The sequence below is a fragment of the Amblyomma mixtum genome, chromosome 3, assembly GCF_055824585.1.
Source record: "Amblyomma mixtum isolate Tamu chromosome 3, ASM5582458v1, whole genome shotgun sequence".
NCBI lineage: Eukaryota > Metazoa > Arthropoda > Arachnida > Ixodida > Ixodidae > Amblyomma > Amblyomma mixtum.
The window spans coordinates 103612513-103750618 of NC_143014.1; the positions used below are offsets into that span (position 1 = coordinate 103612513).

General features: G+C 47.9%; 3 protein-coding genes, 2 long non-coding RNA genes and 1 pseudogene across 6 annotated transcripts; 4 read left to right on the plus strand and 2 right to left on the minus strand.

Annotated features, from left to right (window-relative positions):
- The first annotated feature begins 13207 nt into the window (after positions 1 to 13207).
- On the plus strand, positions 13208 to 14623 carry LOC149351216 (lewis-type alpha-(1,3)-fucosyltransferase-like). Its single transcript, XM_089575593.1, has one exon. It carries the CDS (start codon positions 13208 to 13210, stop codon positions 14621 to 14623), a length of 1416 nt encoding a protein of 471 aa, XP_089431719.1.
- A 22663-nt stretch (positions 14624 to 37286) lies between these two features.
- LOC149351217 (uncharacterized) lies at positions 37287 to 45020 on the plus strand. Of its 2 annotated transcripts, none has more exons than XR_016290550.1 (4): positions 37287 to 37516; positions 39726 to 39883; positions 41084 to 41204; positions 43539 to 45020. It is a non-coding gene; the product is annotated as an uncharacterized LOC149351217 (long non-coding RNA). The 2 variants fall into 2 exon arrangements; XR_016290551.1 differs by lacking the exon at positions 37287 to 37516 and adding an exon at positions 37549 to 37712.
- A 2819-nt stretch (positions 45021 to 47839) lies between these two features.
- LOC149351218 (uncharacterized) lies at positions 47840 to 57092 on the minus strand. Its single transcript, XR_016290552.1, has 4 exons — positions 56688 to 57092; positions 55856 to 55951; positions 48047 to 48163; positions 47840 to 47957 (listed from the first exon to the last, which is right to left on the minus strand). It is a non-coding gene; the product is annotated as an uncharacterized LOC149351218 (long non-coding RNA).
- A 2390-nt stretch (positions 57093 to 59482) lies between these two features.
- On the plus strand, positions 59483 to 60679 carry LOC149351219 (lewis-type alpha-(1,3)-fucosyltransferase-like). Its single transcript, XM_089575594.1, has one exon. It carries the CDS (start codon positions 59483 to 59485, stop codon positions 60677 to 60679), a length of 1197 nt encoding a protein of 398 aa, XP_089431720.1.
- Positions 60680 to 68630: 7951 nt separating this feature from the next.
- Positions 68631 to 73353, plus strand: LOC149351220 (lewis-type alpha-(1,3)-fucosyltransferase-like). The gene is made up of 3 exons (XM_089575595.1): positions 68631 to 68671; positions 72428 to 73007; positions 73309 to 73353. The coding sequence occupies exons 1-3, from the start codon at positions 68631 to 68633 to the stop codon at positions 73351 to 73353; spliced, it is 666 nt and encodes a 221-aa protein (XP_089431721.1).
- Positions 73354 to 74088: 735 nt separating this feature from the next.
- On the minus strand, positions 74089 to 78933 carry LOC149351221 (uncharacterized; annotated as a pseudogene).
- Between the last annotated feature and the right edge of the window lie 59173 nt (positions 78934 to 138106).

Genomic DNA, 138106 nt, shown 5'->3' on the forward strand with positions numbered 1-138106 from the left:
TCTCTAAGAGATCGTTTAAACGACACCAAGTGTTTCGTACGTTTCCCTTACCTCTGACAAACTCGGCGAAGAATTCCTTTTCTTGCAGCCTCAGCTTAGCCGTGAGCTTATTTTGAGTCCTTCGGCGCCTTTCCTTCAAAGTGGGATGAAGGATCGTCCTCACAACGCCTCCAAAGCATCTCCTTCTCGTTGGTTAGCCGCAGGACGTCCGCCGTTATCCATTTCTTACAAGGGTTCCTTCTTTTTATTGTTGCCTGCTTTGTAGACTGAGAGTAAATTGTGTCGAATGTATCAGCAAGCTCACCGTAATCAGAAACATGGTTCGTCATAAGGATTGTGTTACAGTCATTCAACTGATTAACCGATTTGTCATCTAAGGTGGTAACAATATGAGTTCATGTACAGCTCTGAGGCGTTAAACTCTACAAAACGAAACTATCTGCTTTTCGAACCAGTCTGTTCAGGTGCGCTGCGAACGTTGCTGTCACAAATAAAATAGCTTCGTACGTCTCAGATTTTAGGATGCACACTTTTTTTGTTTCTTTGTTTTGCATAGATGAACTAACTGCCATATTTTGTGTTCATGAAACTTTTGACGTGCCTCGAAGACCCGCTATGGTTATAAGGATTGCGACAGTCACTCGAGTGCTCCAACATCACCATTTTAAAATCTTCGAGGTGAACTACGATATCAGCGATTAGTTGCGTTATACTAGTTATACTATAAAATAGAGCACGATATTTTGCGCTGTAATAGTTGCTTCCCTCGGAAATATGTCCCTGTAAAATTATCTTTACTTCCCACAGACCGGTCCAGTGACGAAAGCTTTCAATTTTGTACTACATCTAAAGTCTCCGGGCATGTATGCTGCTATGCTACCTATGTCCCCACAAACCAGTGAATAAATAAAACTCACCTTCACCATCATGCGATGCTTAGATGGCTTTGTCGGTGTTTATTCCAATTTAATTGCAAGTGAAACAATAAGAAACGAAAGAACAGAGCATGCACGCTCACGCTTACATCCGCGCGTCATAATTAATGAAGCGTGCAATGAATTTTGATGGTTCGTGTCTCCCTCTTCCTCTAACCCTCGAATTTTTAAGTTGCGCAGTTTTCTTTTTCTTTTTTCTTTGCTGTCTTCGTTCTTTTGGTTTTGCCTTCTTCGAGGTACTGTATACTGGTCAGTTTTTTCAACTTGCCTCAAAACCATCTGTTCGATTTAGACGGCGCAATGCGTACACGAATATCGACGCCAGTTTTATTTGCGAAGAACAAAAACAGATGAGCAAGTGAGGCCAGCTTCGGTGGTCCAGGGAGCTGGCGGCTCAAGTCACCTATAGGGCTGTTCTGAACATGCATATGCTTTCATTCCTTCTGTGATGAAATTACATTTTTATAACTGACATGAAGCCACAATGCGCCCAACAAGGTTGCAGCAAAGAATCGATGAATTTATTTTTCGCATATTTAATTGACAAGTCATCTGGCTCGGGGATGGCTAACGGTACTGATGATGCTCAGCCCATTGTCACTAGGGCTACGTTGGCGTGGTGTGCAGTGACGGCGCCAAAGAGGGGCGAGGGATGGAGGTCGTCAGCCCCGACTTTTGCTGATCGACGCCAAAAATTTGCCGCGCACCCTGACCTGGAGGACGTTGTTAGCGAGTATTTGAAGCTCTAGTTGATGCATTTGCTTCATTTTATCGTTACAGGGTGCAGTACTTGAAATGTGGTCGATGAAGGGCTGGTTTTCTGCCGCTCCCAGACTCTGTGATTCCTTGTTGCTGCGCTGCCCTCGTCTTCGGCTGGTCGTTCTCGCTCAGCCTCCAGACGTGCGAAGCTGTTGGCGGAGGCCAGCCTCGAGCGACCTTAACCTTGGGCATTCATTCTGCAATGCTTGCCGACAGTCTCGATCGCTAGCTGCGACCGCTATCCCCGCACCTCCCGTTGTGCAGCTCCCTTTACAAAACCTTCCCTTCTGTGTGCTCGGTGCGACTGCCGCCTTTCCGTCGCCGCGGCAGCAGGTTACGCTCCTTCGTTGAAGATTCGCCCATTTAAGGCCTGAGCGAAAAGTGTTGTCGGTGGCTGCAAGCCACGCGCGGACCTACTGCAAGAGTGCTCGGCGCCGTGATGGCGACTTCGGTAGCCGCCCAGAAATGTTGACCGGAGACTAATTCGCTCGGTCGGCGCTCACGAACCATCCATCTACTGTAAACAGGGCTCTCGGCAGCTCTCCACAGGCCTCCCAAGCGAACGCTGCTTACTTTTTTTTTTTTTTCAGTTTCGCGAGTTTCTTTCAGCTGGCGACACACGATAATTTTTGTGCAGTTAAGACAGCACGTTTTTTGCAAGCATCTGCTAACTCACATACTACACGACGGTATTGTTCACCGTAGCTTACACTCACTGCTAGATCGCACAGCGGATATAGAACAGTTAGTATTTTTTGTATACGCTCCCTGGCGAGCACGGCGCGGTCACGAAGCCCTTTCCCTTCACCTCGCCCGTCCTTGCGGGGGAAACTAGCGCTCCGTGAAGCAGATGGAGAGAGTGGACCCGGCCGAGCTTTTCGTCTATCCCGGCACCCCACCGACGACCCCACCCCCCTTTTGATGGGAACAGCATAGAGTGGAAAGAGGTGGAGGGCATGGCTGTTTGTGTGAACTTGGTGGTGGTGGTGGGAATGAGGGAGGGTGGGGGAGTATATGAATGGACGGAAACAGCTGGGTTCTCCGCGAAGCATACGTTCCGGGAAAGAGAGGAGTCCACAACTCTCCAAGGGACGCAGCCCTGCGAAGCGAGGTTAGCGAGGTCGTCTCATCACAACGGGTGCATAGGGAGGCTGCGGTGGTCGGGCGGCGCCGAACACCGGCCATTGTCATCGCCATCGCCAAGGAACAACAAGACGACGCTTTGCAAGGTATCCGCTTCGGATCTCTGCATGATGACGAGTCGTGACTCTTTCTCGCCCGCCGTTTGTCTCTGGCGTTTTGTACCGAGAATATGGTGATGAGCGAATTACGGCACAAAAAGAACCGGAACGAAGCAGCACAAGCAGAAATGACATGCGCCGACCCGCCTGCTTGTGCTCTGCCGCACACTCTCTTGTTTTGAGCTATTTTTCTCACATTACCACGATGTAACAAGGTCCAGAGAAAGTGTTGCTGAGGTAAGCATGGAAACAAGCTGATGTATTTCCTGACGCAGTCACGGGCAACGCGCAGGTGGGTGGTTATGCTGCATAGGAGTTGGACTTTTCGGTTTAAACCCCAAAAAGCCAGTAAAAGTACTCCGAATTCAGTTTCTGAAATTCGGTTTTAACCGAGAAAGGTCAGTATTCTTGGCATGCAGAGCACAGCTAGCTGTCTGTTGAGCACGAGTTACACTCAGTCAAATTTGAAAATTAACTAAGTAGGTAAACCAGGGGTATAATGGGACGGTGGTATTGTAAGATAAGCAGCACTGTTTTGCGAGATTTTATACTGCTCCGCTTATTTACACACCTCTGCATACCTAAAAGCCTCATATCCTCGCCGCCTGCTAGCTGAGCACTGTTTGTTTACTGTCATCACCCGCTAAGAGTAGTTGGTTTATTAAGCAGGATTATCAACTGCATGTAGGACACTTGACACGAATACGTGCATGGGCGTAATAAAAAAAAGTAGAATAATGTTTTAGCTACCGCGACGACTGAGCAGCAGTATACACCTCAAATAGATTCGACATGCTTTGTGCATGGTCGTGTGGTAGATTAGAAATTTTTTAATCATGAACATACTATTTGCTCTTTTTGCCGGCAAAGAGTTGGCATAACATTTCTTGCGGATTACTATGTTTCGAGCAGGTGTCCCGCCCGGTGTATAGATAGTTTGCGCGTGACGTCAGGTGCGCCGTCTTTGGGTGCACAGGCTAGCTTCTACAGTGTACGCGGGAGCCGGTTGACGATAAGCGGAGTAGGAAAAGGCCCAGGCTTTCTCTACACATTCACTTTCTAGACCTGAAGTTGGCGGCCGATGCAACGTCGGAGCAAACTGTGTGAACGTATGTATATATACGCTTCAGAGGTCGGGGCATAATCGCAGGCGGCGCAAATTCTAGTGAGAGCTTTCTTAAATTGCGAGCGGACCGAGGTGACAGATTACGAGACTGCTTACTAAGCACGAAGCGAAGGAACCCATCGAATGCTCGTACGTCTCCTCGTTTGTGCCACCGTCCATTGCTTACAACCTGGCGCGAGTGACAGCGGTGCTAGTCGCGCACAATCTGGCGTGAAGGCGCCAGCCTTTGTCGTTTGTGGGAGAGCGGAGATGTAAGAATGGGCGAACTTCTTTCCTCAGCTCCTCGAAAGTCACAAGTGCAACACTAAAACGTACTTTCATGCGCTTGGCGGGGAAGAACGCAGCAAGCAGCATGGCGTTCATACGTTGGACGAGACATTAGCCATGGGCCTACAGCAACGTCCGCCACACCTTTAATGAGAATCAACTGCGTACGTCGCATGCATCATTAGCCCTTAAACGCTTTTAGCTCCCTTTCTCAGCAAGTTCAGGCGAACATCGTCTGAGACCCGCAGCGAACCGTGTGCTGAACCTTTCGAACCAGTCCGAAATTTACTATCCCAGTGCTATCCAGCAGAAAAAACTTTCTCGCTCCTAATCCCCAAGCGGGATTCGAACCAACGCCCTCGCAAACAAGGTTTTCGGTTCCCACTCAGTTCGGCCTTCACCGCAAACCCACACCCCACTTGAATGTGGTATTTGTTATTTATTTCCAATCGCCCCTTTTTAATATATTGAACTTGCTTCTATGCCCCATTGCCGGAAGAGCCGAAAATTGTGCATGTAAACGCATGCAGTAACTCGCCTGAACTATGAGAAGGGGTGACATTTCAAAGTACACGCTTAATGATGCTTCATGAAACAGTAGAATTTTAACGTAGTTCCTGTACTTCAGCCGCTGAGTCGTAATATGCAATAATGAGTCGTCGTGTTTGCAATAATCCGCCCCTGCACACCTTCCAAGGCTCCTAGCAACTAACAAATAGTAGCGATTAATGCCATGCTTTGGCAAAAACATAAAATAACGTGAACGTTTTATTACATCCTGAATCCTACGTGGCGATAAGCATTCACTGTTGTAGAGAGAGAGAGAAAGGAATTTTAATGAGAGGAAAAGGAGGAGAGGTCGGCCACTGTTGTAGAAAAACTGTGATTGTAAATACAGATTGGGCTTTACGGTTTTTATTTTTCGAAAATTCGACGCATTTTTTTGTGTTTATTTCAGAACGCAGGTTTCGGGGTTTTTTTTCGGCGAATATAATTTTCGACGAATGAATTGGTGACTTCTTTCAGTGATTGCATGTGGCAATCCTTTGTAGTCAAAATTCACTTTGGCCCCAAAGTGCTCAAAGTCTGTCAGCATGAACAGTTCAATCTACCAGTAATTAACGTGCAAATGGTAGCCCTTGGAATTATGCTTTTAGAAGGAATTACTGCCGTCATTAAAAGCTCACGCAGGTTAAATGAGGTAGCCGGGAGATAAAAACGCTCGTGGACGTTTACTTTTAAGATCTAGGTTGACATGTTATCGTTGGGTTGTCGCGCTAGGTTGAGTGAGAGGGCGGGTCATCACATGGCGTGCATGCTGATGGCAATGATGAAACTGCCGCACAATCGGCGAGGTATCCGCAGCTTCGTGACGCCCATGCACGGTTACGTGTCAGCGTCCTGCACGCAGTTAATAAACCAACTTAACCAACTAACTGCTCTAAGCAGGTGAGGATGGTGAACCAAGGTACAGTGCTTAGCGAGCAGGCGGCGAGGAGGTGGTGCTTCCAGGTCTGCAGAGCCATTTAAGCTAGTAGTGCAGCACCTCAAATTGAACAACTGCGCTGCGTATCCAACCGTGCCACCTTCGCATCATGTTGCTTGGTTAATTTTACACTTCACCAGGTATAACTCGTACTCAGCAGCCAGCTAGCTATGTCTTGCATGCCAAAAATACGGACCTTTTTCGGTGAAAGCCAAATTTCGAAATCTGAATAAGGCGTACTTTTACCGTTATTTTTTTTCGGTTTAAACCGAAAAGTCCTACCCTTAATTATATAGCAAATGAATCGGGCATGGACCTTTCTACAACGATCCCCTACGCAGGCAGATAGCATAAAATCATTCTCAAGTGGCATCCATACCCCAGCTGTAACCTCGTTGACACGAGTGACTCACAAAGTGCCATGCTCGACGGCCAGGCAATGAGGCCCTTGAACGGTCCCGCCACATGCACAAGAATGAGGTGGACGGCACGCAGACGGATAAGCCAGTGGTACTGGTTACTTTCCTGCTTCGTAGGTGGCGCCACGTACTCACAAAATATGAAGTATTGAGAGGTATTTGGAGAGGAATAATGGTGCCAGGGCTTACTTTCGGGAATGCGGTTCTGTGCTTAAGGGCAGAAGTTCAGTCGAGATTAGACGTAAATCAGAGAGCTGTTGGAAGATTAGCACTAGGTGCCCAACGCAAAACCACAAACGAGGCAGTTCAAGGGGATATGGGCTGGGCATCTTTCGAAGCACGGGAAGCTAATACCCCTGCCACACGGCAAATTTAATGTCATTCCCATCGAATGACATTCGTTCAAAACGACATTAGTTTGCTGCCACACGAGAAAATCTAATGTCATTCGATGAAAACGACATTAGGTATCGAATGAGTTCCCTGAACACATTCGCCTGCGACGTCCGAGCTAATGTGTTCCCTCGACACCAGAGACTTGGTGAGAATATACACCGAAAAACACGATTACAAAAACGTCACAAGCACTGTAATATTTCCGCGTCCCTACGATTGTGCTGTCGTTCATTTATGTTTATAAAAATGCCAAATAGAATTGGAAAAAAATAAAACTCACTCTCGCTACCAGCCTTGCGTGGTTAACATTCACAACATGGCGACGCCCAGATCGCCCGCTTCGGACCGAATACTGCGTCGCCGCTGCATTTTTCGACGCGATAGCTTGCTCTAAACGGTTGTATTCGTTTTTACTTTGTGCATTCTCATCCCTCCGTAACAATATAGGTTTGAAATATCAGTCGCTTTTGAGATAAATTTCAGAATTTCTTGATGCTAGGCATAACTATGTACGGCGTACACTGTCGTCATAGCAACGACCCCGAGCGAAGTATTTCTCCAACTTTGCACTAGAATCTACATTTTCATTTCATCCAATTGATTTACATTAAAAAAAAACAAAGCCTTCGAATGCATTCATTACTGCCGTTAATAAAAGAGAAAAACGTTTTTTCGGCACTCAGTTCAGGAGGTTTGACTTGCTATCGTCTAGATGGCGCCACAGTATGTTATGCTTCTCGCGCGCTACGCTAGTCACACCCAACCACCGTGCTCCCTACCAAAACTGTTGTGAGGACGGGCGGCAGTGCGCGCAAGGTGCGCCCGTAGCATGCGCAAAGCTTTTGCGGACGCACAGCTAATACTGTCTAATTTCACCATAGAGAGCATTTCACAATATGACGTTTGCCATTTGCCTGCCGCCGCTGGCTGAGGTTTGGCTTGGCTTGGACTTGTGGTGGATAGCAGTGATCAACACGTTATTGAAATCAACGTTTTTAGATCCCTCGCACAGCGCGCCTATCTAAATACGTTGATTAAAATGAGGATGAAGATTTTAGAATCGGTTTCCATTAGCAAAGCAATACTTTTTGCAACGTATTGAAGCATACATCGAAATTTTTGTATGCTGTACTCTCTTTCCATCGCAATCGCCATCATTTGCAAATGACATTAGTTTTTGCCGTGTAGGAGCGCGCAGAAAAAATGACATTAAGTCGAACAAATGTCATTCGATGAGAATGACATTAAATTTGCCGTGTGGCAGGGGTATAAGAGTAAAATACTATATGAAGAACGCCTGAGGAAACTGGACGATAACAGGTGGGCAGCTAAAGTATTTAAATACTTATACAGGAAGAGCGTTGACTCACAGTGGCGCAAAAGAACTAGAAAACTAACCAGTAAGTATGCCGGTCATGAGGACGGAGAAAGAAAGAGCATTAAACGACAGGTTAAAAACGCGTAAGTTAAAAATTGGATTAATTCAATGGAAAAGAAGCATAGTGTAGAACTATATCGATACTGGAAAAGGCAGATCAGGAAAAAAAATTTCTATGATAACTCAAGAGGCAGTGCCCTACTCTTTGAAGCTAGGTCAGGGTGTCTTAGAACGGGCAGCTACAAAAAAAAATGGCTGAGGCTTAGCTAAGGTTAAGCCTAGTCAGATGCGAAGCATATTGATGGCTAGGCTTGGTAATACATGGCTTTCCTTGGTTGAATACTTGGTCATTTTAATACAACCACTAGAAGCATTCGTCGTGGGGGAAGACAACGGCATGGCTACAGCGGAACGCCGACTAACCCCGAGACGCGCGTTGGGTGAGCGCCCGGATTGCCACGGAAGCCGCGTCCGCCTGCCCGGTGGAGCGAGCGTTTCACCTACACCGAGTGTGAACGCGCGTTCGAAATGCGCGGGAATGCCGCTCGAGGACATTCCGGCGTCTGTGCGATGGCATCGTTCTCCCTCTCCCAGCGCGTGACGGCGATCTGTCGTGACGTCATCGTGTCACGTGGTGTGGCATCATCGTGTCGCGTAATTTGGAGGCGCACAACCACAGCGACGGCGCGAGGTGGGCCCCCGTTTCTCCACTGTCGTGACGTCATCGTGTCACGTGGTGTGGCATCATCGTGTCGCGTAATTTGGAGGCGCACAACCACAGCGACGGCGCGAGGTGGGCCCCCGTTTCTCCACTGTCGTGACGTCATCGTGTCACGTGGTGTGACGTCATGTATCACGTGATTTGGAGGCGCACAACCACAGCGACGGCGCGAGGTGGGCCCCCGTTTCTCCACTGTCGTGACGTCATCGTGTCACGTGGTGTGACGTCATGTATCACGTGATTTGGAGGCGCATAACGACGGTGAAGGGCTGAAGTGGTAGCTAAAGTAGTATGCTTCGCATAAAAATTCAACGAAGATGATGACACATGTGCGGTATGCAGTAGATCTGTGGAAACAATTAAACACCTCATACTCAAATGTGATGGTATCCATCCGGATGTCGATGCAGGCACAATCACTCTTCCTGAGTCCCTAGGGTTTAAAGATAACAATGGTCATGTAAATAAATCTGCAGTGGAAGTTAACATAAAGCGATTGGAGGATTGCAGGCTGAAAAGCAGAGATGTGATATACGGTTAGAAGTGTAGGAAACCGTAGTGAACGAAGATGGCGAATCCTAATGAGAATTAATACAGTTGAACAAAAATAAAGAAAGAAAAGCTGAGCATGGTGGCAATTGCCACCACCCCGTTTCAAAGGGAGAGCTCCCATCCATCCATCCATCCATCCATCCATCCATCCATCCATCCATCCATCCATCCATCCATCCATCCATCCATCCATCCATCCATCCATCCGTCCGTCCATCCATCCGTCCGTCCATCCATCCATCCATCCGTCCGTCCGTCCGTCCGTCCATCCATCCATCCATCCATCCATCCATCCATCCATCCATCCATCCATCCATCCATCCATCCATCCATCCATCCATCCGTCCGTCCGTCCGTCCGTCCGTCCGTCCGTCCGTCCGTCCATTCATCCATCCACCCATCCATCCAGTAGAACCACTGTGCACTGTACAGGGCCGTTTGAGTTGCTGAGTGCAGTTGAAGAGGAGTTGAGAGCGAAGCAGGCAGCCTTTCTTCCGAGCGGCGGAGGCCGGGTGCCTGACAGGTTGTGTATGTGTGGAGCCTCACTGAAACGAGGCAGAAGGAGTGGGGGGAGGTGAATGGGTGGGGAGGACTGGTGCTCTTAACAAGCAGTCAGTTTTGAAACATTAACAAGCATGATATTATTAAGCGCAAGACGGTGTGAATTTATTTGCCCGCAGTAAAAAGCTGGTGATTCTTCAACACGACTAACTGAATCAAAATTGATTAACCGCTTCAGCTGGGCAGGAAGGTCTTCCACACGGACTTTCTGACGCTTTAAAAAAATCAGTGTCATTATAACACCTACCCCAACTGTCTCCCTTGCTGACCACGCGCACTCGTTAGCAATTCCTTAGTTTGCATGAACCCATCTCATTTATCTGCACTGCGTCAGCGACACTTGTCGTGGGCTTCTGGAAGACTTGTCCGTAATGCGTTACAAGTAATTGATTACTTGCAATAAATTACTTTTCGTTCGAATCATGCAATGCATGGATTCCTTTGTGTAAGGTGTAACTTCCCTAAATACAATATTTTTTTTTCAGTAGTGCATTACAAGTAAACCGCTACATTTTTTTCCCAAAAACAAGTTGTCACCAGTGGTATACCTTATAGAACCTGAACTCGGTGGCAAACACTGGTTTAGCACGGAGTTCCCTCACGTTAGAGCATGTGTTGAGCGACAACGGCCGAGCTGCGGAGAAACCGCGGGCATGCGCTCATACAAGCCCGTGCGGCTTGCATTTAACTGGCTCCGTGTTCCACGCTACATAGTTTGCATTTCGCCACGACGGCACAACGGAGTGTCCTGTATTGTGAGATTGGGGTTTGTCCCTTCAGAGCGCGAACAACACCGAAGCGCGGCGCTTTGCGTAACTGCGAGGTGGTGCGTAAGGTAACGTAAGCTAAATCTATGCACTTCCCTCCTGCATCTAGCTGTAGGTGCAGCTGTAGGTGAAATTACCACCGCTTGTACTGCAACGGACTATAGATCAAGAAAGCTGCGCCAGCTCATTCTCGTCTGTGTACATTTGTGCTACGCTAATAAAAGACGGATGAAAAATAACGTAATACTAATCGAATGTTTCTCTGTAAATCTTCAGTTACTTTCATTTGCTGTAATTGACCACCGAAAACAGTTACATTTCAGATGAAGTAATAGCAATCGGCTACTTATTAGTTTCTATAACACGTACAAGACTCGCTCCGACAGCTTGCTTTTGGGCGTGCACGGAGTGCGCAGCGCTTTCGTTCACGTTCGTCAGGCTGAATTTCTCGGCGCGCCGTTCACTGCGCGATGCGCTGTTTTTATCGGTGGGTGAAAGCGGCTGTGCCGAATATGCCTGCTTACCACGATGAGCGCACAAGGCATGGCGCATCATTTCCGCCGTCCCTACAAACAACAAGCACCTTAGCACCTTAGGCAACCCCCGCCGCGGTGGCTCAGTGGTTACGGCGCTCGGCTGCTGACCCGAAAGACGCGGGTTCGATCCCGGCCGCGGCGGCCGAATTTCGATGAAGGCGAAATTCTAGAGGCCCGTGTGCTGTGTGTTGTCAGTGCACGTTAAAGAACCGCAGGTGGTCGAAATTTCCGGAGCCCTTCACTCCGGCGTCCCTCATAGCCTGAGTTGCTTTGAGACGTTAAACCATAATAAACCAAACCAACCTTAGGCAACGAACGGCGCGCACACCAACAGGTGACCTGTTAGCGCGAACCTATAAGCCGGCACACTCTGGTCGCGCTCACGGATAAGCTGTCTCGTACATAGAGGCCGACGCAAGAAATGGCTAACAGGCGCGTATTGACCGTGTATTTCGTCATATTTTATTACCTTTCATGTTCCTTTGATGGGCCATTTTATTTACCGGCACTGCTTAAGTCAAACCACAGGCGTGCAGTATGCAATCGTAACAGTAGCAAAAACACAAACACGAGAAAAATACCCACAGTGGTGGCTCTGTAGCTTTGTCGTTTGGCTGCTGATTCCAAGGTCGCAAGTTCGATCCTGGACGCAACGGCCATATTTCGATGGAGGCGAAATGAAAAAACGTCCGCGTGTTGTGCGACGTCAGCGTACAGCACACGACAGCGCACTTTAAAGAGTCCCACATGGTGGTCTAGTTTAACCCGGGGCCGTCCACTATGGCGTCCCTCATATCCCATACGTTGCTTCGGGACGTTAAACCTCATATACGCACAAAAAGAGATGATTAACACTTGCTCTTTCAACTGCATAGCACGAACCCTCAAATATGGCCGCGAGAGAGCACAGAGATAAAATGTGATAAAAGAAGGAGCTTAATAAAGGATATCGGTTCTAGCATTTCCCTTGCATTTACCGTGCGATAATATTTCAGAAAACATTCGAGACCGGTGTTAAAAGGTCAAGAATGACAGTGAAGTTCTCGTGTGGGTGAGCTGATTGATCTTGGGTAAGGACATGTCATCGACAAGGGCCCTTGCAAGAAACAGAGAACACGCCTGCGCTGTCATATGCGCTCCTTTGATTACAGAGCATGGGGTACTTATCCACAGGGGGCGTGCGCAAGCTGATAGCATGGCACCGCATCTACATACTGCCCCTACATGCAGTCTTACGTTTCCAAGCGCTTAAAACATCAGGCATCCATAAAATAGCGCCGTCAGCATGTGCGTCGTGAGTGCCGTAAATTGCCCGCTCGAAGCACAGCAGACATCTAAAGGTGCGAATATTTATTCTGCTCAGTCGAACCCCATTTTCTCGAAGCCAAGTCACACAAATACCCCGAGCAGTCTACTTTACGTGATGCCTCGTGCTCTTGATAGCGTTTCGCTCCTGTTTTCAGCTGCAAAACAAATATCGCTTGTTATGCGCGCGTCGTAATATCACATTCCGAGTTTAAGCCTTTAACACAGAAGTCTGACTGCCTATCAAGAGGCAAAAAAAGAAGTCTAGAATGTCTTCCGATCAGTTACACCGACAAGCATTGAAAACAGTGACTGCTTACATATTTCTTATATTGTTTCTTGCTTTTTCTTTCTTACGGGCGCACAGATACAAAAAATAACGATGAACACGTGACACGTTACGCCTTCTGAACGAGGAATAAAAGCCCCTTGCAATCGCAGGATAGCGGATAGTTCGGTGTCTGACGCCAGGCATACCACATCGGCTAGACCATGTTGGAATCCGAGGATATGATACCACCGCCAAGTAAGCGCTTACTGTGCTCTCGCGCTGCTTCGGCCTGTCAGCTATGGTGTCAGGAAATCTTAGAGTCCCGCATGGTTTTGTATTGGAGAGTAACGCCGCAGTTTTAGAAATAGGGTAACGCTGCATTGCACCATTAATATTCTTCATGTAGTGCTCGCCCTACTAATGTCTGTTTCGTTTTCACCGTTCTCCAGCCACGCCAGCGGAGGACGCTGCACCTTCCCGCGGAACCATGGACGAGCCTGCCAAGCGGAACGACCCTGCTGCCGTGGAGCACTGTTGCATATGCCTCTTGAAAGCCATCGGAATCGTCATGTTGTTCACACTGACCTCAGCGGCGGCCTTCTACTGCCTCTTGCTGCCGTCTACTCACCAGATGTTTATCGGCGAATGGTTTCCCTGGCGATATCGCCCTCCCACCCTAGGCAACATTTATCCCCGCATCCTGCTCTGGACGCCTGCCGAGGACAATGACTGGCCGGCCACGGAACAGCGATTGTTAATGGAGTGCATGACCAGGCCAGAGCGAAAGCCGTGCTATATCACAAAATACGACGCTTTCCTGTCAGTAAGCGACGCCATTCTTTTTGACGCTTCTCGTACAGATCCGTACAAACTGCCGAAACGGCGCCATCCGGATCAGGCGTGGGTCTTCTCTACGCTGGAAGGACCACCAAAACCACCATCGCTAGCCTTTCGAGCAATTTCTCATCTGTTCAACTGGACAATGTCGTTCCGACGAGACGCGGACGTTGTCGCCTCGTATAAAAACTTCACCTCTTACAACGAAGAGCGGATTTTGCCTGTTGACTACCTTGCCACGACCATCCTGAGGAAACCTAAGACTGCCGCCTTGTTCGTAAGTGGGTGTGAAGAGCCGCTGCGTAATAACACCGAAGCAATAGACGTCTGGAATACACCCTCCAGCACTGAGAACTACTTCAAGCACATCAATCAAACCCTCGATGTCTACATGTTCTCGGACTGCGGCCGCCCGCTCTGCAATTCCCGAATGGAATGTATCGAAATGGCTGCTCGGGAATTCTATTTCTTATTCGTATTCGAAAGCTCCCCTTGTTTCGATCACCCTTTAGAACTAATATACGACTCGTTCGCATGGGACATAGTCCCAGTCTACTTTGGTCAGTCCAGCCTCGAGGACGTCGTTCCCCCCGGGTCCGTCTACGACACATCGCCTGAACCTAGCGCATTTCATATCGTCGACAAGCTGAACATCTTGCGCGACAACATAACAGAGTATTTGCCCTACTTGACCTGGAAAGAAGTCTACTACCCCACGGAAGCGGAAGATCCCCTTTGCGCCCTCTGTGACACTTTGTACCGAACCCCCGAAGCCCACTCTTCTCATCACAAGGACGTTATGGAGTGGTGGGACCACCGCCAGAACTGCGGCTACGTCTATCCTAGCCCGGGCCTCCCCATGATTGTAGTGCGGTACACCTCCGACGGTGTGTACGTTGAGCCAGACGAGGAGGCGGATATTCCGGGGCGCATCCGAAGAACTCCGCCTCCGCCATTGCCGCCTGTAACTACAGGATACAGCGACGAGATCGAGGTCAGCAGCCCCAAGAATGAAGAGAGCAGCGTCGAGAATGCCCCCGAACACGCCCCTCACGAAATGCTCTGAAGTTCTGTATCGGAGCGAATGCATCAGGGTACACTTCCTGCTTCTTTTTCATCCTACTGTGGTGCAAAATCCAGACTGTATGTACCCTGTGCTGTAATAAGTTAATGCCTAAATAAACCCGCACCTTTAAGTGCCCATACTACGAATTTATGCACATCATCCCCTGTGTTAATTTTCCGAGCTATGCGTGCACCTTTGCCCTTCCTGCGTTTCTGTTGTCTAACCCGCGCTCGTGACCCACTGGGCGTCGGCATATAGCCCGAGTGTCTGCGCTGCTTTAGTCGGTCGCCAAGCAATTTCAGCTGCGTGGCCCAAAAACTTGCCTTGTCAGTAGCATCCGAGAGTATATTTATATGTACGTCCCTTCTTCCGACGAGCGCCATATTCACAGTAGCCTGCTTACTAACACTGCGGGCTCTTCTCGGCGGTTTTTCGAGCCAATATCAAAGGAAAGTAGCCAGGGGGCTTTTTTAGAATCAAGCGCGGCATTTCTTTGGCGCATAAGATGGTCTCTATAATTCCCTGAAGTTTGAAAAGCAAAGCTGACTCTACAACTCCCACATTATTTCATCGGCTTTTCATTTTTCTCATTTTACCTAGCATCGGCCGATAGACGGTAATAGCTGTAACCGTGTTTATGTAGTTGATACGTTTTCTTTAAAGGCAGCGACATCACATAACCGTGTGAATGGGTTTTACGGAAGTTCTTGTTTTTGAGTGCAGCCTACAAGGAGCGCTGTTCGCAAACTTGCTAGCGGCATTAAATATTAAAGCGCTCCCACGCTTGGACTCATGCTGTCGCGCTGATTTTGCTTAGCGTCATGACCAAATAGACTGCAGGACAACGTCAGAAAGGCGATGACACTGCATGTTATAATCGAAAATGTAGAGTACAACTGCAATTTCAAAGTATCGTCTTGTGTTGCAGTGGCTCTTCTGTGGCTAAAGACTATAACGCTCCGCCCGCTGCACTGGCAAACTTTGTAGCTTTAGCGCACCGTGCACCCCCCCACCATCTTTTAACGGCGTTCATGCATTTAACCGACAAGCCAATACTTTTTTTCTTTTTGTTAGCGCTGTAAATGTTCAGCATCGAAGGTACTAATGATAGTGTATCAGGCAGGTGCTTTTCCTGGTATGTTCATTCATGGTTCCTTTGCAGCGCTGGTTGCTGAAGCCAAAGTTCTCGGCCTCCGCGTAGTCGTACACTCTTGAAAAAGAAAACTGTTGCTAAAATGCAGTGAATGCAGGAGTTACTGAACTCAGACTGCTTGTTACTACCCTGCTAGGGTTTACTACCCTCTTAAAAGTAGTTAGTAAAAGTCCGTCCTTACGATCCATGGTTGCTATTTACTGCCTTATTAGTGACTGTTCGATTAGGCTTAAATTCATAGAAATTTATAGGTCCCCAGGCAGCCCGCAGTGTGTTCGCCAAGCACATCGCCTCAGCATGCCCAAGCGTTCAAACCACTGCCACCCTCTATATAATGCAGCTTTCTTGGGATGGCGTTGCGCACACGAACAAACATACACAGGAAAGAGCAGAAGACAGAAATAGCGCAAACTATCAACTGAATTTATTGCTTTCACAACAGAATATATATGCAGCATTCACACGTGCAATAAAAAGGAATGGGGAGAGGGAAAAAAGGGGGGAAGGGGGGGAAGGATGGGGGGAAGGGGATAACAAGTCAAGCCTGCATGGGTCAGCAAAAGCCGCGGAAAAAATTCCTTTCCCTATCATATAAGGTGACCGAGGTATCGCTAATACAATTGTCGCCTTTTTCTTTGATGTGAAATGCTTCTAAAAGTACAAAGCCGACGGTGGTGCCTTACATGCACAAAGTCGCCCACAATTTAAAAAAAAAAAGTGCCAAACAGGCATGGTGTTCCGGTGGTTTTTTCGGCCCCAAAAAGCTTGCTGGGTTATGCCCCAGGATCACCGAGGAAGGAGCCCCACGGAGCGCATGTACAATAAAAGATGCTGAACAGTACGTCAAATGTGCCACGGGCGTGGTCTATCAAATCCTGCTTAAGTGTGGACGCGTGTATGTCGGCCAAACTGGACGCTGCATCAATGAGCGCGCAGGGGAGCATGCTCTTTCTGTACGAAAAAGAGACGGGGCGAACTTGCCTGCCCATTGCATTTCATGCTCTGGTTGTGAGCCGATGCTCAAATGCATCAAGATTCTGGGCAAGAGTAAAAACAAAATAGCCCGCGAACTTTTAGAAGCATTTCACATCAGAGAAAAAGGCGACAATTGTATTAGCGATACCTCGGTCACCTTATATGATAGGGAAAGGAATTTTATCCGTGGGTTTTGCTGACCCATGCAGGCTTGACTTGTTATCCCCTTCCCCCCACCTTTTTTCCCCCTTTTTTCCTCTCCCCATTCCTTTTTTTTTTGCACGTGTGAATGCTGCATATATATTCTGTTGTGAAAGCAATAAATTCAGTTGATAGATTGAGCTCTTTCTGTCTTCTGCTCTTTCCTGTGTATGTTTGTTCGTGTGCGCAACGCCATCCCAAGAAAGCTATGCACCAACCCGCCCAACAAGAAGTTCTTCTACATCCCTGTAATACACTTGTCGCTTATGATTCTTTCCTGAACATACAAGCCTTCTGAGGTAGCAGCAGCAAAAAGAGCTGCGGTGCTGACGAAATTTCAATGTTCGTAATAAAGGGCTGTGCTAATTTACTCACGCCTGTCTTGACGCACGTTCTCAACTCGTCTATACGCGTGAAAACGTTTTCACCCTGCTGGAGACTATTAATCATATTACCAGAATACAAAAAAGGTGCCAAGACTGACGTCAGCAACTATACACCTATCTCGCTACAAACATCTCTAACGTAAATTTTCGAATGTGCATTGTTCTCTTTCATGAAAAAAAATTAATGCTGAACAACGCGGCTTTTTTCCTGGGCGTTGTGTCGCGACAAGCCTTGCTAGCTTTTTGTACTTTGTTGCCCCAAGGGTCACACCAAGAGGCCAGGTGGATGCCATATATTATGACTTTAGCAAAGCTTTTTGACCTTGTCAGCCTTGATCCGTGGTGGTGCAAAATGCGACAATAAGGATTCTCACCACCTCTGTGCGAATGGTTTTCAAGTTACCTTTGCGACCACGTAAATATTGTCACCTACGGTGGATGTCTCTCATCTGCATATCCTGCTATAACTGGCATGCCGCAGGGGTCTAATTGATCGCCTTTACTTTAAAATATGTTTATTAATGCTATTGTGGACTGCGTCAAATGCACTGAGTACTACAGTTAGCTGATGGCTCGAAGATTTTCGCTCTGTGGACGCCATAACAGACTGTAACAAATTACAGAAATATGTGAATTCAGTATGCAAATGGAGCGCGCTAAATGGTCTAATGCTCAATTGTAACCAAACGGTAGCTATTTCCTTCACTAGAAGAAAGCAACCAGCATTGCATAACTACAGTATAGATGGTAATCTTGTACGCCGTGTTGATGTCCGCGAATTGTATGTGAACCTAGATTCCCAGCTGACATTTAACGCACCGGTTAACTACGTCACAAGCTCGAGTTTCCGCTCTTTAGGCATCATAACATGTGCTACAAGGAACCTCAGTTCGAAATACTGCCTCTTGCTCCTGTACAAATTGCTTGTCTTGTCAAGGCTAGATTTCTGCAGTGGAGTATGGAGCTCTTCGACAATTACGCAGTGTGCCACGATTGAACGTGCACAAAAGCGCTTTATTCGAATTATTTACGATCGACACTTAGGCACGCGATGCTACTTAGACTAGAAACGACTGTCCTCGTCCCTAAAGCTTGTCTCACTCTCTACACGACGCAAGTGGCAGGGCGCTGTTTTCTTGCAGAAATGTCTGCATGGTGTATTTAGCTGTCCAAAGCTGACAGCAGCGCTTTATTTCAATGTGCCTCGACCAAGCGCCCGAAGCTGTCGGCCATTCTACATAGCCGGTGCAAAGTGTTTATGCCTGATGAGGCGCATCCAGCACACGTTTTACAAGTCTGTCACGCTTAAACGAACTGCTGGCGACATTTTTGTGAAAACTAGTTTTACGCTAAGCAAGCTTCCGTCTCTCATCCTAGCTTCTTTTTTTTTTATTTTTCTCTCCCTTGGACGGTGAAACAATCTCACAATCTCACCAGTCGCAAGCTGTCTTACCCTTGAGTCATGAATGTTGTATGCATGACAGTGCAGCACTGTTCAGGCAGAACTGCTGTTTGTGGGCACATAAAGTATTCAATAAATAAATAAATAGAAGATAAATGACACTGTTGTGCAGGTAATGTATGTTTCGCAATTAAATATTCTTGCAGCATCATCCCCAGCACCATTCCGCAATCGCAAATTCATAATAAGAGCAGTGTCGGCTCAACGGGTAAAAGCCACCACCCAGGGACGGAATAATATAAGGAGGTGGGGGGTTCAGGTGGTAGCCCCCATTAAGTGAGAATTTTTACATAGAACAACCATGCTGAACCTCATTTTATCAGCGAAAAAGTCCAAGAAATGCATGCTTCAAATGGAACCGCTTCCAGCAAGAGTGACCCATAAATTCGCGTCTGCACTGGCCTTAATTGAGAATAGGATCTACGTGTTATGCTACAAGACAGAGAAAGAATCACCCGCGCGCGCAATGATCGTGCGGCGCTTGTGTGACCTTTTCTGATTGTGTGGTTTTCTTGTTTTTCTGCAGCTTTGTGTGTGCCGTGCTCGATTGCTTGAAGCCATTGCCTTGCATGATTTTCACACGTAATGGCCACCATGTCTAAACCGACGTGTGTTATTTGCGGCCGGCACGCTGCTGGTAGGTCCTACTACTGTCGGGTGCTGATCATTAATTTAACTAGCCGTGGCGACACCCTATACCTAGCAACTTATATGCGACAAACAGTTACTGCATATTTTGTTATTAAATATTTCATTTTTAATTGTGTGTATAGGGCTCTCACAATGTCCGTGAGGTGTTGTATCTTTCACTATTTCTACTTTAACTGCCTCCAGTTACTAAGAAGGTAGTGGTTTGTGCGACAAGTATCTCGCTAGTATAGCTTTTTATTGAATTTTCCGACCTTTTTTAATAAGCATGTAGTAGTAGTAACCGTCGTGACCATCCAGCGTCCGCGATGCCGTGACCGCCCTGTACGCACAGCCGATGCCTCGCGCTAATTTCGTCGTTATCAGGTGCGACGCGCGGTCTCAGCAACACGGCCCCAAACGCCTGGAAGCGCCGCTCAAGATTACGCCCTGAAAAGAGTGCATTCTGCGCGCCTGCGTAGTAGCAGCAGTTATGATAACGCCGACAGCTGCGTTGCGGAAGGGTCATGGATGCAGCCGAGGCTGAGCGTCATGCTCTGAACGCTGCACGTGAGCTGGAGGCTGCAGAGCCACGAACGTGAGAAAAGTCGAACGCAGGTCTAACGCTCTCGGGATGCTAGCCGCAAACGCGCTGCACCACACGATGTTCAAGTCAGCGCCAACACATTTCTCACACCATGAAGCAATCGTTTTAACTTTCCTAAAGCAGAAACCCAACATCACGCATTCATGCCTCACAATAGCATTTAATTCGTACGCAACAATTGCCAAATCCCAAAGTGTAACAGCGAGAGCTTATTAGTTATTTTTGTTTTTTTTTTTACGGCGAAAAGCTGTTTTATGTGTCCTTTCTCCTACCCTAGCCGCAGCTCAGGTGCTTCAGGTTTCGGTGGCAGATGCCGCGGCTAGCAACATCCTTTCCTTCCATTGTTATTTTTATTAATAAATAGCCACTAACAACAAATGCAGTTCACCATCACCGGTACTTCGTTCCCATCATAGGCGCACTGGGAACGAAGTGGGTGTGGGGTGAGGCTCAAGAGCGGCTGACTGCGCTAAGTGCGCCTGTTCTCTTGGGCACCAAAACAGCGCGGTTACCATGTCAACGCTGCGCTAGAACTAGCGATTGTATTGTTGTGCCGCCGCCACGCTTCGTCGGTGTGATAAAGACTCTTGACGCTCCTTTAAACCAAATGCACTGAATTTAGTACGAGCCACTGTCATTCTTCAAGTACTGTTCGAATTTCTTCCGCGCGAGGGAGGCAGCGGGTCCCGGCTGGCTCTTGGAAGTCGGGGCCGTTATGCGGGCGTCGAACAGCGAAGGCAGGGACACTATATGGCGACAGCTTTTCGCTGTATTGTCCGTGTTCAGCACCAGCCTTGCCGATCATATTTTTGTTGCTCTTTAACCTTTTCTTTTTCTTCTTTTTTTCCCTTTCCTCATCTCTGCCAAACGTTACAAGTTGGTGTAACGCACCTCGGAGATTAACACGCCCAAATCACGTCAGACTATTCTTTTGTAATAAAAAAAGCTATGCATCGGTCACGCTCTGCCGTGTAACGCACTGAGGTCAGCGAAAGCGAAGCGGACACCAGATGCTGTTGAGATGAGGACGCCGTTTAGCAGCGACTGGTGCGCCGGGATCGGAGGATTCGAATAATCGTTTGGCCACGGGCAGACACGGCACCCTGCCGTTGCGCGCGAAGCTCAAGGAATAAAGCCTCCCGGTGAAGATGGCCCAGCTCCTGCCACTCGGACCTCCTTCAGCTGCAAGCCACATGTGGCCCCACCAGAAGCAAGCAGGCCTTGTCTTCGCGCACAAGCAGTCTGTTATTTAAAGGATGCTGATGCAAATCTGTGTCCGTACTGAATGAACAGCGTAACCAGCCGCCGGAGTACCACCAAAGCGTGCGGCGATCCGCAACTCCGCAAGCAGGCGACAGCAAGCCGACCAAGCCAGGTCGCTCGCAGCGCCCTCTGCCCTTTCCGCGCGCCGCGCCTCACGTACGCGGCTGTGGTCGGGCCACTCAACCTATTCTAGTACACTCTACCCATGGCCGCACCCGAAGAAGACAGGCACGACTGCGAGCGCCATCTACTGCAAAGGTGGTGTTTCCCTCCCGCATGATGTGCGCCGTGTGCTCGAACTGGGACCTAAGTTCGCTGTCAGCGCTCGTGTTGTACGCTTCTTTCCGTCGTCCTTGTCCTGTCTGCGCTGTTTTCGAATGAGTACCTACCAACTCGGCCAGGTTCTATACTTTGGCAAAGTTTTCGATGCCAACTTTGAAGCTCCTGCAATGCTGTAAATTAAGAATATGAAATGCTTGTAGCTGCTGTGATCAATGAAGTACTTGTATTCCTGATAATTAAAAAGTAATTCAGACGTAATTGTAATTTAATATCACTACTTTTCGTGATGTTGTGATTGATAATGTAATTTAATTACATTTTTGGGATTTAATGGAAAGTAAGTACTGACGTAATTTAGTTACCTAATTTTGAAATATGTCCCCAAATGCCAGCGTCTTTCCCGGCGCTCCGCATGTCCAGCTTTCGCCGAATTTAATGTGGTGCGCCTGTCGAACGCCAACCACGCCACTAGCTTTAACGGCCTCGTGGCGCTGTTTGCAACTGGGTTCAGCACTGTTTCGCGTGGCTCAGCTCTTCGAGCTTTCGCGCAGTGAGTAGCTTGTCACTCAATGCGAGCGCAACGGTTGGCATGCAACTGCAGTAACGGGTTAAATTTGGTGGTGCTCATTGGCGGCATAGAGCACTAAAGGCACCTGCGACCAGCAACTTTGACGCAGGCATGCTCCCTCTACGAAATTTAGTCCCCGGAATAAAAGAAGAAAAAAAACCTCAGGGTTGTCATTAGTGTGCAAAGCGAATATTTATGCGTTAGCTGTAGTGTGACAGCTAAGAATTTTTTCTACACCTGTGTTTTTTTCCTAGCAGTCGCACAGCCGGAGGTGAATCCGGACATGCCCAAGACTGCAGTGATACCCTGCAGTGAACCAACCATCTCCTGCAGCCTCACCTGAGGGGGAAGCCCATGCAAGTAGGGCTACACATCGCCTCGACTCCTAGCCTCTCCCCTTTCCCTCTCTCTCGTGTCCAGTTAGCTACCCCTCACCTCTCGTCCTCTCTCTCTTCCCTCTCCCACTTTCTCTCTCTCCAAAATCTTTTAAATTGGAGTGGAGAATTTCTCTTTTTCCACTTTTCCTTCCGGCAACTGGTGCATGTGGCCCCGCGGACGGCGACTACGACGAGTTAGTAGAGCTAAGGCTCTAAAACCTGCGCACTTTCTGGTGCATTGTCAATGAATGATTCTCCCGTGTGTATTAAAAATGTGCTGCTTGTGTTGAAGTTTTCACCCATGTATTGATGCGTAACAGCAGTGAAATCGCTACTGCTGCCTTCTTTTCACGGCAGCCAACTGTTTACGGAGAGCAGTTTGCTCACCTGGCGCCACCAAGGTGGCCGCCATTTCTGGCCTTCAGAGACGCCGTTAAGAGCACTGCAGCGTATGTGCGAACAACTCTCTTCGAACGAAGTTTTTAACATCACTGCTTGAGTTAGGATGTCAAGTGTATTTTTAAAGCAATGTGCTGGGAAGTAGGGGTATTTTTTATTTATTTAAATACCCTAAAGGCCCAAGTGGACATTACATAGGGGGGGGGGGGGGGGGGCATGAAAACAACACAATACAGATTATTGGCACACAGCAGTTAACAAATACAAAGAATAACTATATATACAAATTGCAAGTACACAGCACTGCAGTCGCTGAAAGATACATAGGTTGTGCGTATAATACTTAATGCTTCGACGATACTGAAAATATCACGGTGAGTTTTGTAGGCCAAGGTGCGCTGAAAGTTTTGTTTCGAAATGTGATAACTCAGTTTCAGCCACTATGTCAGCCGGTAACGAGTTTCACTCTGCCATAGATAATAGTAATGGTGATGTTTGATATTTTAGTGTTCGTGCGAAGATGGGTTGCACTTTGTGGGAATGATCAGACCGGGATGAAACATGACGGGCAGGGGCGATGCGATCAGCTGTGAACGGGGAGTCATCGTAGTACAAAGAATGAAAGAACGATAAACGAGAGAACTTGCGTCGAGTGATAAGGTCGGGAATACTGATAGTTTGCTTCAATAATGACACACTTTCATACGGTGAGTATGAAGAAAGGATGAACCTCACAGCTTTATTTTGCACAGACTCAAGACGGTTAATTAATGAAACGCTGCTTGGACTCCATATTAAAAACGCGTATTCTAAAGCCGACCTTATGAGTGTAGTATACGCGCGAAGATTTGTTTCGGGGTTGGCAAGATATACACGACGTTTGATGAGTCCCAGTTTCTTAAATGCTTTGTTTGTGATGTGATTTATGTGGGCGTTCCAGCTTAAATCAGCGCTGATATAAACACCTAGTACTTAAAACAATCCGTTCTTTCAGCTATATTCTCATTAATTGTGTAGACATTAGAAGGTGTATTAGTGCGCGTGGAAAAGGTCATCAACTTTGTTTCTTTAATATTAATTTCCATCTGCCATAGCTGGCACAATTCATTTAGGCGCACTAAGTCGGTCTGTAGAATAACTGCATCAAGGGGGGCGACTATCCTTCTATAGATTTCGCAGTCGTCAGCGAACAGTCGCAAGTTAGATGATATGTTAGATGCTATGTCATTAATGTAAATTAAAAATAGTAATGGCCCTAAAACAGATCCCTGTGGGACCCCCGATATGACTCGTGAACTTCTCGATGAATACTCTTTAATTTTGACGCTTTCGGAGCGATTGCTTAGGAATTCTTCGATCCAACGGGTGATGTCGCGGTGCAGTTGTAGGTTGTTAACTTTCTTCATTAGTCTTATATGGGGAACGCGATCGAAAGTTTTTGAGAAATCTATAAGAATGGCATCAGTATATATTAATTCGTGCACCGATTCATGAAGATCTGTTAAGAGCTCAAATAGCTGTGTTTGACAGGACTTTTTTTGCCTAAAGCCATGCTGGTCGATTGGGTGATCCTCTGGTCGATTGGTGGAAAAATTGACTGTACTGTAAGGTATCGGTAGTAACCCGCCGCGGTGGCTCAGTGGCTATGGTGCTCGGCTGCTGGCCCGAAAGACGCGGGTTCGATCCCGGCCGCGGCGGCTAGAATTTCTTTGGAGGAAAAATTCTAGAGGCCCGTGTGCTGTGCGATGTCAGTGCACGTTAAAGAACCCCAGGTGGTCGAAATTTCCGGAGCCCTTCACCAAACCAAACCAAACCGTACCGGTAGTGCACGCGGGGTCATTGGGACCGGTAATCCCCCTTCACAACCCCGCTGCTGCCGTCTTCAAAGAACCCCACCAGCGTGATGAGGCGGCTGGGGGCACTCAAAGCGAAGCGTCTCCTTTCTCGGAACGCGGCCGCTCGCGAAGGCACCGGGAAGTACGGGTGTCCTTCGCCCCGCGGTGCCGATTCGCGCCGGCTAGGCAAAAGAGCGGTGACAGCTATGGGACTGAAGAGCCTCCACACGACGACCCCCCCCCCCCCCCCCTTGCCTTAATCCCCTCGTCTTAACGGACACCAGCCGTGGTACAAACTCGCGACGAACGTCTGGTTCGAAAAGTCTTCAGAATTCCTGAAGATTAAGCACTGCCGGACGGAACGGTGTCAGGGCGCCGTTGACGAGGGGGGAAATAAAGATGAGGAATAGCCAGCGTCAGCGCGGCTAGCCGGGAACAGCGAAGGCCTGAGTTGGGTGACGCTACTGACCGGGTGTCGGTGAGGCGCCGACTAACACCCTTGGGAAGGCTAATACCCTTGTTACACGGACAGAGTTAACTGCGGTCAAGCGTAACCGTGATTAGCGTTTGTTACTCGGCGGACCAAACCGCAGTTACGCGACTAACCGCGGTCATCGCGAACCGAACTTGGCGACCTCGGTTTGCGTCGTTAACCGAAAATATGGCGGCGTCTGTGGACGGAAAGGGCCCGTAGTCGTCCGAGTTTCGAAAAGCGTACGAGCTGGTGAACTTCAGCAACGTACTTTTCTCGCGCAAAATCACGTTTCAAGAGCAACACATTAAAATAGGCAGTGCGTGGAGTGCCGTCCGACGGCGCAGCAACAGCGTACCGCAACACCGTCCTGCGATGCTTGCGCTGCACATTCTAGCGCTGCAATATTGAAAAAGGACCGCTTCCTGCGCCGCATCATTAAACTAGGTGAAAAGTGCGCAATGCTCGCTGCACTGGATTTCGTGAGTTGACTGCGGTGGTGCCGCCTGCGAGAGCGGCGGAGGACGGCGCTCTGACAGTGTGGTACTCTCTAGTCGTCGCTAGGCCTAACTTGTTTCGCATCGAAGCCACAGCGGACGGCGCTTTTGAATTGACCAGCGCTACAGTAAATGGTATACTCACTGCACTGTCTTACTGACTACCCCATCGTCTCATGCTAAAATAAAAATTGGAGGCTTATCAAGGTTAAGCCCAGTGGATGCGAAGCATGTCCTTAGCGTTTGGAGGCATCTTGACCGCATACACGCCCGGCGCAAAGACGCTGGCGCGGTTAGGGGCACAGAGACTGCGCAACGGCGGGCGCGCGCCGCCTCATCCCTGGCGTGACGTCACATATCACGTGATGCAGCGATGGTGGCGCCGCGCGCGACGGCGCGAACCGAAGCGTGGAGGCCTCCGCCGGGCGACGTCCGACGGCGCGATATGAGGCCCCATCTGCAGCCGGTGTGACGTCATCACGTGACGTCACACCATGTGATCTCACTTCAAGGTCAATGGTGGCCACCGCCGGGAGGCGACCGACGGCGCGATATGAGGCCCCATCTGCAGCCGGTGTGACGTCATCACGTGACGTCATGTCACGTGACCCACTTGAAGATCAATGGTGGCCACGCCGGGCGTCGCGCGAAGGCCCGAAACCTACGTTAATATGCTTCGCATAAAATATATGATCGATTTCAGCGACGGCTCAGCGACGGAGCTAGCGTGCAAGAGAGCGGGTGAGCCGCGGTGCACCAGCGGCAGCTGCTACGCCCTAGCTTTTACCGCAGTCATTACTCCTACCGTCGACTAGGTACAGATCAGCGATCCTCGGAGAGGAATCATTTTTGACATTCCTTCATCCCAGGGCTTATTATTTACGACAGCATGAAAGCTTAGCACGGTTTTCAGACGCTGGCGCCAGGGCTCCGCCGCAAAGACGCTGCCTTGGCGCGGATGGCTTGCAGGAGGTGTGCCGATGTATGTACTACGGCAGTGGTGGCAGTGCTGCCACCGGACGGCGCCGTCGGACGTCACTCTAGACACTGCGTTGTAAGGTATTTGCAAATGCTGCTTCGCTCTGCCGATCATCGCGTCACTTCGTTCGTTGCACCCGGCCGGTCAATGCCGAAACCGAGAACGGTAGCGAGCCCTGTGGCAACGGCGAACCGCGGTTTGAGATAACCACAGTTAAGTTCGTTAACTACGGTTACGCTAACCGCGGTTAACTCTGCCCGTGTAACAAGGGTCTAAGTCGCCTTGGAACGCAGGTCCGAGCTCGCAGTGGCAGTTACAGCGGTAACTGCCCAAGCCCGATAATCCCCAATTCCGGTACGTCGATGGTCATCGGGGGAAACCGACAGCACGTGCTCGCACGAGTGTGTTTTCATGTTTGTTTTCACTTCTATTTTTGCGAGGGAAAGTATGCTTCTACCTCGCACGTGCTGGAACGACTTTGTGTTTGTATCTGTTTTTATTTTCATTTTGTGGTGGAAAGGGTGATTTACCCTACGGAAGCTGGAGGGCTGGCCATGCTCTCGATAAACCAATCATATGAAGAGTGTAAAATGATTGGGTGCTACCAAATGTGGGCCGGGCCTTGAAGTCTTTAAAACCAGGCTCCGGCGCCAGAACAAGGGTTCTGAGCTAAGGTCAGGTGCTATGCATCTTCGGCTATGCCGTGTAGGGGCCTCCCCTAATGTTAGCCCGTTCCACTTGTTGTTTTCTCTTTTTGCCGTTTAATTTGTCTCTAGTGCCGAAATTTGTATGTGATGTAAATATCTGTATATAAATCTTCAAGTATTCCCTTCATCCCTGTGTCTCAACTCATCGAAAGACCGTCTCTGGCGGGGCACTCCTGGTGCAAGGAAGGAAGAAAACCTGAACTTTACTTGTACTGTTTACAAATTTGGGAACTGCCTGGCCAAGGCTGGAATTTCGAAATTATTTCAAGTCCATGATGGTTTCTGTGAGGACATAATGTCTACGAAATGCTGTCCAAAAAAAAAAGATTTAAATATACCAAACCCCAAGTGGGCAACTGCACCACTTTTTGAGAATTTCGCGATATCCAAGGATTCGGATCTATATAGGGTGTAGGTAAACCATGCCAAGTTTTTTTGCACTAGCATTTAAAATAGCGACGTAATCGACTACTTAATTTTGCGCTTCTCCTTAAAGCACCGGAGGAGTGCGGGGAAGTTCAGTGTGACGTCACGGAAGGTATGATTTCAAATTACCGCTGCCGTCATCCACACCCTGCCGTGCCTCATTTGATGCTGCCAAACAACGTTCGGTGGGCTTTGCCTTCGGTGACTTTGGGTTTTTTTTTTTTCATTCAAAGCAGGCGTTTATGTGTTCGAAATTCACCGATGCCTCCGATGACGTCATTATATGCTCCCCACTTGGCATTATGCGCTATGGCGAAGCTTGAAGGCCGTCGCGATTTTAATGGGCGATTACGTCACAATTCAAATGCTTGCCCAAAAGACTTCGCATGCTTTACGTGCAAATTTCACACAATCAAACCTTTTAAGCTCGTCGAATTCTAAAACCTGTGCAGTTGCTCGGGTGGTTCCGAATGCGAGAACGAGCTGGTGATCCCCACAGCAGCAATACATTCCGCCTTTGTATTGTTGCCGCGTTATTATCGCAGTGTATTAAACAGATGCTTGTGGCTTATTTTCATAATGGAGTCATCGTGCAGAGAAGGAGGTCAGTGTACCCGTGCCTGTAACCATGCTCACTTTCGATGACACTGATCACGTACATCTATACTACGTTTCACAAGATGTTTGCAGCACTACGGAAGGTAGAGCTGTCTCGTCCGATCAGGACTGCAGAAACACAAAAAATAGTCCCTCGAATATTTGAGATGTGTATGACTATTAATCAAAACAATAAGCATAGCAACTTAAAACATGGTTTGGACAGGTATATTTAAATGGTAGAGAGTGTTTCAATCACTGGTGATATTACCAGACAAAGCCTGTACGGACACAGCTCTGCGGAGGCCTGCTGCGAGGTAGTGATGCGTCGCCACTTTCCAACATGGCGTCGGTCGAGTCTGTTGTGTCTCCTGTGTGCTCTACACCGACAGTGCGCTGTTTCGCGTCGAGTGCGGGGGCAGTTCAAGTACAAAAGCGCTCATCAAGAGGACGGCAAAACTCACGCGGGTGAGCGAGCGAACGCTTTACAAGTGGACAACGGAGACGTTGAAGGCGGGCCGAGTGTTGTCACCGAAGAAGCGTGCTGGCGGAAGATGCCGCGAGCGGACGAAGAAGCTGGACGATTTTGACCTGAGCGTGTTGCGAAGGGTGGTACACACCTTTTTCCAGAGAGGGGAAATTCCAACTATCGCGAAGGTGGTTACGCATTTCGAAGAGGACGACACGCTACCGACCGTGTCCGCAGCGACAATGCAGAGGATGTTGAAGAAACTTGGCTTCCGATACAAGAAGCGCTCTCGGAATGCGATGTTAATCGAAGCGACGCACATTGTGCAGTGCCGCCGCCGGTACCTGCGCCAGATAGCGGAGCTGCGACGCCAGGGTAGGCCTATTTTCTTCACCGACGAAACGTGGGTTAACGCCGCCCACACGCGAAGTCGAGTGTGCACTGACTGCACCATCCAATCTGCACACCAAGCGCATAGATCCGGACTGTCGACTGGTCTACAAAACCCCAGTGGCAAAGGTGGCAGGCTTATTGTGACGCATTGCGATAGTGAGCAAGGTTTTGTTGAAGGCGCAGCGGAAGTTTTCCGAGCGAAGAAAAATTCGGGCGATAACCACGAGGAAATGAATATGGAACACTACGAAAACTGGTTCTCCAAGAGACTTCTTCCACTACTACCACCCGGCAGCGTAATAGTGATGGACAACGCGCCATATCATTCTGTGAAGCAGGATAAAGTGCCGCGGATGAGTAGCCTCAAAAAGGACATACAGGCTTGGCTGTCTGGAAAAGGTGTCGCGTGGAGCAGCGGCATGGTGAAGGCCGAGCTCATGCAGCTTGTCAGCAGTGTGAACACAGGTGGGGAGCGATGCCGTGTGGACTGCATTGCTGAAGCTGCATGCTGGCCATCTCGTTGTGCGCCTGCCACCCTACCATTGCCAACTGAACCCGATAGAGCTTGTCTGGAGCGACGTCAAGGGTTTTGTGGCCAGCCAAAACAAGACGTTTAAGCTCCAATACGTCGAGCCTCTGGTTTGGCAAGGCATCACGCAAGTGACTGTTGAAAAATGGAAGAATTACGCGCAGCATATTATCAGTGAGGAAAATGTGATGAGAAAACTGGACCACATCATGGACGATGTTGTTGACCAGGAACCGGCCATTGTTGTCAACCTGGAGGACGACACAACCAGCAGTGCTGAATTCAGTTGTGATGAGGACGATGAGATGATCTAGCCCGTTTAACGTTCGTTGACTTTCGCGCAGCACATGGGCTTGTTTTGCATTTCGCCACCATCGACATTCGGCTGCCTCGGCACGCTGGAGTAAATAAATTTGTATGCACATGGCACGATTACTGAAATTTACTGTGAAGTGATAACAGAGGAACTGATGAGAACAGGTCGTGACAAAAAAAAAGTGGGGCTAGTCCCTTTGGAATGGGCGTCCGCCTGTGCAAAACAAACCAAAGAAAGAAAGAAAGAGAGAAAGAAAGAAAGAAGGAAAGAAAGTAAGAAAGAAAGAAAGAAGGAAAGAGAGAAAGAAAGAAAGAAAGAAAGAAAGAAAGAAAGAAAGAAAGAAAGAAAGAAAGAAAGAAAGAAAGAAAGAAAGAAAGAAAGAAAGAAAGAAAGAAAGAAAGAAAGAAAGAAAGAAAGGACGGATGGATGGACGGACGGATGGATGGACAGACGGATGGATGGACGGACGGATGGATGGACGGACGGATGGATGGACGGACGGATGGATGGACGGACGGATGGATGGACGGATGGGAGCGCCCCCTTTGAAACGGGGTGGTGGCAATTGCCACCATGCTCAGCTTTTCTTTCTTTATTATTTTTTTGTTTACTGTGTTGGCAATTCTCATTAAGATTCGCCATCATCTTTACCTATGGTTTCCTACAATTCTAACCTTATGCCACATCTCTGCTTTTCAGCCAGCAATCCTCCAATCGCTTTTTGCTAACTTCCACTGCAGGTTTATTTACATGACCATTGTTATCTTTAAACCCTAGGGCCTCAGAAAGAGTGACTGTGCCTGCATCGACATCCCGATGGATACCATCGCATTTGATTATGAGGTGTTCAATTGTTTCCACAGATCTACCACACACTGCACATGTGTCATCTTCTTCGTTAAATTTCTTTTTGCAGCTGCGCGTTCTAAGACACCCTGACCTAGCTTCAAAAAGTAGGGCACTGCCTCTTGAGTTATCATAGAAAAATTCTTTCCTGATCTGCGTTTTCTAGTATCGATATAGTTCTACACTATGTTTCTTTTCCATTGAATTTATCCAATTTTTAACTTCCGCGCTTTTAACCTGTCGTTTAATGCTCTTTCTTTCTCCGTCCTCATGACCGGCATACTTACTGGTTAGTTTCCTAGTTCTTTTCCGCCACTGTTCCGCCAGAAGACATCAAGCGCCACCTGCTAGCGGTAGAAAGAAGCTAACTGCTAGTGCGCCTTCTTTCATATGGATCGAGCCACCTGGACATCAGGTGGATCGAGCCACAGGCGCGTAGGAACACGCTAATGTAGTGCGCGTCATCTGATTGGATGAGAGAGCTCTACCTTTCGTAGTGTTGCAAACATCTTGTGAGACGGAGTATTGTACTCGATGTTTTTAGAGCTACGCGTATGCATGGAACAGCGGTGAAATTTCTCACGTTAAGATTTTTCGTACGTCAGCTGATTCCAGCTGACAACCTCTGCGGTCCTAAACTCCAGGCAATCTTTTGTCAGATCACGGTCGAATGCCGCTAAGTGCTTGAACCAGCCTTGCAGCAGCGTGCATAGTCTTCATCTGGAATAGGGAACATTAGCATAAAATAAAATAATATCTGGGTAGGAATCAGACTTTCGCACGCACGTGCGAATCCATAAACTTTGTATACCGTCCCAAGCCGGCGAACATTTTATTTTGTGCGAACATATTTTATTTCGGCAAAAAAAAAAACAAGCCCTTTAAAGCAATGTCTCTGGCATACTGCGTTTGTAATCTATGCAGTTTGGCAATGAATTATGGGGTAAACAAAGAGCGTTAGAAGCTGAATTAATTAAAAACAAATAAGAAAAAGCGCAGACGGCTGTCTGGTTTGTCGACACATTCAAGCCGATAGAACACCGAGAACGACACGAATAAATCAGGTGATTGAATAGAAACTTTTTGAACACCAAAGCATATTATGCGCATTCGCATGAAGTTTCTGCGTCGTTCGTCAGCTCGTTATTCACAGCGAAAGCCCAAACAGCGCTTTGCAGCAGTCCGCCAACAGCCGTCGAAGCCAGAAGGCCAGCGATGGCGGAATGGTCAAGTGACCAAATATGGCGGCGCCTATGTTTTCGCGCTGCAAAGGTACTGTACCCAGTTTCACCTAGAACTCCAGAATTGAAAGCCATTCATGAGGCTGTGAAGCTCTCGTTTTCGCCACCAGCCGCGAGAGGCGTTCGTTGTAGCTTTCTTGCTGTGCTCAGCCGCTTACACAGATATAGCACCGAGAAGCTCATCGCGCCCAGCATTTCTGCATCAGCTTGTCATATTTTGTATCGCGGGATATTTCTGTCAGCCAGTGAATTGCATCGAAAGCGTGAATAGCAGGCTACGAAGAGGCTCATTGTACTGATCCTTCTGCTCGTGACTGTGACGCCACCTCTGACGTTATGCATTGCTTCGGCGAATCTCGACTAGTTTCTAACCGACATATGTAACGCGGTGACGTTAGAGCAGAAGTTCGGAGGAAAAGCAGTGCGCGAGAGCTGGTCAAAAGCTTTGTAACGTCGCGCGTTCAGCTGTGGAAAGAAAGTGACCAAAATTCAAGTTAACTGCGACTATGAGGTCGTTGCATGACTGAAATGTCATTATGGCATATAGGGATGTAGACTACACCAATTTCACTGCAAATAACATTCGGATAATTAGTTGGGAATCTAACCCATGACTCTTTGGGCTGCGAGTCATACACGTTACCCCACGGCAACTGATGAACGTTCGTTCGACTTGGTTAAAGGGAGAACTTGTGTGCGTTGTGGTGCATCACGTGGTCTATTATGCATAGTGATGCATGCTAATTAGAGCGTGTATTTAAAAGAGGTACTAATTAAAAATAAAGTAGCAAATAACTATTAACGTTGTCGCCTCATACCCTTAAGGCAGAGCTTAAGTGTCCCGCTAATTTTCACCGCAACACCATGATTAGCTCGTCACTGCGGCTGAACCAAGCCCTTTTTGTGTTCCCTGAAGTGGTTTTGCGCGGGCAGTTCTTAGGCCTCTTCTCTTCAATCAGCGAGCTGGCTGCGTGATAGCGTCAGACCGTCTATTCCGCAGGGACGGGCTCGTGGTCCGTATACTGTTGGGTCCTCAGTCTCACGAGGACACTGAACTCTAGGATAATTTTGGAATGCCACGCATTTCACGAGAAGCAAGTTAACCTTTCCACTAACTGCCGAAAATTAGGGTTCGGTATACCTTGTGTCACTACGGAGAGCTTTCTCGGCGTAGTGAGTGAGGGAAGTGCGTAGTGTGCAGTGAGGGAAAGCGAGCGCGCGTCAGCGGACCACGTCAGTGAGCGCTCGCCATCGAAATGCAAAGGCATAAAAAATCATTAGGAGCCGTAATGCCAGCCAAAAGCGAAATTCATCTGACGCAACTATCAGGCAATGGGATGCGGCCAAAGGAAAAATCACAAAATAGAGAAGCATCAAATGGAAAAGCATCATCCTAAGAGCGCATTCTGCTTACCGAGTTCATCGCATCTGATCATCTGAGCGTCTGTAATTTTTTTTAAAGAAAACGATTTCATGGGCCTAAATCGTGGCCGCACTGGTCGCGTTAAATGCAGACGAAAAGCGAAAGAGTCTGCCTAGTAGCCTCAACAACAAACTCTTCCCTAATGACGTTACACACAGCGTAAATATAAGTTTTGGAGAGGTAAAAACGCCCAATCAGAGACGATCCTGGAACAAACTGCTGCCCATCAAGCAATCGAATCAAGTTTCTGCAGCGGAAATTTCTTTGAGGCTTCAGATGTCCGGTCGCGAGCGGTTACAGAAAATCGAGCAGATGCGGAGCGACTCTTGGTAGAATCGACGGCGTATGCTCGCTGATAACTGAAACAGCCCAAGCCAGTGATGCTCTGTGCTTCAGTAGAAGAACGCACTCGTCCAAATCAGCTGTGTGTCAGGCGTTACAACGCTCCACTCAGAGCTTCGCACTATAGTGCAGCCCGCTGTTGGATTTTGCGCTCAAGAAGCAGCGTCCGCGGTCTTTCGCTGCCGTCGTTCAACCACCGAAAACTGCTATTTAGCTTGTCTTGTATCGTTCAGCGTAGCCGGTTGTGCGTCCGAAGTTACTTAGACACTGCTTTGTGAGTGACGCTGATCAAACTCGGTCTACATATGACGTAGTTAGGCTCTCTTTCATTCATGAGGAACTCTCTGGAGTGAGCTGAGCGTAGGGGTTCTTTTATTTCTAAAACTCTCCGGGCAGCAGGTAAAAAAAAGGAGTATTTGTAATTTTACTCTCGTGAGAAAACAGGAAAAAATGCGTAAATAAGCGTTGAGTGAGCTTTTTTTTTCTCAGCTCACACCACGGCCCTGCATCATCCATCTCACTTCTAAAATTCCCGAAGTGTTCAACCTGCAAGAATAAATCAAAAGCCGCGCACAGGCCTTATATGTACGGGCCCAAGTCTGGCCCGGGCGCTCAACTTCAAGCCCGAATCAGGCTCAGGCCCGGTGAAATAGCGTATTTTCTAGCCGGGCCGAGCCCGCGAAGTACTCAAAGCATTGTATGTTAACCCGACAGCGTTAAGGCTCCTGATCTGCAGAAAACTGCGTTGTCCATGTGAGCGAAAAAGCAGGCGACCCGCCGCGGTGGCGCACTGGTCAGGGCGCTCGGCTACTGAGCCGGCGTTCGCGGGTTCGAACGCGGCCGCGGCTGCCGCGTTTCGATGGAGGCGAAACGCAAAGGCGCCCGTGTGCTGTGCGATGCCAGTGCACGTCAAAGATCCCCAGGTGGTTGGAATTATTCCGGATACCTCCGCTACGGCGCCTCTTCTTTCTTTCTCACCTTCTTCTCTTCCGTTAAGGCTCGGATCGGGTGTCCACCCAGATGCGAGACAGCTACTGCGCCATTTCCTTTCCTCAAAACCAATCTTCAATTTTTTTCTCCTGCCGGCTAGGCCGCGTCACCTTGTGACGTCTTCACAGCATGCCCACCGTGGTGGGTGGCAGTTTAATTAATGATCGGTTGCGAGAGGTTGCTCGGCGAGAGCAGCCTGGGTCTCCCAAGCCCCACCGGTGGTCTTGTTTCAAGCAGCCACTTGCCAGGGCAGTGACGCATCGCTTAACCGCTGCTCTGCTGCGCTAGCAGTGGTATGAGGACTCCCAGAGATCTATGAATGCAGTGTACACTGTAAAAAAAAAAAGTCCGCGACTTTACGGAGCCTTACTACGTGGAAAAATGGAACCATTTGCATTTTTAGAAAACACGGAGGGGGAGACCGTACTTCAGTTCAATAACGGAGGAATCGTCATTATTCACCCGTAGACGTTGCACGGAAGAAAACTTGAACGTTCTGTTAGGCAGCAAAGCTTAACACCACACATCGGTTGACTCCTTCGGCATTGTGTTACCGCCAAACGCATTAATAACTTAATTAACGACAACAGAAACAGAGCAAAGGTTGTCATGATTTCACGCCGCTGCTTACTTTCATGCCTGCGTGATCAATAACAATTTGTTATTGGAAAGGCGGCAATATCTGTCTCACTGTTTCGGTGGGCCCCTGAGCCGTCCCAGCTAGTACGGAAACCATCACAGCAGCGCTACGTTTTTGTTTTGGTCAAACGTTAATGACATTGCTGTTAAATTCTTTTTATAGCATTTGTCAAACGCTGCAAATGAACGGAGAGGAGTCACTGGCGTGCTTTTTTAATATTCGCTTCGGTTCAGGGCTGCCCACAGAGCCGAAATACTCCAGGCCGTAGCACCTACTAAGACTTTTGAAAAGTGGTGTTTGGGTTACAACACATTCAATTAAATTTCAATTCTATTTTGCAAATGCAATATTGCCTCTGAAATCGATAATTATAACTTGAAGCACTTTTGTTAACGGACAGCCTTTTTTTGCACGGTGCCACATTTCCAGGGGGTGCCAAGCGTTACGGTCTGACAGCAGATGTGCAAATGGGCTTACGCAGCACCCTTTCTTTGCAAAATTGGTGCAGAAAAAAAAATTGCTTGTCTGCTACATTTGCGATCTCTGGGAACGAAAGGGGGGAGGCCAGGGACATGTGCGCAGCCAAGCAAGTTGTGCTGGTGCTCATACACCCTTCATCCCACTCCCCCCTCCACCCCCGAAATTTTAGAGATACTCGCTTTGAACTCGGTAAGTGCCTTGGGGTCACCTTATTACCCCTACGCCACTGAGTGCGCTGCTGTGGTGGCGGCTCCACTTTGCTTCTCTTTTCAACGCCACTTTGCGTTCTTGTAAACGCAGTGGCGCAAGTACGCTTTGACGCACGGAGGACCGATGTGTGAAAGGTAAGTGTAATTTCACTGCTCTGCATCAAGCGATCTGTGGTGCCAGAGTCGTGTTTCACCTTTCGCCGAGAAGACAGGTGCTGTCTCAAGCGCGCACAGCTCGGTGTTCCTGCGTAAACGGCATTCCAGGTCCCAAGTATGCAAAAGCGTTATCACTAGACCACAAGAATCTCGCGTTCATTTAGTGCTTACTACGGAATGCCCTAATGCGTCGCGTAGGTTACCGAGCAGGGTGCAGCAGCTTCCAGAGAGAGAGAAACAACTTTATTTTGCAGCCGCTTCCAGCAACCTTCGAAAAACGACCTGTTTTGTTCGTAACGCAAAGGTGTTTCGTTCGCTTTAGGTCAATTATAAGTACGACTAAACTTTAACAAACTGATTTAATTAACGCATTGGAAAACAAGAAAGCAGTACGCAGAGAATTGCTCACTACAACTGCTCTTTGAGGCGTCTAGCAGTAGTTACATGCTACTGCTATACTGCTTTGGAGGGTGCGCTTCCAGTTCCTTTCTGCTTCTCCTTTCCTTGGCTAAAGCTTTCTTTTTTCGCAGGGGTAGAGCGGTAGAGGCTGTTGAGAAGGGAGGAATGGGCCCATTCTAAAAAGGAACCTTTCCAACCAGAGACCAGGGAGCACGTCGAACGTGCCGTTCGGGAGAGGGCATCCTCCTCTCAACCTCGGCGTGAATGTCCGCGGTGTGTTTTTTTTTTTTTTCTTCCTTTCTTTCTAGGAAACCTTCCCCTGCATTCCAAGGTTGACCGTACCATGCGACTTCCTCAACGGTCGGCAGTCGCGTTCGTTGAACAAGCCAAGCTAAGCCAAGCACTGTATATGTTTGGCTGGCGGTGAACGGTGGTTGATTTCGGGCGTTGTGGTCCACGCCGGCGTACGCCAGCCATTGCGCCACTTTCGTCGTTCCAGTCTGCGTTCCACGCGCAACCAGAGTAACCCTGAACTGTTTTTGGGCGCGTGTTACGCCGACAACGTTTCACCGCAGCTCCTGTAGTGGCCCGAGTGGCCCTTCTTCCTGCCGGGTGTGCGGCTGCACGACACAACGTCGGCCATGGCGGTACTACGTCTCTCGAAGCGCTCGCCTCCCTCCCCATGCTTCTGCCGCGGTTCTTTCTTTTTCTTTCTTCTCCACATGTTCTCGGCGCACTCTTCTGCGACGTCGGATTTTGTCCGTGCTGTGCTCCGCGCGATCCTTAGCGTGCCAGCTCGAGCTTCTGCCTGCTGCTTCAGCCATCGTCGCCTGGATTATCGCCGTGCGGTATTGTTTTCAGGAGGGACCTTTGGCGTGCGCGCCTTTCGCGCTCCTTTCCGTTTCACGCGCGCCTTAGTGCGCCCGTTTTCATAATCTAGGTTGCTCATCGACTGCTGCATGTGCTTGGCTACATCTGCTTTGCGCTCACTTGGATACACTGCTTGCTCGTGTTTTTTGGTAGCGTTTCGCACTCGGTGCAACCTATCATGTACCGCATCAAGGCAGTACGTGATGGATCCAACAGTTGGCGTTGACTGGCGGCCTGGTGCAGAGCGCGTGAATCGTTTACGTTATAATGACGACGTGGTACATTAACTTATATCGTTGGCATTAGAACCTCCGTGTAGTTGCGTCGCTGCACTGGCGGGGAGGCTTGCATTCTAGCATTAAAGGCTGTCTTCGTAATAGGAATGACGAGAGGCTGCATGAGTGGCATTGCTTATTTCATTGTTTGCTAATAGAAAGCGTTTGTTGTAAGTGAGGAGTAGCCGCTATTTTTCATTGCTAAAGTAGCAACATCAGCCAGCATGCATTATCATTTTTACTCTTGAATGACTGAAAGAGTATCACAGTATTGCTGTAATTTTTTTTTCTTGTTGCTTGCACAGCATGCATTGTTGTGCCTACAGATTGCACTTTTGCATGTGTTTTGCATTCTCCCGAGCAAATTTTAGGCAAGAAGTTTCAAAGGCACCGTGTATTGACCTGAAGTGCTCGCTATTAATGTAGCAGTATTTGCCGTGCTAAATATCAAATCTACATACTTCAAAGCGTGTTTAGCATCTTGTCTGCATAGACTCTTGCCTTCAAGGAGGGCTTGGAGGTTCCACTTATCTGCTTAGTGTTGGAAGTAACAGCCATCACTGATAATAATACTTATTACATATTACAGGCATGTTCTGCATGTACAGTCAGGGCGGAATGAAATGCAAACACATATATGGCGTACTTTTCTACTTTACAGCGAGATATTCATTTAGAAAAGGCTTGTAAATGTGTACTTCGGTAGATTCTTTACTCTGAAACATGAATTAGGCTACCTGTATACTGCAGTTGAAAGCACACAGGCAAAATAATTTGTTTTGTTCATCCGCGTGGCTCATATTTCATTCCAGCCTGACTGTACACTACTCTCCCAGCAGGTACCCCAACTGAAGCATGCACTGTCTTGTGAAAAATGCTGCACATATGTTTTAGAAGGGTGCGTGAAACAATACGCAGCTGCTAATATTGAACTATTAGTATCTGAGGCCTGATATTCAACTGAATGATCAATCTGTCTCTCGCTAGGAAGGCACAAGCATCACGCCCATGGCTGATTCACTGCCCTTCACCCCTGTATTGGTTTCACTCCTTGAGTTATGGTATTAAGAATTACCAATTTTACTACAAGGATATATGAGAGCACATTGTGAGCTAAATATGGTTAATGAAAGTCTTCCACTCTGTACAGTGATGTGGTTGGTCTTGTACATCTTTACTAATGTCTTAATTTTGCTTTATGCAAGCCTTGCCTGCCTATTGTATCCTATGTCCCATGTTAAAGAACCCCAGGTGGTCGAAATTTCCGGAGCCCTCCACTACGGCGTCTCTCATAGCCTTAGTCGCTTTGGGACGTTAAACCCCATAAACCAAACCTATGTCCTCCAATGCTATCTTCCTTCTGGCCCCCTCTTCGGCCATTTCTCTTGTTTCCTTTGCACTGGCTATTGGTCAGATGCCTGCTGTGAAAATGGCAGCCAACACTAAGTCCCTTCCTGTATTTCCATGAAATCTTCACTACTACTACTAATGCTGATAGTACTATATCAGTATTTTTGTGATAATGTGTAAGATAGTAGCTAAGCCAATGGTAGCTGAGTTGAACATCATGCATATCTTGCATGCGATATATTAACATATTCACTATTACAATACCCTCAATTTCTTTCAGTTCAGACATTTGGCCATAGATATTTTATGCTTTTTTTTCTAGTTTAGTCCACTCAAACAAACTTTGCTTTTTGCGTTGCAGGCAGAATCTACAATGAGTGCCACTCTGTCTTATGAGCAGGAAGCAGTATTTATGGATCCATGACCTTTTCTTCGAAATGACAAACCTTCTTTCGCCTTATTATGTGCTGAGCCTTCATCATGGGGGAAGCAAATGTCATGACTTGGATTTCTACAGTGGTGAGACATCACACCCAGCCTCATTTTTTCTGCGACGTGCTTAGGGGATTAGCAAACCTTCGTTTAGTAGTTCTTTCACCTTTTTTCAGAGCTCCGGCATGGTGAATAGATATGGTACTCTGGCAATCACATGTCATAATGATATATGGGCACATTATAAAGGCGTATGAATTGCTGCACTTATACTATTTTGCATGTCCCTCTTTTAATGCTTTTTCAGCCTTGGTTTGTTGAAACGAGTAGCAAAAAATGAACACAAGAATGAGAAAAAAACTAGGACTTTCCATATTTTACACACATTTTCTGGCTTCAGCGAGTTAATACCAAATAGCCCAGTTCTGCACAATAGTTCTTTCAGTTAGGCAAACACAGCTGTATCTGTATTAACAATTTTTTGTGCAGGGACAAAAGGCATTTTGCATTTATATTCTGTACCTCCTCAGTAGCACAGACAATATGAAAAATTAGTTTCATTCTTTTATTTTATACAAGAAGTCATATAGAGAGCAAAGCTATCAAAACTGAATGCAAAACGTGCACAGTTCGCGTGTACTTGCAGAGGCTTGTGAACAGAGCCCATAGGAATTTTTCCTTTATGCAGAATGAAAGGTTGAAAATTTTTTGCATAATTAGATCGTGATTGGAGCATGAAGTTACATGTTAGAAAATGAAACCTGCCATATTGTACAGGGTTGTCCACTCTTAGTGCGAACTTGCGAGTGCATGGCTGTGCTCTTTGAAAGGCTCATGGAAGGCCATCGAAACGAAGTGGCAGATGAGGCGAAACACCACATTCAGCTCCTTCTCCAGGGCCACACTGCTGCGATGAGCGGCTGTGTCACTTGCAGTGGCCCTCTGAAAAGAGCGGCCATGTGTTCGCAGTAAGAGTGGATGACCCTTTACATTTTGTATGCTAGAGTGCCGACTCTTGCATCCATCTAAAAACATTCATGCAGGTTATCTGGTTAGCGTCTTTCCTTGATACCAGATTTCTAGAAATGATACTTAACTATGTCAGCTTTATTTTGATCAGAATTTGTAAGAATATCACATACACCAAATTTTGTGATCATATATGACAAAATTCAAAGGGTGATTCATCATTGGTATTGTTTAGTCTAGGGCAGTAAAATGCTATGTACCTAGTGCAAAGTAAAATTAAATATGACCAGTCTAACAAAACAAACTCCTCTTTTTTAGAGGGAAATCTTTCGACCGAAATGCTGGAGTGGCCTGACATGATGACATTGACAGGAGTGCACTCAAAAGTACCTATATTTGGGATGGCATGAGAACTGGCAGACAACTCTTCAAGCAATTGGTGAGTACCTTGGTGCTGTGCTTCTGCTGTTTCGTATGTCACCAGCTTTTGTTTTTCACCTAATGAGAGTGCGTATCCTTGAAAATATCAGCACAAATTGAGGAGAATTTTGATATTCTTGCATGAGATGCCACTGCGAGAACTTGAAAATAATGATATCTCGCATGTACACTTCACTGCTGAATACAGTCAGCATTGCTTGATAGCTGAGTGCCTCTGATGTATGAGAAAATAGCCAGGTTGCTGCACAATGTGTGGAACAGCCCTGTCCAGCACTTTGTCTTCAGGAAGTGGAGGATGAAGTAATAATTACTTAAAGAATTTCTAGAAAAATCTCTGCCTCTCCCGTAACCGAGAGTAGAGTAAGCATGAAATGTTTACGGGAATAACACATTGCTTGTAGATGGTACTAGTCAAAATCTTGAAATGGGTCTAGTGTTCGTTGTCGTCAGGGCAGGGGCGAGCAGGGGCCGAATCCACGAAAGAGTTCGCTTTGGAACGCGTTCGCTTACTCTTGCCACCTCGCTCCATTGGTCGTGTGTCGTCACCGCTGGCGGTGACGTCACTTCAGGGAGGCGGGAACACGGATTTTGTTTACGTCACGAGACATGTCAATCAAGTGAAAGAGAACGCGTTCGGTCGCTGTGTGCGGAACTCTGAAAGTGGCGTTCGCTTCAGCGCGAGGAGAGACATGCCGGTACCTCCCGCCGCCCCGCTGTTGTTCGCGGTGCTCAGCAAATGTGATCGGCGGCCCCGGCGGTCGCGCGTGCATGACAATCCTTTCGACATGCCTGACGATGCTTTCCGAAGGCACTTCAGCTACTTGTACGCCAGCTATGCGAAGAGCTCAAACCCCACCTTTGGACCAACGAGGAAAAGTGCGCTCACAACAGAGCGCAAAGTACTCTGCGTCCTACGGTTCTTTGCTACCGGGGGCTTCCAGGCGGCAGTCGGCAGCGAGGCAACCATACGGCTCCCGCAGTCGTCTGTGAGCCGGACGATTTTGGCCGTCGCTCAGGCAATCGTGCGTGTCGTTTCCTTCGACTCCCAAGGCTGAGTTTTTAGAGCGTGGTCTCATCCCCGGCGTCGTCGGGTGCGTCGAGCTCACACGAAGGCTTCACCATGTAGGTATGTTCCTCCATGAACTCAACGAGCACTTCACGCTGGCGCATCGAGACGTGCGGGCCCAGGCGGCAACCTTTGTGCTTGACATGACGACTAGTGAAAATGACAAGCTGACAAGTGCCGACACGTGAAAACTCTCCCCGCAAGTTCAAAATGCCTATCGCCCTCTCGCGAACACGCACAAAAAAAACACACAATTGAAAGCGCCCTCTCGGAAACGCAAAAGTAAACAAACCAATCAAGAAGCATTGAAACCGTCTCAAAATAAATTGTATGCTTATTTTATAGGTTCTGAGTAATAAATTTGCAGTACTGTAGCCAAACGCATTCATTTAGAGGTTAAAAACGCGAGGAAGTTAGCATATGGCCCCTTAAAAATACAAGCAACCGAGATGGGACCGCCCAACAAAGCCAATTGGCTGTTGCCCGCCCCGTTGTCCTCCCGCAGTGTTCCTCCCACTCTTCTCCCGCCGATGTCAACGTCAAACTGACGTCACGGCAAAGCGAACGCGTTCCAAAGCGAACTCTTTCGTGGATTCGGCCCCAGTCTTCTTCTGTGGCGTATCACTCGCAAAGCGATCGCTTTCCGCAAGACGCTTCCTACCTCTCGTTTTATCAGGCTCCATTGCTCGGCTTAAGCAGCTGTGACAGTGGCGGCATTGAAATGCAGGACGATGCAGAAGCATACGCGGACACGACGAGACGCAGGCCTGACAAGAATGTATATGCAGCGCGTTCGAATACTCCGCGAGCGTTTATACATCTGCCTGCCAGAGGGGGAAACGGCATGAGCTGAAGGCCCAGCGGCCGTTCTTTTACATGCATGAGTGTAGGACCGTAGCGCCATCCTTGGGGAGGGCGTGAAAGCAGTTTTCCGCCGAAAGCCCTTCTCGCCCTGGAGCTCCCCTCTTTCTCTAAGTGGTCTTCTCTCAAAGCCCCTAACAGATCACGTATGATAACGAAGTGTATCGTGGCATGTATGTGCTTTTTGCATGCATTATTAGAAATCTGAAATTATAATTCCGTGCATTATCAAATGCACAGCTCGAGTGATATCTTGATGAACATTGAGAAGACACTGGCAGCAGTTATTTTTTGTGACTCGTTTGGAGAGCAACCGGCGCTTCTATGCCGGTCCCGTAGGAGGGCTTAGTTAGTCTCGTTGAATCTCGTTAAATCTCATACGGTGCCCGGATGTTCTCGTTTCAGTGCCCGGATGTTGGCTCTCGGTCTCGGCGTGACATCACCACACTGCAGACAACGGGAGCTAAAAGCATTTCATGCTTAAAATAACACAAACCACACGACCAGGAAGAAATAGCTGATGCAACACACTGACTCGAATGACATCATGTGCATGAAGGACCTCATGGAGTTGCCTGCTATGTTGCACGAGAAGAAGGTCGCGCAGGATGGGTGTCAAAGACGAGCTGATGCAGGTGCCTTCTTTCTGTCCCTAGTACTCACTGCAGAACTCAATGAACAAGCAGCAAAGGTTACAGCTGAGCATGTCCAGACTCTTGCACTTCCCTCTGCAAGCAAGCTGGAAGCACAGTCCTTCGATACCTTTAATGCTTTTGCTCACAACATACATTGTTGCAGCACGTGGTGAGGAAAGGTACACAACCTTGATTTTAGTGCCAGTGCACTCACAGGCCCCAGTAACAGATCATTGAGGTATCCTGTCATATCTACAGGCATCTCATGAGGAATGAATTCTCAGGCTTCAGAACTCATAGTGCTCTTTGCAGAAAATGTCCCAAAGTTTGTTGCCACATGGACCTTTTCAAAATAATGGCCCAGAAAGGCGAGCCTTCCTTATGTATTTTGTGAAAAAATACCTAAGACGTGGGTATTTCTGCTTCTCCATGGGTGCTGAAATGTTTCTGAGGGAGATGTTTTGCCGATATAGAACGGTTTTGCAAAAGGATAAAAAGAGGCTGTGAGGTTGTGCGAAGCAGCAGGAATACAGAACATTTCTTGTTTTAGCCTTTTTTTTTTCACCAGACACATGAGGACACTTCATCTTTTTGGGTCATTTCGATAAGGTCCACATGGCAACAGCATTTGGTTAGATTCCTGCAAAGATCCCATTCGGAAAGCATGAGAATACGCTCCTTGTAAGGCGTACTGCACACTTATTGGAATACCTCAATCAGCAGTGACTGTTATCTATGACTGCAATTTCATTTGAAATCAGAGATCTGTACATTTTCTTGCACGTGCTGAGATAATGGAAGCTCTGAGCGAGCATAAGATTTGGGGAAGTGCACTTTTAAGATGTTGCCAGTGTTCCTTGCTCACTAAGACTTGCAGTGAGTACTATGGACAGCAAGAAGGTATCTGCATTGAATTGTTTTTGGCACCCATCCTGAGCTACCTTCTTTTCGGCAGCTCAGGGCATTCATGCACACATTGTTGTCCGGGTAAGCGCATTGTGTTTTTTCCCGGTCCTGTAGATTTTACTTTCTTTCCTGTAAAGAAAATATGAATTTGGTCAATGAAACGTTATGGTTTGGTCCTCATTAAATATTTTTGCAAGACCCTACAAAAGCCAATTGGTCAATAGTGAATAGGTTGATTGTGTTTGCTAAGTGAGGTCTTTCTTATGCTTTTCAGGTGAATCTGACAGCAATATGCAGAAGTACAATGTATGCAATTTGTCATGAAAATAAAACGTATGTGCCTTTACTCACCGAAACACTCTTCTTTCATTCTAAGCCACATGCTTTGTATGTATACAATGCACAACATGCATAAAGGAAGAGCTTGTATGTAATAGTACTTCATTTCTTCTGCACCTGGACTGCTATTGGACATGATTGAACGTGAGTCAAAACACGTTGATCAGTCACACAAATTAAGAATCTGGATGCGGTTGACAGCTTGTATTCACCTTAACACTCCACGCCATCATTCTGGCCGCACCATGCATCAGCAGTGTCAGTATGACTTCAGAGGGCTTGCCAGTATGGTCGTCTGGCTTTAGAGTTTTGTTCAAGCCATTGGCGACAAGCCACATCACTTGAGTACACGGAAAAAGGTCCAAGAGAGGTCAAACGTAAGAATACATAATTTTTTTACGGTTGGCTTACGTACGAGTACACAGAGAAGGGTCCGAAAGAGGTTAAACGTAGAAATACGTAAACTATTTTTTGCAGTTGGCATACGTACTAAACTCTACGTAATATCCGTGATTAAGAGCACTGAGTCCTTAAGGACTTGCCGTGTTTCTCAAAGAGTCCGTTTTATGAATTGCGGAAAGTGCTCGGCAACGCATTGCCTCCAGGTTTCTACATAACCTTCAGCAAATTTTTTTATAGTGTAGAGAATGACCCATTCATCCAAATATGGGCATGTAGGAAGAAAACTGGGCAAAGTGATATGAAAAAGCTGCCCAGGCCGTTCAAGGGAGCCATTAACGCTATCGCGGCATGCCCCTAAGGCAGAGCTTGTGTCCCCTCACGTTTTTGAGGTGGTCGCCGCTGTGTTTCAGTTATCCTCTAGCATACTTATCATGACGTTGAGAAAAACCTACGTTCTTGCTTTCGCTTAAACGTTATGTTGTTCGCCACTGGAATAAAGGTGCGCTGCTACATCGATATTGATGACTAAAGTTATATGGTCACCTCCAAGCTTGAAACAGTAAGAAAAGGCTTTTACCGTAGAGAAAGAACGCGTTTACTGGAAGCCGCAAATGCAACTCTGGTACCTCCAATGTGAGTCAATGCCGGACCCAGTTAGACCTGTATAAGGGCGGACCGGTCGAAGATGACGGGATGCACTTTCAGCGGGGGATATGCTCTTTCCAAGTAGTCCCTGGAACTCGGTGGCGCTGCACTCGCCGTGTGGATAGGGTGCCTCGATGCCCGCTGCGCCTCCGCCTACGTGTAGACTACGTATTTGAAGCATATTGCCGGCGACGTTTATGTGGCATCATGTATCTGAGGACGTCAATGAAGTGGGGCACTGACAAGAGTTCGTTTATTTATTCAAATAACTCAGTGGTTTCATATGGAAGTATTGTCTGAGTGGGACATACATGAAATGGTAAAACATAAAAGTAAAAACAAAGAGAAAACGTTATACATTGAAAGAAGCCGTTATACCAAGTTTCTATATATGTTAAAAGATCATACGTAATAGATATACGTTATATATGGAAACAGATCAGGGATTAACATAGAATCAAACAAGAACACAATTTCGTGCATTTTACACAATAATAAAAATCATTTCTGGCGTAAAACACATAGAACCAAGATATGACGCAAATACGGTATGAACGGGAGGCACTTTCTCAGCGCGTGCGCATCACACGGGTTGTCTTTAGTCGTCCCGATTTTTGCAGAAGATCAACAAAGAAAAGGACTATAGTCCTCTTCTTTCTGAGGAATGCCGCTATGCTCTTTGTCAGAAGGCTACGCGTCACCGAGGCTAAAGTACCGCTCTACTGGGTCTTTAAATCTCCCGGACGCGTCCTGAAGATGATTTAGAAGCTGCCGTCATACATGGTTATCAAGTGGTGGGCCATGCATTCTGGGACAGCAGACAAAGATCAAGCAAACAATTCACACCCTATCTTTACACCACCATCCGCCGTTTGGATCCGCAGTGCCAGATACCTGACCAGCCAATGGTCCACGACTGCGCTTGACGAGTCCTCGGTCACGGAGGCTGCGTCCTGCTCGGCGTCGTAGAAATGCCAGGGCCTGTCGCGCACAAAGCGGCGAAATAAGCTGTCGGCTCCGGGCGCGCAGTACGAGGCCAGCTCCTCGTCGTCGACCACGGGTCTGTAGGTGGCCATGAGCTGGGGCATTCGTCAGCTTGATGACAGCTTGGATCCGCAGTGCCAGGTACCTGACCAGCCACTGATCCACGACTGCGCTTGGCGAGTCCTCGGCCACGGCGACTGCGTCCTGCTCGGCATCGTAGAAGTGCCACGGCCTGTCGCGCACAAAGCGGCGAAATAAGCTGCCGGCTCCGGGCGCGCAGTACGAGGCCAGCTCCTCGTCGTCGACCACGGGTCTGTAGGTGGCCATGAGCTGGGGCATTCGTCAGCTTGATGACAGCTTGGATCCGCAGTGCCAGGTACCTGACCAGCCACTGATCCACGACTGCGCTTGGCGAGTCCTCGGCCACGGCGACTGCGTCCTGCTCGGCATCGTAGAAGTGCCACGGCCTGTCGCGCACAAAGCGGCGAAATAAGCTGCCGGCTCCGGGCGCGCAGTACGAGGCCAGCTCCTCGTCGTCGACCACGGGTCTGTAGGTGGCCATGAGCTGGGGCATTCGTCAGCTTGATGACAGCTTGGATCCGCAGTGCCAGGTACCTGACCAGCCACTGATCCACGACTGCGCTTGGCGAGTCCTCGGCCACGGCGACTGCGTCCTGCTCGGCATCGTAGAAGTGCCACGGCCTGTAGCGCACAAAGCGGCGAAATAAGCTGCCGGCTCCGGGCGCGCAGTACGATGCCAGCTCCTCGCCGTCGACCACGGGTCTGTAGGTGGCCATGAGCTTGGGCACTCGTCAGCCTGACCAGCGCTTGTGTACGAGCATCTGCCACGGCCCCAGCTGCAGGTTCAGTTCTGCCGTATACATGGTCAGCAAAGGGTGCATGAGCCGCAATTCTGCAAAGAAAACAAAAAAGGACGAAATTATACATACATTGCCACGTACGTGGGTGATGCAAGGGTTGTTTCAATGCAGGGCATCTCACCAAATGATCCCAACGCAAACGCTTCGAGAACGAACTGCACAGGGACAGCGTTCGAACCAAACATCTTCTACATCGTCTTCTGTGCGCCACCTGGCAATGCTACGTGGCACCTCTACACTAAATGAATAAAAGAGAATGGGCGGGTTAATCACGACAGCAGAAAAAGAACAAAATAGGATCGGAAGTTTGCGCGATAACGATATTTTCATGACTCTTGAAACATGCGAATTTTGAGGGGTTCCAATTTGGTGATAACCGCGAGAGGGAGCTATGCACTGATTCATTAGATTCAGTTTCGTTTTTTCCTAGAAGCTCTCCCATGCTGGTCTCCGCTAATCAGCTGCATTCACTGAGACGGAAAAGTGGATAATTGTCAGTTATGTTTGGCGGTGGGGGGGGGGGGGGGGGGGGTTACGTTCTAAATTAAGGCGAATAAAAAACAAAACTGCAGAAGACAAATTTCTCGCAATTCCACTTGGTACAACAGAGTATAAAATAATAGCCAAACGCACCTCGTGCGCGTGTCACTCTTTAAACACTAATGACTGAGACCGGCGGGCTGTGGTGGCGCTTTTGAAGCGAGCGCTTTCTCTCAACGCTGGGTGTAGCTTTATCACTAGAATGTGTAAGGATAACTGCTGAAAACCATCTGCGACGGAAGGAATTCGAGCGCTGTGTCGTTCATACGCGGCGGAATAAAGGGAAGGAAGCTCATTACTTGCTTTTTTCTCTTGAAACAATATTATCTAGGTCGTTAGCGCTGTTTCCCCGAAAAAGAACCGACATGCGAGCGTCGTTTGAGAGGAAATCGGCGCCGTAGCTCTGCGCACTTCCTACTTCTGCGCGCCGTGTTCTTTGGACTTCTCGCCGTCGACTCTGAGAGCGAGCGCTTACGCTCTGCCTTCGGTACTGCGACCATTTCCGCCTTGTATCGCCTCTAGGTGTGGCTCTTTAACGACGGCCTCCTTACGAGCAGCCCGTCAGACGAAGGAGAACGGTTAGGTGAAAAGAAGCGTGAGCATTTATACGCTTTCGGGATCAAGATTAACAGCGTGTAAGAAACGCGCACCACTGCCTTTTATTTTCCTATTTAATTTCGGTACGCAAGAGAAGAACAAGTATGTTTAGTAAGGCTGAGATCTGGGCGAGTTGGTATGCATTCATACTGGTGAACAGCGCAAAAAAGGCGGGACAACAACAAGACAAGCGCTGACTATCAACTGGTTTTATTGAAGGACGGAAGGGTATATATACAAAAACAAAAACATAACACAAAGAAGTAAGAAGATAGTGTGAAAAGGGCCGTGAAAATCAAAACTTATGTCACATGTGAAGTGATGTAAGCCAATTCCTTGTTGCTAAGTGCCACGGAAGGACTGCTGATGCATTCGACACCTTGCCTGTGGATGTGATGCGCTTCCATTATTTCGCGCGTGAGTATCTTTATGGCGGAACAGAACTTCAGTTTTCTTGTACTCCGGTGCGCACTTGCACTTTTTGCAGCGGAACTTTGTGCGCGGAAGCCCGCCGTCCTGTTCCAATTTCCTTTCTTGCTCCCTTTCATGAAGGCATTTGCACTTTTGACAATGAGCGGCAACGTGGCTAAGAGGGTCACTTTTTCTTGTGTTTTCATGCTCCATGAGCCTTTTGTTTACGCATCTGCCGGTCTGCCCGACGTAAACAGCACCGCAAGAGAAGGGAATTTTGTACACCACGTTTTCTGCACATGGTACAGAGGGTGAAACATGGCGTACCTGGCAGCCTTCCTTCTTCTCTTCCTTAGCCTGTGCAACCTGCTTGCACATGGAGCTCAGTTTGTGGGGAGCAGAAAACACAACATCGACATCATACCTGCCGGCAACCTTCTTGAGACCGTGAGACAAGCCGTGCGTGTAAGGAACCACCGCTGGTCTTTTCACCTTCTTGCCTTCATTGGGTCGGCCATTTTTTACAAATTTTATCAGCTTTTCGGAAGCCCTGGAAATTATTTCATCCGGATTTCATCCGGATAACAGTGAATACGGACGCGGCCTCAAGTTTACAACTGAGGTTCCAAGCGGCAACCAGCTTCAGTTTTTGGATTTGGCTTTAGTTATTGAACGTGGACATGTTTGCTGGTATTATTGCCCGAGGTCTGAAAAACCAGTGTTGAATTTTTCTTCGTGTCACTCCAAACTTATAAAACAAGGTATAGCGGTATCGTGCCTGAAATCCGCTATCAAAAAGTCGTGCCATGAGAAGACTGCTGATAGCATCACAATGCAGGTTTGCAGATTACGCGCAAACGGTTATCCGGATGAAATAATTTCCAGGGCTTCCGAAAAGCTGATAAAATTTGTAAAAAATGGCCGACCCAATGAAGGCAAGAAGGTGAAAAGACCAGCGGTGGTTCCTTACACGCACGGCTTGTCTCACGGTCTCAAGAAGGTTGCCGGCAGGTATGATGTCGATGTTGTGTTTTCTGCTCCCCACAAACTGAGCTCCATGTGCAAGCAGGTTGCACAGGCTAAGGAAGAGAAGAAGGAAGGCTGCCAGGTACGCCATGTTTCACCCTCTGTACCATGTGCAGAAAACGTGGTGTACAAAATTCCCTTCTCTTGCGGTGCTGTTTACGTCGGGCAGACCGGCAGATGCGTAAACAAAAGGCTCATGGAGCATGAAAACACAAGAAAAAGTGACCCTCTTAGCCACGTTGCCGCTCATTGTCAAAAGTGCAAATGCCTTCATGAAAGGGAGCAAGAAAGGAAATTGGAACAGGACGGCGGGCTTCCGCGCACAAAGTTCCGCTGCAAAAAGTGCAAGTGCGCACCGGAGTACAAGAAAACTGAAGTTCTGTTCCGCCATAAAGATAAACTCACGCGCGAAATAATGGAAGCGCATCACATCCACAGGCAAGGTGTCGAATGCATCAGCAGTCCTTCCGTGGCACTTAGCAACAAGGAATTGGCTTACATCACTTCACATGTGACATAAGTTTTGATTTTCACGGCCCTTTTCACACTATCTTCTTACTTCTTTGTGTTATGTTTTTGTTTTTGTATATATACCCTTCCGTCCTTCAATAAACCCAGTTGATAGTCAGCGCTTGTCTTGTTGTTGTCCCGCCTTTTTTGCGCTGTTCACCAGTATGAAGAACAAGTATAAAGCTGCTCTTTTTCCTCCAACCCGTTTGCATTTTACGAAGCCATCGTGCTAATCTTGCAAATATAAACAAGAGAGAAAGGTGCTCATTTTTGAAATTCATTGAGGGTCCATGTCCACTATATAACCGCGTCACCTTCGCCCATTCCGCCGGAAAAATCGTGGTGCTATCAGTTTCTCGAGGAAAGGGCAAAAAAGTAAAGATTTTTGTTTTTATTTTGCTGTCGGCGTGTTCCATGCCCAAGTAGCATCAAAACCTAGCTTGCAACAACGTTATTTTTGTTTTTTTAAACGTTAATACATTGTTCTTCATGCCATATTTTTCAAGCGTTTCTGAAATGTGTTAAATAAAGGCTTCAATAAAATTGTCCAAACTTTAATTAAGGGATCTAAACAACAAACACGGTTAAGTAACCTTGAAACAGCACGCTGGTCAGCCAATAGTGAGGTTACATAACGCTTTACAAGGAGCAACAACAAGGTCGACGCTTGACTTCTGCACTGCGATACACCGCAACCAATACACGCCACTCACTCACCTCCGAATGGGTACTATATAGACAAGGTTATTTAGCCATTGTTTAACGGTGTCCCATGAGTGAGAGTGGTGAATGGGAAATAAGCGAAGTTTTCTAAAGAAATAATACGGCTGTGAATGTCATCAATGACAGGTACTATCAGCACGAAATGAAACGCGAACAAAAAATTTCAGCCATGAAAAGCAAAATAAGAAGCTCTCCTAGTATCCCTCTAGTATTGAGCCAGGGGAAGCTCAATACCAGCGGATAGTAATCTCACTTTGAAAGCGCGCAGACTCTTCTTCGGAAGTGTTTATCGAGCTTGCTTGTACTTGCACTCCAGGAGCTAATTTGTTGCTGTTTTTGTGTGGCCACCTCAGTTTTCTTGTTCGAGTTTCATTCTTTGCTGATAGTACGTTCGACAAGATTTATTGCAAGGTACGGACTAATATCAGAGGAACCAGCGCAAAAAGGACAACGCACAAGAAAGAAGAAGGACGACTTGTCCGTTGTCCTTTTTGCGCTGCTTCCTCTGAAATGGCTTACGAACTAGCCCAACAACAAGTTTTGCGGACTGATAGTTGCCGAACATCTTTTGTGTAAGAACAGTGAAAAAAGTTCTGCGACACAATGCTTTAAATGCACTTCTAATCGTGTTTTATAGTTATCACTTAACCATAATAATATTTAGAACATTATTTTAGAAGAAAGTTTAGTGCAGGTATGAAAGGTGTAAATATAGATACAGTAAAGAACGGAACAGATATCCAATTCTCGAAGCCGCCGCGGTGGCTCAGTGGTTATAATGCCCGGCTGCTGACCCGAAAGACGCGGGCTTGGTTCCGCGGCGGTCGCATTTCGATGGAGGCGAAATGCTAGAGGCCCGTGCACTGTGCGATGTCAGTGCACATTAAAGAATCCCAGGTGGTCGAAATTATCCGGAGCCCTCCAGTACGGTATTCCTCATAGCTTCAGTTGCTCTGGGACGTTTACCCCCCCCCCCCAAAAAAAAAAAAAACATAAAACCATTTTCATTGCCTCTTTTTTTCGGGGGGTGACTCTTATTTGTGGTTAAAACGTTTTTTTTTAACCCACGAGAGCACCAATGAAGCGAAGCAATGATGCATGCTTAGCTGATCCCTCGCCGAGAGAGGTCAGATATGTAGCCATCTGCCTAATCATTGCAAAGCAAACAGCGCACGCTTATCACAGACTCTCGCCGGGCCTATGAACACTATCTTGCAGGCGAAATATCCCCTCTTGCCTCCCATATTCTAAGACGCGCTCCCGCCGATCCAACTCGCACAAAAGTGATCTGGGCTCCTGGCCACCAGGGTTTACGAGGCAATGAGGCCGCTGATGCGGCCGCCCGAGTGATCACACACCGGGCTCCTCATCCTAGCTCTCCTGCCTCAGAAGCTCATAAACCGCTTCTGCGGTTCCGCGAAATCCTAATTCATTATTGCGACAGCCACCGTCTCTACCCAGTACCTGCCAAGGGGCTGAGTAAGGCGGAGGAGCGAACTCTGCGGCGCCTGCAGACAGGAACTCTTCTCTGCCCTGCCATAGCAAAACACTTCGATCCGAACACAGATGGGCGCTGCCCGCACTGTGGAGAGATCTGCGATATCTTTCACATGGTGTGGGCAACTGAGGCTATGAGGGATGCCGTAGTGAAGGGGTCCGGAAATTTCGACTACCTGGGGCTCTTTAACGTGCACTGACATCACAAAGCACACGGGCCTCTAGAATTTCGCCTTCATCGAAATTCGGCCACCACGGCCGGGACCGAACCCGCGTCGCCCGGGTCAGCAGCCGAGCGCCGTAAACACTGAGCCACCGCGGCGGGGCATAAACGACAAAAGAGAAGGCATTAAAGGGAGACTGAAGCACTTTTTCTGAAAATCGGGCTGGCAGCGGCGTGCTATAGTTTTTCTTGCTGTATACTGGAATATCGCATCCAAATACGGCAAAAACAAGCGCGAATTGCCTTTTTTAGCCGAAATATGCGGCCTGTGCCGCGGGGCACGCCGCGCGGCGCGCCGCCGCCCGTCATTGGTCAAGAGAGATCGTGACGTCACTTTGAGGACTGGAGAAGCTGCCGACGCGGATCCGGCGCTGCGTTGAGTGCAGATCGCAGCTTTCCGTGTCGTTGTAAAAGCGAATACGGCGACTGTTTTTTTTTTTACTGACCACCGAAGAAAAGGATACTACAGTTTGCTCATTCCACGTATCGCCTGAAACCAAAAAAGACAAGCAAAAAATTCTATGCCTAGCACAAGCATACGCCAGCGTCAAAGACGCGATGCAGACCATGCGTAAAAGGTGCCAGCACAACCTCGGCTCGTATTCTCGGAAAGGAAGGGGTGCGAACAATACTCAAGTCAATTACCACCACCGGACGCCTCCTGGCTCGCCCGGAAGAGCGTCATCCTAAAGAAAAGGCCCAAAGCACTGTGTACAAGAAATCCTATTCTCAGTACCCGGCGTTGCAGGTTGGGGCAAGAAAGAATTTTAAGGAAACGATGAAGGAGCACAATGTTGGTGTCAAAATTAGCGACGCAATCATGGTGCGCTGGAAACCAAGCCAAATACGCGCACAAGGCTGCTGCTTCACTCCTGGCGCGTTCAGCAAATGCCAGAAAATATTAATCGCTGCCTCGGAAACGTTCGCCCTTCCTAGATTTGCAGTTTAGGTTCAGTGAAGTAGTTGCCAACTATATGTGTGTTTAAAAGCCAAGCTAGCTCCAACTCGCCCGCTGCCACAACTTGATGAAGAAACCGAATAAGGCTGCGGTGTTTTTTTGCAAAAACTCGGTTGGCATTCATTTCTCTCATAAATTTGCATCCCAAATCAACGTCGAACGCTTTCATTTTAATTGCTTAGCTAGGATTAAACGAGATGCCGCATATGAAGAGCTTCGATGCTTGCTTGCTTTGCTTTATTGTGCTTTGCTCTGCTTGCCTGCTTGCTTGGACACGTCGAACCGAGTATAAAATCACTAACCGAGCCTTGCTGAGCACGTCTCAGGTGGTCTGGCCGCACCTAAGCTGAGGAGAGCGACACATGCTTAAGCCTCTATAAGGTTTCTTCAGGGGCTAAGTGAGCATGTTTCTATTTTTAAAAGAGACGCTTCTTCGGAATGGTGACACGCCTCTCATGCGCGAGGAAATCGATGGAACTGTGTCATGGTTCAGCCGCGCCTTTTCGGCAGAAATCTCCAGAGATCACACTAGCACAAGCTCTGCCTGTAGCCGCTCTTACGAAAGTGTTTCGAGCAGAGTAAGCTTGCTTTAGTCGGCATGAATTCTTCGTCACAGCAGCGAGCGGTTGCGCTGCGAGCTTGTGATCGTGCGGAAAACAGTGGAAGACGACACAGTCGCGGCCGTAGTTGTTCGTGGACACGAACGCAGAGTAGTACCTGTTGAATCTGATTCTCAAGGTCGGCTGACATGCTTTGTACGTCACAACGCACGCAGTACGAGGAACAACGCATGCAGCACGAGAAACAACGCACGCTGAAAGCGCGCTCGGGTGCGCCGAAGCATCCCCGGCTCCTCAACATGACGTCACGCTGGCCGACATGGACGAGGTTTCCCTCTCCGCTGTTCCCCTCTCCTGCGCTCGCGCGGGGCGCGGGAAATTTAAACATCGCGTTTTTAACTGGTGATTGCGCCACTGTTTTAGCCAAAATCGAAAAAATAATTTCACAGACGTGATCAGCAATGACACTACTTCAAAACCCTAGAAGGTTAGCTGATTCGAAAACCGCCTCAGTATCCCTTTAAGGTCGACGAAGATCAAACGGTGCTTGTGCAAGTCGGCAGATAAACGCCACCGTTACTCTTAAGCAGACTTAAAAGCATTTGCCCTTGCTAAGTCAGTGAATTGGGTCCTCAGCTGACTCCGAGCACCGCTCCATCTCTGTCGTCGCTGACCTCGTCTTTCGTCGAGCGTTATGCAAGGGCATGGTGTTGTTTTATTTGGGGGGAAACTTCTTAAATAAATAGGGCCCTAAAGTTAATGCCACAGCCATAAAAAAAAAATGAATCACATTGCTTGAGTGATTTCACTAAGGACATAAATGATTCCTCCAGAGGAAGTTGCGTTACATCGAAAATCGTGCTTTATTTACACAAGATTACATACCTGGACTCGTCGCGAAATAAAAATGACATGAAATCTTGGAACGGTAGCAATGTTACCATCCTCCATTCAGCTGCCATGGAGTCTTCAAACCAGACCCTGGAGATAGTAAAATGATCTGAGCGCAGCGTGTTCGAACGAAACGTGGGCAGACTACAAAAGGGTCATACTCACGGACGAACTATGTATAGCGTCAAAGTCAAAAGAAACGCGAACAAGTTAACGCGAGCACGAGAACGCAGAAATATTAGCTCCTTCATAAGAAATTCAAGTCGGAGTTGTTACCAATAAAAAGAGCGGTTACCGCGCCTCAGAAGTGAAATTCGAGTGTGCTACTTTTCAGTTTCCGTGAACTAAGAACACGTCATGCTTTGCGTGATTCAATTCTCTGCTCTCGTTTCATTCGACGCTGACACAAGTCAATGTAAGCGAACACGCGGAACATTTAAAGGGCAAGCGCGAAAGCCTAAACGGCTGCAAATTATGCTCAGGTTCATCACGTCCTTACGTATATGAGTGCTTTATTGCACCACGGACTGCAGTGTCGGTGACGGCGAGCAACGAAAGATGACGGACATACAGCTCAATGTAACTCCCTCTGTAGTAGGCCCTTTTAAAACGATCCCCTTAAACGCTACAAATTAGACTCCAGCATTTATACATCCATGAAAAACTACCGTTCACAAAGGAATCCGCGAGTAACAAATTGTTGAGCACATTCAGGCAACGCTTCTACGTTAATGCGACGCAAAAACCGAAACGTGCTGCAAAGGGAAACGGACGGAAGGCTTGTCTATGGTATGCGGCGCGCAACCCGAGACCAATAAAAACTCACCTTCATGGTGAAATGCCAAAGCGACGCAGCGAGACGCCGGTCGCGCAGGTGTGCATCCTCAGAACACGCCGCCACTTTTCGCAACGTCACGGGAGAGGAGCGCTGCAGACGCAGCGTCGTCGGACCGTCCGAGTCCGAGAAGGCGCAGTTCTTAGCGTGCGCTCAACGCTTCCGCCTTGCTATCACTGTAAACCGAACCACTACCAGCGCAACGAAATGCGAAACTGTTTGACACAGATTAACCACGTTGTTCGCGGACAGCAACACGACGAAAGCGATAAAACCATATCGCTGCCGCTATTCATACTGATTCTTCCAACATGTTAAAGTTGCGCGAAAAAAACACGTGTTCTTTTTTTTTTCACGCAACTTTATCATGTCAGAAGAAATACATCAACTAGCCCGACAAGAGGTTCTATTTAATCATACTGGTTCATACGCTCAGCAGGCTGGCGGATAAGCAAGACAAGACTGTGAGAGGGAGCTAAAAACAAGCTACAATATTAGTGCTGCTAGTACACTCTTGTACTGCTAACAAATATCTCGCATCACTTCTTTTCAGCGAAGAAAACCAATCATTAATTTATGCATACGATATCAATACTTACGTTTTTTAAAGTATTAAATAATTTTCAGTTGCGCTTAGTTCACTTTTTCACCTCCACACTCTGAAGTCCTTGAAGTTGGTATATTAGCTCTATGCCTTGTAACCAGTTGATGTCGCTGGCAATAGGTTCTGGCACACATTTGATCCCTATTTTTTTTTTTTTTATTCGAGCTGTTTGCCATTAGGCATAGCGCGACCAGTTGATGGACTTTGCAGGCTCTTGGAATTAGGCCTGCGGCGCCTAGCGGCAATCAGCGGGTTCCAGATCGGTTGACCAAAAGCGCAACCAGTGTGGACGCTGCCATAGAGTTTCTTAAAGCCGGCGGACTACACTTCATCCACCATGGAGAGGCGCAGGAAAGCAGGGCAGAGGAGGTTTCTTATTTGACTTGGCTACTGTTGCGCCTAACAGATGATTTCAGCCGTAAGAATACGGCTCTTCTCGAGGCAAACCTCGAAGAAATGCTCTGAAAGTTTCCATTCTAGCCTAACATCGAACTTTCACTTGCGTTAAATCTTTCGAAGAAGTGAAAAACGCACTATCGAAATAACTTAATGTGCGCACAGATGAAGGCATCGCGGGCCAACTACCAATTTCGAGGTACGTACGGTTTCTTTCTAACACTAGCTAAGCAAAACACATAACGTCGCCTTACCGGCATTCCCGCGGTGGATGAAGTGCTTTTTAAGAAACCCGGAAATGCATAAATACACGCTTACGCCAGCATAAAACATCTTTGAATGGTGCTCCTTCATCAAATCTGTCCCTTCATTACAGAGATTGTCATCTGAACAAACCTGGTGTGTCCAAGGTGTCTAATAAAAAAGCCTGCTTTCCTCTGCTAAACAGGGCTAAGATTAAATTTAGACATCAAGATCAGCTGACTAGGGAGTTGTGTGAAGCCTACCACATTCACAAGAAGAGCGACACGTGCGTTAGCACACCTTCTGTAACCATACATGAGTGTGAAATTTCGTTTCTAGATTCGTAACTTTCTTTTGCGTGCTTTTTTGCGGGAAGGGCAGGCGCTTTGGGTTGTCAGTTGTGAGCATATAATCTGTGTTTTTTCAAATAAACTTTCACTTGTTAGTAGCTCTTGTCCCTGTCATTCCTTCTCTGTCTTTGTTCCTCGTCGCAGCGCTGGTGAAGTTGTGAAGATGTACCCACTAGCTCAAACCATGATTTTGCTCGCATAGACGGTGGCACCAGCTTTCCCTCTAGGCAATATTTAGAAACTCTATGGACGCCTCGACATTCGCGGCAGAGGGAGATACACGCCTGCGTGATTTGCGGGTCGGGTGCGCCAGCTCTTTGTCATTGAAAGAGCACTACCGGCAGAGCTTTCTCTATGGCTGAGCCACGAACGTGTCACGGCGCCACACTTACGCCGGGAACACGTGTGCATTCGCGGATCAGTCACAAGTGCTCTATCAGTCATACAAAGCCGGCGCTCGCAACCCGCAAATCACGAAGGCCTATATCTCGCTAAGCCGCGAATGACACAGCATCCGCGCCCGTGCCACTATTGGCCAAGCGATCTGGAACCTGGTGACTGCCGCCATGCGTCGCACACGCAGTTCGTAGCGCCCGTCGGACCACTCTAGACAAGGATGATCGACTCTGTGCTAGCGCAGCGTGGTTCAGTGCGATTGCATCTGCGCTGCGAATAAACACGGGAGGGTGTCGAAAAAAGGTATGTAGGCGGATGAATTTTTTCTTAAAGCTGTTTGAAACATTCTCACTACTTTCTTTTTTAAGCGGTCATGATGTTTTTGTGGAAATGCACTGTGTTTTCTAGACCACTGGTAGGAATTTCCATGTTACATGCAACAATCTGCCAGCTTATTTCACGGGGAGCGACCACAAGTCCCTCACTTTGTTGGCACCTTGATTAACACACTTTACGGTTTCACCGGCCGCACAGCTCCGTCTACATATTTCTCGGTGCTCTATGGGGCAGTTGCAATCCAGCAGCATTCAAGCAGTGACCTTCGTATTGCAACGCAGGCAGCTTCCCAGTAGCCGTGCAGCAGGGACCCTATGGACTGGCGGTGGAGGCCAGGTCACCGAGGCATAGTCTACTGGCTTCGTTTTGTGCTTCATGAAGCTGCACGCTGGTCTGACGTCATGCCTTTCATTGCCTGGGCGCTGCTAATCGGTATCTCCACCTTGGTACCTCTCCTCATAATGCGCTACAAGAAAGCGGTCGAAGAGACGTCGAAGTTCGCCATCCCCTGGAGTCCATGGTATGAACGCGACCTGCCGGGCGATTACCTGGACGATGAGGTAGACAACCCTCGTATTCTTCTGTGGTCTGTGCCCACGCTTGAGTGGGAAAAGGACGAGCCGTTGCCGCCCCACGGTGAGCGCGTACTGCAGTCCTGTCCTGCTCGGAATGACCGCAAGACTTGTTCTGTCACCAGGGAGAGGGACTACCTGAGACGGGCCGACGCCATCCTTTTTGATGCCGATAACCTGAACAACTACGATTACCCGGCGATTCGGCACCAAGGGCAGGTCTGGGTTATCAGGACTCGAGGTGAACCTCCGCGGATCCCCTCGTACGACCTGTTTAGTATGGATGCGAAGTTCAACTGGACAATGTCTTACAGCATCGACGCTGACGTGACTGTGCCGTATAAAATGTGGGTTCCTGTGCCGATGGGGCTCTCCTACGAAAGCCTCAATCAGATCATCAGTATGAAAAGCAGTGCTGCCGTGTGGTTGGTCAGCAACTGCGAGGCCGACCGGCTCGCCGAGCGCTCACATGTTAAACTCAAGGAGATTAGGAACGACTTCGAGTTTGCCAGTTTCGTCGCAATGGCCACTTCCTCCCGAATAATCAGCGACTGTGGCGGTGAAGAGTGCAAAAACCGCCACGAGTGCTTGAAAAGTTTCCAAAACGAGTACTTCTTCCTGTTTGTCGTCGAGAGCTCCCCATGCTTTGAACACCCGCATCAGATAATGTTGGACGCTCTCGAGTACTCCCTCATACCCATCTACTTTGGAAGCTCAAGCCTTGGAAGCACGGTGCCACCATCCTCGGTTTTTGAAGCCACCGCGGCTCTTTCAGTGGTGGAAGTCGTGGGGGCAATTCTCAACATTTTCGTCCGTACCGAACGTTACCTTGATTGCATGAAGTGGAAACAGAGCTACGGGGTCACCTCGCCCAGAAATGACCTGTGCGCATTGTGTGACGCCCTGTATGAAAAGAGGAATCGGACTACGAACGCCGTCTTGCAGCGGTGGAGGCGGGGCTTCGAGTGCAAGGAGCTGCCAGATGGGAAGGTGTATCCCCTTCCCAACGGAGACATGCTTCGTCGCTATCCCCTTAACAGTGAAGACACGCTTCGTCGCGACATTTGCAGTAGCGGAAAGACGTGAAGAGAGTGACTATATTGCAAAATGCAATACACGGTGCAGCCTACATGAATGAAGTTTGTTCCAGAAAGTATACATCAGTCTTCCAGAAATGTGAGATTGTGCTACGTAAGGGACCCATATATGCTGCTTTCTGCACGAGTTAATGTGTTTGTGTGTGTGCAACGCTTTTAGTGCTTATTAAACAAAATCTTATCCCAATTTCTATTTGACAACTGCTTGTGTATGCTGCAATAAAAGTAACGTCCTTCAACTGAGCATTATTAATCTCAATACAATGGTGCATGTCCATGCAGCAGAAGCAGCCCATGGCGGCGGGTTGCTTTGAGAGCGGCGTGTAAGTTCTGATAGTGATAGGTGCCTGACGCGTGGTGCGGTTGTCACATTAATCGCGAGCACCGCGCAAATGAAAAGCTTGCTTGTCATCTGAAGCGGTGACCGTCAGGGACCCTTATTCTGTTTGCTGTCATCATAGCAGTGGGCGCGGCAGAAAGTGGCATACATCTCACGCAGGCTCCATTTGTGCGCAAACATTCGGGAGCGTCCTGTTAGCGCCTCTATTGTCAAAGCCTATCACATCAACCGAAAGCGGCGAATCACTCCCTTTCCTCTTCTCCTATCTTGCCGTTTCCCGCTCGCTATCAAGGTTTAGGCTGATCAAACCGCTCCGCTTTTTCGGAAGGTGTAGGAAACACAGTGCAGCACCGTATTTTGAATGAAACCTAACTGACGAAGTGACTTAACGCGGGGCTCCCACAATTGAACTTCGAATCACGTATGTCCTGTGAATGAGGCGTCCGCACTGTCATCATGGCAAAGAGAATGATCAGACATGCATTGATAATAGAGGAGGCTTCGGTCCTGCCATGTATACTATCGGGGACAAAAGTAACACAGCGCCGTGCCGCACTTAATAAATACAACGGGAAAAGTACCGCTACCGTCCGCCGGACGCCGGCACGACCGCAATATCTGGTCCAGCAAGGATAGAGCGCCAGCTTCTGAAGTAGTTAGAAGTGGATTTTAAAAGGAATAACTCGTGTTGGACGACTATGGTGAGCTTTGGGGGCTGTAAATAAAGCATGCCGTTATTCTATCCCTAACTAGGTAATAGTCCACTGCAGTTATTGTTTTGCGGGATCGCAAATTCAATCTTTACAATAAAGCGACGACTGGGGATCTCGACAGCGTGTCGTTGTGGGAATAATGCAGAACCATTGGTTTGCCTATACTTGGGTGTCCGCAGTTTCAACTATCACTAATTTACTCTTTGGAACATGGAGGTGGCAGGAAAGATAGGTTGCATTTAAACAGTGCTAAGACAGGTACGTGTTGGCTCTGCATCTCTGATTGCTGCACGCTACTCAGACACATGCGACACGAGACAAAAGACACTCGCACGAATAAAGCACTTTGAATGCGCAGTTATTGTTTCGCCTTGCGCGCCTTGAGTTCCTGAGTATCGCGCAGTAATCAGAGATTGGCAACTGTAAACGAATTAATTTTCATCCTCTTTTCCGAATCGCAAACGATCAGCTCGCGAAAAATTGGTCCTTCGAATGGTATGGCAAAAAGGTTGGAAATTAGGAAAAAAAAAAGTAACGACCCACGATTACGGTACTCCGTAAGCGAAGTTTGAGCGCAGCTTGATTTTGCGATATATTGCGGCAGAAAACTTCCACGACGCTTAAGCTACCCTTAAGAGTACTATGCGAAGGATTGTCGATTTGTTGCACAAGGCCTCTAAACTATCGCAATGAATGAACATTCCTCACTAGTGTAGAGTGGAGCGGTGCAACCCTTGCCCGGTTACGGCATCCTCTCCCGCGTTTGCTGCGCCCTGCAAAAACGCCTAGCAATGTGCTTGTTTCACTGCTTCACTGAGGGACGCTGAAGCCACAAAGGACTCGTCTTTGTTTGGGCACGTGAAGTCAAGGTATTGTGCGTATATAAACGCCTTGTAGCAGCGCATGCCTCATTAGCCATGGAAGAAGAGGAGTTGGGGCCATCTGTCTAGCCATGTAAGAGCTGTCGCTCGACCTTTGAGCATAACCGCGGCTAAACCGTGCATGACTTTTTTCATAAATCCTCCAATGTGTGCTGCCTTTAACGTAGGGGTTGCAAGGGTATATGCCTGCCATTTACATGCCACCCGCTGTGACCCCGGGAGTCCGTCCTGTTTTCAAGAGCCCAGGCGCCGCGCCTTCGCCGGTGTCACGGGCAGCCCCTTTTCCAGCAGCAGTCCCAACCAGGCGTCTCAACCCCCATGACATCATCATGGCTGGCGCAGGTCCTGCTGCCCCACGTGTTTTCTTTTCACCGCCTCCGAAGGCGCACTGCTTTTAGTTCACCCTCAGCACTGGCTTCTCGGCCGAAGATATCGTCGACGCCATCGAGGCAGCTGTCGGCCTGAAAGGGCTGGAAAGCCTAGGACGAATGAATGTCTGCGTCGCCATGACCTCGCGCTGCGGCGGCCCATAAGATCCTTGCGAAAGAAGCTTTGAGCCTGGAAGGCAACTTTGTGCTTGTAGCCTGCGTGGGCCCCTCCGTAGTGCTCGTGACGGCTTTTCGAGTGCCGCTATTCGTGGGAGATGTGGCGCTGGCTTCGGCGCTGACCCCTACGACAAAGTGCTCGATATCACCCACCCTGTCCTCAAGGGTTGTCGCCACATCAGCCGTGGTCAACGGCTGGTCCCCATCGAAATGACGCAAGTGGTGTCGAACTTCATCACCATCCACTGCCACCGCGTTATGTTCGACTACCGCGGTGTTCGGAAGGTGAGCTCTCGCTGCGTCCAGGACGGCCACATCGGCCACGGCCGCCCAAGCAAAGATAACGTGGCCGTTGAACCGCGGGCAACGCAGGCCGTTCCAGCGTCACCTGAGGACACAGAGCTCACGACTAGAGATGTGAAGGCCTGAAAAAAACACTGCAATTTTGGGGAAAAAAAAGCAAAAATGGAAAGAAACATCGAAAATTTCACAAGGCAATTTCAAGGTTTTATGATTGCTTGGTTTTAGTTTAGGTTTTTGTTTTTGCTTTGAAAACTATTAAAGCGTGCATCGTTGAACGATTGGAGAGCAGTCGTCATCGCCGGTGCCCGGTAATGCTTTTAAAACGTTCGTGCTGCGAGTACGCGGGTTGAAGGCCAGATCACTATAAAATTTAGGCTTGACTTAAAAATACACTAATACTTGAACTCACGGCTGATGTAGAACAAAATGGCTACAAATTCTACAGCGCGACACGCACGGCACAAATAACACAGGCTGCTGGGCACGTAAGCGGTTTTAACCAAATACAAGCCTAGCTTCTTGATTTCCAACTGAGCAGAGTACAGGACATCCGCAGGAATTTGGTCCAGGACAGGGGTCTTCAGCGAAGCGCGTGGCCCCATCCACCTGGTGGCAAGGCCTTTGCAACAACCAGCCGCTAACTCGTCTGGCTTGCCGACAGCTGCAGATACCACCATCATCCGGCAGTTGCGAACGTAACTGGTCACGTTTCAGAAACGTCCATACAAGGATTCGCAACAGGCTTTCAGGGGAACGCGTTCGAAAGCTTGTTATGTGCAGTCGAGCCTAGCTGTGGGCACAGCTTCAATCCATGCTGCTGCGCCTAGTGCCGCATCCAGCGACAGTGACTCTGAGTCCGATATGGAGTGACTTATAGATCAGTTTTCATGTTCCCTTTCTCGGTGCAATAGAACAAGAAGTTCGTTCCACAAATATGATATTTATATCTCAATATTCGCCTGAAGTGCAAATCATTATTTATCTTCTCGGTGCAATAGAACAAGAAGTTCTTTCACAATATGACATCTATAACTGCATATTCGATTGAACTTCGGAGCATGATTAATGATCGTTGTGCTGTTGCAAATAAATCTGTTTTGGTCACGTTTTGCAAAATTTCCAATTTTTCATGAAAAAAACCCTGAAAAGAATGGTTTTTTTTTCATGCCATTCAAAATTTCATGAAATTTTACATCTCTACTCACGACCAGCAGTCCAAAGGAGTCCAAGGTCACCCCGCCACGACAAAGGCCAGGCTCGATGAGCTGGAGGGGTTGTCTTCGCCTGAGGTGGAACCGTTCTTCAGCGTCTCCACTGAAGACTTGCCGCCGTATCCTTCCGTGTTGTCCTCCGTCAGCTCGAGCAGCGTAGAAGACTCGAGCATAACATAAGACGACATGGAGCCGGTTCCTGCCAGCGACACGTTGCTTCGCCTACTATAGGCGACCTGACGTGCGAGCAACGTGAACAGCGCAGCAACACGGCGGAAGGCCGTCCGTAGGAGCAAGCATCAGGGCTGAAGACTCCTGATTGAGTGGAAGACGCCGGCCTACCCTCATCGGCTGGCCAGCTTATCCCATCAGCGACCCAGCCAGCCACCTCAGCTTCAGTTTTGAGCACTACCACGGCCACGCAGGAACCGATGAGCGCTGCCACAGACGCCGTCGAGGCGATGGGAAGAATAGACATGGACAGACCAGAGCGCAAACCGACCCACCCCCTCTCTTCGCACTCGGAAGACCCCCACGATAAGGCTGAACCTTTCGTTTCAAAACTGCTACCCGTGACTGAGTCCGCCCATGGCAGGGCTCCGTAGTTTTGGCGCCAAAATGTCGGTGCTCCTGGCTATTACGATGGCTGCTGTGCATTTTCTCTCCCTGAATGCTCAGGGGCTCAGGAATTTTGGTCTATAGACAGAGCTCATGCTCACTTGTCATCGTGTTAACACTTGCCCCCATGAATATTGTATCCACCCCTTATGTAATGCCCCTCACCGGGCCTTTAAGAAAAATAAATGAAATGAAATGAGAGCGATGTTTTGCGCTTCGCTCGGGCGAGGAGCACCGACATTCTGTTTTTACAGGAGTGCAATTTTCGCTCCTTCCTCGACGTTTTCTGTTCCCCGGTTTTCTGTTTCTGCATATTTTTCATTGTACGATTCTGTTGCGTCTGGCGTCGTTTTTAGAAACCCTTACCTGCGTGCGGGTGCACATTGTACTTTCGGGCTGAATGGCCGCGCTCTATAGCCATGCTCTAGCGGTTGGTTTTACTCTTACCCAGCGATGGGCGGGGGCCTTGGTTGTGAACGCGCCGGCGCAGTGCTCTAGTTCAGATTTATTTTTTTGCCGCCTTCATTCGTTTGTTTCATTCTGTCCGACTTTTGTTGTCAGAGGTTTCGTGACTTGGACCCCGTGCGTGACCTACGCTGGCCTGCAGGCAAAGTCGGCGCTATGCCGGCGCCCGCGCGACGCGTCCTCGCGGTTCATTTGCGCTTGTCAGACGCATAGATGCAACCGCACGGTGATGCGTTTGGAGTGACGTGTGAGACAGGTTGGTCAACCAGTCGGCTCGATAAGTTTTTTCCACCATAGCTAATTACTTTCGTGGCCAGTTGTGAGGTCCTCTCGTTCCCTGCGGGGCCGCCATGTATATCCGATCGCCGGCCTCTGTCAGTCAGGCTGGACTGTGGTTTTGTTTATTCGAGTTTAACGTCTCAAAGCAACTCAGGATATGAGGCGTGGCCGTAGTGAAGGGCTCCGGGTTATTTCGACCACCTGGGGTTCTTTAACGTTCACTGACATCGCACAGTACACGGGCCTATAGAATTTCGCCTTCATCGAAATTCAGCCGCCGCGGCCGGAATCGAACCCGCGTCTTTCGGGTCAGCAGCCGAGCACAATAACCACTGAGCCACCGCGGCGGGGCCAGGCTGGACTGTGGTGGGGACACTCCACGTACTGGTACGTGACGTATGGACTTCAACCTAATGACAGACCCAGAGTGTGTGGCGAATCTGCGCATGGCGCTTGTTGCTCCACGCGAGGCTTAGCCGCCATTGATTATTGGATGATTCTGGTAGCGACCGGTCAAGGGGAGCGCCTTTAACCTCCTTTACCATGCGCGATTACCCGAGTGCCATCAGAGCCGGTTATCACGTGTTTACTAACGCGCCAGTCATCGCGGGCAGCTATAGCCGCGCGCTCCAGCCCGGGCGGCCGGTATCAGATCAGTTTGTGCTGAGTCCCGTGCGCGCAGGCACAGCTGAGGAATTCGCTCCCGCCTCCGCCTGTCTTGACGCTTCCAGACAGCACACGGTGTGAAAGCGCGTCCGACATGTGCGCAGTTTTTGTGTGCGAGTTTCAGAATTTGACACATCCGACTTTCCAAGTACACTCTCAAACTATGGTTTCCTTGGCACACTTTGTTTCTTTCATCACCACAAGATTATGAAGTCACCTTGTTTGTTCGTTTCAATAAACTTCTCTGTAATCCACAGTAGTCGCTTCTGCGCAAGGGGTCGCGGCACACGTTCTAAGCATGACGGCTATTGTAAACGCGTTTAGGAAGTAATTGCGCAACAGCCGGCGCAAACTGAACGCGCCCGCTCCTGCCTGTCCACGCCGTACCGTCCTTCTCAGCTTTCCACACTACGCTTCCGCCTTCCTCTCTTCCACCGGGTACCCCCTCCACGCCTTTTTCATTCTCGCCCTCCCATCATTATCGCCCTACTTCCAGCCTTCACCGTGCTTTTTGCTTTGCGCAACCCAGGAACGGGCTGCGCTCTAAAAAAGTCTCCAATATCCGAACGTTGATCCTGGCTTCAATTTGGCAATAATGCGGTGACAACTCCGCGTTGTCTGTTTCCCTTCCCGAAAAGAATGTAAAGTCGCTCCTAGAAATGGTTCTTTCCCCAGCCCACGGTTAACCCGTTCACTGTACGGAGCTGCAAGGAACACATTAAAAGGACAACCTACCTGACATGCCGGTCGAGTTTCTGTTCATTATCTCTTCCGCTGTTATGTCCAGCGTCATTCTCTACGTGAAATGTCTTTTCGGGGCTCTGCAAGAAGGAGTCTTTATTATACGAGGTTACTTTGCGAAGTAAATGGGAGTTTGTGCCCTGGCCGAGGCTTGCAAATTCAGAAGGTGTTCTAATTCTGAAAATTTCAATCAGCCAATCTTTTTTTTTCCTCCACACCACCGTGAAAAGAAGCCAAGGTAAAATGTAGTTTATACAGCACCTTTCTGACGCAGGCGGTGCTGCAAGTGGAGCACTAAAGGAGCTTGAACAGTGTTTCGCGAAAGGCAGTGCTGCATTAAACTGCGACATCCGCCGAAGTTTAAGAGGTGTTCGAAGCGAAGTGGAATAGCTCTTGCACATCGCATCGCCAGTATGACAACAACGGTCAGCAATAATGATCAACATGGATGCGGCCTGCGTACGACGGACGAAAGGGATCTGGAAATCTACTTGGTGTCACAGCCGCTTATTATCCTCGTGCGGTATTTTATCAAAGGCAGACAACGGGGAGCCAAGCACATCGTCGCGTTTCGCCGATTTTGCCGTGTGGAATCATTGAAAGAAGGTCTCTCAGTTTCGACCGAGATCTGCACGCTAATGCTCAATCCCAAGAAGCCTTCACTCTCGTACCTTAAGCGTAGAGCGCACGCGAACTTTGTAAAACACGGTCGAAATGCAAGAAGCAAACATCAATAGCGACGCGCGGTTAGAAGCTGCCACGCCCAGTGCAGACTATGCCAGGCGCGGGCCAACGTGGACTATTCATGCAGAAGAGCCACCACGTGACCAACAGCAACCAATGGGCGTCTCGTCGGCTTCACTTCATTCAGTTTAAATACAAGACCCCGCTCAGTGGTTATTACATAAGGGGTGACTAATATATTCATCAATAGCAAATACAAGTCGTTGCCTTCAAATCTAAGGGGTTACAGCACCTAAAAATGAAGATGGGCAGGTGATGACTGGAATGTCTGCAGGGAGGGTGTTCCGGCTCCCAAATGTTCGGGGAAAAAAGTCACCTGAAAACGTTGCAGTATGAGACATATGAGACAGAAGCCGTGTAATCTGAAATGGATGGGCAGTGCGGTGAGATATGCGGATCGGATAAACAATGTAAGGTGCCTTATTTAGAGAAGTATGGAAAAATTTGTGAGCAAACAGAGGCTGCAGATGAGGCGGTGAGCTGCGAGGCTTTTAAGACCCGAATTTGTCTTCAGAGATGAAACGTTGATGGTATACGAAAAATTGGAGGGGACCCTTAAGCTCCGCCTTAAGGGTATGACGCGATAGCGTTAATGAGTTAATGCCCACATATGCGCAATTGATCATCCTCAACTTTGCACTCATATGTCCCTGGGAGTCCCCATACCACTCTTTGCGCAATGGTGCTGTGCTTAAGGGATGCGCCACTGCCCTGCGATGGAAGGTGCTGCGAGCAGTGGGTCTTGTGCGAGCCATGTTTCTCCACCCGAGCAACCTCTCGCGATCAACCATTAATTTAACAGCCGCCTTCCAGGGTGGTTGGTTTGCTCAGAATCCGGTGGATAGGTTGTGAAGACCCCACAAGCTCACATGACCTTGCTTGCGCACCTAGGTCGCTTCTCCTGGGGTCGCTTCCTGAGCCACCCTATTTATCGCTCACAACGCCTATGCCACCGACGCCGACAACGCCGACACCGGATTTTCTGCGCAACAGGGCCTTTAACGCTACCGCGTTAATGTGCAGAATGAACAAGCGAATGGCTCGGTTTTGAACTGATTCGAGTGCATTTGTTAGGTATATTTGATGCGGGTTCCAGGTGGAAATGGCGTACTATCGTTTAGGTCTGATCAGGGTTTTGTAAGCCAGAAGCTTCACTTACTGCGGCGCTTGACGAAGAAGACGTTTCATGAATCCTGGAGATCTGTTAGCAGATGATATGATTCTTGTTAAGTGTGCTCGCCAAGAAAGATCGCTGCAGAGGGTGATACCAAGATACCTAAATTATTGGACGCTTTCAAAAGTTGAGTTAGCAACAACACAGGAAAAAATAATGGACGATCATGTTGGCGATGAAACGAGGAGATTTTGAATTTGTTAGCGTTTAGCATCATTAACCAGGGGTCATACCCTTCAAGGATGCGCATGACGGAAACCAACACCCGCTGTAACCAAGAAGCATAGGTGATTTTTTTTTCACTTGCAGTATTGATTACCTGGCAGTTAAGTATTATAAATTTCATGCTGAAAGTTAACTGATAAAAAAGCAGAAGAAAAATAACCAAATGCCGCCGGTGCGATCCGAACCCACGACCTCCGAATTTCGCGTCCTTAGCTCTCTGTCGACTGTTACTATAAGCTGTTACTACAAAAAAAAGGTGATATAGATAACGTTGAAACACAACAGACCCTGTTATTGACAGGACGTCTTGTGGAAAGCAGTTCCAGTCAGGTGATGTGCGCGGAATGAATTCATAAAAGAAAGTTGTTGATATAAGTAACAATATGAACTTTCTGACCGTGATCGATGCGCGATGAAATATAAAATGGACGGGTGATGAACTGACGATTTAGTTCGGGAGGATGATAGGCTTCATGAAATAAGCGAAGTCGAGACACCTTTCTGCCGCGTTCAAAAAGCGGGAGTGACGAGATTTTTTCCACAGCCATGACTTTGCTTGTGCGGTTATATTTGGATAAGATTTAGCGTGTCGAGTTTTAATCAGTTCGATAGGAGATGTAAGGATTGCAAGTCGAAGATTCCAGACTGATTATGCATATTTTAATTAAGGCCTAACTAATGGCTTGTACATCGTTAGTTTGGCCGCAGTAGGTGCATCAAAAAGTTCCCACGCATGTAGCCCAGAGTGAAGTTTGCGTTGTTAGTAATATCGATCATGTGACAACTTCCAAGTAAGGGCAGATGTCATGATCACGTCCAAAATGCTTATAGTCTCAAACGGGTTCTAGTTTAGTGTTATTGAGAACATATTCAGCAGGGAGGAAGAGGACAAACTTTATTTAATAATAAACATAAAAACCTTCCCGGGAGGGCTCCTCAGTCCAAGAGCCCTCTGGTCTTACAATGCCTGTCGCGCATCGTAAGCAACATGCGGAGGTCGTGGGTTCGGATCTCACCGGCAGAATAAGTTTGGCTTTTATTCTGCCTTCTTTTAATTTTTTGTATCTAAAACAATTCCTTGAAATAATTATCTCTCATAACAAATATCACAAAACAAAGTAAGATTCCCAAGAAACTTCCGTGGCCTCGAGTACTGTTGGCTTGTTTCTGAACACTTTTTACTATGTACCTGTATATCCGAAGGCTGAATTAGAACGTGACATTACCCGTCGCGGTGGCTCAGTATCAGTGTCTATGGCGTTCAACTGCTGATCCCAAGGTCGCGGGAGAGAATCCCGGCGCAGGCGGCTGGATTTCGATGGGGGCAAAATGTAAAGACGCCTTTCTGCTGTGCCATGTCAGGGCATATTAAAGCACCCCAGGTGGTCTAAACTGATCCGAAGCCCTCCACTACGGCGTCCCTCCTAGCCCATGTGTCACTAAAGGACCTTGAACCTCACATACAGCATACCACCGCTCTTCCCACTAGGGCATGCTCTTCGCTTTCCTCTTACAGGCGTGCTGTCTGACGAAGCAATGGCAAATACGTTCTGGCCACGTTCTTCGCGCCGATGATATTCCTTTGCAATTAGGCGGGAAATTTGTTTTACCTGGACCCACAGACAGGCAACCCGCCTCAAACAAGCTTCTTTCCTGCGTTATCTCATTCCTGATTAAAAGGGAGAACGGCGTCTGACACGCGCTGCGCATGTTCTTCGCAGCCCCGTCAGATAGCGCTGATAACGCGAGAGACCACGACCGCGTTTCCGATTTACGGCTAACCAAGAACCCGAGACTCTTGTTTCCCTCCCGCTTTCTGCGGTCACGCTTTTTAATTATTTTTTACTTAAACCTGTGATAACAGAAATCCCGAGAACTCCGCTTCCACGTTTTTATTAACAGTTCAATAAAACATTTCATCCTTCCCGGTTATCTGGAGTAATCAGGTGCGCTTTTCATACCTGACAACCATGTTGGCGATAACACGTAGATGCAGAGTTCCGTGAACATGAGTTCACTTCTGTTCGGCGATAATTTACAACAAATGGAAGCCCTCCAGGAGCCAAGAAGGCGGGTCATCTAGGCACGACGTTGTTCTGTCTCCTCAAGCATACTGTGTAATTTTGTTCTTGTTCTGAAAAAAGCTATCCACGAAAGTAACAGCGAACGTCGATCCACCTTCATTAAACCTACTTTCTTCAAGGGTTCGGTAAGTGTCGCAGCCCGGTTTTTTCAGCTGCCAACTCTGTGTCATGATCGAAGCATTATACTGCACCATCTTCAGTGCCTAAAAGAATAGGTTCTAGAGTACGTAATTAGTTGTGCGCGCAAACTATGAATCGTTACGACTACAAGGAACTGCATGCGTTCATTGAATGCGCAGTACCCAGTGAGTGCTTCATGTTAGCGGAAAGCCTAATTGTGACATTTTTTTCAGGGTGTACGTCCTGCCATGTATGCCGTGTGCGAAGCGATGCAGGACGCTCGAGACGTCCTTGCACGACAACTACGACGAGCCAGAGATTATTTGCGTTCCTGGAAGGAGCGCCAACCCAGCAATTTCTTTTTTTTTCGGATATTGATCACCATTTTCGTGGTGTTCGGGGCTGGCTACGGCGCTACGCACGCCATTCATTTCTACAGCAGTCCGAAGAAAATCGTTGAGAATTGGTTGCCCTGGCAGACGCGCGGTGAAGACGGCAATGCATCTCACCCCCGAATTTTGCTGTGGTCGCCGCTTCGCCAAAAAGGAGGAAACTCGCAGCGAAACATTGACTTCGAAACACCCCGATGTCCTTCTGCGAGCAATTCCGACGTTTGCCATGTTACTAGGGACCGCAACCTCGTCACTAAGAGTGACGCTGTCGCGTTCAATGCCGACAGCGTTAGTTCTGCCGACCTCCCACCGTACCGGCACCCGGGCCAACTGTGGGTCTTCTGGGCGACTGGTTCTCCTCTCGGAGAGCCTTCGCAGGACGTCCGCAGGGCTGCGTCGCTCTTCAACTGGACCATGGCTCTCAGGCAAGACGCCGATGTCGTGGTCCCTCACCAAAACTGGACGAAGGCACCGCTTGTTCCTTACCCGTCAGATCTGAGCCGAATCGTCTCGAACAAGACGAGAACAGCTGTCTGGATAGTGAGCGATTGCGAGAAAGAGGAAATCAATCGCGCCAAGGATGATGTGCTAGCAAACAGCCATTGGCGGGGTACAGAACGCTTCGCGAAAGATTTGATGAGTCGTGTTCAGGTTGACGTGGTCCCAAACTGTGGCGCCGAGCTCTGCTCGTCTCGAGGCGAATGCTTGCGCATCTTGGAAGGTGCGTACTTCTTCATATTCATAATGGAGTCCTCCCCCTGTTTCGAGCACGCGGCCGAAATGATTTACGAATGTTTAAACTACCATATTGTGCCCGTATACTTTGGCGCGACCAGTTTGAAGAATTCCCTTCCACCGTACTCTTTCATTGATACTACAAAACATAAAACTGAGACTAACATTTTGAAGAGTCTGCTTGAAATTCAAAATTCGTTCGACCTTTACTCCTCGTTTTTTCTGCACCGAGGCACTTTTCTGATCACCGCGGCGCCAAACGAACTGTGCGCGTTGTGCGACGCGCTGCATGTCCCACCAAAGAAAAGCGGGTATTCCGATATTTTGCAGTGGTGGCTAGCCCGCAAGATGTGCGCTGCCACAGCTTCTGTGCCTAATCCAGATTGAAGCAGCACCGAGGCGAATGAAGAGCACCGAGTGGGCGTAACGAGTCCACGCACAGCCCGTGGTCAGCTTGTTTTTTGTTCAAACCATTCCTTTTATGCCGCCGCGGTGGCTCAGCGGTTATGGTGCTCGGCTGCTGACCCGAAAGACGCGGGTTCGATCCCGGCCGCGGCGGCTGGAATTTCTTTGGAGGAGAAATTCTAGAGGCCCGTGTACTGTGCGATGTCAATGCACGTTAAAGAACCCCAGCTGGTCGAAATTTCCGGAGCCCTTCACTACGGCGTCTCTCATAGCCTCAGTCGCTTTGGGACGTTAAACCCCATAAACCAAACCAAACCAAACCATTCCTTTTATGCAATCGAATCATTTGAGACCGAACTCCATGTCTCTATCCTTCACTGCTCATTCTCATAAATGCTTTTCATTTTCATCATTGCTTTTAAAAGTAACAATGTACGCTGCGTTGACCATCTAATCGCCACGCAGACAGCTTCACCACACAAAGGCTTATACGCGTCCTATGAAGCAGACTTCTCGGCTTGTACGCGTGCTCGCTGCAAGCGCTCGTCGTTCTTCCATGTAGTTCGATGTTTGGGTTGTCGGAGCGCTTTATGCTGCAGCGGTCTAAATAAAATGCCACCATCATTGGCCACACTGGCTGCCGCCGTTGGAACGGGAGCATTTTCACAAATTTCTTGAAAAAATAAAGCGAACAAAAAAAGCAGCTCCTCGACTGATGACTTGCAGATGATCACACACGCTCGGTGCATTGCGCGGGTCACTGGGCTGCTCCTCCCAGCGCGCAAACAGTTCCCTGGAAGCAAGGCAGGTACGCCGCCAACCTTGTGTTTGAACGAGCGGAGTCTGGACAAGTTAACAGAATACGACAAGGAGGATCTGGGCTCATTTATATGGCCCCCTACAAGCTTCAGTAGTATCTTTAATTTTCTGTAGTGTTAGCTCTACTGGTGGCGTTTCGAGCCTCAGTGTTATGCTGATTCCACGGATAGAATCCGAGATGGCGCCCTCTATAGCAACGACATCGTATTAGATAGTTAAGCGCCACTTCTCGAGATTCGGGTCTCAGTGTTACGCGTCATAACGCAAATCGCAAAACCCAGGGTTGCCATGGTAACCAAGGTGGTTACATAATGAAATTATTAAATTAACAGAAGCCAGCGTTATTCCCGAGCACCACAACTCGAAATTAAGCTGTCTATCCGGTATAGGCACCCTGCGCATCTAACTCCAGCGCGACGCGCGCGCCACTGGCGGCGGCGCGCGCGTCCCTGTCAGGAAGGCAGGGCCAGTCCGACAGCTCCCGCGGTGTTGCGCGCGCTGTCACGAAGCAGTTGTGCACCTCCTTCCCGAGCACAAAATTGCACATAACAACAGCAAGACACATTGCTGTGTTGTACGATGCAGTAATACATATATAAATTCGTCCCGGACAAAGTTTTATGGATTTCCAGCGCGACATTGGGAGACGGCCCACCCTTCGCGACGGGCAACACGCGCACGCGGTTTCTGCTCAAGCAATGGTCAAACCCGTGCGGAAGACGCTTACTTGACTCATGCATTACCTCCTAGACAGCTTTTGACTCGTGGCAAATTCAGCAGACTGGGAGGAATGCTAATGGCTCACTGGGAACCTTTCCCTCTTCTTGCACCCACGATTTTTGGTCATTGACTTGGCTGTCAACAGTATATGGGCTTAAAAAGCCACGCCGAAACTCGCCCGCAGTCGCGCCTGAGGAAGAAGCCCAAATCTTGCGCAGCAAAGAATAGTTTACTTCACTTCCAGTTATGCGCGGAATCCTTGCTCCCTTCCACTGCGCCTAGTCGTCTAGCGTCTTTTTCGTCAGTAAAGGCACATTTTCAGGGGCAGCGGCAACGTGTTCCTGATAAATCTTTGGCTCCACATCTGAACGACTGGCTGATAATTTAGTACAATCCTAATGTCGAATATTCAGGGCACTTGTACTCAATGTGTATAAATTAAACATAGCTTGCAATGAAATCCCGCTTTTTGAGCACAAGCTTTCGGCAAGAATCCTGCATGAAATAGCTGGGATACTCCTTTTTTGCAAGATCCCAGTCAAAAAGTTTTATGTTTTCCGCAGGAGTTTCAGTGCGCCCAGGCGCTTCGCCGCAGCAAGTTTTCTGCTTGCAGAAGCTCGTTCATGGGACATCTAATCAAAACCCTGACGCACATGTTGCAACGATAATGACTGGCAGTTCCTGAAAAAATTAGAAGATATGAGTGGCAGATTACGCAATGGGCACATCATTTACAAGGCGTAGTCTGAACAGGGCATTTCACATCGAACACCGAAGGTGCAGCGAACGAGAATGTTATGAAGTCAAGTTTGCGCCGCTCGCTCAAAAACTGGACTTTTCTAATTACCTTCAATGTTATGCCGCCTGGCCGTCTTTGAAAGTTTAGGGTAAATCTTTTTAAATGCAGGAACACTCCAGGCTAGCGGGTGGCTCGTTTTGGAGAGCGTTTCACACCGCTCCAAAAACACGGCAATGGCAGCAGCGCGTTAACATTTGCCTGAGATGCCTGCCTTGCAGCTGCAGCCCACGGTAACAAGCTGTCTACAGGAATATAGCTACATAAAAAAAATTGATTGAGAGTTCAGCGGTAACTGGCATTAGATACAAATATTCATTGGCGTTAATTTGATGGCTTTCGATGGCGCAGTGGTGCTTGTCTGCGCAATGCACCAGGCTGCTACTTCGCTCCCGTCGCGCGACACCAACTCTTTCACATTGTGTACATGGCCTGCTTCAAAAAGCTTCGTTCCTTTCCTGACGTTCGCTCCTCGAAAGAATTTTGCAGCCTCATGAATGCATAGGTCGAAATCCCGCCTCTACGAACAGCGGCAGCCGCTAGCAGATGCCACCCCATCGCTGTCGCGGGGCGAGCCTTCCTGACAGGGACGAGGAACTGGCCGCGCGGGGGAGCTGAACGCAGCCTCGACGGTGGCGGTGCCTGGCGGGTGCAGGGTGCCTACACAGGGTGTCCCAGCTAACTTGGACCAAGATTTATAAAAAAACTAAGCGTTCTTCAGAACTGAAATCGCGTGGATGTTATTGAGGTTTATCTAAAGTTACAGTACCATTTTTTTGCTCCTCCTAGTTGAATATTTAGTCGAGATAAATAAATTAACTTTTTAAATATAGCTTGAAACGTTCAGGCGTCAATAGGAAGGTTGTGGAGCTCCGCAAATATGGTCCAACCCAGGTACTTCCAACGCGATAGACCTAGCGTGGACATTTTTATTCGGGAAAAACGAAAGCCCGCGGAGTTTAAAATATACCACATGACAGCGCGCTCTGTGCGCCCGGATGCGCCGCGATTACAGCGCTCTCATCCGTGCTTCGCTAGAAACATCACCCGCTTCGGGCCTTTCGTGCTGCCCAAGACAGGGTTTCGCGATGTGCTTGGTTCCAAGATAAGCGCCAGTGGGTACGGGCGGCAATGGAAAGAAAGCGCGGCTCCTGTTTTTCAGCGTAATTCACACGACGTTATCAGGTTTGTTATATGCGTCTTTGCTTGTTGGGATCTTGCTCCCGAATTCAAATTCATGATATTGTCATCGTTCTTCCGCATGCATTCTGCTAACGTGAGTGTGCAGTTATTGCCCTCAGAAACGGGATCCGCACTTTCTTTCCATTGCCGCCCGTATACCCACTAGCGCTTATCTTGGAATCAAGCACATCGCGAAGCCCTGTCTTGGGCAGCACGAAAGGGCCGAAGCGGGTGATGTTTTGAGAGCGCTGTAATCGCGGCGCATCCGGGCGCACGGAGCGCTCTGTCACGTGGTATTTTTTAAACTCCGCGGGCTTTCGTTTTTCCCGAATAAAAACGGCCACGCTAAGTCTATCTAGTTGGAAGTGCCTGGGTTGGACAATATTTGTGGAGCTGCACAACTTTCCTATTGACGCCTGAACGTTTCAAGCTATATTTAAAAAGTTAATTTAGCCGCCGCGGTGGCTCAGTGGCTATGGTGCTCGGCCGCTGGCCCGAAATACGCGGGTTCGATCCCGGTCGCGGCGGCTGAATTTGTTTGGAGGAGAAATTCGAGGCCCGTGTGCTGTGCGATGTCAGTGCACGTTAAAGAACCCCAGGTGGTCGAAATTTCCGGAGCCCTCCACTACGGCGTCTCCCATAGCCTTAGTCGCTTTGGGACGTTAAACCCCATTAACCAAACCAAACCAAAAAGTTAATTTATTTATCTCGACTAATTATTCAAATAGAAGAACCGAAAAAATGGTACTGCGACTTTAGATAAACCTCAACAACATCCACGCGATTTCAGTTCTGAAGAACGCTTAGTTTTTTCATAAACCTTGGTCCAAGTTAGCTGGGACACCCTGTAGATATCCTTGTCTGGCAGGCTCCAAAGTCCGGTGACTTAGCCCCGACATTTGTGCAGCCGCAGAATGTTACGAATGGTGTCACACGATTCAGCGTTTCGTGCAGCATAATCTTACTAGTTAAGTTACTGCCTGGATCGCAGCAGGGATTTGAACCGGCGACTTATGTACTCCCAATTCCATATCTTTATAAATCTTATGAACATCGCGGCTCAACCGTTCCTCGCAGAGCGTTTGGGGTGGTGGCCACGGGGTAAGCTGCATTGGTGAGGACACTGTGCGGGCGGCGCAGTGGCCGCAAGCGACCAGATAGAGTACCAGCCGCGTCATCCGAACCGGGCCGCTAATCGCAGCGCCAGTGTCGATGAAGCGGTAAAACTTCTCCGGGAGAAAGAAAACATAAATGAACTATCTCGTTGCGATAACAACCATGCGGATATCGCACCCCATGTTTACGTCGCAAAAGCCGTTCGCATTGCATGCAGTGTTCCTTGCGCTGTCACCAGCAGCAGTGTCGCGGCAGCTGAGTGCGGTCCACGGCGGTGCGGTTTTACGCCAGTGCTTCTCCAGCGGCACTGTGGTGGCCGGCAAACTGCAGAATTGAGCCGCAAGTGCCTTGTTGAAAAATGCAGCAGTGGCTTTCAGTGCATCAACATCTTTCAGTGCAATCACGGTGTTTTATTTTCAATGTTTTGCTTAAACTCACTGAAACCGCTAACTACCGAGTGACAATGAGCAAACGTTTTGGTAAACTGTACAATGTGACTGTTCTGATCGCATACATTGCTAGCAATACCTCCTGATTACGGAAAAGTCTTTCGGGTAATCGTTCTCAAGTATCGGCCTCTAAGATGTGGGCTATTTTATTGCCTTTGTAAGTATAAGAAAAAATAATTAAATGCAGTGCGACAAGTTAGTGGCATGGGTCGGAAAGGCAATACCAGCAAAATTCGGTAACAGAAAAGTGACGCGCAATAATCTGTGGTACGAATGAAATGTGTAGCAAAAATTAAATAAAAATCATTGCAGTCATCTCATTTCTGTGCAAACTGTGCCACAATCAAAGTTTGAGAGCACCCTTGCATCAGTGGCAGAAGCGAATACCAGAATAATTTGTTATTGGCGTGTTAATGCTGTTAAGGTTAATCATTCCTTACGCCTTACAGCGCAGCGAGGAGTTGCGCTTGATGTTGCAGTGTGGTGGAGTGAGGAGCATGCCACCCGACAATTGAGTCATGGTTATTTTACAGTAGCCGCTGTTGTGACCGTACTTCGGACCACGTGGGCCCGATCAAGCAGCTACCGTGAACATTCATCGAGGCCGACAACCCCGCGACGGCGGTGGGAAGTGGGATGCTTGGAATGCCCCTCCGAGCCTCAGCGGATTAGTGTAGCAAGAATGTCAAGGGCCATTGTCAGCAGTAACCCCAGCGAAATTCCTTGAGCGGAGGTGACCACTATAGCGGCGAAGGCGACGTGCCGGCGCCTCCGCTGTGGTCGCTCGGACAATACCTCCGGCGCGTCCCCGGCCTTCGCCGCTATAGTGGTCACCTCCGCTCAAGGAATTTCGCTGGGGTTACTGCTGACAATGGCCCTTGACATTCTTGCTACACTAATCCGCTGAGGCTCGGAGGGGCATTCCAAGCATCCCACTTCCCACCGCCGTCGCGGGGTTGTCGGCCTCGATGAATGTTCACGGTAGCTGCTTGATCGGGCCCACGTGGTCCGAAGTACGGTCACAACAGCACGTCCGCCGCCCGAAGAGGTCTCGTAGTGGTTGCAGCCAACGCTGCTGCGCGCAGAGACCTGGAGTTGTGTCCGTTCGGCTTTTGGTCACAGCTGGGCCCAAAGGTTCTTCTTGCTTCGTTGACAACTGTAACGGTCTCAACCAGCAAGGTACACAGCCCAACAAGCAGAAAGCGCCAAACCGACTTTAAGAACTGCCAAGCTGTTTTCGGTCGACAAAGTCTGTTTAGAAAAAATGAGCTGTCGCGTGAAATTTACGTCCTCCTCCGAAAGTTTCCAAGTTTGACCAAACCAGAATACACAGAGCTTGTTTAGCCAAAAGGATAAAATTTCCTAAAATTTTGGGGGGGTGCCGTAGCACGGTTTTTGTCACAGAAAGCCACCTCCCGTGAGAGCACAAAGGGAAGGTGGAGCTGCTGAACATACATACAAAACAGAGAAAAAAAAATGATTCCCGCTAAAGCAAAAAAAATACAAATTTGCATAGCGGAATATCGTCCGGGGAGTCAGGAAAGGGCATTACACGGGAAAGCTTCGGCTGAGGCCATCAGCGTTGCCATTACTCGCACCTTTCGGCAACGCATGTGAACTGAGTCCCGCAATGCCAAGCTCCGAAATTTCGCTCTCATTTCGCATAGGAGAGTGATATGAACAAAAGACAAAAAACAAGCATTAAACTCGATATGAGATTATGCGTCATATCCGCCCCTTGCGCGGCCGTGGTCCGACAGCTGCTTTAGCAGATGAGACATTACATAATGCTAGGAATTTCAGCTTGCATTTCTGTACAGGAGAGTTAAATGAACAAAAAGAAACAAGCAATAAACTGAATAGGATTATTCCTCGAAACCGTCCAGAAACAACGTTACGATTAGAGGAATTTACTGGTTCCTATTCTTCAGCCGCCCTGGAAACATAGTTGTTCCACTTTTAGTTAGCGTAAATTAAGACAAGTTGCTAAAAACATACCGTAAAACATGTGCGCGCTTGCGTGCGCTATCGGTAGAAAGTCGAACAAAACACATCCAAATGAGGGAACAAATCAAGAGCAAGCAAACGGCTGAACGGTATAGTAAGCAAGTGCGTGGAAGTACGAACGAGCGGCGCGCACGAAAGCTATAGCAAATGCTACAATGATTTAAGGAACGAACTAACTAAGGAAGAAACGAGCAGGGCGCGCAGCAGGCGAACGAATGAACGGGCCAACTAACGCACGAACCAACGAGCCAAAGGTCAAGAGCACAAAACAGACAAGCGAAAGTTACATGAACGGTTATCAGAGTGCCGGAACTTATTATTCTAGCAGGTTCAAAACACCCGCCAGGACTCATCGCCTTCTTCCCCTTCAACTAAACCAGCGCGAAGCCGCTGCTTCACAAAGCTGTAGCTGGACACGGAGCAGTACAGAAACAAAGCGGCAAAAGTGTTTTCTTCTTTTCATCGGCAACAGGTTTCGGGAAAATGGCGTTCACAAAGAGCCCATTCCCCATAGAAAAGCATTGCCTCTCACAACGGCCGGGCCGCCGAGCGAACAGCCATCTCGTGGAACTTCTGGAAACTAGGGCACTTTATCTGAGAGCGACGCGGGCCGCTGTGTACTCACCTAGTATATCTTCCACCGTGATGGTGGCATACGATTTCGCGTTTCGTGCAGCATAAGCTTATTAGTGAAGTTAGTCAAGCTCGCGGCAGGAATTTGAACCGGCGAGCTATTTTATGTGTGGCAACGCTTGGTATTCGATCGCTGCCTCAGCGTCGGCTTCTTTTATGCTTTCTTTTGCGCAGCTATAGAAGGCAGAACGAATTGCCTGTAGCGTTCCAAAAACACCGTACAGAGGTTCAACGCTGCTTAACCGAATGCCGCGCGATAGTTTCGGTGTTGTAAGACACAACGCTAGTTGCAATGTTTTTGTGGGCGACCGGGCGTTGCATCCAACACAACCAGCGTTCCACTGAACGCATCAACGGGCACCGGCGTTCTATGCAGAATCCATTTTCATGCCCAGCGCATGCGATGCCGCGGCAGGCGCTTCCCCCCTCCACTCGGTCAATGCGCTCGACATCACGGAGGGAGTACACAGTACACCTGGGATGCCTCCTTTCCTCCTCTTCGCAACATTGAGCACGCATCTGCCGGAGCTCTCCGCTCATCCGCAGTGCGGCAACCACCCTCCTCTTCCTCTCCGCGCATCTGCTGGCACGCCGCTACCCTCCTCCGCCTCTCTGCGGCGCGCACGGCGTACAGCCTTTGTCAAAAGTTTGGAGCCCAGGGGGTTTGCTTCTGAGCCACACTGTGTGGTTCGTAATGCATCTCCAGCGCTCCAAATTTCCTCCGGGTAAGATGATTTCTGGTCCTGTCTTCTCCAATGGGTAGGGCTGCCACGAATGCTTCAGGAGTCCCACTACAAGGCCTAGAAGCAAACCCCCTGGGCTCTAAACTTTTGACCAAGACTGTACTTGGCTACCCTCTCCACTCCTCCTCTCCACCGCAGCTGGCATGTGCGGCGTACGTGACTGGAAACACTCGCGGCTCTTTAGAGGTCAATTAGCGGAGCCAGAGGTGATATGCTGAAATCGTCGAAGGGCGGTCATGATAGGAGTAGAGCTATCCCTCTGCCGCCGCGGTGGCTCAGTGGCTATGGTGCTCGGCTGCTGGCCCGAAAGACGCGGGTTCGATCCCGGCCGCGGCGGCTGAATTTCTTTGGAGGAGAAATTCGAGGCCCGTGTACTGTGCGATGTCAGTGCACGTTAAAGAACCCCGGGTGGTCGAAATTTCCGGAGCCCTCCACTACGGCGTCTCTCATAGCCTTAGTCGCTTTGGGACGTTAAACCTCATAAACCAACCAACCAGAGCTATCCCTCTAAAACGAGAAATAGTGACGAAATCGCGACCCCGTCTAAGAGGGTATTGTGCTCAAAAGTATAATACTAGAATACGCAAACGTCGCCTGGTTCCCGTACACGCAAGGTAAAATAACTACGACTGAGGCTGTCCAGCGAAAAAGTGCGAGCTTTATCTGCAACAAATATAGGCGCACCGATTCTCTGACGCAGATGCTATCTGAGACTGGGCTTGATAGGCTAGCTAGTCGTGCGACGCTCCACCGTCTGAAGTTTCTGTACATGATTTTGCATAACAAACTTAAAGTTGATTCTGCTACATACATTACCTTGAGCACTTCCAGAGAAACGCGTCACAAAAATGAACTCACCATACAAGAATACTTCTGCGCTAGTAATACCTTTATGTTCTCTTTTTCTCCGCGAGCTGTGCGGGAGTGGAACTCCCTTGATGGTTCAGTGATTGTACAGCCAACTACTGAGAAATTTTTGGTGCTAGCTGGCAAAAGTGTATTGTCAGAGAACAGACTGATTATTTTTTTACTTTTTCTAACGTTTTGGGGGGTTTTTCATGTATTTGTATTTCTCGTGACCATTTATGAAGTGAAAAGGTGATGATTATTGATGCGTTATCTTTGTATTGCCTTTTTCCAATGCCTCTTCCCATTGTCCCCATAATTTTCACTGTCCTTTTTGCATGCTTGAAATAGTGTTTATGCCTGGTCGACTGCTTGTCTGCGGCCAAAACCCACTCCTGTAAAAATCCCTGAAAAAGGGATTGGCAGTATTAATAAATAAATAAGGGTCGGCCTAAGGTAATGGCTGCGCCAGTGTGTGTGGCCACGCAGTACTTCGCACAAGAGTGCAACTTCAGATTGACAATAAGCATGAACCGTGGGTGACGGGCAGGATCGTGCAGCAGCGGCAACAGTTAAAGATTCAGCACGAACCAAATGATTCCAGAATAGTACAGTCGCGAGAGGTGAAAATCGCACCGCGTAGCTGGCGCGGCGCAGTGCTTTGCGAACACATACTTTCGTCATCATCGTGTTCGTAACCGCAGCGCCGAGCGTTGCTCTCTGCCGCTGCTGTGGCACGTCACTAGCGCCAATCTTTTTTTTGCCCGCGACTGTACGCTTCCCAGCCTTTCCCATAGAGTAACATAAAAGTAAAGAGCGGACACTCGGGCCCTTTCGCGGCCGAGTTCGGCGCTTCCCCGTTTCCGCCAGATGGCACTGAACGTGCAAATAAAAAAAAGAAAAAGAGTATGGTCTTGGCATGTCTTGGCTTCCTTCTGCGGAGTGACTGATGCGCTCATTGTCACCCTGACAGAATGCACGTAGTAGGTTCACTGCCGCTTGCCAAGCGCACGCGATGCGTGGCATAACGCCTTTGCGGCTTGTGGGTGACGTGTTCGCCGCGGCGTCCAGGCAAGCGATCAAAGCCAAACGCTTTTGACGAGCGTTGCACGTCGAAACCTAGATAATCGTTGCGTGCTCCGTAATCGTCACGCTGGTGGCCGGCTGCTCAGCTGGGCAATGTGACACCGCCTCCTCCGCGAGAGTGGAGAACGCACAAGACGCAATGAAAGGAGAGCCTCCAAGATTGCTGTTGTGGCCAATCATCTCTGAGGCCAGTGCGTTTCCCCGGGTCCGCTAGGTGCGCTGTGCACAAAAGTCGGCCGCTGGGGCCTACGGGAGTGTCCGCTCTTTACTTCTATGTTACTCTATGCCTTTCCATCGAAGATGAGCTCGTTCGCCGCGGCAGAACAAGCGCGCATGTGGGTGCCCGCGATGTCGGCTGCGGAAGTTGGTAGCTTGCTCGGCGCCAGTGGTCATCTCCATCGTCAAGTGCGCTGCGCGTGCGCGACATTAGTCCGATGACCAGACAGATGTGAGGGAAGGCGTCTGGTTCACATCGGCGTTTTGAAGCGAAAAGCTTCTCTAGGCTAGTCAACAGCGCGCTTCGCGTGAGGCGGAGGTCAGATTTGCCACTTCTGCGCATGCGCGTAACCGAGCGACGTCACGCACGGCGCAGGTGGCCGCCGCCGCCGCCGCTGACTCCGTCGCCTGACCTTTCGCCACCGCCGCGCGCTACTGCGCATGTGCGCCGCCGCTTCTCCTCCTCGACACCGTTTGAACTTTCGTCGCAGCCGTGCGCAGTGCGCATTTCAAGGGAGGGGTATATAAGGCGCTCTTGCCCATAGAACAGGCGCAGACACTCGCCATAGAAGGAGAAAAAGAAGCAACAGTCGGACGGCGCAGAAACACCGATCCAGAAGTGGTAGCTTGAGAGTTGGCTGAAAGCAGCGAGAGCTTTTCGCTTCGAGATACCCAGGCTTAACCTTAGCTAAGCCACAGCCATTTTTTTATTTTTTTTTTCATCAATGGAGACCGATTTCTTTTTTCCAAAAAATGATGTACGCATTAAATTATCTTATTACAACGATATATGTACACGGGGCATTTCCCAAAGGGAATGGTGCGGGTGCTGGCGTCCTCGCCGCGTGTCGTATCCGAAGACCCGAGCGCTCACGTTCTAGACGATGCGAACATTGCCCGGGTGGGCCGGGGAGTGGACATTCTCGAGAAGGTCCTCTAAACGGTCACGTGTGACACAGGTGACCTTGAGCCTGTTTTTTGTCATTTCACTGCCTCTGCTATCAGTTGATATCAGTTTTTTTGGGGGCAACATATTTAGTTAAGTTCGTACATTATATGGTTGTTGCAGTTGACAAACAACTCATAAATGATTGCATATTTTTGGATTTTAATAAGCGTTTGGTACAGTTTGTCACACCCTTCTTGCTTGAAAACTGCGCATCTCCAAACTGGACGAATTAGTAATAAGAGGGTAGGCGTATACCTGCTAGCACGGAGGTAATTTGTGGTTGTGAGTGGCGTTTCTTTCAGACTCGTCCATGTAACTTCTGTGGTGCCCTAGGTTCAGCGTTGCGTTCATTTTTGTTTTGTAGCGATAGTTACACTACGCCAGCCGCTTCGCGAGGTCAGCGTGGCTGCGCGCTGAGCCGGGGCACCACCGCTCCGCCAGCTGTGCGCATGCGCGGAGTGACGTCATAGCCCACAGCTGGTGTGCGCGCCGCGCGCGTCGCCGCTGCACCGACGGCGAGCAGACGCCGCCCGCCTCGTCAGTTGTGCGCATGCGCGGAGTGACGTCAGAGATTTCGAGCCTTCAGCGTGGCGGCGCCGTGGCTGATCACGCGGTTGGTCACGTGGTGCGGAGCAGCTGCCGGCGAAACCGAGTGGGGGAGGAGTGGAGAGGGAGGAGAGAGTGAATCCACTTCCAGGTACGAAGATGAAGGAACGCCCAGCGAAACTGAGCGACGAAAGACTGACTTTGCAATTCGACTGAGCGAGTTCCACTCGGCCAGCTGTAGCTATCGCGTCACTCAAGGTTTAACCACAGCTAAACCACAGTCAATTTTTTATTGCATACTAATGACATCACATGAGGTATATGTTCACCATATCGTATATTTACCGATGATTGCATTCTATATCGAGTTATCACAAATGGCAACAATCTCGTTACCATGCAGAGTGACCTGGATAACAAGCACCTTGGTGTACAAAGTGGGATATGTCACTCAACACCAAAAAGTCTGTACATGTCAGGTTTACCACAAAAAAAAATTATCACCCACACGAATACACAGTCAATAATGCTACACTGAACACTGCGCAGCAAATAAATTATTTAGACACATTTCTAAGCTCTGATTTGCACTGGAATGTACATGTAAATTACGTTGTGATTAAATCGCGTCCATTCTGGGCTTCGTGTGCTGCTATTTCAGTCACCTGCTTTGCATTGCTCCTCTGAAATAAAGCTCGTGGCACTTTCCAAGAAAAATTGGAGAGGACACTTGTGCTCCGCCTTAGGGGCATGACACGGAAGCATATTGGGTTAGGCTTTATATTCTGAACGGTTTAACACTTTTCAAAGCGTTTTTAATTTTCTCAATTATTTCAATTATTAATTCATCAGTTACGCAATTTAAATTTTCTTAATTAGCATCATCAAGCATTGGCTTTTTATTCTGAGCATTTCGACACCTTTGAACCACCTTTTCCAATTTTTTTCATGTTCAATTTCTTTAATTAATCAATGTATCATTATTACAATGATTTCACTAACTCGTCATCGCCTATCACACAGCAATCTATCATCGATCATAGGAACCGGAAATTACTATGACACGACTTTTTTTTACGCAGCCCTCGAATATAGGTCGCCGCTTCGAATCCCTGCCACGAGCCAGGCTTTAACATAACTAGTGAGTTTATGCTGCTCGAAACGGTGAATCTTGTGACGCCATCCGGAGCACTCTGCGGCAAACGGTTGTCATGATACGACTTTATTACGCAGCCCCCGATTATTTCCGACGCGCGGTGCAGACTACAACGACGGCTTTTCGACCGAACCAGATGTATACGCTGCCGCGTAAAACGTAGTATTTGCTTTCCACATATGTTGAAAGCTAGTATGGTGCGTTGGTGTACGGTGTCAATTTCGGCACAGTCAGAATATTAAAAAAAAAAAAAAGCTGTACATTAAGTATGATCAGAGCCCGACACCAGCGACAGCGACTTACAATTTGCGTAGCACAGAAGAGAGCTAACGTAATTTCCAGCGTACAGTATATAGGCCGCAAAATTCGATTCTGGCAGGGTGTATTTTTTCTATTATTCTGCTCACACCGGTATTTCACCCATATGGGCCATGTGGAGCAAAATGTCAATGGTGTTAGTTCCAACAAGAGCCTCGCGTGATGACCGCCGTAATTTTTGAAGCCAGCGCGAAAGTGTTTCTGCCATGCTGACTTCGCTATCTTCTGTCTGCGTTGCGAAACACCCAGTAGTACACGCGTTATTGAAGTCAAGCGCCTATCATCAGACACGCACGTTCTTTGCATTCATTCAGTCGATCGACTTATATTTTTTTTTTGAAACCAGGGTGCCAGTAAATGCCAGTAAGCGCACGTAAAGGCAGTCAGCTGCGTGATTGTGGAATTATCATCATCATCACCACCATCGTCATCAGCCTGACTATGCCCACTGCCGGACAAACAAATGCCTCTCTCATCCCTCCAATTAACCCTGTCCTGAGCCAGCAGCGGCCACCTTATAGCAGCGCACCAAAACGCAAGTTCAACCGCTAACAAAAATGGCTTCACGATAGCAAGAAACATGTTAAGCATGACAATATTGGAAGAGCAATTTCGAAAATAGAAATACTGTCACAGTCTCCGCCGCTATACCTAATAGCCCACATGAACAAAATATTAACACTTAGCCGCGGTGGCTCAGAGGTTACGGCACTCGGCTGCTGACCCGAAATCCGGCCGCGGCGGTTGAATTTCTTTGGAGGAGGCATTCTAAAGGCCCGTGTACTGTGCGATGTCAGTGCGCATTAAAGAACCCCAGGTGGACGAAATTTCCGGAGCCCTCCACTATACGGCGTCTCTCATAGCCTTAGTCGCTTTGGGACGTTAAACCCCATAAACCAAACTTATGCAAACATAACTTGCAGACTTTTTACAGGCAATGGCGGTGCCTAACCAAAGACATGGACGTAATTAATTTTACAAAGGACAAAACACTTCTCCAGTACGTCTTAGCTGCGTGGCTCGAGCTGCGCTCGTGACACATGGCGTTAACTCCTGCCGCCTGGTTCGATACGGGCTGCAGAGAGCATGCGCGCTCAAAATGACGATATTGCCTCGTCTTATTTCGCCTTTCTGTTCGCCGATGTGCCGGCTACTGCTTTCGCAATCAGAAGCGCGATCTGCGGCGGCGACCGCGCATGAGGTGGACCGGCTGAGCGCTAAGAAGATATGTGAGCCGTTATGCTCCAGGATGGCGTCTTTATTTGCAAGCCTGCGACTGCAGAAACTCTGAATACATGCGAGCTCATGACAGCATACTCATAGAATTACACTACTTTGTGGCAGATCATTTCACTCATACTGCGAGGAGGATTTTTACGCGTATTCATTCCAACTTTGCAGCTGCAGCCCGCAAGGCTGTGGCCACCGCCTATTGCTGCCACTTTTTCCACCCTTTTCCGATCCATTTACTCGTTTTTATTAACTTTTCAGGAAAGCATTTCATCCTTTTCGGCTTTTCTGAATTAATCAGTGCGCACATCATGCCTGAAAATCATGTTGGTGATAACACGTAGATGGAAAATTCCGTGAGCGTGAGTTGACTTCTGTTCGGCGATAATTTTCGACAAATAGTAGCCCTCCAGGAGCCAACAAAGCCGTTCATCAAGGCGCAGCGTTGTTCAGTCTCCGCAAGCCTACCGTATAATTTTGTTCCTGTTCTGAAACAAGCCATCCACAGAAGTAACAACGGACTTCGATCCGCCTGCATTAAACCTTCGTTCCTCCAGGGTTCGGTAAGTGTAGCAGCACCGTTTTCCCAGCTGTCGGCTCTGTGTCATGACTGGAGCAATATATTGCACCTTTTTCAGTGTCTCAGTAAAAAAAAGTTAATAGTTTCTAGAATACGTAATTAGTTATGTGCGCAAACTACGAATCGTTAAGACTTCAAGGTTCTGTATGTGTTCATTGAATGCGCTGTACCCAGCGGCGCTTCCTATCAGTGGAAAGCCTAACTGTGACATTTATTTCAGGGTCTACCTCCTGTCATGAATGCCCTGTGCGAAGCGATGCAGGACGCTCGAGATGTCGTCGCACGTAGACTTCGACGCGCCAGACATCTTTCTCGGACGGAAAGCCAACCCAACAATTTCTTGTTTTTTCGGTCACTCAGCATTGTTTTCCTAATGTTATCGGCTGGCTACGGCGTTGTCCACGTCACTACATTCTACAGCGGCCCGGAGACGACTCCTGCGAATTGGCCGCTCTGGCAGCTGCGCGGTGAAGACGGCAATATATCTCAACCTCGAATTTTGCTGTGGTCGCCGCTTCGCCGAAAAGGAGCAAACCTCCCGCGCAACATTGACTTCGAAACGCCCCGATGTCCATCTGCCAGCAATTCCGACGTCTGCTATGTTACTAGAGACCGCAACCTTGTCAATAAGAGCGACGCTGTCGTGTTCGATGCCTACAACATTAGTTCTGCAAAGCTGCCACCGTACCGGCACCCGGGCCAACTGTGGGTCTTCTGGGCGACTGGTTCTCCTCACCGCGAGCCTTCGCAGGACGTCCGCAGGGCTGCGTCGCTCTTCAACTGGACCATGGCTCTCAGGCAAGACGCCGATGTCGTGGTCCCTCACCAAAACTGGACAAAGAGAAGGCCTGCCCCATACCCGTCAGATCTGAGCCGAATCGTCTCGAGCAAGACGAGAACAGCTGTCTGGATAGTGAGCGATTGCGAGAAAGAGGAAATCAATCGCGCCAAGGATGATGTGCTAGCGAACAGCCATTGGCGGGGTACGGAACGCTTTGCGAAAGATTTGATGAGTCGTGTTCAGGTTGACGTAGTCCCAAACTGTGGCGCAGGGCTCTGCTCCTCTCGAGGCGAATGCTTGCGCATCTTGGAAGGTCCGTACTTCTTCATCTTCATAATGGAGTCCTCCCCCTGTTTCGAGCACGCGGCCGAAATGATTTACAAATGCTTAAACTACAATATTGTGCCTGTATACTTTGGCGCGACCACTTTGAAGCATTTGCTTCCACCGTACACTTTCATTGATACTACGCACCTTAAAACTCAGACGAACATCTTTCAGACTCTATTAATAATCGAAACTGAGTTGGACCTTTACTCCTCTTACTTGCTGCAAAGCCGCCATTTTCGGATCACCGCGGCGCCAAACAGCCTGTGCGCGTTGTGCGATGCGCTGTATGTCCCACCAAAGAAAAGCAGGCATTCCGATTTCGTGCAGTGGTGGCTAGCCCGCAAGATGTGCGCTGCCACAGCTTCTGTGCCTAATCCAGAATGGAGTAGCTCCGATGCGAATGATAACAGTGGGCTTAACAAGTCCACGCACAGCCCGTAGTCAGCTTCTTTTTTGTTCAAAGCACGAAAGGATTTCAGACCGACCTCCTTGTCTCTATCCTTCATTGCTCCTTCTTATAAATGGGTTGCCTTTTCATAGTTCATTGCTTTTAAAATAACAATATGCGCAGCGTCAATCATGTAATCGCCACTCCGTCAGCTTCACCACACTAAGGCTTAAACGCGCCCTCTGAAGCAGACTTCTCGGCTTGTACGTGTGCTCGCTGCAAGCGCTCGTCGTTCTTCAATGTTCTTTGTTGTTGGGGCTGTCGGAGCGCTTTATGCTGCAGCGGTCTAAATAAAATGCCACCATCATTGGTCGCACTGGCTGCATCGTTGGAACGGGAGCATTTTCACGCATTTCTTGGAAAAATAAAGCGAACAAAAAAGGAGCTCCTCGACTGATTATTGTCCGATGATCACACACGCTCGGTGCATTGCGCGGAGCATGGAGCTCTTCCTCCGACCACCACGCCAGCAATGCCCTGAATGCAAGGGAGATGCGCCGCTAGTATACTTAACAACATACGAAAAATTGGAGCTGGACTGTCTGATATAGACCCCCTACAAGCTTTATTGGTATCTTTCTTTTTCATGGTTTCTTTTGCGCAGCTATAGAAGAGAGAACGAATTGCTTGTAGCGTTCAAAAAACAACGAGAAGCAGTGACTAATTCGCGACCCCGTCAAAGAGGGTACTGCACGCAAAGGCAGAAAAGTTGCCCTGAGGTAATGGCTGCGCCAGAGTATCTAATCATGCAGTACCTAGCAAAAGAATGCAACTCTAGTTTGACAGCCAGGATGAAGTGTGGGGTGACGGGCAGGATCGTGCACAGGGGCGGTCGCTGATGATTGAACGCGAACCAAACGATTCTAGACTGGTACGCCTCCCAGCCTTTCCATCGAAGATGAGCTCGTTCGCCGCGGCAGAACGAGCGCGCATGTGGGTGGCAGCGATGTCTGCCACGCACATGTCTGTATTTTGCCCATGCGGGCCACGTGTAGCAAAATCTTTATTGCGTTAGTTCCAACAAGAGCCTAGCTCGAAAGCTTTCCTGCCATGCTTACTTCGTAATGCTCCTGTCTTGGTTGGGAAACACCCAGTAGAACACGCGTTAATGAAGTCAGGCGCCTATCATGAGACACGTGCATGCTTTGTTTTCATTTCGTCCATCCACCTGCCTTTTTTGATACCACGGTGCCAGTAAGCACACGTAAAGGCTATCAGATGCGTGATCACGGCATCAACACCACCACCACCACCACCATCATCATCATCGTCAGCCTGACTATTCCCACTGCTGTACAGACATATGCCTGTCTCATCTCTCCAATTGACGCTGTCCTTAGCCAGCCGCGGCCACCTTACCCCCCATAGCGTCATACCAAAACGCAAGTTCAACTGCTAACAAAATGGTTTCACAATAGCTTAAAAACATGTCAGGCATGACATTATTGGAAGAGCAATTTCGACAACAAAAATACTGTCACAGGTTTCATCGGGATGTATAGTCCGTAAAGAACAAAATTTTAACGCTTATGCATGTATAACTTCCCGAGTTTTTACAGGCAATGACGGTACTTAACCAAAGGCATGATCGCAATTAATTTTACAGAGAACAAAACGCTTCTCTAGTACGTCTTCGAAATGCGTGGACAACTAAAAAGTGACGTCATAATTAAAACAAAAACGCGACGTTGAAGTCACGTGTTTTAGTGACGTCATATTCGTGACGTCAGCGTCACGTGCTGCTTGGCGGGAAAAATAAACTGCTGAACGCCACGACGCTTCGGCGACAATCAAAACGAAATCCTCTGAAACGGCAGAAGAGGCGGCTATAGCCCTCGCCCTAGCGCATACCCAAGGGAGCATCATCTTCAGCGATTCCAAAATGGGTATCAATAATTTCGCTAAAGGGCGAATTACAAACACCTCCCTTAGAATCCTTAACGCAACCAAATTCTCACCAAATTATTCCGAATTGATATGGGTCCCAGCCCATTCGGGGAATCCGGGGAACGAGGCAGCCCACAATAAAGCCCGAGGTTTCGTCGACCGGGCAGTGGATGAGTCTGGCTCCCTGAATTTCACGAAGGACTCCATGATCACATATCATGATCTCACCAATCATTTTAAACTAGAGAGGAGAATTTTCCCCCCTCCAGACAAAAGACTTACTCAAGAACAAGAGGTTACGTGGCGTCGTCTACAGACGAGATCGATACGCACCCCATCACTCCTCGCGCACATTTATCCAGATCTTTACAACCCAAACTGCAAACACTGTGGCCAACGTGCTACCTACGATCACATCCTGTGGGACTGCAAAATAGAGCCACCTCCGGGTGATCTAGTTACAGCTCCTTCTCTCGAGCGGTGGGAGACCGTGCTGGCTAGCTCTGACCCCAGAACGCAAGTTTTGGCGGTGGAGTGGGCTGACAAAGTCGTCGAGGGCTATGTACTCTCGACCACTTAACGTGACCTCTTGCCAAGCTCTTCCCGGCGAATAAAATGTTTTACAATCAATCAGCGCGACACCCGCCACGAGAACGAAGAAAGAAGACACTACGAGTGCCGACCACCAACGCTATTTTTAGGTGGTCAGTTCTCGTTGTGCCTTTTTCCTTCGTCCTCGCCTCAGGTGTCGCGCTGAATGTCGCAGGTGTAGCGCTGAAGCGATGAAATGTGACGCCGCCAGACAGGTTATCGCTCGCACATCGTGCAACCGCACACCTCTTTTTTGCGTACGGGGGCCCCATGGCCACAGACGATGCCCTTTTGGGGCAAAAGCGAAGAACCGCACCCAACCGAACGAAACTACACAAAAGCGCTGGCAAAAGGGAAAAGCGGAAACTGTACACGAACGATGCACACCAAGAACTCGAGCAACAAGCAACGAGGAAAAAGTAGGGCTAGCAGAATCGAGTTTATAACAAAAGCAAGCAGAATGGTCAAAAGATATGACAAGGGTATGACATCAGACCACCGTCAACCTTGGCATCGTCCCGCTGCCATTGCCGCTGCTCTGAGCGAACGCTGTCATAAAAATTTTTACAAAGCAAGCGCTATACTTTCTAACAAAATGCACACAACTAAAACATTTTAAAAAGGAATCACTGCAATTGTTTTCGAATGCTTTTGAAACACAAAATATGTCCTAATTATTTTCCTCTTCTAGTCGTGTTTGTCCACTCATTTCATTATGGCGCTTAAGTTCCACCACTAATTTGATGTCGCTAGCACTTGGTTCTGGATCGCATCCAGGCTCCGGCTTCGCGACCTATTTCAATTGACCTTGTCTTAGCTGCGTGGCTCGAACTGCGCATGCGCCTGGTTCGATACGGGCTGCAGAGAGCATGCGCGCTCAGAATGACGAGATTGCCTCGTCTTATTTCGCCTTCCTGTCGCCGATGTGCCGGCTACTGCTTTTGCCATCAGACGCGCTATCTGCGGTGGTGACCGCGCATGAGGTGGACCGGCTGAGTGCTAAGAATATATCTGAGCCGTTATGCTTCAAGATGACGTCTTTACTAGCGAACCTGCGACTGTAGAAATTCTGAATATATGCGAGCTCATGACAGCATATATACATCCAAATAAATTTCAGCTCATAGAATTACACTACCTTGTGGGCAAGGCATTTCACTCATACTACGAGGAGGATTTTTACGCGTATTCATTCCAACTTTGCAGCTGCAGCCCGGGAGGCTGTGGCCACCGCCTATTGCTGCCACTTTTTCAGGGCTCCTTAAACAGAGTCAGTTCCAAGAAAATGGTTCGAATAAAACACCGGTGACGTTACCCCCTTCAGGCACGTTCTACTAACAAGAAAAATCTAAAAAATTGTGTACATTTTGAGCCCTATTTCACAGAAATAACATGACTGGCACAAAAATGTTGAGTGTTCACCTCCACCTCGCACTTCCACGCTTGCAGGATTTCAGCCGTATTGTAAAAAAAACACACATTTATGATACATAATTATTTTGTTTATCCTTTGCTGTTTTTTAGTATAACATTCCACAGCGGGAGAGAAGAAAAAAGCTACAGCGGTTGCATAGGGGAGCTGTGCAAATGCACGATACCTATCTTTATTTCTTGTTTTTGAAAAGCGATCCTTTTCTCTAGGCACGAAATGGCCCCACCATTTTGTGCAGCAGAGATTTTAAATGTAGAAATAACACCGACGTCTTGAAAAAGCTCTAGGTGTTTCGAAACAAACTTTGAACAATCGGGGATGAAGTGCCTCAAGGGGTTACGAAAGAAGCCAAGGAGATATATCTGAAAGAGTAAACTTTGATATGTTTTCTTTTTTTTTTTTTTGGGGGGGGGGGGGGTCGCTCACGAGCTCATTACTTTCTTCGATAACTTGGTATATGACACGCTGACGCTAGCTCAGCGGCGTCGCAACGAAGTCAGTGCTACTGTCGTCATGGCCATCACCTGGCTATATTTCTCTCTATTTTTTTTTCAAGTCCAATAGCCGAGCTGAGAAGATGGCAGAGAGAGGCAGCAGCTTCAGATTTTCCACGGCATAGTTTCGCTTCGGACTTGCTCTCACGCAGTTAAACTCGTTGAAGGCATCGTCAAGCTGAATCATCCATCTTACATCTGTGTTACAGAAGGCCTGTTTACACGTAATGTATCCTTTGACCAATATACTTATCAAATTTATCCACTCCTTTTATCCTTGTACAAACTAACTTTAGCGTTGTGCTTGCATAGAGGCTGAATTAACCGGGCATTTGACACACTATGTACACAACTGTGTACAAAGCGAACTCAGCTTTTTCTGAGTGTGGGCGGCCCCTAGCAGTGATTTCTTTATTTCAGGTGAATGAAGCATCCTTCATCTCTGAAATAAGCGGTTTTTTATGCCATATAGCGAACGCAGTAAATAATATTTCGTGAAACAGCGGTAACACGCCGTTCGTCATCTGTGTGTAGGCATAACTGGTCACGAGCAGTAACATAACTTTTTCCCTCAATTTTCAAGGTAATGTGCACCTTCAAAACAAAAAACATTTCCACGAACCTTCTAGTGGTTCTTGATAAGACGCGACATTTCGGCGTTGCTATTTTACTCAATTATGACACTTATGAAATTTTGCCCGTCCGTGCAAAAAATAAACCGCTTGTATTTTCCGCTCGAAAACTAACAGACTGTCTTTCTTAAAGCCTGAATATACTACTTAGGCGGAAAAGTGTTTCATTTCAATGGAAGCAAAAAATGGCGTGTCATATGGTTAAAATACCTGAAGGAAGAAGGGATTACCCACGCATGCTGGCATGCAGTTAAGGTGACGTGGCAGAATATAACAACAGCGCCGAGTGTCAAGCACTTATAGAGCGATCAGCATGTGTTTTCTTTTTCTTTTTTTGTGGCGAGCGATAACTACACCCAGTATTGATATGGCATTGTTACCCATGTGTGCGAAGGAATGCATTTGCGTCACACTCCCTCAGAGCATGAACATCCCACATCAATACCTGTTGTAGCATAACGTGGCTCAGATCAATTGGAGCTGCGCTACGAATGAGCGAGGGAGGGAGTGCAAGTGACTGAAGGTATGTAACCAGCAGTTTTCTTTTTTTCACGACTTCAAGCTGTTTGAGACATTCGCGGATTTTTTCATTCTTCTTTTAGACCCAATCCGGTCGTGAAACACAGCTTGTTTTCACGATCTGTGGCCAGAATGTTCGGATTACGAACAACGATAGGCTAGGTTATTTTCCGCGGGGGCGACCCTTAGTTCCTCCCTTTCTTGACAACTTAATTTGGACAGTTCTGCTGTTTCACTGGCCTTGCAGCTTTATTTCTCGGTGCTGTATGGAACTGCTACAGTTCAGCAGCTTTCAAGTAATCGTCCTGGATATTGCATTGCAGGCAGCTTCCAGGTAGCAGGGCCGCAGGAGCAACATGGACTGGTTGCACAGGCGAGAGCGCCGGGGCATTTTCGACTGGTTGCACTTTGTGCAGCAGGTGCAACAGAAGTTGTCTGGCCTCAAGACTTCCATTGCCGGGATACTGGCAGCCAGCGTCTTGTGCTTCGCGCCTCTCCTCATCATGCTCTACATGGCGGACGCAGACACGCCCAAGTTTACCATCCCCTGGAGACCGTGGTACGAATATTTCCCGCAGTGGGCCTACCTGGACGATGAGGTGAAGAAACCTCGCATTCTTCTGTGGTCCTAGCCCAGTCTTGAGTTAGAAAAGTACGAGCCGTTGCCACTCCACGGTGAGCGCATACTGCGATCCTGCCCTACTCGGAATGACAACAGGACATGTTTTGTTACCAGGAAAAGAGACTACCTACGACGGGCAGACACCAAACTTTTCGATGCCGATAGCCTGAACTACAATTAACCAACGCTCCGACACCGAGGGCAGGTCTGGGTTATCGGGAGTCGAGTTGAACCTCCGCTGAACCTCTCGTACGGCCTGTTGAGTACGGCTGTGAAGTTCAACTGGACAATGCCTTACATTGGCGACGCTGACGTCGCCGTGCCGTGCACTATGTGGGCTCCTCCGCCTATCGGGTTGCTCTACGAAGGTCTCTACCTGATATCAGTAAAAGAAAGTGTTGCCTGTGGTTGGTCAGCGAATGCGAATCCGACCGGATTGCCGAGGCTGCAGTCTCAAGAGTCCAGCGAATCAGGAACGACTTAGAATATGCCAGTCTTGTCGCGAGCGCCGATGACGCCCCATGTAATCAGACTATGGCGGTGAAGCGTGCACAAGCCGCCACGAGTGCTTTAAGTTTCCAAAACGAGTACTTCTTCCTGATTGTCGTCGACAGCTCCTCATGCTTTGAACATCCGCATCAGATAATGTTCGACGCTCTCCAGTACTCCCTCATACACATCTACTTTGGAAGCTCAAGCATCGGAAGCACGGTGCCACCTCTTTTGACGCCACCACGGTTGCCTCAGCGGCGGACGTCCTGACTTCAGTTCTTGACATTTCCAGCAAAAATGAGCGTTATCTCGATTACATGCAGTGGAAAGAGGTACAGAATCACCATGCCCAGAAATGACCTGTGGGTGCTGCGTGTCGACCTCTGTGAAAAGATGAACCGGACTACGAACGACAATGTCGTGCAATATTGGAAACGATGTTCTGAGTGCACGGATCTGCCCACTGAGTGTATCCCCTATCACTGGCGACGCGTCCTAACGGCCCGCATTCGCACCAAAGGGAAAACATGAAGAGAGTGAAACTGTGCATTGGAAAATGCTTTTATTCTAGTCGACAGTGCAGCGAGCATGAAAGGGGAGTTCCGCAACGCATATTGGTATTTTCAAGGGTGTAACGTAATGCTGGGGAACGCCCTTGTATATGTTGCTTTCTGCTAGAGTTTATCTGTGTTTCAATGTACCCAACTCTTTTACTGCTCACGAAGCAATGTCTTATCCCATCTCCACTTGACAAGTGATTGTGTACACCACAATAAAAGCCATTTCCTCCAACTAAGAAGTATTATTCGCAATACAGCGGTACTCGCTCAGGCCGCAGAAGTCCGCACATGGCACCGGGTTGCTATTAGCAGCGTTCACGTCGTTGCGGGATGCGGTTGTCAATCTAATCACGTGCGTCGCGATAAGAAAAAACTCGCTTATTCGTTTTCAGTGGCGATCGTCGTCTGCGACAGGTATTCAGTTTGCAGCCCTCCACGTGTGGCCCCATGGTGGGCGCGGAAGAACGTTTTCGATCTTCCCGCGCAGGCACCATTTGCACCAAAATTTTTAGGAGCGTCCTGTCAAATGAACCACACTTAAATTACGGAACTACTGCCTTAAATTAACGATCACTCGGTGTTGCCTTCAGAACATAAACCAAGGAGGATAAACGTCGGCATATGAATGCTACCAGAGTTTCCTTTTATGCGGAGCATATTAACATAGGTTTCGGGCCTTCGCGCGACGCCCAGCGGTGGCCACCATTGACCTTCAAGTAGGTCACGTGACATGACGTCACGTGTTGACGTCACACCGGCTGCAGATGGGGCCTCATATCGCGCCGTCGAACGTCGCCCGGCGGAGGCCTCCACTGAGCGGAGGGGTCTCCGCATGGGAGGAGGTGGCAGCGCCAGCGCTGCCTTCCAGTTTTTGCCGCCAGAGGCCGCTTCCTGTCGTAAAGGTGCTGGATTGCTGCAGTTGCCCAGCCAAGCCTTGTGTTGTGCACTGTGTTTAGCTTGCGTCTGCGCGTTTCTTTGGTTTTGTTTGCGCTGTGATTTGAGCAAATGAACTGAAAGTTGCAGCGACTAATTGTGCTTGAGTTGCTTCACTTCAGTGGCCTTGCAAAAACTTGGTTGCCCCGAACACGAGGCAGCAACCAGGCTGTGGATTGTTGTTTTATGTTTTGCTAAGAATTACGTTTTATGTTAAAGGGCTAAACAAAGAGAGAGGCACAAAGGCAACGAAAAAAATTGTTGAAGTTCAGACACTGCAACTAGTTTGCTGATATCAATACAGTGTTTTCCTTTCTGTATATGTAAAGTGCCTTGCTTAAGGCTGCATGTGTTCATTACATACGGTCATCGCAAACAGATGCAATGTTGGGAAAGAGCCCCATTGATTCTTTTTGCACATACACGACGCTATTAAATATTGTCTGACTGATATATCAAAATTCCAGTACGCGCGGTTGAACTGCAAAAAAACATCGGCATAACAAGTCCAGAAGTCTAGCACTGGACTGTAGAACTGAAATCTCTTGGGTCATAACCTTTGCAAAAGCTATGGATGCTATTTCCTAATACCAGTGTCACACGGGCGCTTCCGATCGCTATCGATCCGTTTGGGGTGAAAATTTTTTTATCGCGATTTAAGAATGGTCGCCGTTGCGAGGTCCAGCCACCCGGAAACTGCTGGTTGAGCATGACAGCATGACAGTGCGCGCGACAGCCTACGGTCGCGGTTGAGATGCGCGGATCGCAGTCAACTGAATTCGGATCGAGTAAAATCGTGATCGAAAGTTCCCATGTATCAGCAACGAATCTGGATCGGAGAGTTTTCGGGGATACTGTGGCCGCAGCTGTCAGCCTTCGGTGTTTGTTTCAAGTTGGTAAGCTGGGCCTCTCGCTGGATATTCGGCATTTAATTTACCTTTCTTTTTCACTTCAGGGCCCGGGTTCTGTACAGTGACGCTGTACAGTGTACAGCGTGTTCAGTGTACGGTGGAAAGAATAAAAAAATTTACGGATTGGATCTGGATGTAAATCGGTACAACCATAGTACTTGTACAACGCATCGTCGGTCTCGCGGCGCTATCTCGGTTGATGATTTTCTACGGACAGTGTTAGGCCGTTGAGTTTATCTTCCGTCCAGAAAGGTTTTGAACAAAAGTGCTCTCAAAGCACGGAGAAAGATGGGCTGCGTAGCGAAAAGCGCAGCGCATGGTTAGTTTCCAACGCCGGGCCAAAGCCGCGAACGCTGCGCGGTGGCACCTTAGCGACTGGCAGCGCCACCCTACGGTGGCTTCGGGAAGGCATCACCGCGGCGGCCACGCGAGCGCGCGCCCTCGCTGCATCACGTGATATGTGACGTCACGCCAGGGATGAGGCGGCGCGCGCCCGCCGTCGCGTCAGTCTCTGTGCCCGCAACCGCGCCAGCGTCTTTGCGCCGGGCGTGTATGCGGTCAAGATGCCTCCAAACGCTAAGGACATGCTTCGCATCCACTGGGCTTAACCTTGATAAGCCTCCAATTTTGTACAGAATGTTCTGCAGCGCTTGCGAAAACACATTTGCAAGTCCGGATGATAGAGGAAAAACACCAAAAAAGTGGTAGGGTTTATGCATCCAAAAGCATTTGTTTAGCCTGGTCGGCTCGAGGTATCGCTTTGCTGAGTCGTCGGCACGTCTGGCGACGATATTAGCTCGATAGTAGTATTAGTTCCTGAAGTCGACGACGTACAATGCGCAGCGCGGGAGATTGTTGCAGTTTAGCACGAGGTGCGATCGGAGGCGACGATAGAATAGTGCTTTGGTGCACAGGCCAGCAAATCTGATCTGTTCGCGCCACCGCAGCTTCGGAACCCGGTCGCGGCAGGGTTTATTTTTATTTATTTAGGCTCACAAGGTCAATTTAAGCTCAAGCGTCGGCAATGAAACGACTTTTGCTGCTTTGGTCGTAAATTAGTGTTTTCGCTATAAAATAAACTGGCTATTCTTCACTTCAGACGCGCGTGACAATGGTGACCGTGGCAGTCAGCATGGCGCAACCGGCCTCGAGACCTCGCGTTCGGGCTTAGCGGCACTTATGCACAGCACATACCACCTTGGGCGTATTGCCGAGCCCTCACGCCGTTCACTTAAGCGGACCATGACGACCTTTTTGGGGCCCACTTGTGAATAAATTTTCCTTTCTCTCACTTTCACGCAGGATGAAGGGAAATTTTGAAATCAGCTCGCCGTGGTAAGGCAGGTCGAATGCTTGCTCGGAGCTTAATTTAAAGCCATAATAAGGGGTTCTCCCTCTCTTAGATTAGTATTCGCATGGATTTCATTGGCGTCTTGGTATTCCACTCGAGCTGGCAGTTACAAGTCATATCACAACTTCTGCACGGCTTCTTCTGTCGGTTGTTCTTAGCCGTAGTTTTTTTACCGCGTTTAAACGTTATGAGCAACAGCTGGCGTTTAAACATCCGCGTTCGTGCAATCTTGCCGATAACACTGGCGACCATCGCATTATGGTCAGTCAGCTATTGCCAACTACTCTGTTGCACGTTTTCATTTTTAAACTTCACGTTCATATGCTGAAAATGGGAGAGCACTGTTCGAAAAAAAAAATATATCATGATTTGCGCCATGATTACTCGTCCAGTGCGGTCAGAGGCTTCAACAGAATAGCGTGGGTGTTCATTAAAACATCCATGCCACTAAAAAAGAGCACAACACAGATACGAATAACTTTTTAATAAAGTGACCAGGTAGCGTGTGTGGAGGGCCGCGATAAGTCTCTCGGAGCAAAGAGGGAGAAAAAAAAATTGGAGGGGACAGTTAAGCTTCGTCTTAAGGGTATGACACAATTGCATAACGTAATAATTCCAATATATGCAGATGGTCATTCTCTACATTACATTCATAGATCCCTGGGAGTCCTCATACCCCTTCTGGCGCAGTTGTGTATAGGGATCAAGCGATGCGCAACTGCCCTAAGATAGCAGGTGCTCCCAGAGATGGGACATGTGCGGCCCAGGTTGCTCTTCCCGAGCGGCCAATCATTAATTTAACGGCCACCAGCCACGGTGGGCAGTTTGCTCACTATGCGGTGGGCAGATTGTGATGACGCCGCAAAGTCACGTGACCTAGGTGGACCACCTGCCTCCTAGGTTGCTTTCTGAGGACCATTTGCCACAACCACGCCCGTGATGTTTCGCTCACAATGCCGACGCCGACAGCGCCGACACCGGATTTTCTGGAGAACGAGGCCTTTAACGCGAAAGCGTTAAAAAAGTTGCCGACATTATCCGGCATTTTGGGTGCACGTCGACAGTGCAGCCGTCCCAATGTTCACAGATGCAGCGATGCTGCTTTTGCTTCCTGAACAATTCTTCTACCTGTTGTTTTTCCGAATATAATATAAAGCCTCTTAATAAATTCACGCTACTTTCGGCGGTTGCCTGAAGCCCCGAAACACGCTGTTTCTGTTCTTAGTTGAGGGCAGGATCCGTGCGGTCAATAAATTGTATTTCTGTCTCAGAGTACAGACATGGATAAATACCGCCAATTGGGAAAACGCTAATGAAAGTGCTCGCTGTTAAAGCCCCTTCGAGTGTCACATTCAGACGATATGATAAGGTTCTTAGAGGACAACCTTGAGAAGAGATGCCAGCATTTTTCGATTGCAATCAGGCATCTATATTACTCCTGCCACTTAAATATCTACTGAAGCATACGGAATATTGCCCCTACGATGCCGTTCAATTTCAAAATATAGCGGACGTTAGAGTCGCCTTCCAAGTTCATAAATTTACTAATCTTTTACCGTGATTCGAACTTTCCTACTTGGGATGGCCTAACCTCCTTCAAAAGAACGGTGTTCCCATTAGCTCTTGCATAGCACCCAGCGGTATTTATCTTGCAAGTTATGGTCGCATTCTGTTTCACGAGTCCAAAGTGACTGAAATGATTATTTTATTTTAATTTTACGAACATATCAGGACACTGAGCCTGCTGTTGTGGAGACGGAAATTTTATCACTTTTGTAGAATTCCCTCAAACCATCCAAAATGTTCACTTGCCATCATGCAGTTACTGAACTGATGGCAAGTGAATATTTTGGATGGTACACTGGATCTTGCGTAAAGTCAATTATGCTGACGGTGTACGAGCCGCAATCCAGAAAAGCGTTAAAAACTTTTTTTGTCAGCCCATATAAATTTTATAAAACAAAGTACTGCTTACTGTGCTTATGAATGTTTTAGATAAGTTCTTTCTGCACGTAATGACGAGCCGTCTCTCTAAACAAACAGTGCGCTTGAAGGACGCTAGCTGCCGGCAGCATCACATATCATCAATGGCAAAATGCACACTGAAAAAGCGAAGAGCCAGGAAAAGTTGTCTAGCAGGGCACAGAAGAAGGCCATGGCCGTTCCCTTTATTTGCGTATGATCGCGGATACTTTGAAGAAGGTTGGGAAGATCGTTGATGTCGAACTTGTTTCTTCCGCATCTAAAGAACCCTGTAAGCTATGCAGGATGGTCAACACTCAAAAGTTTGAAAAAAAAGTGGATGCGCAAAGAAACACCCTGATCTCTTCGTAGATTGCGTGGAAGCGGTCGGTTAGTCGATGGCATTTCCTTGCGGCGCCAGCTGAATCGAGAAAACTTCCCGTTACCTGAACGAACGCTTAAGGGTGCAAATAATTACGTATGCTGAAGTGTGGCAGAACACCTTAACACGCAATGTCGAGATTGTGGTTGATATCCCGCGTTCAGTGAATGTCAAGGTTTGCAAACCATGGTGACAGAGTCATATGTGCGATCACAGGGGTTTGCGCATTAGTAACACAAGAAAAAAAGGGGCTTACCTAAATGTTTCACCACTGTCTTTAACTGAAAAAAAAAAGGCCTCCTGAACCACAAAAACTATGATTTGGGGCATCAGCGTTGTTTTTATGCGAAGCATATTGCTAGAGCTACCACTCACGCCGTCGGCGTGGGACCCCTAGACGTCACACCACGTGACACCGTGACTTCACAGCACGTGACACTGTGACGTCACACCACGTGATGCCGTGACGTCACACCGCGTGCAACCGTGACGTCACACCACGTGACATCGGATGAGAGAGGCGGCCTCCACCTCGCGCTGTCGCCGTGGGACCCCTAGCCGTCACGCCACGTGACACCGTGAAGTCGTCGTGACGATGCCATCGCACAGACGCCGGAATGTCCTCGAGCAGCATTCCCGCGCATTTCGAACGCGCGTTCACACTCGGTGTAGGTGAAACGCTCGCTCCACCGGGCAGGCAGACGCGGCTTCCGTGGCAATCCAGGCGCTCACCCAACGCGCGTCTCGGGGTTAGTCGGCGTTCCGCTGTAGCCATGCCGTTGGCTTCCCCCACGACGAAGGCTTCTAGTGGTTGTATTAAAATGACCAAGTATGCAACCAAGGAAAGCCATGTATTACCAAGCCTAGCCACCAATATGCTTCGCATCTGACTAGGCTTAACCTTAGCTAAGCCTCAGCCATAATTTTTTTTTTGTTTGTAGTTCGTTGTATCTGGCATCCATCTACAATTCATCCTAGAATGCGCCAATTATACCTTTCCTGCAACGTATTTCATCCTTTTACCTACTTTTCCCCATGGGATAGATTCAGTTTACTTTTTTATCAGTATAGCGGCAATGAACTGTCGCGCTTTCCAGCGCATCTGCAGTTTACATACGCCGTAAAATTACAACTCTACGCTGGACGCGCGGGACTGATAACTTGTTTGTATGCCAGTACTTTCTATGCTTAAAAAATACATCGTTACTTTTCAGTGAAGCACCAAGCACGATGAAATCGAGCACTCGTAAGTTAGACTAGCCATTTATTGGTTTATGTGCGGATAACCTAACTAGATCGCACTTTCTCGGCACGCCTGTTCTACAGGAAAGCGGCCACTAGTGCAATCTCACCAAAAGTGCGCCTCCGTTTACTTTTTGTAAAATATCCTGGCAGCGTTCAACGGACAAGCGACGTGAGTGAACTGGAGAAAACGCGTTGGTACTGAATTCCCAAGCAGCACAGGCTTGTTCGGAACCGCCAGGAATAATGGAAAAGGATGGTTAGAGCATCGGCATCCCCTTTGAATTGGGGCGGTGGCTGCAGCCACATTACCAAGCAAATTTAACAGCCCGATTACTCACTTAATGCCCACGCCCACGTGGCATGGTAGACAAATTTTTATGCAACATACATCGTATTCTGAGTCATGATTATACTGAGTGGAGTGAGGTGTTCAGTTCTGAAGTACTCTTAGCTGTTTCTGCCACAGTTCTGGGCTGTTTCAATATATTTGATGTTTTTTTAAGCTTCAGTTCCAGTCAGATTTTTCCTGTTTTTATCTTAGTAGTGAGCCCCCTAGCGGCCGCCAGTCGCAAATACAGATTTGCCATGGGCCGAAGGGACGCGTGAGGGCACAGCCATTATAGATGCCATTACAATGGCCGGTTTGTCTTTCTTCGAGGCAGTAATTAAGAGCCGTGCTGGCTTCGTCTAGCCATATGAAATTTGTGGGAGCCACTCTTACACGTTTACAAGTTCCGCACTATACAAGTTGCCGTACATAGTTACACAAGTTGTCAATGGTCGCTAAAAGCTGGAACACTTGAGAACCATACTACGTGTTTTCGCTTGCGGTAGGTACGTGCGCTGATCACGTGCGCATCTGTGTGGACCTCCGACATGCTAGCACTGCACCTAATTATAGTCTCGCAGTTGGTCGACTCGGTCAAGCAAATGCCGGCCGCGCACAACACACGCAGCGACGTCGTCCGCAAGGAAAGTTGTGAAAATGGACTTCACGGGCAAAACGTTCATTCTTATTCGTCCGAGGGAGCGTGTAAATGCATAGACACGCGCCACAGAGAGGAGCTGTTCATACGGCACACGTTTGGGTCATGTCCAACATTATTGGATAAAAACTGTTGAAAATTACAAAAATACTAGATACTGCTATAGAAATATTGAAGATAATGGTTCGTTCTTCTGATATGTAGCAAAATCTTTCTAATCTTTCTTTTAAAGTGTTTCCATCGAACGCATTGAACAGTTAAGACTTGCCATATAAAATCAATGGGGAACGCTCCTGACAATAGCAAAAACGTTAATACAAAAAAAAAATATGCCAGACTGTCGTCGGGTGATCTGCGGATATATTGACTGTTATAGTGAAATCTTACATTATATGGAGAAGTTGCGGTCATAAACAGTTTTTCATTAAAAAATGTTTTTGTCCGAATTGTTGGGTATGGTAAATGGGGCACGTTTACTTAAATATCGGCAGTGGCTTTTCCTTGCTCCGCTGCCCTCCAGCCACACTCACACACCGTATTTCTAAAATCATGCTCATCTTGCTAATCTGGCGTCACAGAAACCCAGATGAGCTCCGTTATTTCTATACAGCTGCCGTTGCGATCTCCACACTGCTCTACGCTTAAAGGTGGCATTATTTCTCAGGTATAGAACCTGATCGACAAGGGAGCACGAACCAAAATTCCAGATTTGGGATTATATATGGATATCTTAGCTGCGATTAGCAATCAGTGGTAAGGTGCTCGATAATAGCGTGCCACACAAGGAGACAAAAGCTCTCGACACGAGGCGATGCATGCACCGACTGTTCGTTGATTCCGGTAGTTCAAGTCTTGCATATTCTTTTCATTCGCGCATTCACAAGTTAAGTTTCTTTTTCACTCACGTATGCATAGCATTAGGCTGATCATTGATCCCATTATCAGCTTCGGCATTTTTACCCGTAGTCATAAAATTCTTACGCCGCACTGTCGGCAGTATTTTGCGTGTTTTCTTTTTCTATCCAGGAGTACTTCAATGAGTTCTGGTAGTTCTAGCCTGCTGGACCTATTCTATTCCAAACACAAGCTTTCCCATAAACACAGCTACGGAGCTCCCAGCCACCTCAAAAAATGACACCTTCAAATGACCCAGGATATATTCAAGCCATCCTTTCAATAACTATTGCAATAAGAACTGAAGCCACAGGTCTGTAGTAACTAAACTCTTCGCCAGTGCACCTGGAATAATATTGCATAATGTTCAACTAAAATTGTGTGAGTGCTTTCAACACCTTTTAATACTCATAACTATTGAATAATCAAACAGTCATAGTCGGTACACTGTTTGCCACATTTCTGGTCATTTTTCCTTGAATAACTATTCTATAATATTGAATCAAGATCATGTAAACAACTTATAATTTATCATGAACTCGCAACTACTTTATAATCAAATAGCAAAAGTGCGTGCTTTCTGGGCATTTAGTTTAATATCCCTATATTTTAATTATTGAACATGCACTTTGATTTTATATTTGACTGAAATCCAAGCGTACGTTAAAGAATCTCCTTAGCCTGGCCTTTCCTCGGCAGCTAGCGCTATAATAGATTAACTTTTCTCTTCGTTCTCTTTTCTTCTTCCACGGAAAAAAAAATCATGCCTCGTGCCTCATTATATATTTTATATTGATTTAAACCCGTTGTGTAATATGCGTTGCGGGAAGGGCAGTTTTGTTTTATTCTTTCTCTTGGCTGCCCACCACCTAACGAAAGTAAGGCCGGTCGCGCCATGACGATGAGCGAAAAAATTTACAGCCGATCACTCCGACTGATGCGGCGGGGTCTGCGACTGCAGTGCCTCCCGATTTCCACCTGCCCCTTCTCGCATTCCTGTTCTCCACTTGTCCCATCTTCACTTTCCTTCTCTCCACACATGCCCACTCTCCATAATGTTTTCTCCTCTCTGGCTTCGTCCTCTTCGCTATCTCCTTCTCTCCACTGTAGTTTTTCTGCGCAGATTGACAGGAACGTCAATAACAGCGCCGGGTTTTTGCAAAGTGAAACTACTACTGCTGCTCAGCAGAGAAGGACGGGGAAATGAGGGGCTTGTTACTGTACATTCGAAGAAAGTCAGTCACTGAATCCGAGGAAAGCAGTAGGGGAATATTGCCTTTTCTATTTGTGCTTTGATGATAGATAAAGTAACTGTGTAATCATTTTTCACCTGAAAGAGAATTGATTAGAAAGTAGAATAAAAACCAACCTCTTGCTGGCAGTGTTTTTCCTCTAACTTCCTAATATGCACTGAAAACATTCCTCCCCTTAGTACGTTTTTAACGAAGTATGTATCCATAAGCCAGCCATTCCAGTGGAAGTAAAAATCGTACAGTAAGGGCATCGGAAACCAAGCGTCCATATATTCAAAGCAGCCTTTAAGAGAGAATTTCTTGCTTCTCCTTCTTTTTAATTCATGAGACAACAATGATCGCAGCAGAAAGTAGTGATGAAGCCTGCACGGCACGTGCGGAGACCGAATGGCAATAATGGAGACATGTTTGAAACCGCTAAAAATTACGAGGAACTTTAGTGGCTAAAGTGGTGAAAGGCGAAAGCCTGAGTGCTGCATTCTGCTACGCGATTGTTCATTTCACATTCTGTTGGTGCATTAATTAACTGCCAATTAATCACGCTTAATCTTTGCCTTTAGGAGTGGAACGCGACAGCAACAGCGCTACCAGGCAGTCCGCGGAACGCCACCACCCGTTCGGCGCGATGCGTTGCCCTTTGAATGCAACGCTTTTTGAGGAAAGGTTCTACGCCTTGCTCGTCGGTAAATTGGTTTTTGAGGAACGGAAATGTATCTGTCTCTCATATCTCGGTGGACACCTAAACATCGCCGTAACGGGAAGGGAGGAAGATGAGAGTGAACGAAGAAATCACATTCACTAGACGCGCCTTTGTTCATTCCAAACCATCGAGCTGGCATGGCGGAGTGGTAGCGTGCTCGTCTAGCACTCCGGAGACCGGGGTTCGATTCCCGAACTCGGCCAATTTCCTGCTCGGCTTTATTTATTTATCTGGTCTGAGTAGAAAGGTTAATTAGGCTAATTGGTTAAGTAAGTCCCACTAACTTGGAGCATCACTATACGATCCCTTTAATTGGTTGCATGGTCAGTAGACAAAGTACAGTTGGCCCCGTTTGAAATTCGCGCACTGTGACGTCACGACCGTTTCGACCAATTGAAAAGCGTGACATTTCTGTCGACAACTTCTGCTTACAACGATGAGGCAATAAACGCTTCCGCCTTAAAAAAACACGCGTTATAGTCGTGTGCCCGTAGATGCCAAGCAACCACAGACGGTAGAAGTGGATGGGACGCTAGACGGGTGAGTTCAAGGCTAATAACTCGATGGAAGGTGCTGCGAGCAGTGGGTCTTGTGCGAGCCAAGTTTCTCCACCCGAGCAACCTCTCGCGATCAACCATTAATTTAACAGCCGCGTTCCAGGGTGGTTGGTTTGCTCAGAACCCGGTGGATAGGTTGTGAAGACCCCACAAGGTCACATGACCTTGCTTGCGCACCTAGGTCGCTTCTCCTGGGGTCGCTGCCTGAGCCACCCTATTTATCGCTCACAACGCCTACGCCACCGACGCCGACACCGGATTTTCTGCGCAACGGGGCCTTTAACGCTACCGCGTTAATGTGCAGAATGAACAAGCGAATGGCTCGGTTTTGAACTGATTGAAGTGCATTTGTTAGGTATATTTGATGCGGGTTCCAGGTGGAAATGGCGTACTATCGTTTAGGTCTGATCAGGGTTTTGTAAGCCAGAAGCTTCACGTATTGCGGCGCTTGACGAAGAAGACGTTTCATGAATCCTAGAGATCTGTTAGCAGATGATATGATTCTTGTTAAGTGTGCTCGCCAAGAAAGATCGCTGCAGAGGGTGATACCGAGATACCTAAATTATTGGACGCTTTCAAAAGTTGAATTAGCAACAACACAGGAAAAAAATAATGGACGATGATGTTGGTGATAAAACGAGGAGATTTTTAATTTGTTAGCGTTTAGCATCATTAACCAGGGGTCATACCCTTCAAGGATGCGCATGACGGAAACCAACACCCGCTGTAACCAAGAAGCATAGGGCATAGGGGATTTTTTTTTTTCACTTGTAGTATTGATTACCTGGCAGTTAAGTATTATAAATTTCATGCTGAAAGTTAACTGATAAAAAAGCAGAAGAAAAACAACCAAATGCCGCCGGTGCGATCCGAACCCACGACCTCCGAATTTCGCGTCCTTAGCTCTCTGTCGGCTGCTACTACAAGCTGTTACTACAAAAAAAAAAAGGTGATATAGATAACGTTGAAACACAACAGACCCTGTTATTGACAGGACGTCTTGTGGAAAGCAGTTCCAGTCAGGTGATGTGCGCGGGATGAATTCATAAAAGAAAGTTGTTGATATAAGTAACAATATGAACTTTCTGACCGTGATCGATGCGCGATGAAATATAAAATGGACGGGTGATGAACTGACGATTTAGTTCGGGAGGATGATAGGTTTCATGAAATAAGCGAAGTCGAAACCCCTTTCTGCCGCTTTTAAAAAGCGGGAGTGACGAGATTTTTTCCATAGCCATGACTTTGCTTGTGCGGTTATATTTGGATAAGATTTAGCGTGCCGATTTTTAATCAGTTCGAGAGGAGATGTCACGATCGAAAGTCGAAGATTCCAGACTGATTACGCATATTTTAATTAAGGCCTAACTAATGGCTTGTGCATCGTTAGTTTGGCCGCAGTAGGTGCATCAAAAAGTTCCCACGCATGTAGCCCACAGTGAAGTTTGCGTTGTTAGTAATATCGATCGTGTGACAACTTGCAAGTAAGGGCAGATGTCATGTGCACGTCCAAAATGCTTATAGTCTCAAACGGGTTCTAGTTTAGTGTTATTGAGAAAATATTCAGCAGGGAGGAAGACGACAAACTTTATTTAATAATAAACATAAAAACCTTCCCGGGAGGGCTCCTCAGTCCAAGAGCCCTCTGGTCTTACAATGCCTGTCGCGCATCGTAAGCAACATGCGGAGATCGTGGGTTCGGATCTCACCGGCAGAATATGTTTGGCTTTTATTCTGCCTTCTTTTAATTTTTTGTATCTAAAACAATTCCTTGAAATAGTTATCTCTCATAACAAATATCACAAAACAAAGTAAGATTCCCAAGAAACTTCCGTGGCCTCGAGTACTGTTGGCTTGTTTCTGAACACTTTTTACTATGTACCTGTATATCCGAAGGCTGAATTAGAACGTGACATTACCCGTCGCGGTGGCTCAGTGTCAGTGTCTATGGCGTTCAACTGCTGATCCCAAGGTCGCGGGAGAGAATCCCGGCGCAGGCGGCTGGATTTCGATGGGGGCAAAATGTAAAGACGCCTTTCTGCTGTGCCATGTCAGGGCATATTAAAGCACCCCAGGTGGTCTAAACTGATCCGAAGCCCTCCACTACGGCGTCCCTCCTAGCCCATGTGTCACTAAAGGACCTTGAACCTCACATACAGCATACCGCCGCTCTTCCCACTAGGGCACGCTCTTCACTTTCCTCTTACAGGCGTGCTGTCTGACGAAGCAATGGCAAATGCGTTCTGGGCACGTTCTTCGCGCCGATGATATTCCTTTGCAATTAGGCGGGAAATTTGTTTTACCTGCACCCACAGACAGGCAACCCGCCTCAAACAAGCTTCTTTACTGCGTTATCTCATTCCTGATTAAAAGGGAGAACGGCGTCTGACACGCGCTGCGCATGTTCTTCGCACCCCCGTCAGATAGCGCTGATAATGCGGGAGACAACGACCGCGCTTCCGATTTACGGCTAACCGAGAACCCGAGACACTTGTTTCCCTCCCGCTTTCTGCGGTCACGATTTTTAATTTTTTTTACTTAAACCTGTGATAACAGAAATCTCGAGAACTCCGCTTCCACGTTTTTATTAACAGTTCAATAAGCCATTTCATCCTTCCCGGTTATCTGAAGTAATCAGGTGCGCTTTTCATGCCTGACAACCATGTTGGCGATAACACGTAGGTGCAGAGTTCCGTGAACATGAGTTCACTTCTGTTCGGCGATAATTTGCAACAAATAGAAGCCCTCCAGGAGCCAAGAAGGCGGGTCATCTAGGCACGACGTTGTTCTGTCTCCTCAAGCATACTGTGTAATTTTGTTCTTGTTCTGAAACAATCTATCCACGAAAGTAACAGCGAACGTCGATCCACCTTCATTAAACCTACTTTCTTCAAGGGTTCGGTAAGTGTCGCAGCCCCGTTTTTTCAGCTGCCAACTCTGTGTCATGATCGAAGCATTATACTGCACCATCTTCAGTGCCTAAAAGAATAGGTTCTAGAGTACGTAATTAGTTGTGCGCGCAAACTATGAATCGTTACGACTACAAGGAACTGCATGCGTTCATTGAATGCGCAGTACCCAGTGAGTGCTTCATATTAGCGGAAAGCCTAATTGTGACATTTTTTTCAGGGGGTACCTCCTGCCATGGATGCGGTGTGCGAAGCGATGCAGGACGCTCGAGACGTCCTTGCACGACAACTACGACGCGCCAGAGATTATTTGCGTTCCTGGAAGGAGCACCAACCCAACATTTTCTTTTTTTTAGGGATATTAATCGCCATTTTCGTGCTGTTCGGGGCTGGCTACGGCGCTACGCACGCCAATCATTTCTACAGCAGCCCGAAGAAAATCGTTGAGAATTGGTTGCCCTGGCAGCTGCGCGGTGAAGACGGCAATGCATCTCACCCCCGAATTTTGCTGTGGTCGCCGCTTCGCCAAAAAGGAGGAAACTCGCAGCGAAACATTGGCTTCGAAACGCCCCGATGTCGGTCTGCGAGCAATTCCGACGTCTGCCATGTTACAAGGGACAGCAACCTCGTCACTAAGAGTGACGCTGTCGCGTTCGATGCCGACAGCGTTAGTTCTGCCGACCTCCCACCGTACCGGCACCCGGGCCAACTGTGGGTCTTCTGGGCGACTGGTCCTCCTCTCGGGGAGCCTTCGCAGGACGTCCGCAGGGCTGCGCCGCTCTTCAACTGGACCATGGCTCTCAGGCAAGACGCCGATGTCGTGGTCCCTCACCAAAACTGGACAAAGAGAAGGCCTGCCCCATACCCGTCAGGTCTGAGCCGAATCGTCTCGAGCAAGACGAGAACAGCTGTCTGGATAGTGAGCGAGTGCGAGAAAGAGGCAATCAATCGCGCCAAGGATGATGTGCTAGCAAACAGCCATTGGCGGGGTACAGAACGCTTCGCGAAAGATTTGATGAGTCGTGTTCAGGTTGACGTGGTCCCAAACTGTGGCGCCGAGCTCTGCTCGTCTCGAGGCGAATGCTTGCGCATCTTGGAAGGTGCGTACTTCTTCATCTTCATAATGGAGTCCTCCCCCTGTTTCGAGCACGCGGCCGAAATGATTTACAAATGCTTAAACTACAATATTGTGCCTGTATACTTTGGCGCGACCAGTTTGAAGAATTCGCTTCCACCGTACACTTTCATTGATACTACGAACCTTAAAACTCAGACGAACATCTTGCAGACTCTATTAATAATCCAAAGTTCGTTCGACCTTTACTCCTCTTACTTGCTGCAAAGCCGCCATTTTCGGATCACGGCGGCCCCAAACAGCCTGTGCGCGTTGTGCGATGCGCTGTATGTCCCACCAAAGAAAAGCAGGCATTCCGATATTTTGCAGTGGTGGGTAGCCCGCAAGACGTGCGCTGCCACAGCTTCTGTGCCTAATCCAGATTGAAGCAGCACCGAGGCGAATGATGAGCACCGAGTGGGCGTAACGAGTCCACGCACAGCCCGTGGTCAGCTTGATTTTTGTTTAAACCATTCCTTTTATGCAATCGAATCATTTGAGACCGAACTCCATGTCTCTATTCTTCACTGCTCATTCTTATAAATGCTTTTCATTTTCATCATTGCTTTTAAAAGTAACAATGTACGCTGCATTGACCATCTAATCGCCACGCAGACAGCTTCACCACACAAAGGCTTATACGAGTCCTATGAAGCAGACTTCTCGGCCTGTACGCGTGGTCGCTGCAAGCGCTCGTCGTTCTTCCATGTACTTCGGTGTTTGGGTTGTCGGAGCGCTTTATGCTGCAGCGGTCTAAATAAAATGCCACCATCATTGGCCACACTGGCTGCCGCCGTTGGAACGGGAGCATTTTCACAAATTTCTTGAAAAAATAAAGCGAACAAAAAAAGCAGCTCCTCGAGTGATGACTTGCAGATGATCACACACGCTCGGTGCATTGCGCGGGTCACTGGGCTGCTCCTCCCAGCACGCCAGCAGTGCCCTGGAAGCAAGGCAGGTACGCCGCCAACCTTGTGTTTGAACGAGCGGAGTCTCGGCAAGTTAACAGAACACGACAAAGAGGATCTGGGCTCATTTATATGGCCGCCTACAAGCTTCAGTAGTGTCTTTAATTTTTTGTAGTGTTAGCTCTACTGGTCGCGTTTCGAGCCTCAGTGTTATGCCGATTCCAGGGATAGAATCCGAGATGGCGCCCTCTGTAGCAACGACATCGTATTAGATAGTTAAGCGCCAGTTCTCGAGATTCGGATCTCAGTGTTACGCGTCATAACGCAAATCGCAAAACCCAGAATTGCCACGGTAACCAAGGTGGTTACATAATGAAATAATTAAATCAACTGAAGCTAGCGTTATTCCCGAGCACCACAACTCGAAATTAAGCTGTCGATCCGGTATATATATCCTTGTCTGGCAGGCTCCAAAGTCCGGTGACTTAGCCCCGACATTTGTGCAGCCGCAGAATTTTGCGAACGGTGTCACACGATTCAGCGTTTCGTGCAGCATAAACTTACTATAGTTAAGCTACTGCCTGGATCGCAGCAGGGATTTGAGCCGGCGACTTATGTACCCCCAATTCCATATCTTTATAAATCTTATGAACATCGCGGCTCAACCGTTCCTCGCAGAGCGTTTGGGGTGGTGGCCACGGGGTAAGCTGCATTGGTGAGGACACTGTGCGGGCGGCGCAGTGGCCGCAAGCGACCAGATAGAGTACCAGCCGCGTCATCCGAACCGGGCCGCTAATTGCAGCGCCAGTGTCGATGAAGCGGTAAAACTTCTCCGGGAGAAAGAAAACAAATTAAATATCTCGTTGCGATAACAACCATGCGGATATCACACCGCATGTTTACGTCGCAAAAGCCGTTCGCATGGCATGCAGTGTTCCTTGCGCTGTCACTAGCAGCAGCGTCGCGGCAGCTGAGTGCGGTCCACGGCGGTGCGGTTTTACGCCAGTGCTTCTCCAGTGGCACTGTGGTGGGCGGTAAACTGCAGAATCGAGCCGCAAGTGCCTTGTTGAAAACTGCAGCAGTGGCTTTCAGTGCAATCACGGTGTTTTATTTTCAATGTTTTGCTTAAACTCACTGAAACCGCTACCTACCGAGTGACAATGAGCAAACGTTTTGGTAAACTGTACAATGTGACTGTTCTGATCGCATACATAGCTAGCAATAGCTCCTGATTACGGAAAAGTCTTTCGAGTAATCATTCTCAAGTATCGGCCTCTAAGATGTGAGCTATTTTATTGCCTTTGTAAGTATAAGAAAAAATAATTAAATGCAGTTCGACAAGTTAGTGTCATGGGTCGGAAAGGCAATACCAGGAAAATTCGGTAACAGAAAAGTGACGCGCAAGAATCTGTGGTACGAATGAAATGTGTAGCAAAAATAAAATAAAAATCATTACAGTCATCTCATTTCTGTGCAAACTGTGCCACAGTCAAAGTTTGACAGCACCCTTGCATCAGTGGCAGAAGCGAATACCAGAATAATTTGTTATTGGCGTGTTAATGCTGTTAAGGTTAATCAGTTCCTTACGCCTTACAGCGCAGCGAGGAGTTGCGCTTGATGTTGCAGTGTGGTGGAGTGAGGAACATGTCACCCGACAATTGAGTGACGGTTATTTTACAGTGGGCGCTCCGGAAACGTAGTTGTTGCACTTTTAGTTAGCGTAAATTAAGACAAGTTGCTAAAAACATACCGTAAAACATGTGCGCGCTTGCGTGCGCTATCGGGAGAAAGTCGAACAAAACACATCCAAATGAGGGAACAAATCAAGAGCAAGCAAACGGCTGAACGGTATAGTAAGCAAGTGCGTGGAAGTACGAACGAGCGGCGCGCACGAAAGCTATAGCGAATGCTACAGTGATTTAAGGAACGAACTAAGGAAGAAACGAGCAGGGCGCGCAGCAGGCGAACGAATGAACGGGCCAACTAACGCACGAACCAACGAGCCAAAGGTCAAGAGCACAAAACAGACAAGCGAAAGTTACATGAACGGTTATCAGAGTGCCGGAACTTATTATTCTAGCAGCTTCAAAAAACCCGCCAGGACTCATCGCCTTCTTCCCCTTCAACTAAACCAGCGCGAAGCCGCTGCTTCACAAAGCTGCAGTTGGCAACGGAGCAGTACAGAAACAAAGCGGCAAAAGTGTTTTCTTCTTTTCGTCGGCAACAGGTTTCGGGAAAATGGCGTTCACAAAGAGCCATAGAAAAGCATTGCCTCTCACAACGGCCGGGCCGCCGAGCGAACAGCCATCTCGTGGAGCTTCTGGAAACTAGGGCACTTTATCTGAGAGCGACGCGGGCCGCTCTGTACTCACCTAGTACATCTTCCACCGTGATGGTGGCATACGATTTCGCGTTTCGTGCAGCATAAGCTTATTAGTGAAGTTAGTCAAGCTCGCGGCAGGAATTTGAACCGGCGAGCTATTTTATGTGTGGCAACGCTCGGTATTCGATTGCTGCCTCAGCGTCGGCTTCTTTCATGCTTTCTTTTGCGCAGCTATAGAAGGCAGAACGAATTGCCTGTAGCGTTCCAAAAACACCGTACAGAGGTTCAACGCTGCTTAACCGAATGCCGAGCGAAAGTCTGTGATGTAAGACACAACGCTAGTTGCAATGTTTTTGTGCGCGACCGGGCGTTGCATCGAACGCAACTAGCGTTCCACTGAACGCATCCAGGCTCCGGCTTCGCGACCTATTTCAATTGACCTTGTCTTAGCTGCGTGGCTCGAACTGCGCACGTGACACCTAGCATTGACTCCTGCCGCCTGGTTCGATACGGGCTGCAGAGAGCATGCGCGCCCAAAATGACGAGATTGCCTCGTCTTATTTCGCCTTCCTGTTCGCCGATGTGCTGGCTACTGCTTTTGCCATCAGACGCGCTATCTGCGGTGGTGACCGCGCATGAGGTGGACCGGCTGAGTGCTAAGAATATATCTGAGCCGTTATGCTTCAAGATGACGTCTTTACTAGCGAACCTGCGACTGCAGAAATTCTGAATATATGCGAGCTCATGACAGTATATATACATCCAAATAAATTTCAGCTCATAGAATTACACTACCTTGTGGGCACGGCATTTCACTCATACTGCGAGGAGGATTTTTACGCGTATTCATTCCAACTTTGCAGCTGCAGCCCGGGAGGTTGTGGCCACCGCCTATTGCTGCCACTTTTTCAGGGCTCCTTAAACAGAGTCAGTTCCAAGAAAATGGTTCGAATAAAACACCGGTGACGTTACCCCCTTCAGGCACGTTCTACTAACAAGAAAAATCTAAAAAATTGTGTACATTTTGAGCCCTACTTCACAGAAATAACATGACTGGCACGAAAATGTTGAGTGTTCACCTCCACGCTTGCAGGATTTCAGCCGTATTGTAAAAAAAACACACATTTATGATACATAATTATTTTGTTTATCCTTTGCTGTTTTTTAGTATAACATTCCACAGCGGGAGAGAAGAAAAAAGCTACAGCGGTTGCATAGGGGAGCTGTGCAAATGCACGATACCTATCTTTATTTCTTGTTTTTGAAAAGCGATCCTTTTCTCTAGGCACGAAATGGCCCCCCCCATTTTGTGCAGCAGAGATTTTAAATGTAGAAATAACACCGACGTCTTGAAAAAGCTCTAGGCGTTTCGAAACAAACTTTGAACAATCGGGGATGCCGTGCCTCAAGGGGTTACGAAAGAAGCCAAGGAGATATATCTGAAAGAGTAAACTTTGATATGTTTCCTTTTTTTTTTGGGGGGGGGGGGGGTCGCTCACGAGCTCATTACTTTCTTCGATAACTTGGTATATGACACGCTGACGCTAGCTCAGCGGCGTCGCAACGAAGTCAGTGCTACTGTCGTCGTGGCCATCACCTGGCTATATTTCTCTCTATTTTTTTTTTCAAGTCCAATAGCCGAGCTGAGAAGATGGCAGAGAGAGGCAGCAGCTGCAGATCTTCCACGACATAGTTTCGCTTCGGACTTGCTCTCACGCAGTTAAACTCGTTGAAGGCATCGTCAAGCTGAATCATCCATCTTACATCTGGGTTACAGAAGGCCTGCTTGCACGTAATGTATCATTTGACCAATATACTTATCAAACTTATCCACTCCTTTTATCCTTGTACAAACTAACTTTAGCGTTGTGCTTGCATAAAGGCTGAATTAACCGTGCATTTGACACACTATGTACACAACTGTGTACAAAGCGAACTCAGGTTTTTCTGAGTGTGGGCGGCCCCTAGCAGTGATTTCTTTGTTTCAGGTGAATGAAGCATCCTTCATCTCTGAAATAAGCGGTTTTTTATGCCATATAGCGAAAGCAGTAAATAATATTTCGTGAAACCGCGGTAACACGCCGTCCGTCATCCGTGTGTAGGCATAACTGGTCACGAGCAGTAACATAATTTTTGCCCTCAATTTTCAAGGTAATGTGCACCTTCAAAACAAAAAACATTTCCACGAACCTTCTAGTGGTTCTTGATAAGACGCGACATTTCGGCGTTGCTATTTTACTCAATTATGACACTTATGAAATTCTGCCCGTCCGTGCAAAATATAAACCGCTTGTATTTTCCGCTCGAAAACTAACAGACTGTCTTTCTTAAAGCCTGAATATACTACTTAGGCGGAAAAGTGTTTCATTTCAATGGAAGCAAAAAATGGCGTGTCATATGGTTAAAATACCTGAAGGAAGAAGGGATTACCCACGCATGCTGGCATGCAGTTAAGGTGACGTGGCAGAATATAACAACACCGCCGAGTGTCAAGCACTTATAGAGCGATCAGCATGTGTTTTCTTTTTCTTTTTTTGTGGCGAGCGATAACTACACCCAGTATTGATATGACATTGTTACCCACGTGTGCGAAGGAATGCATTTGCGTCACACTCCCTCAGAGCATGAACATCCCACATCAATACCTGTTGTAGCATAACGTGGCTCAGATCAATTGGAGCTGCGCTACGAATGAGCGAGGGAGGGAGTGCAAGTGACTGAAGGTATGTAACCAGCAGTTTTCTTTTTTTCACGACTTCAAGCTGTTTGAGACATTCGCGGATTTTTTCATTCTTCTTTTAGACCCAATCCGGTCGTGAAACACAGCTTGTTTTCACGATCTGTGGCCAGAATGTTCGGATTACGAACAACGATAGGCTAGGTTATTTTCCGCGGGGGCGACCCTTAGTTCCTCCCTTTCTTGACAGCTTAATTTGGACAGTTCTGCTGTTTCACTGGCCTTGCAGCTTTATTTCTCGGTGCTGTATGGAACTGCTACAGTTCAGCAGCTTTCAAGTAATCGTCCTGGATATTGCATTGCAGGCAGCTTCCAGGTAGCAGGGCCGCAGGAGCAACATGGACTGGTTGCACAGGCGAGAGCGCCGGGGCATTTTCGACTGGTTGCACTTTGTGCAGCAGGTGCAACAGAAGTTGTCTGGCCTCAAGACTTCCATTGCCGGGATACTGGCAGCCAGCGTCTTGTGCTTCGCGCCTCTCCTCATCATGCTCTACATGGCGGACGCAGACACGCCCAAGTTTACCATCCCCTGGAGACCGTGGTACGAATATGTCTCGCAGTGGGCCTACCTGGACGATGAGGTGAAGAAACCTCGCATTCTTCTGTGGTCCTAGCCCAGTCTTGAGTTAGAAAAGTACGAGGCGTTGCCACTCCACGGTGAGCGCATACTGCGATCCTGCCCTACTCGGAATGACAACAGGACTTGTTTTGTTACCAGGAAAAGAGACTACCTACGACGGGCAGACACCATACTTTTCGATGCCGATAGTCTGAACTACAATTACCCAACGGTCCGACACCGAGGGCAGGTCTGGGTTATCGGGAGTCGTGTTGAACCTCTCGTACGGCCTGTTGAGTACGGCTGTGAAGTTCAACTGGACAATGCCTTACATTCGCGACGCTGACGTCGCCGTGCCGTGCACTATGTGGGCTCCTCCGCCTATCGGGTTGCTCTACGAAGGTCTCTACCTGATATCAGTAAAAGAAAGTGTTGCCTGTGGTTGGTCAGCGAATGCGAATCCGACCGGATTGCCGAGGCCGCAGTCTCAAGAGTCCAGCGAATCAGGAACGACTTAGAATATGCCAGTCTTGTCGCGAGCGCCGATGACGCCCCATGTAATCAGACTATGGCGGTGAAGCGTGCACAAGCCGCCACGAGTGCTTTAAGTTTCCAAAACGAGTACTTCTTCCTGATTGTCGTCGACAGCTCCTCATGCTTTGAACATCCGCATCAGATAATGTTCGACGCTCTCCAGTACTCCCTCATACACATCTACTTTGGAAGCTCAAGCATCGGAAGCACGGTGCCACCTCTTTTGACGCCACCACGGTTGCCTCAGCGGCGGACGTCCTGACTTCAGTTCTTGACATTTCCAGCAAAAATGAGCGTTATCTCGATTACATGCAGTGGAAAGAGGTACAGAATCACCGTGCCCAGAAATGACCTGTGGGTGCTGCGTGTCGACCTCTGTGAAAAGATGAACCGGACTACGAACGACAATGTCGTGCAATATTGGAAACGATGTTCTGAGTGCACGGATCTGCCCACTGAGTGTATCCCCTATCACTGGCGACGCGTCCTAACGGCCCGCATTCGCACCAAAGGGAAAACATCAAGAGAATGGAACTGTGCATTGGAAAATGCTTTTATTCTAGTCGACAGTGCAGCCAGCATGAAAGGGGAGTTCCGCAACGCATATTGGTATTTTCAAGGGTGTAACGTAATGCTGGGGAACGCCCTTGTATATGCTGCTTGCTGCTAGAGTTTATCTGTGTTTCAATGTACCCAACTCTTTTACTGCTCACGAAGCAATGTCTTATCCCATCTCCACTTGACAAGTGCTTGTGTACACCACAATAAAAGCCATTTCCTCCAACTAAGAAGTATTATTCGCAATACAGCGGTACTCGCTCAGGCCGCAGAAGTCCGCACATGGCACCGGGTTGCTATTAGCAGCGTTCACGTCGTTGCGGGATGCGGTTGTCATTCTAATCACGTGCGCCGCGATAAGAAAAAACTCGCTTATTCGTTTTCAGTGGCGATCGTCGTCTGCGACAGGTATTCAGTTTGCAGCCCTCCACGTGTGGCCCCATGGTGGCGCGAAAGAACGTTGTTGATCTTCCCGCGCAGGCACCATTTGCACCAAAATTTTTAGGAGCGTCCTGTCAAACGAACCATACTTAAATTACGGAACTACTACTGCCTTAAATTAACGATCACTCGGTGTTGCCTTCAGAACATAAACCAAGGAGGATAAACGTCGGCATATGAATGCTACCAGTTTCTTTTATGCGAAGCATATTAACGTAGGTTTCAGGCCTTCGCGCGACGCCCGGCGGTGGCCACCATTGACCTTCAAGTGACCTTCAAGTAGGTCACGTGACATGACGTCGCGTGATGACGTCACACCGGCTGCAGATGGGGCCTCATATCGCGCCGTCGCTCGCCTCCCTGCGGTGGCCACCATTGACCTTGAAGTGAGATCACATGATGTGACGTCACGTGATGACGTCACACCAACTGCAGATGGGGCCTCATATCGCGTCGTCGGACGTCGCCCGGCGGAGGCCTCCACGCTTCGGTTCGCGCCGTCGCGCGCGACGCGGCGGCGGCGCCACCATCGCTGCATCACGTGATATGTGACGTCACGCCAGAGTTGAGGCGGCGCGCGCCCGCCGTTGCGTCAGTCTTTGTGCCCGCAACCGCGCCAGCGTCTTTGCGCCGGGCGTGTATGCGGTCAAGATGCCTCCAAACGCTAACGACATGCTTCGCATCCACTGGGCTTAACCTTGATAAGCCTCCAATTTTGTACAGAATGTTCCGCAGCGCTTACGAAAACACTTTTGCAAGTCCGGATGATAGAGGAAAAACACCAAAAAAGTGGTAGGGTTTATGCATCCAAAAGCATTTGTTTAGCCTGGTCGGCTCGAGGTATCGCTTTGCTGAGTCGTCGGCACGTCTGGCGACGATATTAGCTCGATAGTAGTATTAGTTCCTGAAGTCGACGACGTACAATGCGCAGCGCGGGAGAGTGTTGCAGTTTAGCACGAGGTGCGATCGGAGGCGACGATAGAATAGTGCTTTGGTGCACAGGCCAGCAAATCTGATCTGTACGCGCCACCGCAGCTTCGGAACCCTGTCGCGGCAGGGTTTATTTTTATTTATTTAGGCTCACAAGGTCAATTTAAGCTCAGGCGTCGGCAGTGAAACGACTTTTGCAGCTTTGGTCGTGAATTAGTGTTTTCGCTATAAAATAAACTGGCTATTCTTCACTTCAGACGCGCGTGACAATGGTGACCGTGGCAGTCACCATGGCGCAACCGGCCTCGAGACCTCGCGTTCGGGCTTAGCGGCACTTATGCACAGCACATAACACCTTGGGCGTATTCCCGAGCACTCACGCCGTTCACTGAAGCGGACCATGACGACCTTTTTGGGGCCCACTTGTGAATAAATTTTCTTTTCTGTCACTTTCACGCAGGATGAAGGGAAATTTTGAAATCAGCTGGCCGTGGTAAGGCAGGTCGAATGCTTTCTCGGAGCTTAATTTAAAGCCATAATAAGGGGTTCTCCCTCTCTTAGATTCGTATTCGCATGGATTTCATTGGCGTCTTCGTATTCCACTCGAGCTGGCGGCTACAAGTGATATCACGACTTCTGCACGGCTTCTTCTCTCGGTTGTTCTTAGCCGCAGCTTTTTTACTACGTTTAAACGGTATGAGCAACAGCTGGCGTTTAAGCATCCGCACTCGTGCAGTCTTGCCGATAACACTGGTCGCCATCGTATTATGGTCAGTCAGCTATTGCCAACTACTCTCTTGCACGTTTTCATTTTTGAACTTCACGTTCATATGCTGAAAATGGGAGAGCACTGTTCGAAAAAAAAAAATCTATCATGATTTGCGCCATGATTACTCGTCCAGTGTGGTCAGAGGCTTCAAGGGAATAGCGTGGGTGTTCATTAAAACATCCATGCCACTAAAAAAGAGCACAACACAGATACGAATAACTTTTTAATAAAGTGACCAGGCAACGTGTGAGGAGGGCCGCGATAAGTCTCTCGGAGCAAAGAGGGAGAAAAAAAAATGGAGGGGACAGTTGAGCTTCGTCTTAAGGGTATGACACAATTGCATAACGTAATAATTCCAATATATGCAGATGGTCACTCTCCACATTACATTCATAGATCCCTGGGAGTCCTCATGCCCCTTCTGGCGCAGTGGTGTATAGGGATCAAGCGATGCGCAACTGCCCTAACATAGCAGGTGCTCCCAGAGATGGGACATGTGCGGCCCAGGTTGCTCTTCCCGAGCGGCCAATCACTAATTTAACTGCCACCAGCCACGGTGGGCAGATTGTGATGACGCCGCAAAGTCACGTGACCTAGGTGGACCACCTGCCTCCTAGGTTTCTTTCTGAGGACCATTTGCCACAACCACGCCCGTGATGTTTCGCTCACAATGCCGACGCCGACAGCGCCGACACCGGATTTTCTGGAGAACGAGGCCTTTAACGCGAAAGCGTTAAAAAAGTTGCCGACATTATCCGGCATTTTGGGTGCACGTCGACAGTGCAGCCGTCCCAGTGCTCACAGATGCAGCGATGCTGCTTTTGCTTCCTGAACAATTCTTCTACCTGTTGTTTTTCCGAATATAATATAAAGCCTCTTAATAAATTCACGCTACTTTCGGCGGTTGCCTGAAGCCCCGAAACACGCTGTTTCTGTTCTTAGTTTAGGGCAGGATCCTTGCGGTCAATAAATTGTATTTCTGTCTCAGAGTACAGGCATGGATAAATACCGCCAATTGGGCAAAACGCTAATGAAAGTGCTCGCTGTTAAAGCCCCTTGCGAGTGTCACGTTCAGACGATATGATAAGGTTCTTAGAGGACAACCTTGAGAAGAGATGCCAGCATTTTTCGATTGCAATCAGGCATCTATATCACTCCTGTCACTGAAATATCTACTGAAGCGTGCGGAATATTGCCCCTACGATGCCGTTCAATTTCAAAATATAGCGGACGTTAGAGTCGCCCACCAAGTTCATAAATTTACTAATCTTTTACGGTGATTCGAACTTTCCATCTTGGGATGGCCTAACCTCCTTCAAAAGAACGGTGTTCGCATTAGCTCTTGCATAGCACCCAGCGGTATTTATCTTGCAAATTATGGTCGCATTCTGTTTTACGAGTCCAAAGTGACTGAAGTGATTTTTTTATTTTAATTTTACGAACATATCAGGACACTGAGCCCGCTGTTGTGGAGACGGAAATTTTATCACTTTTGTAGAGTTCCCTCAAACCATCCAAAATATTCTTTCCATCAGTTACTGAACTGATGGCAAGTGAATATTTTGGATGGTACACTGGATCTTGCGTAAGTCAATTATGCTGACGGTGTACGAACCGCAATCCAGAAAAGCGTTAAAAACTTTTTTTGCGAGCCCATATAAATTTTATAATGCAATGTACTGCTTACTGTGCTTATGAATGTTTTAGATAAGTTCTTTCTGCACGTAATGACGAGCCGTCTCTCTAAACAAACAGTGCGCTTGAAGGACGCTAGCTGCCGGCAGCATCACATATCATCAATGGCAAAATGCACACTGAAAAAGCGAAGAGCCAGGACAAGCTGCCTAGCAGGGCACAGAAGAAGGCCATGGCCGTTCCTTTTATTTGCGTATGATCGCGGATACTTTGAAGAAGGTTGGGAAGATCGTTGATGTCAAACTTTTTTCTTCCGCATCTAAAGAACCCTGTAAGCTATGCAGGATGGTCAACACTCAAAAGTTTGAAAAAAAAGTGGATGCGCAAAGAAACACCCTGATCTCATCGTGGATTGCGTGGAAGCGGTCGGTTAGTTGATGCCATTACCTTGCGGCGCCAGCTAAATCGAGAAAACTTCTCGTTACCTGAATGAACGCTCAAGGGTGCAAATAATTGCGTAGGCTGAAGTGTGGCAGAACACCTTAACACGCAATGTCGAGATTTTGGTTGATATCCCGCGTTCAGTGAATGTCGAGGTTTGCAAACCATCGTGACAGAATCATAAGGGCGATCACAGGGGTTTGCGCGTTAGTAACACAAGAAAGAAAGAGGCTTACCTAAATGTTTCACCACTGTCTTTAACTGAAAAAAAAGGCTTCGTGAACCACAAAAACTATGATTTGGGGCATTAGCGTTTTTTTTGTTTTTTTTTTTGTATTTCGTTGTATGTGACATCCATCTACAATTCATCCTAGAATGCGCCAATTATACCTTTCCTGCAACGTATTTCATCATTTCACCTACTTTTCCCGCTGGGATAGATTCAGTTTACTTTTTTATCAGTATAGCGGCAATGAACCTGACAACATTCCAAACGCATTTCTGCGAGGCTGTGCCGAAACTCTGGCTAAACTTCTTGTCATAATTTTTCGCGCTTCAGTGTCAATAGGTAAAATACCCGATGACTGGAGGACAGCCCGGATTGTTCCCGTTTATAAAAAAGGAGACCGTCTTCTCTTGCAGAACTACCGTCCCATATCATTGACGTCCCCATGCCGTAAGCTATTAGAACATATAGTTGCACACTGTATGAATGAATTTTTAGAAAAAAATCGCGTACTAACAAGCTTCCAGCACGGGTTCAGAAAAGGATTCTCGACGGTAACACAGCTAATTACAGTAATAAATTCATTTGCTTCCTGTATAGATAATAAAGGCCAAATCGATGCAATATTTCTGGATTTTAGCAAGGCATTTGATAATGTTTCTCATGATAAACTAGTTTTTAAAATGAAAGAAATTGGCATTCCTGATATTTTAGTGACATGGATTACTGCATACTTAAAAGACCGCAAACAGTTTGTTGAAGTGGGTGGACGACGTTCGGGCTCTCTTCCAGTTTCATCCGGTGTTCCCCAAGGAAGTGTTTTGGGCCCTCTGCTTTTTCTTTTGTATGTGAATGATATTGTTCAAGTTTTTAACCCACCAGTGCATATTCGATTGTTCGCTGATGATTGCGTTCTATACCGAGAAGTTACAAATAAGGAAGATCAATGTGACCTGGACAGAGCTTTGAACAATGTTTTCGAATGGTGCGACCGATGGGGCATGATTCTGAATGCTGATAAATGTGTTTATATGCCGATAACCCGAAAAACCGTACGTCATAGCCACACATATAAATTAGGCTCTCTCCCTCTTAAACAAGTATCCAACTACAAATACCTAGGAGCAACCATAAGTAGCATCCTATCGTGGAACTTGCACATAAACAATATCTGCTCAGCTGCATTTCGAAAACTGTGTTGCTTAAGGCATAAACTAAAAAATGCTCCTTCTAACATTAAGCTACTTTGTTATTCTTCAATAATTAGACCTAACTGGAATATGCATGCATAGTGTGGGACCCGTATACTAAATTTAACGTAAAAAATCTGGAAAGAATACAGAGAAGAGCCGTCAGGTTTATTTTTAATAAATATGCAAGGACTGACTCCCCAACCACTTTAATGGAGTTTAATAAAATTGAACTACTTGAACATCGGAGAAGAAAGCTTAGGTTAGAATTTATTTCTCTCTTATTACATAACAAACTTGGTTTGGATCCCTCATCATACTTAACGCCGGCACCAACCAGACAAACTCGTCAACACCATCCCACTTCTCTAACCCCTATATTCGCTAGAACAGACACTTACAAGTTTTCGTTCTTTCCACGCACAATAACAGATTGGAATCAGATAGTTAAATCATTGTCTCATGAGTTTTAACCAATTATTGCTGTATTGTGTTATTCTTTTTTTTTAACTGTTTCGTTTTTTGCCGTTTGATTGACTTGTTCGCGCACCCTGCTTGGACTCAGTGTCCGCAGTATTTTGTAAATAAAAAAAATAATAAAAAACTGTAGCGCTTTCCAGCGCATCTGCAGTTTACATACGCCGTAAAATTACAACTCTTCGCTGGACGCGCGGGACTGATAACTTGTTTGTATGCCAGTGCTTTCTATGCTTAAAAAATACATCGTTACTTTTGAGTGAAGCACCAAGCACGATGAAATCGAGCACTCGTAAGTTAGACAAGCCATTTATTGGTTTATGTGCGGATAACCTAACTAGATCGAACTTTCTCAGCACGCCTGTTCTACAGGAAAGCGGCCACTAGTGCAATCTAACCAAAAGCGCGCCTCCGTTTACTTTTTGTAAAATATCCTGGCAGCGTTCACCAAACAAGCGACGTGAATGAACTGGAGAAAACGCGTTGGTACTGATTTCCCAAGCAGCACAGGCTTGTTCGGAACCGCCAGGAATAATGGAAAAGGATGGTTAGAGCATCGGCATCCCCTTTGAATTGGGGCGGTGGCTGCAGCCACATTGCCAAGCAAATTTAACAGCCCGATTACTCACTTAATGCCCACGCCCACGTGGCATGGTAGACAAATTTTTATGCGACATACATCGTATTCTGAGTCATGATTATACTGAGTAGAGTGAGGTATTCAGTTCTGAAGTACTCTTAGCTGTTTCTGTCACAGTTCTGGGCTATTTCAATATATTTGATGTTTTTTAAGCTTCAGTTCTAGTCTGATTTTTCCTTTTTTTATCTTAGTAGTGAGCCCCCTATCGGCCGCCAGTCGCAAATACAGATTTGCAATGTGCCGAAGGGACGCGTGAGGGCACAACCATTATAAATGCCATTACAATGGCCGCTTTGTCTTTCTTCGGGCCAGTAATTAAGAGCCGTGCTGGCTTCGTCTAGCCAGATGAAATTTGTGGGAGCCACTCTTACACGTTTACAAGTTCCGCACTATACAAGTTGCTGTACATAGTTACACAAGCTGTCAATGGTCGCTAAAAGCTGGAACACTTGAGAACCATACTACGTGTTTTCGCTTGCGGTAGGTACGTGCGCTGATCACGTGCGCATCTGTGTGGACCTCCGACATGCTAGCACTGCACCTAATTATAGTCTCACAGTTCGTCGACTCGGTCAAGCAAATGCCGGCCGCGCACAACTCACGCAGCGACGTCGTACGCAAGGAAAGTTGTGAAAATGGACTTCACGGGCAAAACGTTCATTCTTATTCGTCCGAGGGAGCGTGTAAATGCATAGACGCGCACCACAGAGAGGAGCTGTTCATACGGCACACGTTTGGGTCATGTCCAACATTATCGGATAAAAAATGTTGAAAATTAGAAAAATACTAGATACTGCTATAGAAATATTGAAGATAATGGTTCGTTCTTCTGATATGTAGCAAAATCTTTCTAATCTTTCTTTTAAAGTGTTTCCATCGAACGCATTGAACAGTTAAGACTTGCCATATAAAATCAATGGGGAACGCTCCTGACAATAGCAAAAACGTTAATACAAAAAAAAATATGCCAGACTGTCGTCGGTTGATCTGCGGATATATTGACTGTTATAGTGAAATCTTACATTATATGAAGAAGTTGCGGTCATAAACAGTTTTTCTTTAAAAAATGTTTTTGTCCGAATTGTTGGCTATGGTAAATGGGGCACGTTTACGTAAATATCGGCAGTGGCTTTTCCTTGCTCCGCTGCCCTCCAGCCACACTCACACACCGTATTTCTAAAATCATGCTCATCTTGCTAATCTGGCGTCACAGAAACCCAGATGAGCTCCGTTATTTCTATACAGCTGCCGTTGCGATCTCCACACTGCTCTACGCTTAAAGGTGGCATTATTTCTCAGGTAGAACCTGATCGACAAGGGAGCACGAACCAAAATTCCAGATTTGGGATTATATATGGATATCTTAGCTGCGATTAGCAATCAGTGGTAAGGTGCTCGATAATAGCGTGCCACATAAGGAGACAAAAGCTCTCGACACGAGGCGATGCATGCACCCACTGTTCGTTGATTCCGGTAGTTCAAGTCTTGCATATTCGTTTCATTCGCCCATTCACAAGTTAAGTTTCTTTTTCACTCACGTATGCATAGCATTAGGCTGATCATTGATCCCATTATCAGCTTCGGCATTTTTACCCGTAGTCATAAAATTCTTACGCCGCACTGTCGGCAGTATTTTGCGTGTTTTCTTTTTATATCCAGGAGTACTTAATGAGTTCTGGTAGTTCTAGCCTGCTGGACCTATTCTCTTCCAAACACAAGCTTTCCCATAAACACAGCTGCGGAGCTCCCAGCCACCTGAAAACTGACACCTTCAAATGACCCAGGATTATTCAAGCCATCCTTTCAATAACTATTCCAATAAGAACTGAAGCCACAGCTCTGTAGTAACAAAACTCTTCGCCAGTGCACCTGGAATAATATTGCATAATGTTTAACTAAAATTGTGTGAGTGCTTTCGACATCTTTTAATACTCAGAACTATTGTATAATCAAACAGTCATAGTCGGTACAGTGTTTGCCACATTTCTGGTCATTTTTCCTTGAATAACTATTGTATAATATTGAATCAAGATCATGTAAACAACTTATAATTTATCATGAACTCGCAACTACTTTATAATCAAATAGCAAAAGTGCATGCTTTCTGGGCATTTAGTTTAATATCCCTATATTTTAATTATTGAACATGCACTTTGATTTTATATTTGACTGAAAGGCAAGCGTAAGTTAAAAAATCTCCTTAGCCTGGCCTTTCCTCGGCAGCTAGCGCTATAATAGATTAACTTTTCTCTTCGTTCTCTTTTCTTCTTCCACGGAAAAAAAAAATCATGCCTCGTGCCTCATTATATATTTTATATTGATTTATGCCCGTTGTGTCATATGCGGCGCGGGAAGGGCAGTTTTGTTTTATTCTTTCTCTTGGCTGCCCACCACCTAACGAAAGTAAGGCCGGTCGCGCCATGACGATGAGCGAAAAAAATTACAGCCGATCACTCCGACTGATGCGGCGGGGTCTGCGACTGCAGTGCCTCCCGATTTCCACCTGCCCCTTCTCGCATTCCTGTTCTCCACTTGTCCCATTTTCACTTTCCTTCTCTCCACACATGCCCACTCTCCATAATGTTTTCTCCTCTCTGGCTTCGTCCTCTTCGCTATCTCCTTCTCTCCACTGTAGTTTTTCTGCGCAGATTGACAGGAACGCCTATAACAGCGCCGGGTTTTTGCAAAGTGAAACTACTACTGCTGCTCAGCAGAGAAGGACAGGGAAATGAGGGGCTTGTTACTGTACATGCGAAGAAAGCCAACAGTCACTGAATCCGAGGAAAGCAGTAGGGGAATATTGCCTTTTCTATTTGTGCTTTGATCAATGATAAAGTAACTGTGTAATCATTTTTTACCTGAAAGAGAATTGATTAGAAAGTAGAATAAAAACCAACCTCTTGCTGGCAGCGCTTTTCCTCTAACTTCCTAATATGCACTGAAAACATTCCTCCCCTTAGTACGTTTTTAACGAAGTATGTATCCATAAGCCAGCCATTCCAGTGAAAGTAAAAATCGTACAGTAAAGGCATCGGAAACCAAGCGTCCATATATTCAAAGCAGCCTTTCAGAGAGAATTTCTTGCTTCTCCTTCTTTTTAATTCATGACACAACAATGATCGCAGCAGAAAGTAGCGATGAAGCCTGCACGGCACGTGCGGAGACCGCATGGCAATAATGGAGACATGTTTCAAATCGCTAAAAAAAAACACGCGTTATATTCGTGTGCCCGTAGATGCCAAGCAACCACAGATGGTAGAAGTGGATGGGACGCTAGACGGGTGAGTTCAAGGCTAATAACTCGATATGAATCGATACGGATGACGCTAATTAGGTTTCCAACGGGTGAGTGAAGTGAACCAGTGTTTTTGTACCCCAGTCATAAAACATTCGTGAGTTTCGCGAGCATGGTTTCCCAGAGCGATGGCAGCAATAATAAGAGAGATAAGAAAGATGAGGAAATAGAAAGACTAACGAATATCGTTAAAAACATGTGTGGTACGATCTCCAGTTTTAAGAGGGAGATACAAAATCTAAAAACGGCCCTAATTACGGCAGAGGCTAAGCCAACGGCAGCTGTCAGCACTCCCCAAACAGGGACACCATCCCTGGTAGCAGCTAAAGCACAAACCTCACTAAATTATAGCCAGGAGAGCGAAAGTAACATGGTGGTCGAGGATGCCGTCCCGCCCCCATCCAAGCGCAGAACCAGGGAAGAGAGCAACTCAGACCTCACTGTGGACGAAAAGCTAAACAAACTAGAAGCCAAAATGGAGAGACATTTGAAAAATTTCGCAAAGGAAAGGGATACGAAACTAGAGGATTTTGCTAACCAAATCCAGAACCAAATGCAGAACCATTTCCATTTAATAACTGAGGCACTTAGCAGCTGAAGGGGGAAAATGCCGCCATACATGCACGGCTCGCTAAGGTTGAGGAGAACATCGTCAAGCGTAGCAATGGACAGATCGCCCAGTAGTACCCAAATTTGGCAGTGGAACTGTCGCGGATACCGACGCAAGCGGCCGGTGCTACAAAGCGCCTTGTCGATGCTCGATACAGCCCCGCTAGCAGTTGCACTGCAAGAGACCGGCGGTCTGACTAAACTGCAGTTTTATCAGGTTTTCCATAGCAACACGGGAGACAAATTAAGGGTATCAACAGAAACGTAGCAACAGTAGAGCACGATCTAGAAGACAACGTAATCGAAAACGTCGTCATGGAAATTTTAACAGGAAAGAAGGGAGAATCAAACACTTTTCTCTTAAACATATACAGCCCACCCAAACAGAGGAAGGTTAGGTTTAGGGCGATAATTAACAAAGCACTTAAAATAGCCGAAAACCAACCCCTAGTCATAGTAGGCGACTTCAACGCCCATCACCCGGAATGGGGGTACCCGAAAGAAGACCCAAAAGGCAGACAATTATGGGAGGATATACACAACCTGGGAGTTACGATACTAACAGATCCGGAGCATCCCACACGAGCCGGAAATAGCGTCAGCGTGGACACTTCACCGGATTTAACCCTCGTTAGAAACGTAGCAACGGCGAAATGGATTAACACGGAACAGAACTTAGGCAGTGATCACTATGTCATAGCAACAGAGATAAGAACCAAGAACAAACAAATAGGCAAGAAACAAACCCCTACGAAGATCACAGAGTGGGACGACTTTAAGGAGCCCAGAGGAAACAGAGACGAGACAGTCATAAATAATATCGGAGAGTGGTGCGAAGCAGTTAAGAAGGATGCCAGAAAGGTAATCAAAACGCTAGACGGGGAGAAAGCCCCCGAGATAGCGGACAGCCGACTCCTACATATGTGGGAAGCCAAAGAAGGCATGGAGCGCCGACTAAAGAAACAGGGCAGGAACAACCGCAATCTCAAAAGAAGATTGGCGCGGCATAATAAAGAAATAGAGGATTACGCGTTTAAACTGTGCGAACAAAACTGGAATAGCAAATGCAACGAAATGGAGAGGAGCATGATTCTCCCCCAGACGTGGAACATTCTTAGGCATCTCAGAGACCCAAAAAAATCCAAGACGCAAGCGAAAGTTACAATGACCAAAGTTAGACATGCGTGTGGGGAATACGATGACGAAAGCTTCATACGTAAACTAGCTGAAACCTACATCAAAGACACAGACAAAAGCCGGCTTCCCGATTATGAAGGAGCCCAGAACGAGGCCCCGGACGCGCCCATTACGGTAGCCGATGTAAGGGCTGAAATAGTCAGACTCAAAACCGGATCGGCTCCTGGCCCAGACGGGATTACGAACACAATGTTAAGGAACCTCGACGATAACTCCATAAAGGCCCTCACAGATTACATGCAGGAGTGCTGGGAGAAGGGCGAGATTCCCCCGCAATGGAAAACGGCCACCGTGGTCCTAATACCCAAGCCCGCGAAGCAGCCGCAGATAGGGAACCTCCGACCTATATCCCTCACATCGTACGTAGGAAAACTAATGGAGCATGTCGTCCAGATCAGAATATCGAATTACATGGAAAAGAATAGGAAGTGGCCAGATGAGATGTATGGGTTCCGACCCCATCTCAGCACACAAGACGTCATGCTGCGACTAAAACAGGATATCATTGACTCCAGAACCAAGGATGCAAAGGTTATCCTAGGTCTCGATCTCAAAAAGACATTTGATAACGTCAAACATGAGGCAATATTGAAAGGACTCAGCCGCGGCGGAGTAGGCCACAAAACCTATCGCTACATAAGAGACTTCCTCACAGATAGAACTGCGAGCATAAGCTTCCAGGAGATTAAATCCGGGGAAATAAAGCTGGGAAGCAAGGGAACCCCTAAAGGGTCGGTGCTATCACCCATTCTCTTTAACATGGCCATGAGAGAACTCCCAGGCGAACTTGAGAAAATTGGCAACCCAAACTTAGAAAACAGCCTGTATGCGGACGACATTAATCTATGGATGAACCGAGGAAGTGATGCAGAGATTAATCAAACCCTACAGGCAGCTGTCAATACAATTTCGACGTATGCAGAAGAAAGGGGCTTAGAATGCTCGCCCGAAAAATCTGAAATATTCATATATAACGATAAGGCTCTGAGGAACAAACCACCCTCGGAAATTCAGATTTCTGTAGGAGGAAAGGAGGTACCCAAAGTGGACACAATCAGAATCCTAGGCCTTTATATGCAGTCAAATGGAAAAAAACACGATAACCATCAAAAAGCTTGAGAGCCACGTGATGCAGACCCTCAATCTCATCAAACGTGTCTCGAGCAAAAGAGGCGGTCTTAAAGAAAAAAACCTACTTAGGCTCATACAAGCTTTCATAATAAGTAGAGTCAGCTACCCCACGCCGTACCTAAATCTCAAAGCAGCAGAGAGGAACAAAATCGACGCTCTCATAAGGAAGTGCGTCAAGAAAGCTCTAGGCCTGCCCATGTGCACATCCTCGGAAAAACTCCTAGCACTGGGCATACATAACACGCTTACAGAGCTCGCAGAAGCAGTCCATACATCACAGCTGGAGAGACTCAGCATAACACATGCGGGAAGAACCACACTAGCCAAAGTCGGACTCAAAACAGACAGGGGAGCTAGACAGAGGGAGGATATCGACATGGAGATTAGGAGCAATCTCAGGATTCCCCCCTTACCCAAGAACATGCACCCAGAAATAAACAAGGAAAGGAGACAAAAACGGGCAGAGGTGATAAAACGCATCTACGGTGACAAGCCCCAGGAGGAGGTCGCCTACGTAGACGCAGCGGGCGATAGACATAGTCAGTACACGACCGTCGCGGTAGTGAACGGAGCGGGTAGCCCCATCACGGCCGCAACTATCCTAGGAACAAACACTGAGACGGCGGAGGAGGTCGCAATAGCACTAGCTTGCGTCGGTTCCAAAGCTAAATACGCCATAAGCGACAGCAAAGCTGCAGTCCAAAATTTTAGTAGAGGGAGAGTCTCTCCCCTCGCTGCCAAAATTTTAAGACAGGCGACATTGAATAGAACAATCAATATAATCTGGACCCCCGCGCACGAATCTGTCCGTGGCAACGAGGCGGCCCACGAGGTGGCTCGAGATCTCTACCACCGAGCTGCACAAGACGGCCACCGCTCGCAGATCACGGGAGAGAAGGGCGACTAATCTCCTGTCAGGAAGTTGCAGAATATTACAGACAACATCGCAGGTACTTTCCCCCGCCTAGCATAACACTCAACAATCAACAGGCGGTGGCGTGGAGGCGTCTACAAACATGTCTACCCACACCCAATTCCAAACATATCATTCCAGAAATAGAGGACGATAAATGCAAGAAGTGCGGAGCGAGAGGGTCAATCCCCAGGCAGGGCAAACAACATTAATAGTAGAGACGCCTGGGAAACCTTGCTCCGGAGTTCGGACCCTGAGCTCCAGCTCACCGCCGTCCGACTGGCTGAAGAGGCCGCCGGGATACAAGAGATCCTGGCCAGCATCTGACGCGATTACCCCATGCGGCCGGATCTCTCCTGATCCTCCTCCCTCAACTGAGGTTATAGGACAGGGGAGGTCTGGATGAGGTAGTCTCATTCTGTTGAACAATAAAGGTTTTTCACTCACTCGCTCACTCCAGCGTGAAGCATGACTGCGCCATGGCAGTGCCAGAGATGTCTGTGCAATTTCAGAGCGCCGTTGCCTGGCCTGAGTAAGCGTTGGATGTTTGATTTTGCTTTCACTGAATGCGAGCACTCTCCATGTGGCGCACATTGGCTACGGCACAGAAATAAATGTATAGCAAACGTGTGCTGCCCCTCTTGATGAAGCAAGAACACATTGTGATGACCTTCGCGTGCCCATGAGCTGCACTCGCCAGTGCGTTCCGGTCAAAGACCTTGGAATCTGTAGCGGCTTGGTTCCGGGTTAGGAGGACCGCAGCTAACGGCCAACAACCGCTACGGCGTCTGCTCCGAGCACATAGGGCCATAGAGTTTCTTACTATTACCTAGAGGGAAAGCTGGCAACCCTTCTATGGAAGTTTGCATGGAGGCCCCTCGAGACCACTTCAGCCACCATGGGCGCTCAAAGCATCATGGGGCGGTGAGCTACCGACTGCAGAACTACGACTTTTGGCCAAAAAATAATGCAAAAATAAAAGCTGTTAGATAACTACGAATGTCATAACATTCAATATCCTGCCTGTAAATTGCAACAAACGAGCAGAAAAGCATGTACATGCAAAGCTTGCCCAAAATATGAGAAGGCTAGCTTTCCCATTGGCCAAGTAATGAACACTACAAAAACTAATATTTCGTAATTAACAGGCGCATTTTTAAAAGTAAATATGTTTTTAAAAAAATTCTGTTGCTTAGATACTTTAAGAGGTTTTTTAATAGCATTTCGGAAAAGGGAAACCTTTTATTGGCGTCGTGTGTCGTTGCGTTTTTACTAATATGGCTTTTGCACACTGCGTTCGCGCGAAAGTCGTCTGCGCACACACGAACAGCGTTTTCGGAATGAAAAATCATAGTAATGACACTCCGTGTTCCCGAAAAACTACGACTGTTCCGCAACAAGTAGCTCACCGCCCCATGATGCTTTGAGCGTCCATGGTGGCTGAAGTGCAGCGCCGTCAGCTTTCCCTCTAGGTAATAGTAAGAAACTCTATGCATAGGGCAATCCCCTGGATCAGTTTCTGCGGACTTTCAGGCATAGCCTCCAGAGGGAGTGGCTCCACCCCAGCGTAGAGCCTCAGGAAAAAGCGGCATTGCCGGCTTTGAACTAAAGCTCATCACATTTGACAAGAAAAATCTAGTAACTCCTTTCCACATACGTTGCTATGTTCTTAGTTGTTGCGTTGGTGTACTGCGTTAATTTTGGCACAGTCAGAATGTTAAAAAATGCTATACATTCAGAGTGATTCAAGACCAACACCAATGACAGCTACTTGCAGTTTGCATGCCGCAGAACAGATAACGTAATTTCCGGACTAGTCCATAGCCCGCATGTTTTCATTCAGGCAGTGTATCCATTTTTTTTTATTCTAATGTTGATTGTGTTAGTTCCAAAAAAGGCATCGCATGAAGGCCGCTGCTATTGTCGAAGTCAGCACGGCAGAAACCCTGTCGTTGAGAAGCGCCCAGTACATGTAGAACACGCGTTATTGAAGTCAGGTGCTTACAGGCACGTACGTACTTTGTAATCATTTCATCGATCGAGCTGCATTTTTTTTTAAATCAAGATGCCAGTAAGCGCACGTAAAGAGAGTCAGCTGCGCGATCGAGACATCACCATCACATTCATCGTGATCATCATCCTGAGCCTGGCTACGCCCACTGATAGACAATGGCCTTACCCGTGTCTCTTCAATCAACCTGTACTGTTCCAGCCGCGGCAGCTTTATCCCTCATAGTGAAATAGAAGGCAAGTTCAACCGTTAAAAAAAATGGCTTCGTAATAGTAAGAAACATGTTAGGCATGGCTTATTAGGAAGAGCTATTTCGAAAACAAAAAATGCTGGAATGTCCTCACCGCTATATTATAGTCCGAAAGGCATATACAATCTGCCTACTGTATACCGGAAATGCCTATACTTAAGCAAAGGCATGGTAGCAATTAGTTCTACAGAGGCCAAAACGCTTGTCTAGAACGCCCGAGATGTGTGCTTCGGACTGCGCACATGACGTCCAGCGCTAACGCGTGCCGCCCGGTTCGGGCTGCAGTGAGCATGCGCGCCCAAAATGACGAGATTGCCTCAGCTTTAATAACCTTCCTTGTCGCCATGTGCTGACTGCTGCTTTCGCCGTAAAAAGTGGTATCTGCGTATCTGCTATGGTAACCACGCATGAGGCGGACCGGCTGAGTGCTAAGGAAATATCTTAGCCTTTATGCTTCAAGAGGCCTTATTTAATTATGAGCCAGCGATTTCAGAAATTGTGAATGTATTTGAGCTCATGACAGGACGTATACATTCAAATAAATTTCAACTCATAAATCAAGGTTACCTCGTTGGTCGGCCATTACACTCACAATGCGAGATTCCGACTTGGCAGTTGCATCCTGGCAGGCAGTGGCCACCTTCCACCCCTGCTACTTTTTATGGGTCCCTCAAACAAAGACGGTAACATGTAAATGTTCCGAATAAAAACGCCAGTTACTTTAATCTCTTTTGGCACTATGTTACTGTTAAGAAAAATGCGAAAATTTGCGTTCGTATATTTCAAACCCCCATTTCACAAAAATGATACGAATAGCTCAAAAACTATTCGCGTGAGTCGAGCACTTCCAGGCTCACAGATATCAGCCGAATATCTCGCGCGCACTTTTATGAGAAATTAATTATTTTACTTATAATCCTAAGCTGCTTCCACAACTAAAGTTCGGCTACAGTGTCCTTTAGTAAAACTTGCAATCGCGTGAGAGAATAAAAGCTGAACTCCATGTACGCGAAAACTGACGCGAACGCTACAGCGGCAAGCGACGAGCGACGCCGTCGCGCGAAGCGAAATGCCCGTGTCGCTGGTCGTGTCGCTCGGATCTGTACTCACAGAAAATTTCGCTTGTCGCATTAGCCAATAGCAGCTAATCCGGCAGCGTACGCCGCTACCGGGCCTCTTGCCGGGCCTTTTGCTTCACCACCGATTCGGCGTTGTCGCTACGCTGTGCCCCACGTTCACGGCAAACTAAATGCGCACGAAGCTTTCGCTTTGTCTGAACTTGCCCCAACCACAAAATTTTAGCGATAAAACACCCCAGATTTTCAGATTGCTTCTGTGTTTACAGTGCTGCTAGGGTTAGCGAGTGTGCGTCGTTTGACTTCAGAAAGCGCGCGAGGTTCAAACAGGTGTGCGCCCACGTTCAGGCAACATGGCGGCGCCCGTGACAATGACATGCAATGACAAAGCTGTAAACACATTTTATTTGGCATTTTTACGCCCAAAATTTTATTCCTTGCAAATAATGTGACTCTTGTTATAGGCGCAAACAGCTTTGCGGTGTATTATGCCAGCAACACTGATAGTCGTCTCCATTTCGCGTTCGCGTTGTCGCAACGCATGGAGC

Bases quoted from the DNA above. Each gene is read 5' to 3' on its own strand.
- LOC149351220 (XM_089575595.1), top strand. From the start codon at position 68,631: ATGGAAAAATTTGTGAGCAAACAGAGGCTGCAGATGAGGCG. The intron at 68,672-72,427 runs GTGAGCTGCGAG...CCATGTTACTAG, and splicing joins CAGAGGCTGCAGATGAGGCG to GGACCGCAACCTCGTCACTA. The intron at 73,008-73,308 runs GTATACTTTGGC...TGCCTAATCCAG, and splicing joins TAAACTACCATATTGTGCCC to ATTGAAGCAGCACCGAGGCG.
- LOC149351219 (XM_089575594.1), top strand. From the start codon at position 59,483: ATGCGCTACAAGAAAGCGGTCGAAGAGACGTCGAAGTTCGCCATCCCC.
- LOC149351216 (XM_089575593.1), top strand. From the start codon at position 13,208: ATGGACGAGCCTGCCAAGCGGAACGACCCTGCTGCCGTGGAGCACTGT.